Here is a 144179-nt window from a genome sequence, read left to right as displayed (position 1 = left end):
CCATCGCCAATCTTCCTCTTTTTCTTCTCCTTGAGGAAGATTGTCCCTGAGCAACAGTCTGTGTCAATCTTCCTCTATTTTGTATGTGGGACACTGCCACAGCATGGCTTGATGAGCAGTGTGTAGGTCCATGCCCAGGATCAGAACTGGTGAACCCCTGGCCACTGAAGCAGAGTGCACGAACTTAGCCACTATACCGCTGGGCTGGCCCCTGAACTAATTTTTTTGTTAGTAGAATTGAGCTCCCTGCAGTGGTAGGACTGAAGTCCCCATTTCCTCACTGGCTACTGGCTAGAGGCCATTCTCATGTGCTTTCCATGTAGCCACGTAAGCAGCTCACATCATGTTTGCTTTCTTCTGAGCCAGCCAGTGAGCACCTCTAGGACTCTCTCTTTTACTATGGGCCAGAGAAAACTCCTTGCTTTTAAAGAATTCCTGTGATTTGGTTAGGCCTGCCCAGATAATCTCATTGTCTTAACATCAATTTATTGGTAACCTTAATTACATCTCCAAATTCCCTTTGCCACATAAGATAACATAGTCACAGAAATAAAACCAGGAGGTAGACATCATGGGGCCATCTTAGAATTCTGCCTGCTGCACATGCTATTATATTTTATTATTTGTATTATTGTTTATAACTATCATAGCTACTCTAAATTCTTCATAAATTCTAAACAATTGGTCTCTTTAGTTACTCTCCAAAGATACTAAGCTCATCTCTTTTCTTTTACTTGACTTTTAAAAATTGTCTTCCTTTTGGCTGAACCATTCTGTTATGCTCTTTTATTGTTTCTTTTTCTCTTTATTTCTCTTTCCTTATTCATTTTTTTCTGTCCACTTCCACTCTCCTTTTTGTCTGTCTCCAGGAGAGGATATCATCATTTTGAGTGCATTTTACAAACAGATGCTCTGTAATTATTTATAATGCTATGTTACACTTCTATGGTGTCTCTCATCAAAAACTCAAAGCTTACAAGCCTTAATTATGCTTCACAATGTGTTTGTGAGGATGAGGAGAGTGATTATGCCATTTTACAGATGGGAAAACTAAGACTCAAAGGGGTCAAGAATCTTCCCTAAATCATCCAGTTCACAGAGAAAAGAGAGGGCTTACAGCCTGGTGGCGTGTCTTCCGCTTCCTCTGATAATTCTTAGGGAATTTTGTAAAGTTCCTCCCAAGGATTCTCGCTTCAGAACATATCTCTCTTTATTGATGGTGTCTCTGCTGCTTACCAGAATCCATGCTCAGGAATGATATGCTCAGGAAGGAGCCACTGGTGACTCAAGGCCTGACAGAGTGTGCAAAGGGAAATCATTTAGATGAAAGAGAACCTGAGCCAAACCCTAGCAGTGGCCAGAATTAATTGAGGAATGGAGGGGGTCAGACATAGAGTCACCAAACCCCTGAACTAAAAGAGATCTTTGGAAACCATCTAGTTCTCACTTGACAAGTGACAAAAATGAGGTTCAGAGAAGTGAGTGGTTTAAACTTTATTCCAGAATGAGCTCAGAGCTGAGCTGGTATCAGAGTCCTGCTGTTGGAAGGTTGGGAGTAATGGCCTTTGCACTGTGTCTTCCTGCCTGTATTGCTCCTCTCTACTCTCCACTACCCCCTAGTGGTGGGGGGAGGAAGTGGAAATTTGGGGCCAGGGCGCTGGCACAGGCTGGAAGTCTGGCTTGGAGTTTGGGATGAGAAAGGAAGGAACGGCCTTGAAATGCGTTTCAGGTTTATACACACCTCATACATTTCCTAGTGATATATGAGGAAATTCTATCCCCTGGTTATCAATGTTCTTCATTGTGGCTTAATTCTGGTCCCTACTTCTAAGAGGGAGCAGTTATCCATCTATTTCCATCTCCTGTTTATCTTAAAATCTTTCTAATTTGCAAACTCTCTCTGCTCCCAACCCCCAAGTCCTTGCCCCAAACCAAACGTCTGGGGGTGAGAGCACATGACCACATTTAAAGAGAGCACAGTTAGAATTATTCTAAACTTTGTGAATTCCCCAATCTCTTTAGTCTGCTATTCTATAAAAAGAAATGAGCATTGACTGTAGGAAGACGTTATAATTGTCAAGTTGTCATTCTTAAATAAAGAAGTATTTCTTGAGGTACTTTTGAAAATCATTTCTCACAGAAAAAAAAAAATCTCCTGAGGAGAGGTGGCGGTTGAATAAACATTTCATGCGCACAGGTGAATGCAAAAACGTTATTTTGCCAGAAATCCACAGGCACCCAATATTCAAACCAGGAAATTACAAAGCAGCATGAAAATGGCAGAATTTGCAGTTTATTGCGCCGAAAACTTAAAGTTAACCTGCCTGTGATCTTTTTAGATTATAGTCTTATTAACCTTCTTTTCTACCCATAGAGCTGAAACATGAAGTCTAAAAATCTGGAAAATTCTTGGATCTGTCTGCTTTAAACTTTTTCAAAAATAAAGTTGTTTTTCAGAACATTTATCATTTTGACCACAAAATATCTTGTTTTAAAAAAATCTTCTGTCTGCTAGATCTAGACTGATTTGGCTACCAAGCCTTCCTGAAATATTTTTTTCATTGAATTTGAAAAGTTAGTGTAGACAAATGATCTTTATAGATGAATTTTTTCACTGCATGGAATTGTCAAAATTTGACTTTTCAGGTCAAAGCCTTAAAGAGGCCCAACTTTTACTCTTCCTCTAAATACAGCTTTTATACTAGTTTATAGGCCTAAAATGTATAAAATTCTTAATATTGAGTTTCTGTTTTTTATAATAATAATTATGGCCCCATTATTTGTATTTTTTTAATATGACAAAGGCAAGATTTTGAGGTATATTTAGTAAAGTGCTCTAAATTATACTATAAGTCACTAACATACTTTTTAATAAAGAAAAAGTTGTTTAAAATTATCAAATACAGGAGATACGTACTCTAGCTTTTGTTTCATGCTTTGCATAATTAAGTGTTAAAAATCATGCTTTTGCAGACTATTAAAAGACATGAGGGGAACTAATGACAGAACGTTCAATGAAAAAATCAGGACAGCTTCTCAGTGTTTCTGGTTCTTGACAAGCTTCTTTCTACTGCCCTCCACCATTCATCCTCAACAAAGTTGTAAGGGGTAGGGTCAGGATGCTCAACAAACTTGATACATTTCAACACCACATACTGTTTTGTGGGTTTTTTTGATGTTCCAAAAATAGAAATAGAAGAGAACTTGCTTAACTTGGTAAACATCACATAGAGCAAATATCCTACATAATGGGGAAACTTTAGATGCTTAAGATTGTGTTCATCCTCTATAAGTAAAGATAAGGAGATAAGAGATGCAAATACTGGAAAGGAAGAGATGTCACTGTGATTATTTTCAGATGATATAATTATGAATATAGAAAACTTGCAGAGTAAAGCATTCAAACTAATGAGAGTTTAGGAGAAATGATTTGAAATTTCTAAAGTTAGACAGTAGTTAATATCTAAAATATGTCAGGAAGTCTTACAAATCAACAAAAACAACAACAACAACAAAAGACAGGAACCCACAAAAAAAAACAGTCAAAAGAAAATTCACAGTAGAGATAACTCAAAAGACAATCATGTGAAGAAATGATCAGAATGTAATAAAAAATTACAGAAATTCAAATAAAATTAAAAATGAGGTATTACTTTATACTGATCACATTGGCAAAAATCACAAAGCAGAATAATACCTGGTAATGTTGGAGACATGGGGAGATAGGAACATTGTGTGCTGCCGGCGGAAGGGTAAAACAGTGTACAATAAAAATATCTACTGAGGTAAATTTAATGTACACATCCCTACAACCCAGTGATCTCATTCTTGGGTACGAGTCTTCCAGAGAAATTTTTACCCATAACCTTAAGTGAAATAATATAATAATATTTACTTCAATATTATTTGTGATGCTAGAGAGTTGGAGACAATCTAGGTGTGTCCATCTCTGAGGGAGTGAACAAGCAAAATGTGGAAGACACACATTATAAAATATGATGTGGAGGTTAAAAATGAAAGGATTAGAACACAGAGCAACATGGATGAGTTTTAAAAATATAATGTTGAGGGAAAAAAGCATAAATGACAGAATAATTTCTACACAATCAATACCATTAATGTAAATTTAAAATATACACACTTATAGTATATCCATACAACGGAACGTTACTGAGTAATAAAATGAAATGAACTACTGATTCATGCAACAACTTGGATGTATCTCAAGGGAATTAGGCTAAGTGAAAAAAGGCAATCTGAAAAGTTATGTACTATATGTATCTATTTATGTAGTATCTTCCAAAATTGTAGAGATGGAGAAGAGTTAGTGATTATCAGGGCTTGGGGATTGGTAGGGCAGGGTGTGGAGTGGCTATAAAGGAGTAGCAAGAGGGAGCCCTATGGTGATGGTGATGAAACACTTCTGTTTCTGGAATGTAGAAGTGGTTACACAAAGCTACACAGCTGATAAAACATATAGAGCTATAAACAGACACACACACATATATGCAAACATGTGCTTGTAAAACTCGTGAACTCTGAATAAACTCTACAGATTGTACCAATGACATTTTCCTTCTTTAGATAGTGTACTATGGGTATGGTGTACTATGGCATTGTAGGAGGTTGGGTGAAAGGTTCATAGGATCTCCTTGCACAATTTTTCACAGCTTACTGTCAATCTGTAATTATTTCAGAATAAAAGTTAAATGCACACACACACAAAATGCACATTTTTCAAAGAACGCATACAAAGAAAATAATATATGTCAAATGTATTAGAGTGGTTATCTGTGCTAGGAGGAGAATAGGAGGGAATGAGGGAGAAGATGATAGATTACGTGGATAGATAGATAGATAGATAAAAACATAAAGGAGACTTGCACAGGTCAATGTTCATAGTAGGCCATATACTGAGACATAAAACGATTCACCTCTGCACTTCTGGTCAAAACAAAAGTCAGGACACAAGAGTTTTGGAGCACAAGGATCTTAACTTTGAAATAAAAATCTATTTGCTTAGCAAAGGGATGAGAAAGAAATATGTTAAGAATAGCGCTGTCTGAATGGCAGGACTATAGGTTATTTTTATTTGCTTTTTATATCTTCCAATATTTTACAAGAAGTTTATGTGCTATTATCATCAGAAACAACAAATACTATTTAAAGATATTTGCAATTATAAAGATTATTGCAGATTATCAGTACATATAAGCAAGTTCTATTTAAAGTAACAAGTAAATATGCACCTTCCAAACTTTTCTCTTTTATATTCTTCCTCTGATAAGCTCAAACATCCCTGTAATGTTAAAGGCCTCCAAATGCAAAAATAGCATCCTCAAACTCAGCATCTTACCTACGCTCCCTCTTCCCTACTTCCTGCTGCACATCTCTGCCTAGACGCCCTTCCAGAATCTTAAACCCAGCACAAGTGAAATGGAAGCAGATCTTCCTGACTTCCGCATTTTTGTAAATGTTCCAGTCCATGTTCTGGTCCATATTCCAGTCCACGTAAGCTGCCAGAATGTAATAATAAAACCACTTTCATTGGCCAATGTATAAAATGCACAGAGAAGAAATGTTGGCGTTCTCAGGTGTGTCTGGGAATACTTCAGAGATCTGAATTAAGACTGTCATGTGAAGAGGCATAGGTCAGGTGTGGCAAGGTAGAGGTGCATGGTGTATTCGGGGAACTTCAAATCTCTGGTTTGAGTAGAAAATCTATTGCATGTAGGGATGAATGATGAGTACAAAACACAGTCTGGAGCAAAGATCTTAGCTGTCTTATAAGTCATTTAAGAAGTATGAATTTCACTTTTTAATGATAAAGAGCTACTGAAGAGACTTAAGCAGAGAAATGGGATAATTTGATTTGTATTTCAGAAAGACAAGCCCAGTAGGCAGTGTTGAGAATGGTTTGAAAGGAAAAGAGGTGCAGAGAGGACCAGTGAGGATGCTATTGCAGTAGTCCTGGCCAAAGACAATGAGGGGGAGGGGAGAGTGAAGGGATTCAAGAGCTCTCCAGCATGCAAAATTGGCAGGATAGGACAACTGATTGGATGAAACAGGTGAGAGAAACGAAAGTATCAAGGACAACTCCACGTTCGAGCCTGTGGAAATGGTATGAATAATCAAATAGTTTTCCTTGTTCCTTTGAAATATATCCATACGCACTCCTTCTATTTCTCCTGCAATCAACCTAGTTCAGGGCTTTGTTGAACTCCCCTGACTACTTTAAGAGCTTCTAACTGGTATCCAAGAATAGAGTTTCCTCTTCAGTCTTTCAATCTATTGTATATATCACTATCAGTACAATCTTTAAAATCTTCAAAAGCTTGCTATTTTTTTACAACAATATCATGTTAACTCCTCATCATGGTGTTCTAGAGCCTCATCAAAGAAATCACAAACTCTAAGATTTTTCATGCATTATCATCATAAAGGAAAATATTGCTACATCGGACCTCACTAAAATTAAGAACCCTTCTTCATCAAAAGACACCCTTAAGAGATTGAAAAGATAACCCACATCATGGGAGAAGCTTACCAACAGCTCATATCTTGAATATATAGAGAACTCCAAATCAATTTGAAAGAGATAGATAATTCAACAGAAAAATTAGAAATAACTTTGAGCAGTAAATCTATACAAAAATATTCAAATGGCCAGTAAGCATGGAAAGGTACTCAACCTCATCAGTCTTTAGGAGCAAATTAAAACCTCATAACAAAATGAAAAAGTTGATAAGGATGAGGAACAACTGAAACTCTTGTACTCTGAGTGTATAAATCGGTATAATCACTGTGGAAATCTATTTAGTAATATTCACTAAAGTTGAACAAACCCGTACCCTATAACCCCGGAGTTAATAGAAGTGTTTATATATGGGTGCAAAAAGACATGTACTAGAATAATCATAGCAGCATGATTTAGAATAGCTAAAATTGGAAGGAATCTAAATGTCCACAACAGTAGAATCAATAAATATATTACAGTGGTAAGTTCATGTATTGGAATGCTATATAACAATGGAAATGAGCAAACCGCTACTATAAGAAATAGCCGGGATGAAGCTGACAAACATAATCCTGAGCAAAAGGCCTAACACCAAAAAACAAAATTATTACCTAAAACCTTTTACAGAAGATTCAAAAACAAATAAAATCAATTTATGATAGAAATCAGGATGGTATTAACTTTCGGAAGTTAGAGGACTAATTATTGGGAGATGGCACAAGAAGAATTTCTGGAATGCTGATATTTTATTTCTTTTTTTTTTTTTAAAGATTTTATTTTTTCCTTTTTCTCCCCAAAGCCCCCCAGTACATAGTTGTATATTCTTCGTTGTGGGTCCTTCTAGTTGTAGCATGTGGGACGCTGCCTCAGCGTGGTTTGATGAGCAGTGCCATGTCCGCGCCCAGGATTCGAACCAACGAAACACTGGGCTGCCTGCAGCGGAGCGCACAGACTTAACCACTCGGCCGTGGGGCCAGCCTCTGATATTTTATTTCTTGATCAGACTAGTAACCACACAGACGTGGTCACTTTGTGAGATTCATTAGGCTGTACCCTTGAGATTTCTACATGCGTGTTATACTTCAATAAAAAGTTCATCTAAATATATACCATTACTTAGCAACCTTTAATGAAAAGAGATTTAAACTATTTTCTTATGGCAATATGAATATGATGTATAAAGGAAATGATGCGTGTGCTTCCAACAACATGACACAAAAAACAAAGTTTTCTCTTTTAAGCCAGGTACTTCACGTTACATCAAAAACAAGCTGTTGAGTGGCCAGCCCGGTAGCACAGAGGTTAAGTTCACACGTTCCGTTTCAGTGGCCCTGGGTTCACCAGTTCAGATCCTGGACGCAGACCTACACACTGCTTATCAAGCCATGCTGTGGCAGGCGTCCCACGTATAAAACAGAGGAAGATGGGCACAGAAGTCAGCTCAGGGCTAATCTTCCTCAAAAAAAAAAAAAAATTTGCTCATGGTGCAATTTCTCTTGAACAGAGGTAGGAGAAAAATGCAGAGTTCCTCAATCTAGAAAAAGATGATAGCTGGTCTAGGTTTAGTAAATTCAAGTTACTATTCAAGGAATCATAATGCACAGGAGTTTTGCAAAAAAAAAATAATTATAAATTCTGAACATTAAGATTAATGAGACAGCTTATAGAGGTTAAGAATGATGAAATAAAGTCAAATACTTGCCCCTCAGAATAATTCCTGAAAAAATATAAGCCCAGATTCCTTGCCAAAAATTCTAATGACGTGGTAGCGGCTAGCTAAGTCCTGATGACCGTCATCCCATCATTTGGACTGACGTTCCTGTAACCCTTATGAGACACTATTATTTTTAGGATGAGCTGTCATATGCTATGTTGTTTCACAAAGTGGTTCTGGAAAATTCATGGCATGGCATGCCATCCAGCAGGGCTTTTGATGACATCAAGACACCACTATGCTGCATGTACACTCCCAGATCCCACCCTGCTCTGGACAAATTCAAAAAATACACATTATCCCACCCATACGCACATAGTGAGGCAGACAGGCCCCAGCAATTGCCATTTTCCTTCTGGTGCTGTAGGATCCTCCATGTGAAATATGAAAGTCACTAGGGAGAGAATCTGAAATTTGTGCAGTTGATTTGCCTATGAAATAGGAAGGATTTGAAACCAAAATACTTAAGAGGAGAAATTTTTATGGAATATCTCTTACTAGTGTGCTATTGCCAGAATAAACATGGTTTATTTCATGGCTAGCTTCATGTCCTGTTTAATGAACATTGTCCCTGTTATAATTAAAAATCAGCAAAATTTTGGGTAGTAGTTTCCCAAAGTCCTAAGTTTAACTTATTACTTTTAAGATTCATTTTAAAATATGTGTAATGTAGATGACCAAGTAATTTTAAAATATCATAAAGATGCAGAGCATAGTAATCACACTTGCTGAGCTAATGAATAAATATCTTATATTGTGCATACATCAAAAAGTCTAGAGAAGAAATATTATCTCTAATAAATTATAGCATAACCTCTGAGCATATACATCCTCCAGATATCTGGCAAAGAAAAACACTTGAAACTCACTTAGCTGAATAATTAAATGGAACCTGCAGATGTCTGGCTGTATCAAAAAACTTTCTAGGAAATAAGTACATAATTTATTCAAAAAGGTAAGTTTAAATAAGCACCTATAGTTCTTTTTCTCATGCCGTCAATGAGCTCTCTTAACTGAAAATGAAGTAAATAACTCTTTCAAAATGAGTTCAAATACTAAGAGTAGAAATATTTAAAACATTTAATGTATGCAAAAGATCTTATTCTAATGTCAACAGAGTTTTTTGGTTTGGTTTTTTTTTTAAGAAAATCTTCACCAGTGTTTTTATGTAAGTGAGGAGTCATTTAATAGAAAAAAATTTTTTAATTAAGCTACCTTGGATCTTATTCAGAGATTGCATGTAGGACAAATAGATTGCAATATATATAATAATATGGCATTTTAGAGTAAAAAACTTGGAGGGAATTTGTTGAAAAACAGAAGTAAAAGTAAATTAAGACATTAAAAAGTTGAACTGAAGGAACTCACTTATCTACACCAGCGAGCAGAAATGAACATATTCATAACATAAGTGATGACAAAAATGATGAAGGAAATAAGTCAAAATCATAAGGACAGAAATAACCTCAAAAATTTCTCTCAACTCCTCTCCCACAATTAAACAGAGCTAAAACACTCCAGGAAAAAAAGTCATCAACTTGTTTCTGAAAAGATTTCAAGAAAGTTTAACAGCAACCTTGGCAATGCTAATGATTCACTGTAAGAAATTCCTTAACTTAATCTAATTTTTTCAGACTGCAATTAAATTCCATTTTCTATCTTTAGTAGACAGAGAACACCTGGTCACCTACTTCTGTAATAAGAACTCTGACTAGCTTCCTCATTTTTTCTTTTCTACAGGTTAAACAGTTCCCGTTTATTTTAATTTTCCTCGTCTTATTTGTCAAATTATATATATATATTTGTTGAATTATGTTTTTCAAAACATTTGTGTAAGATTTGACAAATAAGAATATATTTAATATTGGATAGACAAATGAGGCTGTATTATTATCCTCAGTTGACAAATGAGAAAAAGCCCAAATAATAATAATAATACCTAACACATATAGGGCACTCAATATGAGTAAGCACTGTTCTAAATGCTTGACACACATTAACTCCCAGCAACAATACACAGTAGGTACTATTTTATATTCATTTTACAGTTGAGAAAACTGAGGCATAGAGAATTTAAGTAACTTATTCTAATTAGAAGTTAAGTGACTTTCCCAAGACTGAGTGATACCCAAGGCAGAGTTGGAGTTCATCCTAGATCTTCTGACTCTAGGACTAGGCTCATCCACTAAATCACACTGAAGTTAGATTTTCCCCGTGAGACCGATTACGCCAAACTTATATACAACAGATTCCCCCCTTGCCTCTCCTAGAACCCCGCAGAGAGACCCTCCCAGTAAGTGTGATTGGGAAATATTAATTAATTAATTAATTAATGCTCAATATTTCTATACACTGGCCCTTCCTCCATTCAAGTAAAGTGGTTTTGAATATATTACCTAAAGGAAGGAATGAGACATCATAAAGAGAGAAGAATAGAGCTACTCTCAGTTTTTGAATTCCAAAGCCTAGAGAACAGGAAAGATTCTAATGGAATGAGCTGCATTATTGACCCCAATTATTCACCTCTCTCTGCATCCTTACATTTGTCATGACTTTGAAGTACCTCCACAAAGACACAGTCTATTTCCAGATCACTTGACTTTGCACTCAAACATGTCACTTTCTTTAACCAACAGAATGAGGCAGAAGTACTAGTATGTTACCTACAAGTCTCAGTCTTAAGAGGCCTCGTGCATTTTTGTTTGACTTCTTGTGTTTCTGCCATCATCATAAGAAGAACACATCTGGATATCCCACAGGTGCAAAGAAGAAGATTCGAGAAATGCTGAGCAATCCAGCAAAGCCCAGCCTATATTAGCCAATCCTCAGACATAAGAGTGACAAGAAATGGTTATCTTTAAGCTATTCAGTTCTGGGGTGGTATTCAACATAGCAAAAGTTAGTTGTTAGTGAAAGAGATTTAGGAGAACTTGTGATAAAGTAGAGCAAACCTTCCCACTCCCCAAATCTAGAAACTCTTTCCTAGACTGGAGGAAAAAACAGAATTGAAAGTATTTCATTGCATTGTACTCTATTTTCCATCCTAAATTAATTTTTGGACAAGAGTGTGGAGTGGGAAGAAGAGGAAATGCAGAGCCCCAAGTTGGTTTGGAGGAATCGATAAAAAAGAGAAGGTCTGTGCCTCGCCCCAGAATTGAGGTAATTAAGTGATTAGGTAGAAGGAACTAAGAGAGCCTCACAGAGTTCTGATCCTGTATACCTGAGAGAAGCACATAAGTGACATAGAGAGTCGGCATAGCTTAATGAAACACTAGAGTAGCACGATATTTTCTTTTCACTCAAGAAGGACACTGATGCATCAGAGTGAGCTGCTAGCAGTTCTGTGGATGGAAGTGACACAACAGCTAGTATGGACAGATGATCAACTGAAATTGCCACCATAAACTGGACATACTCACTGCTTTGACACCTTGACAACTCTAAATTGACTAAGAATATGTTCAATACTACAGAATGGGTGTCCAAAATAAACATTAAGTTGTGAAAAATAAAGTTTACATTTTTGCATACATTTGTTTATATAAAAAATTTTACGTACCTAACATACATTTGTTAGGTTTGTAGGCTTTGTCTCACATACAAAGCATGTTGACTATATTATTGGAAACATCATTATAAAAGAAAAGCCTCAAAGATGAATAGAATTTATTTAAGCTTACTTTTTTTATTTTGGTGAGGAAAATTTGCCCTGAGCTAACATCCGTTGCCAATCTTCCTCTCTTTTTTTTCTTGAGGAAGATTAGCCCTGAGCTAACATTTGTGCACTCTTCCTCTACTTTTCATGTGGGATACCTCCACAGCATGACTGATGAGTGGGGTAGGTCCACTCCTGGGATTCAAAACCACAGACTTGGGCCACCGAAGCAGAACATGTGGAACTTTAACCACTCAGCTTACGTTTTTAAGACTTCTAAAACTACAGAGTTAGTTCTTCAGAATGATAATAACAAAACTGACAGTGAAAAACAAGAGTAGAGGAAGTAAACCTGCAAAAAAAGCAAAATAGGTATGAAGCAAAAAAAGTTACTTTTATCTTTGATGTAGACACAAAATTTGAGACTGCTGATGTTTTTCTAAGGTTTTTCCATAGAAAAATATCTTATAATCATTGTCTAAGGAAACTTGACAACATTTATAATGCCATTTCTTATCATTTCAAATTAAAATTACTTTGTATGTCTATATACATAAATTTATTTATAATTAATCTATAAGTTCATATTCATAAATTCATAAATGTAAAATTTATAATAATTTCAATTAGATGTGAAGCTTTCTCCAAAATTTATTGTAGGATATAAGTTTAAAATATACAATAAAATTCAGATTTTTAACCACTTGTTCTTGTGATTTCTTACATTTGAAATATGTTGCTTATTTAATTATGGATGCAGAATAGAATGCAAATGTTCCAAAGAGCTAAGGATCAATCTTAGAAAATACTTAACAACACTTTTATGATTACAGAACCTTGAAAGGAAAGTTTCTAATAAAAAATAATAACTTGTGGATACCTGTCCTTTTGTTTATTTGTATTTTTAAGATCTCATTTGAAGACCCCAATATATAAAAATTAGCAGCAATATAGTTAGATTTCTAAATCATGTTTACTTCTTTAAAATATTACTCTCCTAGAAGACTCAGCTTCCAGCCATGAGATTTATAACAAGGCAAACTTATTCATCCACCATAAACAACCAGAAAATTGAACAATGCATATGAAACAATTTTCAGATATTGGAATACAGGCAACATAAGACTCTGATCACTAAGGGAAGAGAAAAAAGTGAAGTGACCCCTATGATTAGGCCAGCTTTCCAACTGTAGACAATTTCTGGACCATGGCACAAGGAAGGTAATCAAAAACAAGAAAAACTGCCAGTACTGCTGAGTTGAGATGGCAAAGATAAGACTTCAGAAGAGCAGAGTCAGGTAAAATTGGAAGGACAGAGTACCAAGCAGGAGAGACGCTGTAGAGAAAGAGCTCCACAAATCTGTATGGGGAATGCCTTGAGTCTTGGTTTAATATGCATCATGTGGAGGGTGAAACTCCACGAAGCCAGGCAAAAACAAGTACTTGATAAAGAACAAATTACTGGAGAATTCTAAGTCAAACAATTCCCAGAGTTCACACACAGCTTGGAATTGTTCGACTTTTCTCCAGTCAGAACAGAAAAACCTCACTGAATACAGTGTACGGAAGGATCACAACTCAGTAGTGGAACTAAATTTTTCCTAGAGTAAAGGCTACTCTGAATTTGTGTTTTAAAAGACTTTAAAAAAAGTCTCAAAGGACTCAGTCTAATCTGGAAGTAACTTTACTACCACACATAACAAAACCCAAGAGGCTTTAAAGGAAGATAAAACCCAGCACCCAATAAACTAAAGATCACAATTATTAGACAGATGAAGATGCAAGAAAATGTGACCCATAATAAGAAGAAAAATATCACACAATAGAAATAGACCCACAAATAACAGAGGTGATGGAATTAGCAGGCAAGGATTTTAAAACAGTTTTAGTAAATATGTTGAATTTGACCAACAATTTAAACAAAAATATGGACATAATGATAAGCAATATGAAAGACATAAAATAGAACCAAATGGAAATTTTAAAGATGTAAAATATATATCTTGGGGCTGGCCCCAAGGCCTAGTGGTTAAGTTCAGTGTGGTCTGCTTTGGTGGCCCAGATTCAGTTCCCAGACGTGGACCTAAACCACTCATTGGTGGCCATGCTGTGGCGGCAACCCACATACAAAGTAGAGGAAGATTGGCACAGATGTTAGCTCAGGGAGAATCTTTCTCAGCAAAAAAAAAAAAAAAAAAAAAATATATATATATATATATATATATATGTGGAAAAATATTTTTCCAGACTTGAATAGCAGATTAGATGCTATAGAAGAAAACATCAGTGAGCTGGAAGACTTAGCAGTAGAAACTGTCCTAATAAATCACAAAAAGAAAAAAAGACCAAAAAAAAATGAACAAAACATCAGAGACTTGTGGATAATATCAAGCAATTCAATATATACGTAATTGAAATATTTAAAGAAATAATGGCCAAATTTTTCAAATTTTAATGGTAACTATAAGCCCAAAGATCCAAGAAACTCGACAAAACTTAAGCAGATTCAACACAAATTAAAAGCATACCATGAAATATCATAATAAAATTTCTGAAACCCAGTGACAATTCAAAAATTTTTAAAGCAACCAGAGAAAAGGTAAGTCACATACAAAGGATCAAAGATAAAGATAACACAGACTTCTTATCTGAAACTATGCTAGACAGAAAATGATAAAATAATATTTTTAAAGTGTGGAAGGAAAATAGTATCAATCTAACTATTATATCTACCAAAATATCCTTCAAAACTAAAGCTGAAATAAACTTTCTCAGATAACCAAAAGCTGAGGGAATTTAACATCAGCAAAACTACACTGTAAGAAATGTTAAAAAAAGTTCTTCAGGCAGAAAAATAAAAAAGATACCTGATGGAAACCTGGGTCTACTCAGAGGAATGAAGAACACTAAAAATAGTGAAAATTTAGGGAAATACAAAACTGTTTTTCCTCATTTTTAAATTTCTTTAAAAGAAAATTGACTATTTAAAACAAAAAAAATAAAAATGCATCCTGCAGTTTAAGTAAAATATTAAAAAGGTTTTATATTATACATGTAGTAGTATAATATCATTTGAATGTAGACTGTGATGAGACAAAGATCCACATGTAAACCCTACCAATACTAATAAGTTAAAAGGTAGTGATAATAAATTATTATAAATATTAAATAGTGTATTTAAAAATACTCAATCCAAAATATTTCAGGAAATAAGAGAAAAAAAAAGAGAAAGATTGGAGGAAGCAAGTCATAGGATGGTAGATTTAAATTCAACCACACCGATCATTACATTAAATATAAATAGTCCTAAAACTCCAATTAAAATGCAGTGTAGAAATTGTCAGATTAGATAAAAAACAAGACTCAACTATAAGCCATTTACAAAAAATGGCCTTTAAATATAATGATATAGATGGTTAAAAGTAAAAGAATGGAAAACTATAACATCCAAAACTATATAAGAAAGCTTTAATGGGCCAGGAACACTCCCACCTTAGGAGCTTTGCACTGTGTCCCCCTCCTCCTGGAGCACTCTTCTCACAGATATACACAAGACTGACTCTCTCACCTTCTTCTCATTGTTGCTAAAATGTCATCTTCTCAGTAAAGCCTACCCAGAACCCCTATTTCAGATTGCCACCCAAACCACCACTGCCAGCACTCTCAATCACCCTTTACCATCCTCTATTTTTTCTGCTTTCCCAGGGCTCTACTACCTTCTACGTATATAATATATCATGCTTCTTGTTTATTGTTTGTTTCTCTCCCACTAGAATGTAAGCTCGTTAAGAGATGGGATCTTTGTTCATTACTGTATCCCAAGAGTTTAGAATAGTACCTGGCACCTAGTCAACGTTCAGTACCTACTGGTTGAATTATCTTAGGTCACTTAATAAGATTGTGGCAGAGCTCCCTGATTTCAGATGTCTTGATTCAATTTTTTGTGCTTTTTTTCAAGTTCACTTTGGATGTTTTTTTGTAATACAATGAGCAAGAAGTAGTCTAGTGGTTAAGATTCAGCACTCTCACTGTCAGTGCCCAGGCTCATTTCCCCATCAGGGAACCACATCACCCATCTATCAGTTGTCATACTGTGGTGGCTATGTGTTGCTATGATGCTGAAAGCTATGCCACCAGTATTTCACATACCAGTAGGGTCACCCACAGTGGACAGGTTGCGTCACCCACAGTGGACAGGTTGCAGTGGAGCTTCAAGACTAAGACAGACTGGGAAGAAGGACCTAGCCATCCACTTCTGAAAAAACTGGCCAAGAAAACCCTATGAATAGCAGCGGAGATTGTCTGATATAGCACCGGAAGGTGAGAGAATAGCATGAAAAGACCACTGTGCTGTGCACAGGTCACTGAGTCAAATTCAACTAAACAGCACTAAGAACAAAATGATCAGGAGGAAAGGCCATTAGGTGATTTCACCATTTCAAGAACATCATAGAGTGTACTTACACAAACTTAGATGATATAGCTTCCTACACACCTAGGCTATACGGTACCAATCTTATTAGACCACCATCGTATATGTGGTCCATCATTGACCAAAATGTCATTGTGCAGTGTGTGATTGTATTTGTATCATGTGTGTGCATAGGTGTGTATGTGTGTACATCTTGGATAATCTTAAACTTCATTAGTCTGCGGGTACCAATAAGTTCACATTAACATTAATACTGTCCAGTCTCCATTCTGGTTTATGATTTAGTTGGATCTAAAATTTTTCCACCTGGAAATACATAATTATATATTTCTGCCATAAGGAGAGGCATAGGCATACACTCAGCTTTTACAAAAATGTGTTACTTTCTCTCTAACGTAGACATTTCAACATCACCATTCCTAAGATCTCTACACGAGCACAATATCTGGATTTTATATTCCCTCACTACCATGGAAATGAGCCCAGATTCTTTTGAAAGTAGGTGGGTTCATCCATTGTCTTATTTGACACACAAACGTTACAAATCTCCTCTGTACATAAAAGCTACCAAGACGTAATCAGGAATCTCCTCACCCATTAAGCTTCAGAAGATTAGCTCAAATCTCCATTCCAAGCCATATGGAAGTTTGGTGTGCTCCTAAGATTTGTGTGAATTTTCTTGAATTGGTTCAGTTGTTGGCTCATATAGCAGATCTGTATATGTCCTAGTTCCACACTGCATCAAGCCAGACACGGAACCTGGTCAATTCCTATATAAAACAAAAAAAAGTTTCTACAAGGCATGTGTGTGTATGATTGACTCTACTGAAGACTTCAGAGAAATAGTGGGTGAGTTACATTGAGAAAATGCAGACAACTTCAAACTCACAATCAGGCATTCTGTTCTTCAAGGTCCTCCAGCCTCCCAATCACCACCACGCCCCCCTACACACCAGCTTCTTACCTTCCCTCTCATCTCTGTTCTTCAGCCTTTCCTTCCCCCAGTGCCCCACTGACTTTCAACTATTTTCACTGTATTAGGTGGAGAAACTCAATCTCCTCCCCTCCTCCAACACTCTTCCTTTCAAACTCAGGCCCAGCCTCCTTTGCTTATCTAACCCTTCTCTGTGCTTAGGGAAAAGAAGCTGGGGGCGGGGGGGCTGGGGAGGCATTTGATTTTACAGGATCCACCTACCTTAAAAAAAGCAGTAGTGGATATGAACCAAAATATTATTTTTCTTTTGTTACCAATGAGAGAAACTAAAACAAAAGTATTTAACCTGTTTTGTTACTATACTTATGTAAAATCCCATAAATAATAAAATTTGAATTAACCAAAATTCAACAAACTGAGATCACAATTAATGTATATACATTTCTATATTCTGATATCAGAAGATTAAAAATAAATCAAAATAAAACAAACTCTGTAACTATTATTTGGGGAAGAGGGGCACTCCCAGTGTATGCTTTAAAAGACTATACACAGCTAATCCAATTAAACTGAAATGGAGACAATAACAGATGATTTACCAGGTGTAAAGAGAGCATTGAGAGTCCAAATGCTGGGTAGGTAATTTCTATGGGCTCAAACTGGGGCTAAATCAATTAAGATAAAAATTGCCTGCAGTACTTTTTAAGTTATACTGTAAAGTTCAAAACTCAAACCTCATAAGTTTACAGTTAGTGGAAATGTAACTAAAAGCACATGTAGAAAATATTTAGCAATTTTTATTGACTTTTATAATGGCTAGCATTGATTGAATGACTACTATGTGAAACATGCTACTTTAAATATTTTATAGGTATTTGTTTATGTAATCCTCCTATCAAACTTCTTAGGTAGATACTATTGTTATCACAATTTAACAAAAGGGAGAGATGACAGATAAGAAGATGAATGACTTGCCCAAGTTCACACACACGGTAAGTGACCAAATCGATCTGAACTCAGGCAATCTGGCTCCAAAGTCCACAAAACTCACCATTATTTTATAGCTACCTTGTTTTAAGTTGATGGCATGATGGAGCATTCCAAGCAAAGCTCATTGAAACTAGGTCTTCACTAACTGAAGTATGATGTATTGAACAGGTGAAGTTATCATTCTACTATATTCTGCGACTGTGGATCGAATTTAGATTGGCTAAAGATACTCTCAAAGGACTAGACTAGGGAATATAGCTGAAGTTAAAGTGAATCAAATTATGGCTCCATAGAAAACAAAACTATCTAGTAATGGCAGTTGTTCAAAGATGAGGTGGATGGCTGTAAAACAAATTTGATTCCCATTCACTTAAGTTGTTCAAGTAAAGGGTAGGAAGCCATTTGGTAAAGAATCCAAATGTCAAATGTGTAACGTGACCAGAGCATCTTCCTGGGAAATCTATTTACTGGTCAGTCCCGCATGATCTTGGCTTTTCCAACAATATTTTGCTCCCAGTTTTGTATAAGTTATTAAAGAATTCATGAGAATGAGTTTAGACCTTTCAAGTTGTGCTAACCAGAGTGAAATGAAGTGGAATTTTGGTTAGTATCCTTTTTCTGACCCATCACCACTACCCTTCTACCCTCCTCCCTTCCCCAGCCTACAAGATGCCACCCTTACCACTGTCATAAATTGCTGTATTAATGAACGGTGATTTTCTCCTCAAATTACAAGTTGATTTCCTAATATGATTGAATTTATTGGACATTTATTCAATTCAATTCACTTTGCTTGGGTAACCTTAATGAAGAGGAATTATTCCCAGTGGTGTGCTAAAATATGTTGAACAACTAACCCTGAAAAGAATAAATCCCTGTTGTGTAACATTTGCCAATTTGAGTGATGTACATACTCCCACTATGGCTGATTTCAAGATATCAGCATGATGTCACTGAATGTAGAGTTGGAAGATGCATTAGTTTTCTTTTGCAGCCATTAAAAAATTAGCACAAACTTAGTGGCTAAAACGCCACAAGTTTATTTTCTTACAGTTCTGTAGGTTGGAAGTCTGACCAAGGTCTCACCAGGATTCAAAGCATCATCAGGGCTGCATTCTTTTCTGGAATCTCCAGGGGAGAATCTGTTCCCTTGCCCTTTCCAGCTTCTAGAGGCCACCCACATTCCTTGGCTCATGGCCACCTTTCTTCATCTTCCAAGCCAGCAATGGAGGGTCAAGCCTTTTTCGTATCGCATCTCTCTGACCTTTCTTTCATCATCACATCCTTCTCTGACACTCAACCAGAAAATGTTCTGCACTTTCAAAGATTCATGCAATTAGATTGGACCCACTTGGATAATCCAGGAAAATCTCCTCGTCCCAAGGTCTTTTACCTTAACAGCATCTGCAAAGTCCCTTTTCCCATGTAAGGTAACATATTCATAGGTTCCAGGGATTAGGATGTCCATTATTCTTCCTATCACAGGAGGGGATGGTAATGGTCGGTTCTTATGAGTCAGTACGTGCTGGCTCCAGCTCACCACGGAATTCCCCTTTGTGTTCCCAAATTTTGAAGATACATCACAAGGTAACTTGACCAGTTTCCTCGTTGTTTCTCAACCATGAAGTAAGCAGTCATTGAGATTTAAATATTTGCACAAAACCAGATGGCAAAAAAAAGCCAAGTCAAATGCACAGCTGAAAATTAAAAGCATGCTGTCGCAATCTGAATTGTCTTATGTGTCAATTCTCACACTGATATTAAAAGTCACATGGGAAGATTAATTTACAGCACTTCACCCACCACTAGCATATATTAATGCAAATGTATCACAGGATGATAATGACAAAAATTCTATAAATATAGGCACAAGATTCCAGAGCTCATCTGTCATCACTTTCATACAGTTACATGGATTTTCTAGCCATCTATCTTGCATGGAAAATGATATATGAAATACATGGATTGTTGTTTTTATTGTGTTCACCATATACTACTACTATGAATGATAGTAATAATAATAATAATTTACTATCCCAGGAAAGAAAAGGTAGTGTGTGCTCTTCTGAGACTCTGTTCTTAAGCTTCAGCACTCTAAAGCCAAAGCCATTTGGCCTAAATGAACAAGTACAGAATCAGAAACCAGGACTTATGGATACTCATGCCCTGTTTTTCTCTGACTTGCTATGTGGTCTTTTTACAGGTTAGTAAATTCTTTATAATTCAGATAATTTATCCTAAAAATAAAATAGACAGCAATATTCGTCTGCTTCCCTTAAGAAGCTGTTAAATAACTAGACACTACACTTAGAAAGCTAAAATAAAAAATGTTGCATAGTAAATTACTATATTAATGCAATGTCTGACATCTCTGTGCCCTGCAGTCCTTTATCTTTCTCAAGTGGCTTGCAATTGGTAGTATCTAGGGCTGTTAGGCTCTACATGGACATTTCCAGGCAATGCTCAGTAGTCTCTAACTCATAAGGAGTAAACCCACTCTTGCGGTGGTCATTAGTTGTTTTGTCTGCTTGGCATCTCTTCCTTCAGTGAACCACAGCTCCAGCATGTATTTCTAATACCCTGCCCTGGCTGCAGGAATGTACATTACAACATGTCCAGAAAGCAATAAGAGCAAACAAATTCTCTTTTTTCTCAGGTTGCTAAACTAAGGCTGCCATTGAAAATGTTTCTCCTGCCACGGAAAGGAGGAGAGCATTGCACCAACACAGAAAGAGAACCAGAGTCAAGCAGAGGAGAGACACAAGATTCTGGCATGCAAAGCCTTTAATTCTAGTCCTTCAACCTCTGGTTCCTATAGAAGTTATCCCACTATCCTTCCTAGACATATCCTTCCTAGATATGTGAATAAATAGATTTTTATTTGATTAGGTTAGTTTCTGCCATTTGCAACCAAAAGTTGCAATTAACGCATCAGGTATGAGGAAGTACTTGGTCTAAAAAAGAAACTACTTACCCTCATAAGACATTTTGACCTTCTTTTAAAAATACAATAAACAATGCACATGTATGACTCTCCTGAAATGAAGTAAAGTTCATGTTGTTGTAATTTTCATGAAAAATTAATGTCGAGCAGTGTGAGGCTATGAGATTTTTACCCTACCTGCAAGCTAACCAGTTATCCTGCCATGGTTGCTGGCAGAGACATGCTACTCCTGGATCAGAAACAAAAGACAGTTTGTTACTCACATCAATAGCAGTAACTGAAATGTCAGCATTTTTTTTTTTCAGATTTTCCAAGCTCCAGTTCCCACAGAGTAAATTGACACTGACAAATACAATGGGTGTATTACGGGAAGGAAGGGAACCCAAATCTTTTATAACGGTCAATAAGCCTACCTGACCTTTGCCCCAGAAGGAGACATTTTTATTTTGTGAGATAGTAAACAAAACAGCCCTTTGCTCCGGAAGGACATACTATATCTTCCAAGGTTGTTTGCTACAAACATCCTAACAAGATACTCTAAAATAAAGGTACTCAGCGCCTCTGCTCCCAATACCTGCAGAGACTCATGGAGAATTGCAGCTCAGTAACAGGTACAGAAAGAAGTACTCACGTATTTATTGAGTGGCTACCTTTTGTCTACTATGAAGAATCCTATAATGCCCTTATAAACTTATTATAGCCTCAATATTTAAAGCTATTATAAAACAGAGGATTGTTGATATAACATTTTTAAGATTGATTATTTAGGAATAGAGTTCACATGATTGTGAGCAATTTTATTTCCAGAAAACAAATAGAATATTGTCCTTCAGGGACATATCACTCTTAGAACAGATTCATTGGTAATGAAGAATGGGATTTAAAAATAAATTTTTAAAATGGGATTTAAAACTAGATTTAAAAAATAAAGAGTATATCTCAACTAGATATTGAAAAGAGACCAATCTCATTATGTAAGTGAAGTGATTCACAAAAAGACATCAAAATGGATCATGTCAAGGCACTGTTTGCAAATCAAGGTAATTTATAAACCCAAATAAACTTCTAATTGTTGCAGCTGTGGGGGAAAAATGTTTCTACGTAGAGGCAAAGGGACAGGTGAAGATGGGACAGAGGAATTCCATTGCTCTGTGTCACAATCTTTCTTTTAACCAGCTGTTCTCTGTCTATTTGCATCACCAGAATATTAGGAAAAAATGGCTGAAGCAGAAAAGCGTAGTGGTCAGGCTTTGTTGTGACCTCTCCACACTAAAAGTACAACCAAAGGACCTTCCCATGGCTTCAGGGAGCTCCTCCACCTGTGCCTACTCAGCCCCTAGCTCTCTGACTTCATTCTAGCCCAGCCCCACCAACATCTTTGCTTTTCCTTGAACACACTAGGCACATTCTTGCTTTAGAGCCTTGGCGCTGTTTTTACTTATGCCTCAATTGCTGTTCCCCGAGACATCTACATTGACAACCCCACTTATTTAAATCTTTGAGCAAATGCTACTTTCTTGGGACCTAATCTGACCACCAATTTAAGAATCACAACTCCCGTGCCCACTGCTCCCACACTCTTGTTCCTCTTGACCTACGTTTTTTCTTTTTCCACAGCACTTATCACCTCCCAATGTGCCATATAATTTATTATTTTAATGTATCCATTGTTTGTTTTCCATCCCCTCTCATTAAAATATAAGCTAATAAGGACAGGGATCTTTTTGTTTTGTTTTGTTTATTCATGTACTTCAAGTATCTAAATTACGTCTACTACACAGTGGGCACTCAAATTTACTGACTGATGAATAGACGAATGTAGTTTCATTCACTTAGCTTTAACTTTCCATGTCACCCAACACATACAGGCTGTGGGAACTCACACAAGTTAATTAACCTCTCTGAATAAAATGGGGATAATTGCACCTGATTCACTGGATAGTGTCATGAATTAAATGGGATTATGTATTGAAGGCATTTAGCACACTGCCTGGCATGGAATAAGAATGCACTATGAGCTACCAACATAAAAAACGTAAGCAAATGTGAACCTCATTTCAGGAGAGTGCCAAATTCTATTCAAGATAAAACATTTCTGGATCTCTCTCCTGAGTTGTAACTGAGAGCTCAGACCCTCATAATTGCGAAAGATACTTTTTCCCAAATACATTACCGTGCTATAACTTATAAACCTGAAGTTTACAATGTTCCAACTTGCCACTTCTTGTCTCAAAGAATTTTGTGTCATCTGCAGACTTGGAGATCTCATCCTTCATTTATTTTTCTTCCAGAATATTAAAAGAAAAAAATCTTAAATAATCCATTCCAACACTAATTCCTAGGATCTGATTATTGGTTCTTATCCTTACAGACAAGTAATCATTTATTACTTCCTCTTGTTCAAGTCACAGACAGACAGACTTGGGATTCACTCCCACCAAGGACTATCCCCAACTTCTGGCCTTTCTGGGGAAAGGGACAGATTTGGAGGAAGATTCCAAACTCACCCCTGTTTCACCATTCTCATAAGCCTGAGCTTCTTACAGATAACAGGAGACCGCAGAGTAACAACAGTGGGTTTCATCCCCCTGGGGCAGTTATGCACACTAACAACTTGAATTGTGTACTAGACACAATACCAATGAAGATAGAAGATACCAACGCAATAGAGCATGGTTTGAAAACAGTTATAGAAACAATCAATGCAAAAACAGCCTGCTATGAATTGACTATGTGAATGCTCAGGAATGCAGAATAAAGGACCAAAAGAAAACAAGAACTATAAGGATGAATTAGGCTCCAGTCTTTTAGTTCTGCAGAAGTAGTTGCAGGGACCTTGAATGTTCCCCCTTCTCTTAGTTAGGACACCAACTTAAGATAGCTTAATCCAAAAGAGACAATTATTGAAATGAGAGAGACATATCTTAAGGAACCCTTGGGTAGTGGGGCCTCTTAAAGGGCTGAAACCTGTAAGTGGAAAGCTTTCAGAAGCCAAGGAAGTGTTTGTTCTCTTAGTCTCTCATCTCTCTCCTCTCTTCACAAAGTTATTATTTTTTTTCCCATGCCTACCTATTGTCTCTACTTCTCAACATGCTGAAAACGGCTGCCCCCGAGGTCCCTAGTTTATATCATCTCACTTCCAGTCACTGCAGAAACTAACACCACTGCCTCCGAATCCAAATGTCAAACTCCTGTGATAGAGAATTGAATTGCTCCAGCTTGGGTTAGATACATTCCTCTTTCTTCCCTTCCCCTCACCTGCCTCTTCCAATCAATAGTGGCCCAATCAAACATGGCTGACTTGAGGAGGACAGTAGTGCACTTCCAAGGGTGTATGACAGTGTTGACTTCTGAGGGATTAGGGTTGCTGTAAGCTATACGATTATCCAAAAATTTTCTACTCCACTGTCCTCACCCCAATTCTCAGAACTCTGTGGTCCCTTGAACTCTTTCTTCATGAGCTCTCTGAGTGCCTCATCGTGGAGTGGAAGAATGACAGTTTTCAGGTCCTGAGTTAAAATTTCCACAGCTCCTTCTTCCAAATTCTTGGCTGTAGTCCATCCATATTATAGCAGGATCTTAATCATACCCTGAACCTCCTGCCTGAAGTTCAGGCATTGAAGGAGGCTGGCAATATTTCCTTTCCCTTACCTTGTAAAGGAAGTTTCAGGTAAAAAGTGACAGGAACTACACCAGCCACTGAGTATATAGAAAGCAGATACAGTCATTCCCCTTCACTAGTAGAAGGGAAGACAAAAAGATCAAAACATTGCAAAACAATGTAAGAAGCACAATCGTGGTAAGAGAAGTGACAGCACAAAGAAAAGAATCACCAAATCAGGCTAATATTTTTATTTTAAAAAAGCCGTTATCCTTAGAAAGCAGCAAAGGGAAAGCAGCAGTGGCTGGCATTTTGTGGGTAAAAAGTATACAAAAGTTCAACCAAGCAAAATTAAATGTAATTAAATAAAATGGTTTGTCTACAACGTGACTTGTGATTGCATGACTGAATTCTCTCTTTGCATATTAAAGAACTCTGTGGAAAAGAAAACAGTTAAGACTTAGCCTTGGTAAAGGACATGAGCCTTAGTATTCCCTCCAAGTTTAAATTGATAGACAATTTTTGGTTCATTTAATAAAGAAGTTTAACAATACATCTTTTGAATGAGTTAAGTATAAGTTAACCAGAAATACTCATGCTTGGCAATAATTTCGTTCATAAAGTAATTTAGTTTTGTCAAGGGTGTTGCTAATTTAAACAAGATGACCTACCCTGCACATGACATTCTTGCATGACTTGGAGATTCTTGGCTAATAGCATCATAATTTCTAAAGAATATTCCAGAAGAAACACACATAGTAGTGACACTATCATAACAGGCTCCACAGCCATCACTCACCAAAGCTATCCTGGCACCTCCACCCTTTCATTCAGAAAACAGCCTCTGGAAGGAAAAAAAAAAGGAGTGACGGGGCTGAGGGAGTAGGCAGAACAAATAGTGAAAAACTGAATATCTGTGTTTCTCAGAATCACCACTTATCCTTTGTCGTTGTAGCAAAAGTCTTAATTTATTATATTATCTTTTCTTTTATGTTGTCTTGGGTGAGACTCATTTCCATCTTTCCCTTTGAGTCATGTGGAATGGCTACTAATGGGAATGATGACAACACAGTATTGAGTCATATAGTCAAGAGGGAAAGAAAAGCTCCTGCAGCCATTATTATTTCTCCAGATGCCACAGCAGAGTTAAAGTAGCAATGGTTATAGATTATAACTGCAGGTCCTTTCCTGACAGCAATGGCAAAGTTAAACAGAGAAAATCAACAGACAACTATGTACCAAGTGTTTCTTCTGTGAGATACACAGATACACAGTAGGGAGTTATTATCTTCCTGTCTTCAAGAAATTGACAAGCCAGTTCCACATTCAAGTCAAAAACGTATGAAAATTTACAATACAAAACCTTGGTTAGGTTCACCAATGGCAGTAAGGAAAGAATTTATTGAAGGGGCAATAGAGATTTAAATTAGTAGGATACATCAGAGTATACAAAATTTTCAACAGCATAGTCTAATATCCTGACAATCAATCTGAGAAACTGGTGCTGTTATCTCTCTTTTATAGATGAGGGGTCAATGGCTCAGCAAGTTCAAATGTCACTTTCTCACAGTCACAGTAACGAGGCAGCCTCCCTGATATTTTCATTCGTATGTGGTCATTGGGTTACTGTGCTATCTTTAGACAGAACTAAGATTCTGAAGATCAGAAGAGGGGGTGGGTTGGAGTGATCTCCCTTGATGTGTACAGGCGTTGCCAGAATCAAGCAAGTAGAAAAGAAGCAAGACACCAGACACGAACCTAGAACTCTGGCTTTTGGTCCGTAGAAGCAGAAACTTTTATACCTTTGGGTCTCGTTGTCTTGATCCTATTCTTCAAGGAGGATGCAGACTCCTGATAAGTGGTGTAGAATACACCTACTGCAAAGTGGTGGCCAGGAGCTCAGATGGGACACTGCCAACCAGCCTCAGAGGGCAAACATTTTGTAAGCCTTACAATCTTGATTCATGGTATTCTCTGGGTCTGTTTGTTTGCTTTCCCTTTTGTGCCCTCTCCCAAACCCAACCTTCAACATCTCATCGAAACATGCTGTTCCTCTCTCAGTGGAGTTACAGAGAACAAAGAGGAGTCATCTGTCCACCTCTGTATCGCTGAGACATTCATGCTGGTAAAGGTGGTGGTATCTTAGGTGAAGGTGAGTCTTAGCTAGGTCTACCTACTATTCTCAAAGTGAAAATCTCTCTCTATAAATAACGGGAATGGTTGAGATAATTTTACTATTAGTGAAGGCAGTAGTTTCCTGACTGTCAGATAGGTTAGCAAGTAACAAAGTGGTGTCTCAATCTTCAGTCTTCTGTCCTTTAACATCACTATTCTTTCTATTGCCATACCCACCTGAACACAGAAGAGGAACAACACGTAACAGTGCTCTTCATGAGGTGGGGACATGACTGATTAGTTAACAATCCTCAGAAAAATCAGTAGGGAATTCTTGATCCATGAAATAAAATCTATCTGGATATAATCAGAGAAGTAAGAATGCGATTAGAATGTCATGACCCCACAAGAAGGTGAGTTTCAAGATGGCAGCAGCCAGAAATATCGAATGCTGAATTTACTCATGGCTTCTTTTTTCAAAGTGCTCATAAGTCTCTTTTGTGTCTCTCAATTCTATCTCTTCCATTAGAAGACATTGGAGTTTAAAACTCCTGCCACCCAACCACCACATCTGTTACTCACTTGGTGTGATTACAAAGACAAACATTCTACAATTCACCCACACACATCAAGTCTTTCTACTTGACAGCCACAGTTATATGCCATTTGTGGTTGTTAACTAAGACATGCTAGTGCAGTCCCCTGGGTCCTCAGTCTTTTCAAGGAGTCTTGCAACTTCTATGCAACTAACCACTAAAGGAGTTTGGGTTTGCCTCCATCGGTACATCACCAAAAATTAAACTTTAAATTTGTCAGTGTTGTAACTGTTGACCCGCTCTTTAGCAAACGTGACAGGAACAGATATATTGCACAGTTTGAAACCAATGACTAATATGAAATTTTGGAGTATTTATGCAAGCCGTCACTTCACATTAGTGGAAACATTTGAGTTTGAACCTACCTTGTATACACTTATAAAAACCATAAGAATAACCTCAAAGATATTTGTTTCCCACAATGATCTACAAGTAACTCTGCTTTGATAAAGATGACCTGAAAAATTTAAAAAATTTAAAATTTAAGAAAAAGAACTGTTTTTAAAGAAGCATTTAGGTTATAAAATTACAAGATGGTTTTTGAGAATCAACTGGTTCTGAGGGCAATTCTAAGAGAATGACTTTAAATTCTGTGAGCAAAGGAAGCATCAGTAGAGTAAGTGTCTAGTTTTCCAAGGTGACTATTTTCAGGGGTACAATCCCAGCTTGTCTTTATAGGTTTTGACGTGCTGCCATTTAAAAGTTACACATACCTATTATTCAAATAAAATACACTCAAATATTTCAGCAATAAAAGGTGCCAACTTTATTGCCTTCAAAGCAATACAATTTTTTAAAATATACCGAGATGTTATCAGTTTTTATCTTGGGGTGGAGGATAGAGTGGGGTTATTGTGATTTTTGTTTCCTTTGTGGTTTTCTGTATTTTCTACATTTTCCACATTGAGAATGTGTTTCTTTTATAATTAGGAAAAAAGTAACAACTATCTGTAAAGTAAGCTTATTCACATTGTACTCTGGGGGTGTTAAGCACTACCATTTCTCTTTCTGAGAAAAACCAAAATTTCCTTTCAGAAGGAAAAAATAAGGTTTATGTAAGGATTATATAACCAGACTCTGGTTGGCACCCTATTGAAAGAATTTTCTTTGAGTGACTTTTATGATCCAAAATATTAATTCCACATATTTTAATTTTCTCTGCTCTGGGTGGCACATTAATTTTCCTCTCATTGACTTCCAAAGCGTTCTGTGCATGGACAAGCTATCCAGGGAATGAAACTGAAACCTGGCCCAGCAGGCATTCAGCATCTTCTGTCACGGTTCTCTTCATTGTTTGCATAGCACAGAATTCCTTTTGGCCAGGAAAGCACTTGTTTATTAAATTTTTCTTAAAATGCCCGTAGGTTTAAATTAAGGAGGACTTCCTTTAGAGAAAAAGCATGCAGGGGATTTTCATAACACAAAGCGTTTGAGAAAAATAGTCAGAGAGTTTTTACCCATCCACTTGTTTCACTCATTCGGAATAATGTTACTTGTTCAATTTGGGACATCGGCAAGCCTTTTCTTTGTCTTTTTTAAGGTTCTTTTTAAATGGATATCTGTTGAAAATTATTCTACATGTTTGTGATGTGATTAAAAACCCAACTTTTTCACTGCCTTAAGGACTTTCCTCTTTATTCCTATTGACATTGGCTCTGCTGGTTCAGATAACAATATAAAACCTGATTTAACTGTCGTATATTGATAAGTGAGAGTTAAAAGTTAGATTCGTCTGGTTTCATAGTTTTTCTCCAGCTCCATAAGGAACTATTATTAGGGAATCAATGAGCACTATTTCCCTAGATGTATGATTCAATATTTTTCCCTCTAACGTACATTGTATTACCAGCATGACACCAGCTAGACATGAAAATGTGATTTTGCCAGTGGATATTAATTCAGTAGTAAAGCAAAAGTAAATAAAACATTTTCCCATGTCAGGGCCAGCCCCATGGCTGAATGGTTAGTTCCATGCGTTCTACTTAGACAGCCCAGGCTCACAGGTTTGGGTCTAGGTACAGACCTACTCCACTCATCAGCCATGCTGTGGCAGCATCCCACAAACAAAGTAGAGCAAGATTGACACAGATGTTAGTTAGGGGATAATCTTCCTCAAGCAAAACAAAGGGGAGGATTGGCAACAGGTGTTAGCTAAGGGCAAAACTTCCTCACACACACACACAAAAATTTCCCATGTGGTTCTTGATTAGACAATAGCTGCTGAGCTTTAGTTGACTATGTTTTAAGAGCAATTCACCTCAACTATATTTTCTTTAAGTACATGGACATCAACCTGCATCTAAACAGCAAGTATGAAATGTATCAGTTAAGAAAGTATTAGTAGCCTGAGTGCCTGCTTGATTATGTGAAAATTGCAACTTCACCTCACTTTACTAGATTTCTACTCATAGATATTATCTAGATGTAAATATCCATATGCAAAAAATGAAGAAAATATAAGAGATATACCCACTGTGGTATCATTTCCTTATGACAGAGTTTTTAAAAGTTAAGACAGAATTCTTCCAAATCATTTCTCTGGCTTAGTTGGTGTGCTCAAGGTTCTGAAGTGGGTTTTTGTTTTTCTTTTGTTTTGTTTTTTAATTTGTGGCATCACAGATTTTAGAAACAATTTCCAAGTCACTAAGAGAAAAGGGCCAAACAACTTACTTGAGGCAGCTGCTAGGAGCCTTGTGCTTCTCTGGGTGAGCTACACACACATTGACAACAGAACTGCCTTGTGGTAAGAGTCTAGGAGAAGGGTCTTATCTTATCCTTCGGGCCAACAACATGGAAAATGCCTCACTTGGCCCTCTAGAGGCTGTCCAGTTACTCATAAATCCAGACCAATTTGTTTATGAAGGGATTACCAGAAAGCATGTTAACATTCTACGGGTTTATAACCTACCTCCCATGCCCCCAATTTACCTCTCTGCTTTATGAGACATCCTGTCCTTGGAGTTATAGGGGACTTCCACCAGGCAGATGATATTATACATAAGTACACTGGAGCTCACTGAACAGCATGGTACCAGGGAATAAGAAACTGCTACAGTTTCACAACATGTATTAAAAACAGTACTTTTAGGTTCCCTTTTCTCTGTATCTTTATCAAGAGATCCAAAATATTGCTTTCTTTTGGTTGAGATATTTTAAAAATATTTTATCATTATTATGTTACCACTTTGTAAGTGTAACGAAAAAGGAAGAATTGTATGTGGATTCATAGGCATCTTGGTTCCTTAAATAACAATACGTTAAAAAGAAAAAAAACAGAAAGAAAACTTCCAAAAGCATTTTAAAGTATTGAAGAAACTTACAGTTGAATGAGTGGTACGGCGATTACTTTATTGAGAATGTCTACAATGTTAAGAATTTGCTTTTAATTTCCGTGGATAAGAAGACCCATTATGTTATGAAATTACTTCCAAAAGATGTAGGAATTGGATTTGTACAGATTTACTCTGGAGTTTAAAGGTTATCTCTACTTATTCTTATGAAAATTATTTGATAATGTTTTTGTTTTGTTTTGTACGCTAAACATGCCAACAAAACCACTCTCTTCTGTCCCACCAAGTCACATCTCCAAGAATTGCTTCTAATCACAGCTGATTAGGGTGGTGTACCAATTTTTTGCAACAGCTTACTTGCTATTAGCCAAATCTGGATTTTGGTTCACATTTTAATGTTATTTTCAGTTCATTTAAATTTCAGAAAATTAATATGGACAATAAAACTATAAAAGCAACGAGCTTTCTTTTCTCCTGGACCCATTTGTCATTGGTTTGACCTCGATCACAACTATTCTACAACAAATATGCATCAGTTGCCTACAATGTGCCAAGCATTATGCTAGACATTGAGGAAATGATATGACCAAGAAGAATATTATCTCTAGTCTACCTACAATCTAACAAGACTAACTGCTATTCAAACAACAATAAACAAAATTAATGGATTCTATGAAGAAATGAATAATACTATGGTATCCTATAAGGGAGAATTAATATTAATGGGGTTTTAGGAAAGGTTCTCTGGAGGAAATTATAGTTAACCTAAGATCTAATAGCAGTTGTCTTCCAATATTTGTTTTCCCTTATTCCATGGTAATAGAACTTTGCCTGGACAGATCGGGATTCAGAATAAAGACTCTTTGCTTTCTTTGCAGCTAAATGAAGTCAAATGACTAATTTCTGGAAAATGAAATATCGATAGAACAATGTATGGAACTTTGGGGTTGTACCCTTAGAAGGAAAGTACATGACTCACTTTTCTTCACTTTCTGCTGTCTGGAATTTGGTCATGGCAATAGGACATCCTGGAGAATGCGAGTAAAGGAACTCTATGGGGATAGGAAAGTAACAAGAAAAGAAATGGGTCTCTGATGATATTCAGAGCATAGCAGCCATACCAACTTAGAGAGAAAATTCAATCTTGTTTAAATCACTCTTATTTTTGTTCTCTGTTACACACAGCTGGACATATATCTTAATACTTTCTTGAAAAAGAGGCTAAGTAAACCAGAAGAAGAGAACAAGGACAGCATTCCAGACAAACGGATAATTGTGCACAACCCATTCAAGGAATTAAAATTGTCCATATGACTGGTATAGAAACAGAAAGCAGTAGATTTGTCAAGATGAAGCTGCAGAGGTGCTACAGTAAGTTGTTGTAGTAATATCCTCCAATTTGTTCATGCCTCTGGGTACTCACTCCAAGCCTGACCGTGTGATTTGCTTTGGCCAGTTGGACAATATCAAACACAATATTAGCAAAGCCTTGAAAAGTGCTTATGCATTGGGGTTTGCTCTCTCATGTCTCTCTTTTGAAACCTGAGACCACTACCTGTAAACAAGCCTGGGCAAGCCTGTTGGAAGATGAGAAACCATGTGGAACAGAAATGTACTGTCCGAGCTGGGTCCCCTTAGACCAAGCAGCCTGCAATGGCCAGACACACGGGTGAGGCTGTCCTGGACTATCTAGCCTTCACAAAGCTGCCAGGTGACCTCAGAGATCTGCCAAAACAGCCCAGGTCAGAAATGTGTAGCTGACCTAGAATTATGAGCAAATAAATTATTGTTTTAAGCTGCTACGTTTTGGGATGCTTTGTTACACAGCCAAAGGAAACTGATAAAAGTAGAATATATGGGATGTTATAGTTATTATTCATTCATCCAGTATGTATTAAGCATTAACTCTGTACAGGCAGTATGCTGGAGTAGGCACTGCCCCGTGTTCCAAGTGGGCAGTGGAGATGCAGCAGTGTACAAGACACAGGGTCTCTGCTGTCACAGATCTTACCTGCTTATTGGCTATACTAAAAATGTGTCATAAAGATAAGTAGAAAACTATTAAAAGTCTTTAAAGCTAGGGATCAATTGATTTGATCTGCATTTTTAAAAGATTTTTCCAATTACAATGTGGAGGATGGATTGGAAGTTGTAAGTGTGTATACTGAAAGACCAGTTAGGAGGCTGATGCAATAGTCAGTGAGGGATAATTGTAACTTAGACTAAGGTGATATCAGTGGACACAGAAGAGAGATTAGCTAGTTAAGATGCAGAAAGAATAGGATTTGGTAACTGATTAAAACTATGGAGTGAGGAAAAAGGATGATCAGGAAAACTAACAGGTTTCTAGCTTGAGCAAGTCATCAATAAATAATAGTGCTATTTACTGAGGTACAAAACATGAAAAGTAGAGAAAGTCTATGTAATAAAGATTGTGAATTTAGATTTGAAGATTTGAATTTGAAATGCTCATGAAATATTAAAGTAGAATCGAAAAGGCCAACATGTGGGATCTCCCAGTAGCATAGTGATTAAGTTCACATGTTCCACTTTAGTAACCCGGGGTTTACCAGTTTGAATCCTGGCCACAGACCTACACAGTGCTCATCAAGCCATGATGTGGCAGCATCCCATGTACAAAATAGAGGAAGATTAGCACAGATGTTAGCTCAGTGACAATCTTCCTCAAGCAAAAAGAAGAAGATTGGCAACAGGTGTTAGCTCAGGGCCAATCTTTCTCATCAAAAAAGGGGCAGAAATGTGATTCTGGATCTCCATGAGACACCTAGTCTACATATATGAATTTGGAAATACTTGGCATAGTGATGGAAATTAAAGCCACATAGGAGATTGCCTAGGGAGGGGACAGTGTAAATGAGGTGAAAGGAGGACCTTGGACAGAACTCAGAGGAATGACAACACTTAATGGTTTATTAGAGAAGGAAAATCTAGCTAAAAAGATTGAGAAGAAATAGCCAGAAAAATGGCAACCTGGAATGTGTCTTCACATGGAAAAAGAGGGAAAAGAGTATTTTAAGAAAAGAATGATCAACTCTGTTGAATGTTGCTGAGTGGCTAAGTTAGCTGAGGATGGAAAAGGATCTTTTGGATAGAGTAACTGGAGACCATCGGTGAGATTAGTTGGAACTGCTTCAGAGGAGCACTGGAGTCGGAAGCCTGAATGGAGTGTGTTGAGAAGCCAGTAGAAAGTAAGGTAAGAGTGACAGTGTACACAATTCTGTGAAGAAGCCAGGCCGTAAAGAGGAGGAGAAAGAATGTAGCTACACAGGGGAACATGGGGCCAAGGAATGGCTTAAATATTGACATACTTAAATGTTGATGAGAAGGAGCCAGTAAAGACAAAGAGGTTGAAACTATCGATTAAAGTAGGGATGAGATTCAGGCATGTTTCATAGGAATCAGAACACTTTGTTTGGTAACAGCGGAGAAAAAGGAGAGGATGGAAGCAGATGCAGAAAGATTTGCAAATTTGGTGGAAGTTGAGAGAAATCTTATATGATGGTTTCTCTTTTTATGTGTCTAATACAGGAGGTAAGTTCACGTGCTAATAACAAAGAAGTGGAGGAGCAGGGGCTGGAGGATTTAAGGAGAGGAAAGAAAGTTTGGAATAGTCGTTGTGGAAAGTGGGAGAGCAAACCGAGTTGGAAGACCTGATAAGAGTGCCGAGCCCTGTTGAGAGCCAAGTTGACTTTGTGAGCATGGATTTACATTAGCACCTTGTGAGCTGACTCACCTGAGGAGGATCATGGGGTTTATCTTGAGTTGGAGGCTTTCCAGGTGAATGCAGCCCACAGGCAAAGGATCAAGGGAGTCAGAATATCAGAAAGACCATAATTGAAATATAAGGGAAAGGAATCTAATCTAAGCAGGACAGTGATAGACGTGAAAGCAGGAGGAGACTGATATATCCGGAGAAAGAAGAGAGATCAATGGGCTAGGGAGCCGAATGAGATAGAAACGTCATGGCGGACAGCGAAGCAGAAAGCCTTGAAGTGTAGGAGGAGGTAGCAGATAGACATTAGGGTGGCCCCCAAGATGCCCAACTCCTGGTGTTCACGCCTTTGTGTGATCCTCTTCCCTTGAGTGTGGGCAGGACCTTGTCTTGCTCCTAACCGACAGAGTACAGCAAAGGTGATGGGATATACGTGATTACATGTACATGATTACATTACACAAGAGTGGAATGGCCATGTTGAGAGACATTCTCTCTCCCTTGTTGGCTTTGAAGAAGCAGCTGACATGTTGTGAGCTGACCTGTGTTGAAGGCCATGTGACAAGCAACTGAAAAGGGTCTCTGGCCAGCAGTCAACAAGAAACCGAGGCTTGCGGTCCAACAGCCTGTAAGAAACTGAAGGTTGCCAACAACCAAATGAGCTTGAAAGTGGATCGTTCCCTACTCTTGCCTTAGTTGAGACTGGAGCCCCAGCCAACACCTTTACAGCAGCGCTGAGATACCCAGAAGCCAAGCCTGTACTCTTAACTCATAGAAACTACGAGATAATAAATGTGTTTTGTGTTAAGCTGCTAGGTAAGTTTGTGATGACATTGTTACAAAGCAGATATAACGAATAGAAAGGATTAGTCAGAGAGAGGCATATCAAACCAGAGGTGACGACAAAGCATAGGGAGTTATCTCAAAAGGAGGCGGAGTAGGTGGAGTAAAGGAAGGGGTCAGTGGAAATGGGGAGAACAATTTAGAGAAACAGGTTGTGTTGTCTGCTCCACTATCACCGAGAAGTTATATATGCAATAAATTTCAGACCTTAAAGACACATGATAACAGCAGGTACTGAGAACGCTTAGCAGTGCATATACAGAAAGATGTAGTCTCAGACGGGTAATGAGGACATGAACACAATAGTGGGACATTTGTGGTTAGGAAAAAACAATAATCACAGCCTGGCTCTTTTGGAAGCACCATAGTGAACTGATGGAGCATGATCTTTGGACATGTCTGTGTTTGCACCATAGCTCTGTGATTTACTAGCTATGTGGCCATGAGCAGTTTTCCTCAGCTCACTGAGTTTTAGTTTCTTATATGTAAAATAGGTTTATTTCATTGTAGAGTTGCTAAAATGATTAAATGAGATACAGATGCAAAACACATCTCTGCACTTGGCATAAAATAAGGGCTCAAATATAGCTCTTTCTACTGGCTTTTCACACACGAAACTTCCCTTTCACAAAAATAATTGATCAAATGAATTCAAAGACTCAAGGGACATGTCATACAGGTGATCAAAGAGAGAAAACTCTTAGAAGAACCTATACCAAAAAAGTAGCAACTCATCTATATAAATAGAATAGAACAAAAAGAATTGAGAAATTCATGACATCACAGGAGAGATGAAAAAAGAGGAAAGTCCTAGTTTTAAAAGAAATGAGATAAGGCTGGATTACAAACTTAGACTGCAACACTGGATTTCAGAAATATGACCTTATTTTTCTCCTGAGGAGATACTAAATCAATATCCACACCTCACAGGATCAACACATTTTTCAAAATTTCTTTTCCTCAGAGTGGAGGACGATCTCCACGTGCGGCGCTGGCCTTCGGGTCGGCCTCACCCGCAGATCCTCTCAGGCTTGCAGGATGAAAAGAAAACTATTCTTCCTCAGCTTCATATTAATCACGTTAAGCTATTCTTTAAGAGCAATAAACAATGCACATATGGTGATCAGGATAGAATTATTTCTCACAGGAAAATAAAGTCTGGCTCAATATGTTTTGGATTCATGCTCCCAAGAAGAAACCCACAATTCTCCATTCGTTTTCCAGAAAGGGAAAAAAAAAATCATCTGTTTCAAAGGATATGGAATCCTGACATTTGGGTTAATTTACGATTATAACTATCCAAATATATTTCAAGAACTAGTTGATATTTGAGAATGCATTTTTCAGATATTTTAAATAGAAAAATCACATTTTATGTAAGATAAACAAACCGAAACTCCAAAAGGTTGAATCTTGTGGAACCTATGGTCTTATTAAATACAAATAGATTTTAAAGTTAGAAAGCTTTCTCTTATACCCAACATTTATTCTAAATTTGTGTATATAAAAATATCTGTAATGTCTACAAAATGCCCAGGTGTTTACAACTATTAATAAATGAAAATGTTTGCAGAATGTCGTGCCCTTGGGCAGGACATAAAATTTAGACATATTTCCAACAAAGAACCGAAGAATTTCTTTATAAGTAAACCACTCATATTGAAAATAAAATGATCCGTGCAATTCACAAATTTTAGAATAAGGCAGAATTTGTGGTCTCAAACCATGCTACACAAATAATTTTTTAGCTATATCACATTCTATCAAATTAGATATATTGTTGCCTTAGATGTATTCATTTCTTTGGTCCAAAAATTTAAATGCTAACTTTTTGTTTTAGTCTCAGAACATTCTTTCACAAATGTTTCTGTCCCCTTCCAGACCAAATAACCACAAGATTACTGCAAATCCACATTTTAAACTGTACGATAAAGGGTTTTATAACATAACGTTTTCTGCAGGACAATTATTTCTAGGATAAATAATGTTTTAAATGTTTATTTGAAAATATTTAAATGACTATGTATTTAGGTCTGATCTAACTAGAGTCGTATTGTACTATCTTTCATGTTTTCAAAGAAATGATTGGCCAGATTGTCAAACTGCCAAAATTGTACACAATTTAGAATCTTTGAGGATGAGTTCTATACCTTGATTAAGGTAGCCTATTTTGAATAAATGTCTTAGTATTTTTACACTATTCTTGAATTAAACACATCTAGAAATAGAGCATGTTTTCATTCAATCATTAGTAAATGTTCATTTGCATATTTTTGGGTGGCTTATTTGACAAACATTTAGCTAAATGATAAATAGACAATCATTGAGGAATTAAACTCTCCTACAGGGTGGTCTTGATATGAGTCAAAGCCAGAAAATTAGTGCTTAGTTTCCAAAACACCTAATGCACACAAAAGTAATTAATCCTATAGCTGTGTGGGCTTTCCATTCTGTGAATTTATAATGTCTTCCATATTTTATTAATTGTTTACATATTTAAGGTATTCTACTCTCACATCATTTATGTAGGGTTGAGATACAAATGAGTTAATTTACTTGATGTAATCATTAATTACTGAATCATCTCAGTTGTGATCGTTCTGTTTATGAGGTAATTTCATGATGTAGACTGTTTTCCATTATTTTACAATTAAGTCCTATTTCTGCACACCCTCTGGTCCCATTAGCTCACCCTTCCAATTGCATTGAAGGAAAACGCATTAGCAAATTACACCACTGCAGCTGATTCAGGTATTATAAGAAATTGACATTTATTAAAGAAAAACTCTAGCATGTACTGTAAAAATAAGAGTTTAAGTCATTACCATTAAAAAATGGCTTATATAATTAAGTCACTACCTATTTCTTTTAAATAAGGTTGAATTGACAAGAGTCAATTTCAAGAGACACAACTTCTAGCCATCATGAGAAATCTACAAGAGAGACTCTTATTACAGGCACCCAGAGATCCAATTCAGTCTCTCTCACTGACACTAACTCCAGTCAATGTGCAGAGAGCAAATTATTGAGTCACAGATATTAAATGGTGCATCAACAGAGTCTTGGAGACTCAAAAATACATATGAGATGCAGGGTCGGTCACACAAAAGAGGCTATGGTGATGGTGGCAGGTGACAGCCCCTGCAACTGTGACCAGGTGCAGTGAATGCTGCAGACAGAATCCATCTGATTCAGACATGATTCCATCATTCCATCATGATTCAGACATGATTAAGGACCAATTGTAGATATTTAAGAAAGGCCAACTATCTGTAAGGAAATTCACGTAAATGCCATCTGCTAATTGGTGCTGCTGCTTTTAGGAAATTTATATCTACCAATAAAATTTTATTCCATTAAATTAAATAAGTAAATGTAATGTGTAAAGTATAAGGAATAAGGCAAAATTAATATGTAGTCTTTAAAAGTTGTTTTATGATGAATTAGTTACATAGCGAAGTAATTCTTTTTTTAATTATTTATTTATATATTTTTTGGATTGCAGTAACATTGGGTTATAACATTATATAGCTTTTGGATGAACATCATAATATATTTCGAATTCTGTGTAGATTACATCATGTTCCCCACCCAAAAACTAAGTATAGTCCAATATAGTGAAGTAATTCTAATGACATGAATAAATTAAATATAAATAGAATAGAATTAAAATAAATTAATTATGCAATTATGATTCTGTTTTTATGAGTTAATGAATTAAATCATAATTATTTACATCTACATGCTATCTTTAAGAGAAAGTATCTTCTACAATGACAAACACATAGCATTGGAGATTGGATTGGTGGTTCCCATAGGGGAAGGGGGGAGGGGGGAGGGCAAAAGGGGTGATTAACCTCACATGTGAGGGGATGGACTATAATTAATTTTCTGGTGGTGAACAGGATGTAATCTACACAGAATGAGAAATATATTATGATGTACATCCGAAAATAAATAAAATTTAAAAAATTAAGAAAAATAAAAAAACAAAAGAGAAAGTATCACAGGAAAGAAGCTTGCAAAGGCAGCACAACCTAAGTAAACAATACTCCTTTTCAGCAAATTTATAATCAATACATTTTAAAATATAATTTTGATCACCACACCAAAAAAAAAAAGGTAACTATGTGAGGTGATGGATTTGTTAATTAACTTGATTGTGGTAATCATTTCACAATGCATACGTATATCAAACCATCACGTTGTACACCTTAATAGATATACAATTTTTGTCAATTATACTTCAATAAAGGTGGAAAAAAATGAAACAAAACTTGTTTTCTTCTAAAAGTCATTGGCCCTTTGGCCTATATTCGTTCTCTGGGTTTCTTTCCCTGGATTCAACACTCTCAAGCATGGCCTTGAACATGCCTCATTGCCATTGTTGGTGTGGGAAAAGAACTCTCAAGATGCTCTGATTCTTAAGCGCTTAGATGTCATCACTACAAAAATTATTCTGCCATCTGCCTATATATCAGCATTGCATCAACTCTTCCCTCATTTCCCATATATGCCAAACCAACTTTTTGTAACTTCTCTACCTCAAGAAGAAATCTATTTTAGAAAATTTCAATCATTTATACGTATAAAGAAAATAATAGACAGGTAAGCAGGGACCAGATGGTAAAGGTCTTGTATATCTTTGCTATAGAATTTGGATTTTATTCTGAATTCACTAAGACCTCATTTAAGAATTTCATGCAGGGAAATCATATGAAATGATTTGTGATATACAAAAATCTGTTTAGTGGCAGTGGGCATAAAGGAGTTGTGTCAGGGAAAAGAAATTATAGCTGTGGAAACCTAAAGAAATTGTTGCAGTAAAGCTGGTAAGAAATGATAGTCCCCTAATAAATAATGGGCCTAGCAATGATCATCAATATCTGTTAAAATAACTAGATGAAAGGTAATAGGGATTTTTTTTTAATGCATGGATTAGTATAAGGACACACTAAGCCACTGAAAAATCTGATCACTACAAAAAAACAAACAACCACAGACTATATGCCCCCTGATATGATGAAATAGGAACCATCTATGGATCATTCCTACAAAAATTCTAATTGAGCTTCTAGATCTAAATATGAGTTTACAGAAAATAGAGAGAGAGAAAAACATCTTTGATGACACCATGAAGATGCAGTCAGAAAAATCCATGATGTGGGAGATTCCACAGGACAAATGACCTGATTTATTCAGCAAATAAATGGAGAGGAAAAACAAAAAGGAAAGAGGCATCTCTAAATGGAAGGAGACTCAGTAAAGTCATATCAACTCAAGACAGTATGTGGTTCTTGCTTAGTTCCAGATTTGAACCAGTCTACTGTAAAAACAAAAAATTATGAGACAACCAAGGAGACATAAATACCTACTGGATATATAAACATATTATTAAGGAATTTTTATTATTTTTATGATAAAGATCTTGTGCCTATGTTTTTAAGTATCTTTTCCATTTAGAAAGTCATATTGAAATTTTTACTGATTAAATGATATGACATCTGGAATTTGTTTTAAAATAATCCAGAGCCAGCCCTAATGGCCTAGTGGTTAAAGTTCAGCACATTTTGCTTCAGCAGCCCGGGTTCGCTTCCCAGACACAGAACCACACGATTCATCTGTCAGTAGCCATGCTGTGGTGATGGCTCATGTAGAAGAATTAGAAGGACTTACAACTAGAATATATGACTACGTACTGGGCCTTTGGGGAGAAAAAAAGAGAGAGAGAGGAAGATTGGAAACAGACGTTAGCTCAGTGCACGTCTTTCCTAGAAAAAAAAAAGGAAAGTTTTCTTTAAAAAATTCCAGTGGAGGGGTAAAATAAGAGGGGAGTACAGATGAAACAAGATTAGGCAAATGTTGGTAATTGCTGCAGATGAGTGACAGGTACATTTTACTATGTTTAAATTTTTCTACGATAAAAAATTTAAAATGATAGAGAGAAATAAAAGAAGCAGTAGCGGAGAGGATGGAAAGAAGTGAATAAGTTTGAGCAATATTTGGGAGATATTACGGGCAGGACCTGATGGCCAATTATATCTGAAATATGGCTTATAAATTTCTGGCTGGGTAATTAGAAGTATGGACTTGCTGTTCATCAAGACAGGAGGTACTGGTGGGTGGGGGAGCAGATTTAGGACTGAAGATGGCAAGTTCGGTATGACGTGTGCTGAGTTTAAAATATGAGGTGGCTATTGAAGTGCAAATCAAGAGGTATACTAAGTAGAGAAGATGGTTAAGGGTATACATCTGGGATATAAAAACATGTAAAGGGACATAGAGGGGAAGGGAAGACTGAGGAGTAGTATCCAGATAAATAAGAGGAGAACCAGTTGAGACTGGAGTTACTGAAACAAGGAAAGACAGTTTCAGGGAAAGGATTTGGTCAATCATGTGAATTAAAGAGTTAAATGCAAGTTACAGGAAAAAATAATCCTGAGCTTCAGTAACTAAATAGCAATTGGTGCCAGTTCAAGATTACAAACTGAGCATATGAATTTATCTGCTCTTATTCCTCAGATTCTATTAAAATAAGAATGTACCAGTTTTAAAGGGAAGCTATAAACCTGGAGCGGTGAAAAGAAGAGGAGGGAGTTTATCAATGGATGAACTATTTCAACACAGTTCTAGAAGGTGGAAAGTGAGTGGAGGAGTGGAACTCAGTGAAGCAGGGTATGAAAAAGACACAGCCCAAAATAAACATGGAGAGGCTGCAGCCAAGGAGAGAGCCATTCTGCCTTTCAGAAGTTGGGAGGCGTTGTAGACTCAGGATGCCAGGTGTGATAGCAGAGTACAACATAGGGTTGAAACAGAAGCATTTATTGAAAGTCTGCTGCTGATTTCCCCATCCTTATACTCAGAATACACAGCAGCCAGGTGTTACCCTCTAGGCAAAAAAAAAAAAAAAAAAAAAGTAGAAGAAGGGTTTTTTGTGTGTTTTCTAAATAAATTTAACACACTGTCTAGCATAAACAAAAGAAGTAACTGTTGCTGTTGGAACAGGAGGAAAAAAACATTCTGAGAGTCAGGGTTTCCCAGGGTAATGGCAGAGCAGGGAAGAAGGCCTGGGCATGGCTCTGGAAACAAAAGGTGGTGGACAGAACCAAAAGGGCTCGATGTAAGATGGGGAAACATAGTTAGACTCCCTACTCACAATGAAGGGCAAAAATGGAGAAAGCCTGAAAGAATCTCCTGCCAACTACTTTATGAGAATATAGATTATATGAAGCCATAAGTCTAAGGGGGCAGAAAGACATGAATACAGGCTGACAGTGAAAGACTGAAATGAATCCCCCACTGACTAGGTGACTGGGCCTGTTATAAAATCTTTAAAAAAAGAAAAAAGAAATTGAATTAGCTATCAAAAATCTTACCAAAAAAAGAAAGATACTGTAAAACTTCTACTTCTAGCCAAGATGGAGTAAGAGGAACCAGATTTACCACCCCTCTTGAAACAACTAAATAGTTAATATTATAATATTACATGTTATATAACAATATAATAACAACAAAATTGAAAGTGGACAAGGATTTCAGGCATTGCACATCAACTAAGTAAGCAGAGGACATTGATCCATGAGAAAGGGAAAACAAACAAGGTGAGCCCTATGACTGTCCCAGCTTACTGCCCAGACAGATTTTCCAGCCTGCAGTGCAGGGAGGGGGAATCCAAACAGAACCAGGGAGTAACCTTGAGTTGAGAAGAAACACATGGAGTCTAGAAAAGACGAGAGCTGGCGTTCAAAAAGCAGAGTGCTAGAGAGGAGACAGCTGCACAGAGAACGAGCTATGGAGATGCACAGGAGATACCCCCTTAAGTTTTCATATTTAGCAGCATATGCCTATGGAGAAATTACCTGAGGAAAGGGAAAGAATCACTTGAAAGGAGCAGATACTCACAGCTCAAACAGGTCTGAGAATAGTTCATGCTCCAAACAACCAGAAGAAAAATCTCATAATTCAAGGAAAATCAGGTAGAGTATCTACCACAGTATCAACTGAGTAGTGGAAGAAATCAGCCTTAGATTACAGGTGGTTCTGGTTTCACCTAACAAGGTTTAACAGCAGGCTTTAAAAGATCAAACTGTTACCAAGTCATTTAACCGCACTTCAGAGCAAAGCTCAAGAATATTTATAAGCATATAATATTAAGCATCTAACAAGGTAAAAATCACAATGTTGAAATTTAATAAAAAATCATCAGGTTTACAAAAAACTAGGCTAATATAAACCATAATGAGGAGAAAAACCAATGAATAAATACAGTCCCAGAACTGGCATAGGTGATAGAATTGTCAGACAAGGACATTAAAACAGCTATTGTAATTATATTCCATATGTTCAAGAATGTAGAGGAAAGATTGAGCGGGTAAAGTACAGACTTGAAAGATTTAAAAAAGACCCAGATCAAACTTTTTGAGATGTAAAATGCAACACTTCAGATAAAAAATACCTGAGGGGCCAGCCTGGTGTAGCAGTTAAGCTCACACATTCTGCTTTGGTGGCCTGGGATTTGCCAGTTCGGATCCCGGCTGTGGACCTACACACCACTCAGCAAGCCATGCTGTGATAGGCGTCCCGCATATAAAGTAGAGGAAGATGGGCACGGATGTTAGCTCAGGGCCAGTCTTTCTTACAAAAAAGTGGAGGATTGGTGACAGATGTTAGCTCAGGGCTAATCTTCCTCAAAAAATAAAAAATTAAAATAAAAAAAATACCTGAGAGGGAATAAACAGCAGATTAGACGTTTCAGAATTAAAGATTAATGAATTTAAAAATATAGAAACTAAAATGAAATAGAGAGGGAATAAAGACCAAAAAAAAAAAAAGAAGAAGAAGAAGAAGAGAGCTTCACTGAGCTGTGGGACACTTTCAAGTGGCCTAATATACACAAAATTAGAGTCCCCAAAGGAAGGAGGAGAATACTGATGACACATTAGCCAAAAATTTTTCAAATTTGATGCAATCTATAAACCCACAAATCCAAGAAGTTCAACAAACCCCAGGCACAAGAAACAAAACTATACCAAGGCATATTAGAACTAAAGGGCTTAATACCACTGATAAAAGGAAATTGTGACAAGCAACCAGAGAAAAAAGGCACGTTATATACAAAGGAACAAAATATATACATTATATACAAGGGTGAAAAAACTCTGTCAATCTAAAATTCTATACCCAGCAAAAATATCTCTCAAAAACAAAGGTAAAGAACTACTAAAGATGAAAATAAAATCATCAGGGGCTCCTGGTGATGCAGTGGTTAAGTTTGCATGTTCTACTTTGGCAGCCTGGAGTTTGCCAGTTCGGATCCTGGGTGCGGACATGGCACCATTTGGCAAGCCATGCTGTGGCAGGCGTCCCACATATAAAAAAAAGTAGAGGAAGATGGGCACAGATGTTAGCTAAGGGTCAGTGTTCCTCAGCAAAAAAAGAAAAAAAAAAAAAAGAGGAGGATTGGCAGCAGATGTTAGCTCACGGCTAATCTTCCTAAAAAAAACTGAAAAGAAATAAAATCATCCCCATCAGACCCCTACTACAAGAACTGTCAACACACGTTCTTCAGGCAGAAGGAAAATTACACCAGATAGAAATCTGGATCTACACTAAGGAATGAAGAGTACCAGAAATAATAAGTATGTGGGCAAATATAAAGACTTTTATTTTTAATTTTAAGTCTCTCAAAAAGATAAATACCTGCCTAAAGAAAAAAATAATAACTGAGATTTATATCATATGTGGGGCATATGCACAAAGACTGTTACAGGGAAATGAAAGTATACTATTTAAGGTCTTTGTATTATACATGAAGTGGTATAATATTAACTGAAGATATACCATGATAGTTAAAGATACTCTAAATTCTAAAGGAAACACTAAAAAAGAGAAAAATTATACCTGATAACAAAGAAAAAACAGAACAAGTAAAAATAATCAAAAAGAAGAGAAAAAGAATAAAAAGAGAACAAAGAACAGATGGAACAAATAAAAAACATATAGTAAGGTGATGGATTTCAAACCCAACTGGATTGATAATCACAGCAAACGTAAAGCGTCTAAACACCTCAATTAAAAGTCATAGGTTGTTATATTGGCAAAAATAAGCAAGACCCAACTATATGCTGCCTACAGTAAATGCGCTTTAAATAAAAAGACAGAAAAAAATTAAAAGTAAAGGACAGAAAAAATTTGTTAGCAGTAATCAAAAGAGTGGTTATATTAATAACAAAGTAGATTTTAGAGCAAAGCTTATTACCAAGGATAAAGAAGGACATTTCATAATGACAAAAGTGGCAATTCCTTAGGAAAACCTAACAATCCTAAATTCTTATGCACCCAATTAACAGAGCTTGAAAATATATGAAACAAAGACTGATAAAACTGCAAGAAAAACAGAAACACTCATAGTATGGTCAGAGATGTCAATGTTCCTCTCTCAATAATTGATTGAACAAGTAGACGGAAAATCAGTAAGGAGGCAGAAGACCGAACAACACTATCTACCAAATCAATCTAATTGACATTTACAGAACCCTCCACCCAACAACAGAAAAATATACCTTCTTTTCAATTGTACGCAGAATGTTTACCATGATAGACCATTTTCCTGCCCATAAAAAAGACTCAAAGAGCCTAAAAAGAATCAATTCATATACATTATATTCTCTGACTGTAATAGAATTAAATTAGAATCAACAACAGAAAGGCCTCCCAAAAAACCCCCAAGTATTTGGAAAAAACTAAATAACACACTTTAAAAAATCTATGAGTCAAAGAACTTCATGGGAAACTGTGAACCAAATGAAACTGAAAACAACATTTTGAAATTTGTTGGATGTGGCTAAAGCAGTACTAAGGGGAAAATGTACACTGCTGAATGTCTACATTAGAAAAAGAGCAAGGTCCCAAGTCAATGACCTCAGGTTCCATCTTAAGAAAGTAGCAAAGTCAGAGCAAATGAAACTCAAAGCAAGCAAAAGAGAGTAAACAATAAAGATCATAGGGGAAGCCAATTAAACAAAAAGAAAAACAATAGAGAAAATCAATGAAACCAAGAGCTGGTTCTTTGAAAAAAACCAATAATATTGATAAACCTCCAGCCACATTGATCAGGAATTAAGAAAGAAGACAAATTACCAATATCAGGAATGAGAAAGGTGATACTACTACAGATTCTATAGACTAGTAAAAGGATAAGAATTAATATTATAAAGAACTTTATGTCAACAGATGAAATGGACAAATTCCTTGAAAAATATAGGTTACCAAAGTTTACTAGGCTGCTGAGGGTTCACAGCTGCCCCTTCTCCAGAGCATTGTTCTTGGCAGAATGGGACCTGTCTAACCAGGGGTTTATGTCCCCTTATGGGGCAACCTGCAAATAATAACCAACTAATACATGGGTTAAAAAAATCAGTCCATCCCACCCAACTCTTGCCTCAAGTCGGAACCAGTTCTGCAGCACAGCTCACACTCTAGAGCTCCCTATGGGATCAGGCTGAAGCTGGTCTCCAGCTTACATCCTTAGCCTCACCCATGCTTGGCTTTCTTCCCCTGCCCTATCCTGCTTCCTCACTATCCTTTTCCTGAGAATATTCCTTCAATAAATCACTTGCCTGAGGATCCCTGTCTTGGGCTCTGCTGAGCAGCTGACAGGTTATAAGAGGGAGGCTGGAAGGGAAAAGGATGAGAGAAGGGGCTTCCTCCTTCCTCCTTCCTTGTTGTTCCTGTCTGCATCATCCCAGCAATGACCCCTTATCTTGTGCTACGGATTAAATTGTGTCCCCCCAAAAGATGTTAAAGTCCTAGCCCCCAGTACCTGTGAATGTAAACTTGTTTGAAAATAAGGTCTTTGCAGATGATCAAATTAAGATGAGGTGGACCTTAATCCAACATGACTGATGTCCTTAGAAAGAGGGGAAAGATGGACAGAGACAGACACACACACAGGGAATAGGATGAGAAGACACAGGGAAAAGGTCATCTAGAAACCAAAGAAAGAAACCGGAGGCTACCAGAACTAGGAGAGAGGCCCACAATAGAGTCTGCCTCATAGCTCTCAGAAGGAACTATCCCGATGACACTGATTTCAGACTTTCAGCCTCCAGAATGAGAGAATACCTAGTTTGTTGTACTTCGTTACGGTAGCCTTAAGAAACAAATACACCCTGTCAGTGGCAGGTGGCTCCAGTCTCCGGTTTTCGCCCAGCACTCCCGTATCAACTGCATTTCTCTATCTTGGGGGCATCCACACCAGCTGGGCAGCAACCTGGTGTCCACCTTCCACCAGGCTCTCAATCAGCTTCTAGGTTCTGTTAACCCCAACTCTGCCCTCGTTCCCCAGTCCCCCAAGACGGGAGCTCCTCCCTGCAGTTAGTTTTACTCCAGTGTTCCTTTTTTGTTTTTTCAGTTTCCTGACACCTGTTTACCCAATTCCTTCTATTTAATCCACTCTGTGGAAAAAGGAAATAGCCAGCACAATTTCTTTATTTCTGAGAAGACCCCTGAGTGATAACCATTTCATTCTGAGTAAAATCTCCTGGCTCCTTCTCTGCCCAAATTTCTTGTCATTTCCCCTCTCACCCACTCTGCTCCAGCCACACAGGTCTCTTTGTTAATCCTTAAACATACCAAGCACAAGCTTCACAGCGTTTGACACGCTCTTCCCTAGGCTTATAGACATCTGGACGGGCGTGGCTCACTGCTTCAGGTCTCTACCCCTACTTCAGGGGACACCTTTCCTGACAATGTATAAAAAATTATTATTTCCCTCAACCCCTGCACTCTCTTTCCCCAAGACCCCTTTTCTCTACAGCACTCATCGTCTTCTGGCACACTCTTTACCCATTTCTCTGTCTGCCCCAGGGGAATGCAAGCTCCATGAGAGAAGTTTTGCTCACTGCAGTGTCCCCACAGCCCAGAAAAGGGTCTGGCACTCAGCCGGCACCAACTTTTCAAAGAGTGAGTAACTGTAGAAAAAGCCCTACTAGCAGCCCTACCATTGCATCGGTATGCTTGAACTACAACCAATCTTTCATTTTGTGTGTGTGTGTGTGTGTGAGGAATATTGGCCTTGAGCTAACATCTGTTGCCAATTTTCCTCTTTTTGTTTGAGGAAGATAGTCACTGAGTTAACATCTCTGCCAATATTCCTCTATTTTTTATGTGGGATGCTGCCACAGTATGGCTTGAAGAGCGGTGCTAGGTCTGCACCTGGGATCTGAATCTGCAAACCCCAGGCTGCCAAAGTGGAGTGCACGAACTTAACCACTACGCCACTGGGCCATCCGCTAATCTTTAATTTTTTTTTAAGATGTGTATTTATTCTTTGGTTTTGTTGGCTGCCTTTCCTCTGTGGAACCACTTTATAACAATGTCTTCCTGAAATTCCTTAATGATGCTGCATTTTAGGTTGTGTGTTCTCTTCCATTTAACAATCTAAAATTTTTATAATGGAAATATTTCCTCCATTTTATACCTTTAAAAAGTATTAAGTCAAACAAGACTGGCCAATCAGCAGCATTTATTTAGAGGTTGGTCACTGCACCATGAGACTGAACTAGACTCTTTGCTGAAAGAAGGAAATGTAACTCCTGCCCTCAGGGAGCTTACAATCTCATGGCTATCCAACTCCCAAGTATGAAAAAAATCTGACAGTTATCAACAATGTGCAAAAGAAAATGTATACATAAGTGCCGATTAGATGAGACGCAATGGCTGAAAAGTTGTTTGAACTAAAATAATTCCTAGAAGTTGAGTGAAAAGCCAGGATTTAAAGAAAGACAAATTTTAATGGATACTCGCAAAAGGAAATGACAATACATGAGCATAACTTCAATAGTGACCTGGAGTCTACAAATGACACTATGAATTTGGCCTGTAGTCTCTCCTTTCTCAGTTATCTACTTTCTTCTGTGCTTTCCCTTAAATGTATCATACTCTATTTTGAATTCAGATGCTTCTATATATTAAACGACAGGGTCCAGCTACTTCATAAACTCCTTCTAACTCATCCTCAGGTCTCAACTGAAATACCATTTTCACAGGGAGGTTTTTTTCTAGTCACTTAATCTGAAATCTATGTACCTTGTCATTCTCCATCTTGGCATTTCTTTCATAGCCCTTACCACAATTTATAACCATAAGTTTATTTGTGACCTTATCATTTGTCTTCCTTACTAGATTATACTACCTAGAGGCAAGGTGTTTGCATTATTTTTCATTACTGTATACATATTGCTTAGCACAGTGCCTAACACTTTATATATATTTGTTGAAATGGAATTAAATAGTACATATTTCTGTGAAGGCCAGAAATCCATATATAAAACTGATTCCAATGCCCAAAATGGTTTTATTTTAAATATTTACCAAATTGAAGTTGTGCTAACTTCAGATACATAGAAATGTGTATCCACACAACTATATACACATACATATATAAAGATATACACACATAATTCATATCCATGGTAATATTTGGAGCTTTACCTATGAAATTAATTTCAATTTGGATCAAATACTTCAATAATATATTCAACAATATTTCAATAGGTTTTACAATAAACCTAATTTGTTCGTGAGAATCTTTAATCCATCCAAGGTAAGGAATATAATCCTGGATAGGAACGGGGGATGTGAAAGCAGGACGGTCAGAGCTGCTTCCAGTCCATACAAGGTGCCTTGGCGCAAATTAGAAAAAGGAGCCACATCGTCTGGGTAGACATGGCCATGCAGCAATAAACTCTGCTTGGTTAGTGGAGCCTGGGTAGGATTTCAGCTCCCATTAGCTGCCTCAGCCAGGTCTCCTGAATAGGGCATGGCAGTGGGTGCCACGAGGGTGTCAGTCCCAGAGGTGGCTGCTCCATGGTGGTGAGAGCAGAAGATGGCAACCTGGCCACCTTGATACGGCTCCATTCCTTACTGAAAAAGACCAATTTCATTTGTCTGGATGAGTTTGATCGGGTAGGGGTCCCGTCTTCTGACCATTTCTGATGATTTAGCTGAAGAAGGAGTTCTCCCTGATGGAAGAAGACCATTTTTCATGTTCAAGGGTGCAGATGGCTGTGCAGCCTGCAAGTGGGCTTTCAAGGTTCAGTCTTAGGAAATAATCCAGCGTTGATTCTTGAGTCCTATAAAATTATGCTGCCAAGCTGGCTGCAGGTGGGCTTTGCAATTTCCCTCTGCAAAAAATGAGTAAGAAGTCAGTTCACTTGTGTAACACTGCTCAGTGACTACAGGGAAATTCTACTAGTGGCACTGAGAATAAGCTCGGCTATTTCATCAGTGACCGGATTTATTGACTGTCATGACTAACAACAGATGGGATCAATTCTAGCTCCTGTGTATCAAGAAAGACCAAGTTTGTCTCATTTCAATAATCCCTTAGAAACTCTCTATCTCGAAACTTAGGGTCATAGGTTATAACCGCTGCATAATTTTTTAAAACCCAAACTAAGTTACCTTTAAGTTACCTTAAGTTACTCAAGATGAAGTTCTTAATCTTGAAGTACAAACCATAAGGAAGGTCTGTTCCAAAACTACCAAGATGAGTTCATCACTTGGAATGGGAGTTCAAACCACTGAAATATAATTTTAAAAGGATTTTTATTTTGGAAAAAGAACATAAAACTGGTACTTGGGAATAAAGCCTTGCACAGCGGAAAGCAACTTAGACTGGGTTCCTGGGTCCTGGTTTTTAAACTATCTCACTAGATGAGATTGGGCTACTAATTTAATCTTGATGGGATTCATCTCGAGATCTGTTTACTAAATGAGAGTTTAAAGTCTTAAAGTCCTTATGGCTCTTTGATTTATTTTATATTAAAAGTCCTCAAAGCAGGAAGAATGTCAGATAAAGCAGTCTGTGGGATCAGAAGTAGCACTTGCAATCACGTGTATAAAAAGTCCTGTCTACACGACAGCCTCGGGGTGAAACATTACGTATCACTGGGGTCCTACACTGAGCTCAGGACTGGACGAGACATCCCAGCAGATTCTTCTCAGCTCTTCTAATCGGTCACTTGTTTTGGGAAAAACCTCATCCCACTAGGATATCCAGGCCCAGGACGTGAAAGGGGCAGAAGCCTTATCTGGCCAGTGCGAGCATTTTAACAGTAATCAGTTTAACCAGCTCTCTACCTCACCATCACCAACTTTCACATTAGCTTGGTGAAACCTATGTGGCAGAAACGAAGCAAATCCAAATATGGCGAACATTCCTCCATTGCCAAAATGGGTAAACTGCCTTATCTCCTCTTCAAAACCCATCTACCAGAAAATCAGCTCCCCTGTTAAATACTCAAGCGGGCAGAAAGCACATTTTGCGCGCAAAACGATAGAGGTTTGTCCTGATGCCAGCTTGCTGGGATCCCGTAAACGTCAAGTGATCCCTCTTGATAACTTACAGATCTTTTTACAAACACTTTCCTTACGCAGACTTTGTCTAGCTGACGGAAAGGTCAATTTATTTAGGTAAGCGGGATACGTAGGGCATCCCGCTTCTGGACGACCACAAACCTGCTACTAATCCTTCCTCCAAAACTAACGCCTCTTATTTACACCCCTGGGGAAACGTCCGCGGGAATTTTTTTCTCTTTCCATTTAAAATGAACGCTGATTCCGCAGCCAGCTTCTTCTCCTGGCCTCCACCTGGGGCCGGGGAATCTGCCTTCCTGCGTTCCGGGGGTGGAAGGGGGGCACGCCAAAGGAGCCCGGCTGAGCTCCCGGGCACAGGTGGGGTCCCCAAGAGGGGCGCCCCAGCCCAGCCGCCCAGGCGGGGGCAAACTCTCCGGGAGGCATCCTCAGCCCCGACGCCCCACCCCATCCCACGCACACGCGCTCGTGCCGCTTCAGTAAGTAGCGTGCAGGACCTTAGGCAAGGATGCTACCTCTTCTCGAAACAGTCTTCCAGCCATCTCCACCTACTCAGCGGCTCGCAGCATCTGGGTTGTCCCCCCTCCTCTAAATGAGACCCCAAGGACGATCTTTACCGACTCGAACTTCACACTGAAAATCACCAGGGAACAGGGGGAGTCCGTGCGGACCAGGAGAGGGAAAGGGGCCGAAAAGCTCCTCCCGCCAACTCCAGCCCTCCCGATTCTTCCACCCCGAGGGCGAGGGGCGGGCCGGGGCCGGGGTAGGGGAGGCCCTGGAAGGGGCCCCTCCCTTCTCACCTCCCGCAGCCCACTCTTACTCACTTGCTCTCGGAGCCTCAGCTCGGCGCCCTGAGGCCGGAGTGTTGCGGAGGGGCTGCGGGCTGAAGAGCCGAGCCGGCGGGAAGCTCCTGGCCGCGCCCTCGCCCCCAGCGGGCCTGCGGGAGGACCGGGGCCGTGCGCGCCCCCCGCCGGGTCCCGCGCCCTCGAGGCTGGCTCCGTAGGGCTCGGCCGGCCCGCCCCTCCGTCCGGCGCCGCGGGCCGCGGCCCCTCCCCGCCGCATCCCGGAGGCCGGCGGCCTGGGGGACGCGCTCGCGCCGCGGCCGCCCCCTCCCCTCCCCCCAGCCCGGGCGGGGGCGCGCGAGAAGCGGTGACGTCAAGGGGCGCGCGGTGGCAGCACCTCCCCGCGCGCTAGTTAAAAAGAAGAAGAAAAGAGGGAACGAAACATGAGAGGCTGTGTGAGAAGCTGCAGCCGCCGGCAGAGAAGACCTCAGCATCATCTAGAGCCCAGCGCTGGCCCTGCCTCCGCCTGCCCCGCCGCCGCCGCCGTCGTCGTTTCTGTTCCTGCTACTGTCTCACCTAAACAACTCCCGTTACATGGACAAGTGAACCTCTGTGGCCGTCTTCTCCTCCTCTTCTTCCTCCTCCTCTTCCAACTCCTTCTCCTCCTCCCACTTGCCAGCCGCAGCAGAAAGCCCCTAACCCAATTGACACTGGCACAACTGCAAGCGGTGTCATCCGCACAACTTTATCTCGCTCCTTGGGCTCCCCTAAGGCATTGGACCCATCGCCTCGTCTTTTATTTTTCGCAAAGTTGCATCGCTCTACATATTTTCGCCCCCGCCACCTCCCTCTGCCTCTCGAGCGTCCTGCCGCCCCGCAGCCTGCTCCTGGAGCTGCGCCCTAGTGCCCCTGCTGGGCAGTGGCGTTCCCCCCCATCCTCCCGCGCCCAGCCCCTGCCGCTCGGGGCAGATGATGCTGAAGATGCTCTCCTTTAAGCTGCTGCTGCTGGCCGTGGCTCTGGGCTTCTTTGAAGGAGATGCTAAGTTTGGGGAAAGAAGCGAAGGGAGCGGAGCGAGGAGAAGAAGGTGCCTGAATGGGAACCCCCCGAAGCGCCTGAAAAGGAGAGATAGGCGGATGATGTCCCAGCTGGAGCTGCTGAGTGGGGGAGAGATGCTGTGCGGTGCCTTCTACCCTCGGCTGTCCTGCTGCCTGCGGAGTGACAGCCCGGGGCTAGGGCGGCTGGATAACAAGGTAGGCACGCACCCGCCTCGCAGATGCGAGATTGGCAGGCTGGGTGGGTTCCCTGTGGCTCCGGCAATGCTGGTGGCCGTAAGAAGGGCAAAACTTGTTTGGGGAGTTCTTTTTGATAACTTTTGTAAAGCGCCAGCGTGATTCCGTTGTGTGTTCCTCTGGGGTGCGCAGATACCTCTCCCGCCCCCAAGAGTCCGCGGTCGGGATGCTGTGCAAAACTGCCTGTCTCAGAAAAGAGAGGCTTCTGCGGTACCCGCATTCTGGGCTGGGTAAATATTTTAAAAGAATCACGTTTAACAGTGTGTTTGGGATCTAATCGGGCATTGGCTGTGGTAAAACTGTAAATTAAGGTTGACTGTGGCTTCCGGTTTATTTTTCTAGGGCAAAAAGATTTGTGCAGTTTTCTCCACGTGCTCGGTTAGGGAGCGGATTGAATCGTAAAGGATGTTGAAGCATGGTTGGTTTATGATCCCCAGCCCCGTCGGAGGGGGTTGTCTTGCATTGCAATAGTTAAAGAGCGAAAAGGAACTCCTGGTACTCCCGTTAAAACCCCGAAAAACTAGCGGAAGATTTTACTGGGGCGTATTTATCACGTAAAACTGAGACGATTCTCCGTCTCAGTGTGTAATGCTTTGTAACATTATATATTCAAGCTTCCAATGATAGTTGTCTAGGAAGAGCTCTAGAAACTTGTTTCAGGAGTAATGGCATTTATATTTTCCTTATGTTAATCAGTTTAAACAAATATGAAAATAATGTTGGTTGAGTGAAAAGACAGGCTTATTTTTGAATTTGCAACATCTTTCTTGCCTTGGGGCGCAGTAATGTGTGCTATCTACTGTACTCAAGGAAAGACTGAGGGATCACGTCATTAACAATCACTGCACGTGAAATAAACAATCAGGTGTCTTTGCTCCCCCACCCCTTCCTCATTTTAGGTTTAATTAAGAATTCCTCTGTTACAACACTGCAGTTGTCAAGGTCTGAGAGACTTGGAAAACTTGTGCTTCAGTCTTGCTGGCCCAGGCATAATAAAAAAAAAAAATACCCAGGCTGAATCTAATTTTTATGCTCAGTTCACGGTAGATTTCACTCTATTCTCATGTAAACAGCTCCTACGAATCAACATATGTGTCTGGGTGGTATCTCTCACTTTGTTTTGTAACAAAAAGCCATATTGCATCATTTAATTTGCTCAAGTCATGCAAATAGGAAAAAATCAATAGGACAAAAAGGGGTCGACTTATCCTCCTCCCCACTAAACTGCTGCCCACACACAGAGTCCTGTTGCTTATGGCAAAAGAATAACAACAACACCATTGTGTTTGTTAGTTGGTTCACTAATGGGTGAAACTAGAGAACATCATTCTCTTTCAGTCCCCAGCTCTGTCCAAATGTTCATGCCTTTTGAGGGAGCATTTGTCCAACTCGCTCTATTCCCAGATGAGTGAGAACTGTCTTGCTGCAGGTTTTCAGCTGCAACTCTCTCTTTATTCTTACCATATGCAGCAGTAGTCTGAGATTCAGAGAACAGATATTCCAGCGTTTTATTCCAAACAATGTCCTTAAGCTCCTGTGTTGTAATTGAATTAAATCTCAAAATAGCTACATTCTCATCATTTGCAGGGTTTTACCAGGAGCCCCAAAGAACCAGGAAATTCAGAGGAAGGTTTAGAAATATTTGCCATTAAGTTTCCCTGTGTGCAATGTATACCATGAGTATACCAATGATCTGCAGACCCCTGAACTTACAAGAACAGGAGGAATGAAAATTTTGTTCTTATCTAGATAGAGTGGGGAGCTAGGGGCGGGCGGTACTGAGGGGAGTTATAACCCTTAAGAGATGTTATATAAAAATTTTTTTAAAGAAATCATTCTTTAGGAAGCAATCTGCCACGTTAGCTATCCACATTCCTTTCCGTTTTACGTGCTTCCAATCTCCAACAAACCCCTACTCATTTGGAAAATGTGTCTGAATTAAATTTGGTACACTAGACTTTGCTGGTTCCATTACAAGTGGTTTATAAACCAACAATACTCAAATTGTTCAAAACAGAGATTTGATATAGCTCTGCATATGCATTTTTGACCTATATTAGTTCTCAGGTTTTAATAGTTTTTAAAACATGTTATTTTATAATAAACTTCAGTGTTTCCCTTTTTTCCCCTAAGCCTTCCTGGCTTATAATATATGTTAGGGTCTTATTTCATAATGTGTGTACAGGAGAGATGATGGCTATTTGAAAGGGCCCTTTTTTGTTTATGAAAAAAAATTTTTCCCCAGAAAGCTGTCTGCAACTTTTCAGGAAACTATAGGAGTAGCTTTTTCCTGCGAGAAGAAACTTCAAAACAAATAGATAGTAGCAAACTAGGTAGGAATATTGAGCATGCTCAGCAGTGCAATTAAATGCAATTTCTGGACCAACACATTTTCTTTAATGTAATGAACTAGCATTGAGTTCAATTCTGTAGCCATGGTATTATGCTTTTATATTTTAATTTTTTGTATATTTTAAAAATTTTGTGTATTGTAACAAGATGGTTAACTACTGTTATACATGAGTACTGCCACAATTTAGAAAGTTGTATTGTCTCAGCAATATTTTTTGCAGCTCCTAAATACAACATGCTAAAAGAATCTAATTCCCATTAGCCAAATTGAATCCACAATCAACTGAAACACCCCCATTTCTAAAACTTAACTTGTAGCCACAGAGGCATAGAAGCTCTCTCTACCTTGGGTGGTTTCACAGCCGAAGCTGTCAAGGAATGGGTGAAAAGTAATTGTTTTCAAGTGTGCCCTTTTACAATCATTTGTTTGCTCTGGCTCTTTCAGGGACAAAGGCTATTGTCGAACACATCCAACTAAACAAATAACTCATCCTGGGGTCCCTTTAACAGCTGCCTTAGGACAATGATCTATTTACATATTAGCCTAAAATTGAAACTGAACTCTTTAATGACATAATCCAGCACCATAGTCCAGAGACGCATGTGTTCTACCCAACAGCTGAAGAACCTTGTAGGCATATGATTTTTAGAAATAACTTTTTGTGTACCAAGTGATCTTAAGGCGACATCTTAATATACTGTCATGTATTTTCTCCTTTTGTCCTCTCATCAGACCCATGTGGGTGCCTTTTTATCCTCTTTGTTTAGTTACTTGATAAATAAAGAGAAATACAGAAGGTCTCTGTCACCCATTTTACTGTTTGTTGATAAGCTATAGTTGTAGGGCACGCTTCCCCGTGTCTTCCAGGATTTATCTTACCTTTCTTCTATGGATTTTACTTTCATGTGGCGAAAGATTAAAGGATGACCTGCCAGATGTTATAAATTAGTCAGCAACAGCCACAATCATTACTAGGCATGCTGTAATAATGTTTCGAAGTTTTACATGATGTCCAAAGTATATTTAGTTTAAACCACTGTAATTTGATGGTTTCGTGTATGGCTTTTAAAAATCGAAACAGGAAATTAGCTTAAATTTCTTCTTAAGATTGATGACATTGTCAGACATAAAGTTAAGGACCTCTGTAGACACAGACACATAGGCAAAATAGAAGAAAAAATATCCTCCCCACACCAGGACTCATCTGTCTAAAACAGTGTTGCAGCTTGGACTGAGTCAGCTTAATTGACTTCAGTAAGACTATTGGTTCATTGAAACCAAAGCCAGAATGATGGCTCTATCTATCTTCAAATAGGTATTTACACTGCAGACCTCACACAGAGCAAAATGTTACCATCCTGCTGGGCCGGAACAGCATGAAACTTTACAAAGAATAATATTATACTTGATTTCAGATAATTTATTGAATCCTATTTCTAAAACTTTTGATGAGAGATCTTGTGGCCAGGACACATTCCAAAAATTGTAAAAGACAAAATTCTTTAGGCACTAAAATCAGGCTCTTCCTGGATAGCAGCTGGGAGAGTATACGGGGATCATTTTGTTTCAGCTATAAAAAGTGGGAGCGTGCATATTCTCCATAAAACCAAAGGTAATTACATTCCGGTTTTTCAGCCAGCAAAAGAGGTGGCTTCAGCATCCTGTAGCTGTTTTGTTCTTAGTGGACTGCTGTATGATAAACAAACCGAACAAAGTTAGACAGTATTAATATTGAATAGATCTGGTGAGGTCTGCCAGAGTATGGACAATAAAAGACATTTAAAACATTCTTGGAATGCAAATTCTAAGTGTCTGGTGTATGTTTCCTTTTAGAAAACCTTAACCATTTAAGCAATTGTTATTTAAGTAAATTGATAAAAATTAAAATGTAAATATAATTGTGATTAATAAAAACTTTTCTGAATATCATGAATAGTTACAACACATTATGTGTGCATATATATATTTTTCCGAAATAGGGTAACTTTTGTTGGACTTTAAAGTACTACAATGGTGAAATTTTAGCATGCTTGTGTTCAGTGATTTTTTTTAGTTGCCTTGCTCTTTCAGATCCAAATTTTGTGATCATCTAGATTACCTTTATCCTAAAAAAATAGAAGTCATACAATTTAGACAAATTAGAACCTCAACTTGTGAATGAAATGTTTGCTTTAAACAATGATCTAGAGTTTAAAATGTTAACTTCAGTTCATAGTTCTAAAGAAATAATTAAGTATAAATATAGTTATATAAACTGAGAAAAGGTATAAAATTCAACCCCATTATAGTGTTTTTTAATATGAAAAATCAATGCTTGATTTAGATAGCACTACATTTCGTGTCTCAAATATTGTGCTGATTATTATCTTATATATTTATTAGAGGAGTTCCTGAAGTCAGTTTTTTAAAGTTAATACTAGACCTGGAGACCTATTTTATCTACCAGTTACTAATCTCAGTGAATCAGTAACTCCCAAATTGGTCTTGCTGAAGTAAAAGACGTGATGCTGTATAAATAGGGATAAAACATGCAGTTTTTCATTAGAACTCACTAAATAGTAGACAAAAGCACTTTTATTAAACTCTCGTGTTTATTCATGCATATAACATACCTGAGGAACTAGTTAGAAGGTTTTTCCTGGCTCTAATGAAATTAATAATAATAATTGGTCTTAAACCTGTTTTATTCGGCTTCAGATATTTTTATAGAACATGAAAGAGAGAGATTTCTCCTTTAGAAAACTCTCCCTGTGCAATACATAGATTGAAAATTAATTGAAATTAGGAAAATATAACTTAAGTAACATTTTTGAGAACATAATATTAGGAATTTCAAGAGTGAAATAGATTTTCACCTAAAGCACAAATACGCTATGTCTTAAAAACTTCTCCTTTGCATACAGTTAGATAAAGGTGTTTTGGAGTTTCAAAGTTAAATATCAGTCAGGATACAACTTGAGGCTGAGTAAAGTGATAAAAGAGTTAAAGGATCTAAATATAATTGAGTTTAATTTTTCACACCTGAAAGACAGGTGCACGGATTTGATTTGCAAGAGTAAGAAGCGTTTTCATGCATCTCTCCCTCTGCTTTTCCATCCCAACGCAAGAGACTGGACTGTATCCTCATAAAGGCGTTCTGTATTCTGATAGGAGAATTCTTTTCAGACAACTGAATTGGCTAAATTATACTTTTCTACTTATGTGATTACAAGAAAATATAGCTAAACCTAACTTCACACCACTAAAGAAGTGTGTTTCTGATTTGTGGCTTTCAGATATTTTCTGTCACCAACAACACAGAGTGCGGGAAGTTACTGGAAGAAATCAAGTGTGCACTGTGCTCTCCACACTCCCAGAGCCTGTTCCACTCGCCTGAGAGAGAAGCCTTGGAAAGAGACCTAGAACTTCCCCTGCTCTGCAAAGACTATTGCAAAGAATTCTTTTATACTTGCCGGGGCCACATTCCAGGTAAAAAAATGGATGAAGGAAATAAACTACTGCAGAAAATCCTTACAAGAGACCTGTTCTTCAATGCTTGCTTACAAGGGTGTAAAATTTATCTCGCCTTTCAAAATACCTGTTTTTACTTGATAATTAACCTTTCTAAATTTGTGACCTTTTATTGCTGCTGAAAGGATTACTGTCATTTCAGTCTACAAACGGTATGTTGTTTTGATGAAATGTTTTGCATCTCTTGTTAAACGGATCATACAGTTGGTAGTCTTTACACACACTGGATTATCAGTACAAATTTCTTGTTGCTGTCTTCTTTACCCATTTGCATCAATGTTGAGACAGCCTCATCTTCTACACAGCGGATATATAAATGCAGACTGTCCACTAACTTTTAAGGTATTTCCTTAAGTAAAGTATGATTAGAAATCCAAAAACTAACACCTGACAAAGCACTTTCACGTATAATGACTGATTTGCTCCTCAAAAACCCTGTGAAGTAGGTAGGAAATATGGGGTCGTCTCCGTTTGACAGTTGAGGAAACGGAGCACAAGGAGAAGTGAAATGTTGTAACCAAAGTTGTGCAACGAGAAGGTGACAGGATCTACATAGAAGTTCTTATGCTACAGTGTCCCAGATATACCTGGTCACTATCATATTTTGGACCCTAATAAACATATAGATTCCTGGGCATTGATTAATTTTACTATCAAAAGTTTGTAAACTCTGGTTATTATTGCTTTGGTTGGAAGAATCAACGTAGACGTAGAAAAGAATTTAATGAGATAGATTCTGTTTAGTTAGGCAAATCACACAGAAAGAAATCCACAGAAGCTAATAGTTTATAAAACTAAATAGTATTGAAGGAAAAGACAAGCTCTTTAAGAACTGTAGGACGCGCTTGGAGAATTTTTTGTCATTGCTATACCATTTTACTTTTCTCTCTGACCCAGAAAAGCGTAGAATTTTTTTGTATTTTTTTATAGAGCTCTCTTAATAACCTAAGAAAACATTTTGACTAGGGTTGCTTGCTTCCTTTGGTGTACCATAGCACATATCTAAACCCATTCAATGTGAAAATATTATTATTGTCTTTATAAACTACAGCCATGTTTCTAAGTCTTTCTTAAACCAGCTGTTTCTTCCTCTTTATCACATTCCCCAAAGTAAAGTAGAATAGGTCACAGTTGCCTAGATGGCCTGCCGAGAAGTGATAACAGATTAGGTCCCATAAAGGTTTGCTGCAGATTTCAGGTCTTGAAGGGTTGCCTTTACTGCTGTAAGTTGAAAGTGATACCAACATAGTATTTTTGTCTACCTTGATCTACTTGAGATAAATACAACTATGCTGGATTGAGGGACCTGTCTATGGGGGTCTTCATGTATCTGAAGTTATTTTAGCTTCCAAAACAACCAACAAAAAGCGATATCCATTGAAAGAGAGAGCGCAGCAAACAGCTCAGGAGCCAGAACTGCAAGCACCTCGCTCCCCAGAACAACATATGTGGTGACGAATGACAAATTTATTTTTCTACAAAGTTTGTATATATGTAAAACTGCTGAAGTGCATCAAGATGTCAAGTGCTTTTGGTGGCCACCCAGGCTGCCTTGAAAGATAACCAGATGAAAGCCCCACTCCAGTGGTGGATGGAGCAGCGAGGGGGCTTTCTAGGGACAGGCTAGCAGGCTTTAGCAACAAGCAAAGGGGGCTTCTCTGCATCCGTCAAATGCTAATAATCACTCTAAATGCTTGTCCCCAAAGTGAGCTGTAATAACACACTCTTTGTATTACTTCTGTTGATCAATTTGTTAGCCAGACTGATCCTTGGCATGTAGGTTCCCATTCCCTAAAGTATGATGAATACGACGGTAATCCTCCCCTCAGCCCTTGCCCCCAACACAGAAGCCTCTTTAAAGTTCTAGAACACTCATTTTGCAAATACTCATTTTTCAAAAGTTGCTCAAAAAGCAAATTTATAATGTTTTTACCTTCTTAAGTCTACTTAATGGCATGGTTTACTTTCCTCTGAAGTTCAAAATTGTGAAAAACAGCTACTTTGTAGTTCTTTTTTATAAGAAACTAGTCAACATATCTTAACTAGTCTCATCCTTCTGCAAATCAAAAACTTGAAGAGGACGTTACCCTAAGGGATGTATTTTGCTGAGAGAAGGCTAATGCTGAAAGGAGTTGGGAGACAGAAAATAATTCCAGAGACATCTTCATGTTTTCCCCCATGCCCGCTACATAAAGAAATAAACGTATAAATGACTATCCCTTTGCTGTCCCGTCAAAGCTTTAAGAAAGCGCCAGTGGCTTTAGAATAAGTATCCTTGAAAGATAACTACTTTCTAGAAACTTTAATTCAGAAATATTTATGGTCTATTTACGCAAAAATGAGAAAAGTTAAAAATCAGTGTAGTGAGGTTACACCAGTGTTTTAGTAATCAAAATATTCTCCCGTTGTGAATTTACTTAGGGAAATAAATTCTTAAAACTTCTAAAAATACCAATGTTTCATTAAAAAGACACAGGAGCTCCTTGCTCAACACCACAGGTCTTTTCTTCTGCCTGAATTCTGATGGGCAGAACAGATGCTTTGCTTTCTCTAAGTGGTAGCATAATACACTCTGTGGAAGGCATTTCAAGGGACATCTCTTGGCCTTGCTTCTTCCTTTACACTCATTATCATAATGATTTTTATCACTCAGACCGTCATCTCCTCAGCTGTAGGTTATTGTAGTGTGAAATGTCTGCATACAATTAGTTCAATTGGTTTAATCCTGTTGCTAATGAGGCCAAGGTCAAGGGTTTGATTCCACTGAGTTTCTCTAGTCCATAGCCACTCCTGACCCCAGTCAGATATCTTACATATGTGTCGTCTTAGTCCCCCGGAGAGCAGACCAGAAGGAAGGGACGGACACATCCAAATTCAGTACCTCTGCTAGAAAATGTTCTCGAGTGTAGGCCTTACTGACAGTGGGTATTTTCAGTTTTTCCTTATCATGATGAACATCATATATAATGAGGAAAAATAACTTTTCTCCTCTATCATACATGCTGAGAGAAAAGCTAGAGCTTAGAGTACTCCACAGAGGATATTTATTTCCATGTCAGTATTTTATAGGGTGCTTTGTGGTATAGTAGGACCGGGTTCATAATCCAGGAGAATAGTTACGGGTCCAAGACATTCGATAAATTATCAGGAGTAAAACAAACAAACAAAACAAAACAAAACAAAAACCAAACAGCTGCTGGAATAATCAGCATACCGCCATCGTTAGTAGACTTGATCATATTATGATGATCCAGGGTGAGCTAGGCACCCACCTTCAGTAAAATGCTCTTCAATCTATTCTTCCAAGCAGAAGGGTGCCATTTAGTAAATTACATCTTCCCTGGCAATAAATGTTAGCCCAGTGTCCTGAAACCAGATCCCTTTTAGGTCTTCACAGCAAAATATGTCTTATTCATCACTGTCCCCCAAATTGAATTATTTAAGATAAAGTATTAATAAAAGTATTAGATATTCCCATTCAAGTATCATAATCATAAGAAAAATGCCCATGTTTTTGTGTAAAGGTCCTCTGAGTTGGCTCTCTCCTTCACACTTATTCATTTAGTCTAGATTCTGTGAAAAGCTAGGGGTAATTCATTGTTAACATTCTGGGTTTTTGTTTTGTTTTGTTTTTTCATTTGCTAAGAGAGCATAGTACCTCTGGAGCCACAGAGTTTATGAATCCACCCTCATTAATCTTCAGATGTTCCACTTGAAAATGATTTCTCATTTCCTCATGTTCGTCCCCAGCTAATAATTCGTTGTAAAATGGAATCAGCCACCAGCATTGTTCATTAATTTCCCCTTCACATGGTATTGGTTTGCAGACTGTAATGCTAGAATACAGATCTTTTTTTGAAAACGCAGACTCGAAATTTCTTCGGAATTGCACTTTGAAATTTTCCTGTGACCCTGCAGGCAAACATTACATTAAAACAAAATTTCTCATTTGCACGTTCAGTTATAAATATATCCAGAGTATGACAGTATTCCTGCATGCATAATATTGGCATGGAGATCTTGCCGCCTGATGGTAAATATATATATATCTCTCCAAAAAAAGATCTAGCCCCAAACTGCGAAAAGTTTGATTTAACAACTCAGTTTTCCTTCTCTTCTTTTTACCTCAAGCAGACTTGTTTAACACGCCTAGGCGATTTTCATCCATATGCTTAGACATTAAAGAATGAGGAATAAACTTATCTTTTGCCAACAGTGAATTGCTGAAGATGAGTAAATGCTGCTGCAGCCTTCATTCTGCTCCCCAATTTCTAATCCCTGAATTTTTTCAAAGAAAGATAACCTCCTTCCAGCTGCCTTGCCCCTCCCATGGAGCACCCTTCCCAGCTGCCAGGCCTCTTTTTTCTGTCCCCGCCCCCAACCCCCCCCCCCCCCCCACACACACACACACTCCCATGGACATCTGCTCTTACTTGCCTGGTTCCCGAAGAGAAGATGTTTCCCAATAGCCTGGTTAGATATTGGCCTTGAAGAGTCTGTCTCAGAAATTTAGGGGTGATGCATTTCATCCAAAAGTTAAGTCAAGATTCTAAGACTGGTTTTAGGTATGAGGGGACCTACGTCAAGCTCACAGAAAATAAACTTTTGATCTTTTATGTTTGCTAGATAAGCTTCATTTGGTTGTCCCCAAATTCTTGTTCTTAGAAATCCTTGCAAACCTGCACCCGTTATACAATTTCTAAACTTCCACTCAGTTACTAGATGCCTTTATCACAAAATTGATGGTACCATAATCTGATTTGTTAGGTAAAAATCAAAACATTAAACATAATTAAAGGATGAGGTGTAGGAAAAATTCACCTACATATTTGAAAATGGAGGCTGTATTATTAGCATCAATTCAGTGCTGGATCATTGCATAGTGAGTCAGTCATTTATTATAGCATATAATGACCTTGCAATATTCAATAGATTGATTATTCAATCATATGTGAGTGACAATATGGTAAGAATTGTAAAACGACCAAAACTGGCACCTGATTGTCTATCTCTTTCTTGATTCTAAGTTGTCCTTCTTAGGAAGTTATTGGTACTGTAGGAAAAAAATGCTGCATGGTGATCAGATAAGTTTACAAGTGCAACATATGGTAATGGGGAAGCTTGAAAATAGAGTCAATGCAGTAATAAGATTAATGCTGAGTTTGTATCATGTGTATTTCAAATGAGCCTTTTAAAATATCCAATACAATATGATCTCACTTTTACTGCAATTCTTAAATTTTGGTTAAAAATGGAAATCCCAAGCCAAAAAACTGTTTTTCTTTCCTTTTATTTTATTTAGTTTAAGATTATATCTTTTGTCAGCACCCTGCATAGTGGGGATGGCTCGCACCGTCTCTTCATTCTGGTCTATATATTTATAGTTGTCTATATATTTCCCTAGCATATTCGTATAGTTTCTAAAAATTCTTTTCCTATATTTAATCTTTGAAATAGGGTTTTCTACTATGACACCAAGTATTTCTAATGAGTCTTTTTATGTTTTTTTAAAGGTTTCCTTCAAACTACTGCTGATGAGTTTTGCTTTTACTATGCAAGGAAAGATGGCGGGTTGTGCTTTCCAGATTTCCCAAGAAAACAGATCAGAGGACCAGCATCTAACTACTTGGATCAGATGGAAGAATATGACAAAGTGGAAGAGATGAGCAGGTTCATAAAGATAAATACTCGTTAATCTTAAAAAAAAAGCCCAAACTGACAAATCTTGTGGTTTTGACAGTCAATCAACTGTCTGTGCTTATGTCCAGCAGCTGTGTCCTCCAGATTTTTTTTTTTTCCTGGTAGTTTGCTTCTCTAAAATCATATTAGTTTAAATGCTTTTAATGTTTAGGCTACTAATCTTCTGTTATGAGCTTGGCTTCTCTATGATTCATGTGAATTTTGTGAATATAGTTTTAAACTTGAATTTTATGATTGTTATTAACTTAGGGTGCTGTGGAAATATTCAGCACAATTATTATTAGCAAATCAGGGTTTTATAAGTAGATCTTAGATCTTTCTCTCTGAGTGTCTTTCTGTAAGGTTTAATTATTGTGAGTAAAGCTAATTTAATTATTGTCACTGGAAGATGAGATATTGAGCTTAGAAAATTTTAAAATACATACATGTTTTGATTCTCTCTTTTACTTTCTTAGAAGGCTCTTTTGTTTTTTTCCGTTGAAAAGAATGTAAAAGAATCATATTGTGACCTTGGGTTAGCAGCCCTTAATGAATATCAAAAACATTGATGCCTAGAGGAAATATATTTTGAAAAGGATGCTAAATGCATCCCTTACTTCCTTCATCTCAAGAAAAGCTTACTGGTTTTCTTTAATTTGTTTAGAAAGCACAAACACAACTGCTTCTGTATTCAGGAGGTTGTGAGTGGGCTGCGCCAGCCTGTCAGCGCCCTGCATAGTGGGGATGGCTCGCACCGTCTCTTCATTCTGGAAAAAGAAGGTTACGTGAAGATACTTACCCCTGAAGGAGAAATTTTCAAGGAGCCTTATTTGGACATTCACAAACTTGTTCAAAGTGGAATAAAGGTTGGCTTTTTAAATTTTATTTATCTTTGCTCTGGCTATGTTGATTTTGTTTTAGTGTTATCCTCACTGGAGGTATTTCTTTGTAATAAAAGAAGGAATATTTAAGGAGAAAATAAGGAGACAACATAAGGGAACAATAATTATGGCAACTGAATCGGGACAATGACATTAAATTTTTAATGTTATTTGGTGACTATTAACCAGTACAATCAGATTGATATTTTGACATGCTTTCCCCATGTAATTTGCACATTTAAAATAATTCTTGGTTTTATAAAGTATTTGTTTAAATATTGTTTAACAGGCATAATACTTAGAATTGTATATCAGCATTTGCTACTAGAAACAAAGAGGTCTTTTGGTTATTTTGGCACTTGCAAATCATTCTTTTACTGCATCTGTTTTTGAGTCTGTGTCATAAAAAATGCTCCTTTTACTGTGACTTCCTTGTACAATGTTTTTACAGGTAAGTCAAATATTTTTATCTATAATTGGCCATCTTTATAATATATAAGCACATCTATTGCCTTCTTTTTCAATTCTCCCATTGGAGTTCTCATATTAAATAATCTAGTAGGTATACAAATAAAATTATTTTGAAGTTTCTTTCACAAGAGGGTAACACAGTACAATATTAGCTGTACTAAGCCGTCAAGCAAATTGTCGCATTCTAAAATTCAGACACATTTAACAGCTCATGACTATTTTAGAATGAAACAAAATATCTGCATAATTTGGGAAGAACTGGTTATCTTTTTCATTTCTTGACTAGAAAAAAAAATCAAAGGAGGATTTCTACCCTTCTGCTTATATAGAAATAAACTCCTTCTTGCTTTGTTGAGTTCTACTCAAAGGTAAGAACGTCAAAACCAGAAGAAACAAGTCAGAAAACATATAAATATATTCCTGATATGTATCTATTCAGTACCTACCATGTAAAATAATTAGAATACAAGGAGTGCCTCATTGTTGGGACCACCCAACCTCAGGCTCATGTTTTGGCAGCATCACCAAGACATGCTGCCTAAGAGAAGTACCTTATGGTATTAATGGTCCTTTAAGGAAAAGGACTTTGGCATCAAGACACAGATCGTTTGGAAAATCTGTTTAACTCAGTATTTTCAACTTTCTCCCAATGAAAGTTTTCATTAGAATTCACGGCAAATAATCCAAAGTCTCTTAAAATGAAGCATTAGTGTTTTGCATATCAGAATTCAAGAAATACGTTCTGAACTGCGTTCTGCTAACTCACTGCCAGTGGTACCCAATGAGCAAAGAATAAAGATGCAGCAACAAGTGCATTACTCACCAGCAGTGTGTTTTTCTTAATTATGAAAGTGCAACATGCTCTCTATAAAAGAAAAGAAATTGGGGAAAGTATTTAAAAATTCATCACCTATAATCCCGTCAATGAAAGAATATCACTATTAACATTTTGATACACTTTCTTCCAGTTTTTATATTAAAATTAAATCAAGTTTTCCTGACTATAAAGGTAATACAGGTCTCTATTAATATGTGGAAACACACCAGAAGAACATGTTTTCTTGTAGCTTTTTTCCTAAGAAACTTTAAAATAAAATTGAAATCAAGTCATATATATATCTTTTTAGCCTTCTTTTTTCACCTAACAATATGTTATAACTACGTTACCAGATTTGGAAACTTTTCTCAAAAACTTAGTTTTTCTCTCTTTTGAGTGTTCCATTTCCCTATTATGAGACATTTAGGATAACTGCAGTGTTTTTATCATTGTAAATTGTGTTATTTCTCATTCTTGTCTATATTCTTTAATCTGATCATAGATGACTTCCTTAAAATTCATTCATAGAAAGACCATCACTGAGTTGAAGGAAGTACACCATGATATACATTGCTAATTTGCTCTAAAATATAATATATTTTCAAGTATTTGAAATAATAATATATGATTTTCAAATATTATTTTAGTAAAAATGTTGGTATTAAAAAGATATAAATGTAGGTGAAAGAAATGGGCTTAGAATACTTGAAAATTTTGTTGTGAGAAACTGGTGTTCTTATTTCTACTTCAATTTAACTGCCAAAAGAATGTCTCCTTTTCAATTAGAGTGACTTCAGAATCCCTCTCTTTTAATTTATGCCCATTCATCGGGGTATGGAATGAAAGTTTATCTTCTCCGGCATTGAGACGTTTCATCATGCAATAAAGTTGTACAGACCAAGTTATGACAATGCCATGTTCTGCAGGCCTCTAGAAATTCTGCAGAACCCCTTTGACCCTGCTTTCCCAGGAGAGCTCCAGGGCTGCTGGGGCTTGAAATAAACTCCAAAATCCATTGTTCTACAGATGTGGAATACATGATTCTACAGATGTAGAGTTACAGAATATGACATGTTTTGAAGTGCAGTATTTTGAATTGCCTTAGTATTTGGCACTAGGGATCAATAAGGTAGGAATCCATCACATGGATATTTGAGCGTATACCGTGTAGTGAATAACAAGACCACATCCTTATCCCCCAAGTAGGTTCTACTATAACTGGCCTTTATCTCAGTCTCCATGGAACTTCTGTCACAAGTCATGGATTGAAAGTGTTAGAAGAGGCTACTGTTGGTGTGGTGGGGCAGATGCCAACACATTCGTGAGTTGACCGTTCCATTAATTTTTGGGGTGTGCCCCTTAGAGACTCCTGAAGTCAAAATACTTTCACAACAATTTCACAGTAATTTTTTCAGCCTTCTTGATATATGAATAGACAGTGTGTTCATGGCAACATTCTATGTTTGTTAATCATTTTGCATAAATAATGCAAATAGGAGTTTTCATAAATTATCATGTATATTACTTATTCTCTATTCTTTGTTTGAAAATCCTAAGAGAAGGAAAAAAGCTATTTTAACAGACCAAAGTATTGATTGCAATACTGAGATAATAGAATTAATAATGTATACTAAACCTAACCTTCATATCTTTGAAATGAAAACAAGACAAACCACAGTGACAGTCCCCCACAATATTAATTAATGACCAGTATGAGTATATTACATCAGACATAAAGATGAATTCCTGATTATTAGAGTTTCTAAAGACTAGTGCTGGCTATAAGGGAATCTGGATTTCCTTTTCTGCTAATTGTCAATTAAGAATTGACGGTGATTTCTGTCACATGGTAAAGGACTGACCTTTTTGTGGCAGGGAGCTGGATTTCGTTGAGCTCCTTAAACCTCAACCAGCTCTGCTTCTTATAGCGACCATCAAAGAGCCAGTCATTCAGGGAACTTGGACAACTCCTCCCTAAATGGGTCCTGACTGAAACTAAAAATATAACGTCTTGTTTTTAAACACCCAGATTGTGCTACTTATATTGTAGGAGATTTCAGTATCCTGTGAGCATAACTGTCTACGTTTACTAAGCAAAACTTATATGCAAAAATGCAAAGCACAAAAAGTAAGGAATTGACTTGTTTTTGCTATAAGAAATAAATCGTGGAGTTGGATTAATGGAATAAATTCTGTGCCATATGAATTAAAGCTGTCATTCCATTAAGGAAGAGATGATGCCATTCACAACAGCTCAAATCCTAGAAGACTGAGCTTTGTGAAGTTGCCAAGTAAAGAATGAGTCAGAAATATGTTTTAAAAATATGTAGTGATTTGAGAGATGTCTGGCAATAGTGCATTGTACAAGCTAACCACTAATACCGACACTGTAAAGAATGGCTCAGGTGTCCAACTGGTGAGCAGACTCTCAATTAATCTTCATTTTGTGTGTATGTATGGGGCGGAGGTTGCATGTACATTGTTTGTTGCTGCTGTTGTTTTATCCCAAAGAGAGAAATTCCAAGATACTGGTGATTTGAAATCTTTCAGTTGAGCTTATATCTGAATTTTGAATCAGAACTTCTGGCAAGTGCTATAACCAGCTTCATCTATTTCATCTATCTGAAGTCCTTGGGAATGATAGCCCAGAGGTTCTCAAGAATGGCTGCACAGTATAATTGCCTGGAAACTTCAAAAAGTTCCATGGCCCAAATGAAACCAGAATATCTGGGGTTGGGATCCAGGCATTGGTATGTTTTTATAGCTTCTCCAGGTGTGATTTCAATGTGTAGCCAATTTGAAAACCACTGGTCTAAACTAAGCCAGCCCCTGGGTCAGTTAGAAGTTGAATGAGACATGTTTGTCTCTACCCACTCTGTGCCCAAGTCCTGTTACTGAATGACCACTGAGAGCAAATGATTGGACACCAGTTGTCATTTGTCGTGTACCTTTTCTTATTTACTTGGCCCACGCATATTACTTGCGTACTTGGAGAGAGGAGAGAGTTAACTCTCGCAACATGTAAGATTCTTGATATAAAGTTTTGAAAAATGATATTTAAAAATCTTAACAAGTAATTCTAACTGGACAATTGCTTTACCCATTAAATTTTTGTTGGCTTGGGGTTGTTGTTTTTTGGGTTTTTTTTGAATCTAGTATTCAGCTAGTTGGCAAAACTTACCATTTTGTTCCAAAAATATGTAGTTTGCTATTAGATCTGAAAACTCTTGTAAAAAATGGCAAGGACACCAGAAGTTACTCTAGTGTAATTTTACTAACTTCCCCTGACTTCCAAAGATCTGAAAGTCAGTCTTGGCTTTGCATATGTGCAGCAGTAGAGACAAGCCTGCACCTGTCACCTACAGGGTGGCCTGTCAAGGAAACCAACAAGCACCGTTCTCTGCCACTCAGTTATCATGACCAATGAGAGGACGGAGGGCTCACAGCCGCAGCAGCCCTTTCGGCTTGCAGTGTGCAGGAGACAAAGCTGAAAGACTTGTCTATCATTGGAACAAGTGTGACTGGACTCCTGTCCCTCTCTATCTAGTTGGATCCTCATTTCAAAAGATGCTTTTCGAAGCAGTCCTTTTACTGGAGGAGGAGAGGACGTAAGGCTGAAAGCTGCCGATTGTCCGGGTGACTGAGCCCATTGAGGTGGGGCTCTTGAGAGACAGCGACCCGGGCGCCCGGGAGCCACAAGAGCATGTGGAGAAGGACGCAGGGTGCGCCGGGGCAAGCCCTCACAGGGCAGCCTCTGATTTCACATGCTTGTAAATCACACGCATAATTATGAGCATCGAAAGTTTAGTGAAATCCAAGTGCTCGTCAACCCGTTGGAGCTGATGTCCTACTTTTCTGAAGTTTGTCACAGACCTAACTTTTCACATTTTCCTCTCTTTAATCTGTGATCTTATAGCAGCCCATGAAATGTTAGTGTATTTTTTGTTCGAGTGAAATGAGTGAGAGCAGATGAGAGAAGCAATTTACTTTTCAAAAGTAGTATTGGAAACATAGCGTGCACACATATACATATGGTGATGATTCGGCCGTGTATCAAATCCCTCCTGAGGAAAACTGTTAGAACTCTGCTTTTAAGCATGCTTTAGTTTGGAAGAAAGCATGTGTTCAGCTGAAAGAAAGCAGCAAAATGTATTTAGTAAATATTACAATAGAAGATTCACTATTTGGAATATTTTTGTATACTTGACATTGTAAAGATTTTTGACCTATCAGATTACTGCATTAGACATTAGTAAACCTCAACTAAGAGAGAATTTCTATAGTGGTGGAAATAACCATTAGATAAATTCATTCTAAAAGTGGTAGAGAACTAATTGAATAGTCTTCTCCAACACAAAAACTTTAAAATGCCTTTCTTTTTTGGTAGTTTAAAATTCTGGATCCAAACTGTTGTTAGAATGTTAACAAAACGTCAATCTGAAAGTAAAATTTTTGACTACAGTTATTTTTTCTATCAAGGTAGGAATGATATAGTATTGAACCCAACTCTCTTTGTTTTATTGAGTGTTGCTGACACTTTACGTCAAAATGCCCTGTATGCTCTAAAAATTTTGTTTTTCATTTTTAAAGAAATTTAATCTCGTTGTAAACCTACTGTAGATGTCCACAGAGAATTTATTTTTTGTAAAGCAAAAAGTCCCTTGGTCATGTGAAATAATCTCAGTGTAATTTTCTGTTTGGTTAGATCAGTTTTCATTTCCGGTGTTCTTATTTCTTTATTTTGGCATTTGCCATTCTCTTGATAAAACATTTTAGTAAATATAAATGTGCATAGATATAGTAGCTGCCAGTATAAGCCCATTTAATCTATAACTTATTTTTCCTCACACTGCATGTTTTTACTGGAGTGGTGTATGCGATGTCCCTCCAGTTGAGTAGAGAAAGGCCTGCCTTCTCCTATATTTGAGGCCCCATAAGTCACAGCTGAGGTGAGGAAAGTTTTCACATTAATGTCTTTATATTTATCTAAGATTTGAAGGGTGGAGGAAATAGAGCCTATAAATCTCAGAAGTCCAATGGTAATCATTTAAAACAAGATAAAAACTAAGAAGTCCAGACTCTAGAGAAGGGCTCTGCCCCCTTTCAAAAGCATCCATCTGAATGTGGCCCCCACCACCTCACTGTATCTGCCTAGAAAGAAGAAAGAGAAGAGCTATTGGGGATATCAGTTGGTATTGCTTTCCAGTGGCTGTATTATCTGCTAGCAAGGAAATAGTGGGCATCACAAAACTATCTCTAAGTGGTAGAAGGTAGTACAGCACTCTCTTTTAGAGACATTCAATAGCTCTTCTTTCCCAATACTGTGGTCTTCAAGCAAGCCATGTTGTTAGCAAGAATACTCTGGTCTTCTTTCTTGCTAATCATAGCCACCATTTTTTTAAGCACTTACTTGGCTGAGCCATTACATAGATTACCTCTGTCATCCTTACAGTAACAATATGTGGCAGGTATTAATATCCCATTTCACGGATGAAGAGCCTGAGGCCTGGAAGTTAAGTAAACTGCCCAAGATAACACAGCTAGCAAGTCTCAGAGCTGGATTTCCAAGGCAGTTGTCTGTTGCCATGCTCTCAACCACAGTGCTCTGCTGCTGTATGCTTCTGATCAGCGGCACCGCCTAGGAGGAAAAACCGGGGACCTGTTCAAGAAAAAGAGATTGGTGACGGTGGGTGTTATCGCCCTCCGTGCAGCTCATCCTTGCTGGCAGGACAGTGAAGCTGAGGGCCTAGGCCTAGCGACAAGCTTACAGACTTGGGTTCCAGTTACTGCACCCACACCGTTTGCTGGTTGTTTGGCTCTGGGCAAGATATTTAACCTCTCTAGGCCTGGTTTCTTCATCTGCAGAGATAATAAGGTTGCACCTAACACTTTGCATGCACGATGTCACCGGAATCTGAAGTCCTTTGTAAGCATTAGCTGTTATCATCATCCATCATACTAACATGAAAAGGGGGAGAAGCCCCCAGAATGACTCACAAGCTGCAGGGGCTAGTGGTGACTCTACTCTCTGGTATTTAACAGCCCCCTTAGTATGGGATTGGATGATAATTTATGAAAATTCTCTGGTAGTGTTAGCATTATTCCCACCAAAACTGTATGGCAGTCCCATGGAAACAAAGGTATAATGATGTATGTGTGTGGGTTTTCTTTAATTCAAAAAGGTAAACCTAGAATATATTTTAATTTAAATGTATAACTAGAGAAAGACAGCACCTTCGTTTATACAGCATCACCTTTTGACATTGGGTGTATGGCATTGCTACCTACCTCATTATGCAGAAGCCCCCAGTTCTGGAGTTTCTCAGAGCATATGCCTCACGATGATGAAACACAGAGCAGCTGACCCATGAGTAGGCAGCAGCTTTTCATCAGAACTTTCTTGCTTTCATAGTAGTTTTTCTCAACCTGGATATTAGAGTAATGTAGGTCTTTTTGTGTGTTTATTTTGGAACATGGTTTGTGTCAATCTGCCATAGAGTTAATAAATTGTAGGATTTGCAAAGGAAATATACTGGGACTGAAAACTAAGAAGGCACATATTTTTGCCCACTAGTAACTATTGCTCAAAGCACAGATCTAGAATCTCAGGATTTGGGAGGGGAGCAATTGGGCAAAGTTGCTATAAAATTAACATGTAATGTCATGATACAGACAGTGTATTACTCAACAAAGTTTTTTTTTTAAAAAAAAGAACAGATCAGTAAATTGTACCATGAAGTCAAGGAAGAGAGGACTTTAGAAGAAAGTTTCAAAGTTTCGGCAACCACTATCAGTCTATCAGTGAAATGTGCTGAGATCAGGTGCAAGAATATATAAATGGAATGATCTCGGCTACCTCCCTCTCAGACCCCAGGCTTCAAGAGACACTTTTCCTGTCATGTTAACTCAATATTTTACAGAAAGTTTCCTAAATCTCTGAGCATGACTGCCCTTTGGTTTGTGTCTAACTTCCTAAGACCAATTTGAGGAGTTTGTTATCTATACGTTTCTTTCGTTTATATATTTATATAATCAATATATAGAGATAATTATTTATACATATATAATATTTATATATAATAAATATGTTATCAATTACTACAATACATCTTAATGCATTTGTTGGTAATACTCATCAGTTGACATTTAGTTATTTTAAACTCTGTGATTATATTGAACTATTACAACATCAAGGTGGCCAGAACTGGGGACATTTCTAAAGTGTTTTTAAAAACTAGATCACTGCCTAGAAATTAAAATCATCTTTGGACTTTCCAATCAAAATATGCTTTGAAAAATAAGGTGCTATTTATCAAGACTATTCTGTAATGTGTTGTAATGAGAAAAGCTTGAAAAAAATCTTCTTTCTAAATCGTGTAATTTTCTATCCCAGCTTGACTTTGTGATACCAGGTGACAGTGCATATGGTCACAGTGGCTCTCAGGAATTACCATCAAAAGGGAGGTAAAATTTGAATCCTTTTTCTAGTGAACTTCTTTTTACTCTATCAGGGCATGCCATATACAATTTAATTTTAAATTCATCCATCCATTCATTTTAAAATGTTGTACAAGTCCATAGGCCTAAACTTCAAATCACAGAAAATCTATAAAAAATAATTATTTGCTTAAGATAAAATATATGCTAGTTACTCTATCACACATATATATAGTAGAACAAGAACAGAGAGAACATCAATGAATTTGATCTAAACTAATTCCATCATTGCTTGTAGTCAAAATTATTTAATCTGATTGTAGAACTAAATAACTAAATAAACTAAAGCTAATAAAAAAATAAATCATTATGACAAAGGATCTTAAAGGTTTATATATTGCCACAAAATTCTTGACAAAAGAACATTTCTTTCAAATATTCAAGTATTGAATATTCTGGCTTTCTCTTTACGAGTAACTTAATTCTTTACCTTTTTAAAAAAATATTCTAATAAGCTGTTTCTAAACCAGCCTCTTATCCTAAAGCACCTTTGATCCAAATGGATCATGAACTTAAATAGAATGACATCTGTCCTCCGGCTATTTCTAGATAGGGAAAACACATCTGTTCTAAGAACCCGCAGCCAACAGTGTGAAACTGTTCAGAAGAGATGCTTATAAAAGGAAAAGACTGTGTATCCAGGGTGAATGGAAAATGCTTGGAGTTGGAAAAAAATTAGGAAAGCACTGCTCTTAAGAGGATAAAAAGATAACCGAATTTAATTCCCTTTAAATTCTTAGCCTTTCTCTGAAAGATTTGGTGCTGAGTCTCCCACAGTGCAAACAGCTTTGTGGAGGGATGTGAACACACCTGTTCAGGAAAAGTGAAACAAAACTTGAACTGACTTCCCTCCACACACAGGTCACCAAACATCTGTCATAAGTTATCAATTACCAGCTTAGACTGGACTCCAGCCTGTGACCTGAGGTTGAGAAAGCCACGTAGCTCATTCTCTCTTACCCAGTCTGTGGTTTTTTTCCCTGTACCACCATTAAAGCTTCTGTTTAAATCTCCAGGGGTTTGGAAGATCAGATTGACCTCATGACATTAATAATGGATTTACGCCCAGGGTTTCTATGCACATCACCCTGCGGCTGATCTTAGGATATTGTGACTTGCAGTAACGGAGCCAGCTCAAGAAAGATTTACCCAATAGTTGGCATAGTTCCTTAATTGCACAAGTTTCTTAATTGCAACTTAAAGACAGTGTCTCCTTGTCTAAGGAAGGTTGTGTGTGTGTGTGTGTGTGTGTGTCTATTTTAAGATTCTGGCTTTGGTAAAATGTCAATACATATAAAACTTCTGCACAAAAACAAGGAAGAAGTCTTATGGGTGTGGCTGCCAAGGTGAGCTTCTTCCCTTGTAAATAGTTAATTATTAGAGGTACTACTAAGTAAAACTTTGGGTGACAGCATCAGTTGTCAACATCTTTGATCCCTAATGTGTCAAGGTCCTATACTATCCCACCTCAGTTGGGTGTGTGTGAGAAATGATCGCTGCATGGCTGTAGCTCTCACCCACTGCCAAGACAACGACACCAGTTTGCCAGTGATGTGTGACTTGGAGCGATCTGCTTTACCTTCTGGGATCTCTGCGTCCTGATCTTTGAAATCAGAAGACGAGGCTAAATGATACCTTAGGTCCTTTCTAACTCTAGAATTCTGTGAAATAGAAAGGAGTGCAAGTCTCCAACTGTTTCCAGGAGAATCATGGTAAAGAAAGGGGTCAGTGTGACTCAGGCACTGGAAACGCCGTGAGTGCCCAGGCTCAGAGTGGGGCGCTTACTTTGCTTTATTCTGATTTTTTTTTCCTTAGTACTGATACAGAAACCCAGTCAGTGTCCCCCTGCGCACCCTGCCACATTACAAATAGGTGCACTCACCTTTCTATATGGTCACCATTGCTCCAGTTAAACTTTTAAAAGCTGAGTAACTCAGCATGAAGTGAGACTTCAGGTTTCAGTGAACAGCAGGATCATGTCTTTAACATGTGGGGATCACAGGGTGATAAGTTTTCAAACCTGGGTTTGAAGGTGAAGATACACCATGACCTTGAAGTGGGCAGGCGTGGTGTGTTAGCGGGGAGACCAGTATAAAGCTGAGTGAAGGAAGAGGAGAATAATTTTAGGAAATAAAGTATTGGAATTGAGCATCTCCAAATGGGTGGGGTGTGCATCGCCCCAGTGTGCATCAGATAATGTAGTAGCACCTTACATGTTCTACTAAGGTCTTTGGCTTTTACTCTGAGTTTAATAGGAATCATTGGAGGATTTTGAACAGAAGAGTGACGTGATCTGACTTCAGCTTTTTAACTAAGATCAATAGCAGCCATGTAGAGGGTAGATTAGTTGAGGCAAGAGTGGAAGCAGGGATATAGGGAAGAGTTCTGACTTCTAGTCCAGCTCTGCTATGAATGTGCTTTGTGCCTGGGGTCCAGTCATTGACCAGTTGAGCTCAACTTTTGAGGATAAAGTGAGAGGATCAATAATAGCTGAGGTTCCTTTCAGGTCCAACTTTCAGTGGGTTAATATTTGTGGTAGAAGTTTACCTTATTAAACGTAAGCATTTGTACACATGGTGTTTACTGAATTTGTACCTTCTTTCCCATAAAGTGCAAATTTTGAAACTCAGTACCTTAGCCACACAGGACATTTAATGGGTTCTGGTGAAAGGGTGTAAATTACAGGAAAATATCAATTGTGGTAGTACAAAGAAGAGGGCTCATTCTGTACCAATTGTAAACAATAATTCATGAAAATGGTAACCACAACTAAAGACTACTTGTGTATACACACACCCCCCCCCCCAAACGTTCCTCCTTGGGAAATGCACATTTAAATAGAGAAAGAGGATCAGGTAATTATTTTTTAAAAGGATAATTACACTTGGATTTAGATAAGAGGCCAAAATCAACGTATCCTAAAGTCAGAGAGGATTAAAATGATGTCAGAATACAAAACTATGGACCTCTAATAAGGTAGATATGCATATGTTGTTGTAGGGAATTTCTAACTATTTAAATCATAAAATAATAATCTTACTTATAAAATACCAACAATTCATTCAAAAATAGAATATTCCCAGATATCCTCAGTGCGTTTCTTCTTTGTTGTGGGCAATGGAACCTCATTTACTAATCAGTCTTTCAGGCTATAAATTAAGCTGGCAAAAAACCATCTCCTTTTCTACCTGCATGTGAGTCCACAAAAGTTAATTTGGTTGTGGAGAGAGTAAACTAGATGTGAAAAATTGAAAAAGGAAAGAGGTTAATGCTTGATCATTTTACTTGCACATGTAAGGATTTCCGTGCTCTGTGTTTCCTTGAGAGAAATCCCATGGTGCCAATTAACCTAACTTATTCCAAAACAATTCTCTGTTTGGAAAGAATAATTTTCATTGTGGGTGTTCCTTGAAATTGTATGCCTCATCCCCTGTTATTACCAAGAAGTACCAGCTTCGTTTCCATGCGCTGTACAGATTAGAGCCGTCTCCCACACACAGTGTCAGATAATCTGTTTTAATTTTATCCAATGCACACATATTTTAACCTTTAGTAATTTTTTTCAATGTGGAAAAGTCATCTCTACCTAATGTGAAACCAAATATTTCATGTCAAAATTATCAAAAACACTAAAAGCAGGAGATTTGTTTTAATCAGGAAATAGCTTTTCTTGCAACAATTTTAAAATAAGTCCAGTTTCTTGGCTTGGTTTAAATAGTATCTTCATTTTTCTTTGAAATAATGTGAATGCCTTTTTCCTCCAGTGTGAGACAAAACTGGACTAGAAAAGACTGAAAAGGATTTAACTAACATGGGAAATGCATTCCCCGTTTTATTAGGCTGTGCTGTCTATTCGGATTTCTGGAGTATTTTTTTAAAACCTAATAAATCAATTAACCAATATTCATTCTAAGATTTAATTTGGTGAATAGAATATATGTGCTTTTCATCAGGGCACACATCTTTTTTAAGTCTGAAACCACCACACACAAAGAATTTAATTCTGACAGACATTTGTTCTCAGCATAAATACTTTAGGGCCAATAGTTGTCCCCACTTAATCATGCTGCTTAAAAGTGAATTCCAGAAGACTTGAGGCCCCAAATGACCCTGGTAAGGTGAGTTGTCAGTAAATTACTTTTATGATGTGCCCTAGGGAAGCAGGTCTGCTAGAAACTTGGTAGGGAGCTGGCCCCCTCTTGCCTGTAGGGGGATGACCTTTAACTTTATCTAACCTCTGCATTTCTAATTCTAAATTTCTGGGAGGCATTTAGTCACATTGTTGGATAGTCGGATATCATATTAAAAGAGAGACCTCTCCTGTGCCCGTAAGATAGTTTTAGCCACACGTTTGTCATTAAACTTCAAGATGAAGCATGCCAGTAAGCTTTTTATTTCTATAATTTAATTTCTAATACCAAACATTTCATGAGTTGAAATATAAATGAGTTCAAAACAGATTCATAGTTAAATTATAACTGCCTTGGGTGACATTTGGAAAACACAGTAGAAAATGTAATCCCTGTAATTTTGCTAATTTGAATTTATTGTGGCACTTGAAAATTGGTGAGAGCCATTAAAGATGAATGAAGATATTGCATCAGAATGCATTTATTTTTTTCACAAAATATTAAGTTATTGAAAACAAATCTTGTCAATTTTTTTGTTGTCTCCATACGAGAAAGCTTTTATTGTGCTTTTTGAGGATTATAATGTACATTGAAATTATCAAACATACAAATTTAAATTTGGTTTTGGATGACAACAATATACCCTTTTTTGGCTATATTATACTGAAAACATTGGGAACTAATACTTTTTTACAACATATGAAATGCAAAGAGATCATTAATTTCCCATTAATGATCAGGGCATAACTTAGGTAGACCCAGATGTTTATGTTTTAGTTCCATGAATGTCTAATTTTCTTCTTTTCCCGTTAGTTTTGGATGACATTGAATGGGCCATATTTTTAATCCTTTCCTAAAGTATCTCATTGCTCAGTTTTATTGTCTATAAGTACATTATATGATTTAAAAATATGTGTATATGTACATATTTACATACATATACTAGAGGACTGTGTGGCTTTACACATTGCCAAAGATAAGCTTTTCAAAACAATTACACACCTGATTTTTAATCAGACAATGTTTAGGTATATAAATGCGTAGACTAAATGTAGAATATTTCTATAATCTCTTTGATTTATATTTCAGATTGTAGCATAAGCAAAGCCAAACAGTTTAAGCTTTGCATATGATATCAACTCTTTGAGGAGATCAACAATATGCAGTTGTAGAAGCAATTAGTGTAACTTCAGTAATTTTTTAGTGGGGAAGGGAAGAGATCAGCAAATTCTTTCCTATAAACCAAAGGTTCTGGCTCAAGAGTGTATATAAACAAGATGTAAGTTTTAAATATAGCTTAAATGCCACCCAGGAGAGAAACTCAATGGTAAAAGAGTTGTCAGCAGACATGGAGCAATCTTTAAATGAGGGAGAAAATATTAAATTGGTGACACTAATGCTCGGAGTACCCAGGCATGTGCTTCCAAAAACTTCAGCACAAAAGATCCTCTTACCCCCAACCCCCCTCAGTTGTTTATCTTTGGATCTGGGAGATATAATAACAGTAAAGCAGAATGTAGATGTAATTCCTTGATGACCCTAAGAAGATTTTACTTGAGAAAATGACAATCAAACTCACAATTTTGAAACGAATTTAGAAACAATAGTTAAGAGTAAAATAAATGACACATCAGGACACTAATATTCTAAGGATCTTTGGCTGTTTCCTAATTGTAATCCTACCAAAAGCATTTGTGTGTCCTCATGCACACTCCTGGTGAGATATTACTAGGTGGTTTTTGTTTGTGTGTTTGTTTTTGTTTTGTTTTGTCAAAAATTCCACGTGAAAGTGTCTTGATGGTTTTAACCATTATAGCCGGTTCTACATTATCATTGTCTGGAAACTTGCTGTTCAATTACCAGTAGAAGTAAACATGGATCAGAAGATACATTCGTAATATGTGTTAGATGCTGAACAGGGCCCATCTCTGGAGCCATCTCTGGAACCCAACCCAAAACACAGGACCTCGAGTGTGGAAGGTAGTTCGCCAAGGGATAATCAGTGCTCTGCCCATAGGGCTGGATGGTGAGCAGGAAAAGCAACAGGGATATGAGAAACTCAGATCTGGTGAGGGAGAGGAAACAGAATAAATGACCTGGTACATGCTATAATCAAAGTACAGCAAAAGTCTGGGAAATTTCAGAGGAAAAAACAGGTAACTTCATCCATCTGAGGATGGTGGCGCTTCACATAGAGAATGACTCTTATAGGGCATGGACAGAAAAGAGGGGAGAGTCTTTCATGCAGGAAACATCATGAAGGGATTGAGATCAGGCTAGACATGTAAACTGAGGCAAAAGACAGTAGCCGTAAAGAGTCTTAGATACTCAGCTAGGGAGTCTGAGTTTCTTTCTCTGATAGAGAGCAAGGACGGTGATGGCCAGCCCCCAGTGATGTCAGGCTCCTGTCTAACTAGTTGGCTTCTTCAGGCTGCTGTGACTGCCCTACTTCCCCTTGTGGGGGATTTGGGAGCTTCTCCTTGTCTGGAAGGCAAGGCAGCTTAAGAAATGAGTCTAGAAAGAAGTGAAAAAAGAATGCAAAGGGAGAGGATCCTAGGAAAAACAGAAACTCAATTCAAATGGGCTTAATCATAAAACAAAACAAAACAACTCCCAGCTTTGCTTCCCCCTGTGTTGGCTGCACTTTCCTCTGTGGTAGCTTTGTTCTTGGGCAGGCTCTGTAGCACAGATCATAGCAGCTCCAGGCTTACATCCTACCAGCTTAGCAAATCCAGGGGAACAGAAGCTGCTTTTCCATAAGAGTTCCAACGGAAGTCTTAGAACTGATCTCCCTGGTTTGGGCCCCACAACCACCGTGGGGCCGGTCATGGGTCCCAGAACATATTGCTATGCTGATTGGCCCAGCCTGGATTATGTGCCCTTTTCTGGAGTCAGGGGCAGAGATCACCATAGTCCAAAGCACTGAACCCCAATGTGGAAGGGGTTATGCCCCAAAGGAAAATCAGAGTGTTGTTACTAGAGGAAAGGAGAGTGGATATTGGGCGATCTAAACAACAGACATTCACTACTCATCGGACACATAAGACTACTTTGAATCAGAGTCCAAGCTCTTAATAGTCAATCCTGCCTTCCTTCCCTCTGCCTGCTTCCTATAACTGGGCTTCCCTCCGTGTCTTATTTTAGGGACATTTAAGTGTTACGAAACAAACCAATTAAAGCTTTCTGTTGGTACAGTATACCTAATTAGGTGGTGTTGTCTTAATGTTCACATGATATTAGTTTGTTGCTTATGTCTACTTTCATTTTTAAGACATGTAGACCAAGATGCCTAGATTCGATGTACCAATAAAATATGCATCAGGAAGCATTGCTGAATCACCAGAAGCAATGGGGTCAAAAAGACTAACTTAATAGCTTTTAAATTGCAGAAAATAACTCATCTCCAAAAAAGGGTAGTTGAGGCTTGTAAGATACACATCTACAAAACCCACAGTCCTCTCCTTATTTTGAAAGGCTTTTATAAAATTCCTATTTCTACTCCAACTATTAATCGTATTTATTAGTGAGTCACTGTAGAGTTTGGATCCACACGTGCAAGAATACCAGAAGTATGTAGGGAATTGCCTTTCGAAAGGTTTAAATAGAGAACATGAAAAATTTAATGAGAAGGTTTGGTATTTTTGTAACATATAATTTTGAAATATTTTGTACCCATGGCTCTACAGTTTACATTTTCTTTCCAATTATGTTAAGCTCCATTATGTTCAATTTAATTAACTTTGGTAAACAAGTATGACATGTTTTAATTCGTCTTTAGTCGTAGTAGTGTTATTAATGTGCTGTAGACTACTTGAAGAGTAATGTTGTCATTATTTTCTTATACTTGAATATTCGCAGAAGGCTGTTAGTATGCCTTTGTAGGTATTTAATATGCATATTAAAATCTGTTCTTGTTTATTCACTTAAATGAAAACAAGAGAAAGTTTAAAAGGCACAAATCCTGACTCTACAAAGAATGTGTGTACTTTTATTTCTAACAGAAAAATCTTTAAATTAGTCATTTGTTTTCTCATTGAAAGCCTTTGTCACATTTAGACATGTTCATCTTCAAATGCAATGAGAATTCAAAAATAAAAAGTTAATTTCTTTTTAATGAAAAAAAAAACTAGTTTATGTCTTACATGTTTCAGTTTTAAATAGGAATAGTATTACATAAGTGTATGACAGACTTTCCCTTTAGTTCTCTGGGCCTAAAAACATGCCTCACTCTCCCTGACTAAAAAAATTTCCCTTTTTTTCCTTAACACATATTATATCACTGTCTGTCCTCTCCATTCCTTTTGAAAGCAGTGTTTAGTTGGTTTATGTGAAAGTTGAAATGACTTAACTCTTCTGTTTTATTTCACCACTCTGACCCCTTAAAACTGTTCATTCTGCCCTTGATTATGTCAAATAATGGGAGAGTATTTTTCTTTGAAACTGGCTTTTCACCCATAGGAAGTTCAGGTGGGATCCAGCCAGAGGATTGTTAACCAGAAGATGGTAATGTACTTTCTGTTTGATCAAAAAGCTGATAGAGCTGTGGAATTCAGCTCAGAGGAATGATCTGTTTTCTGAAGGTCTCTGTGAAGGAGCTTATTGAATGTCTTCCCTGTGCTTTGTAGATTTGCAAAAATAATATGGGTCAGCTCCATATGGGGGACGTGGCTATAGATGTGTCATTCATTCATTGATGGATTCCTTCATTGAGCTAATGTTTATTGGACTTCCAGTTGAGCCAGAGGAACTGGGAAAAGTCCAAAAATTCTGTTTTTGTATGTTGATGGATTACAATGAATTAATTGTAAACATTCAGATAGAGATCGATAGTATTAGAAAGAGAGAAAGATGAAGGAAATGAGGGCTTTTGGATTTGGGTCCCAGGGTTACTTTCTAAGCAGGTTCAAATATCTCCCCATTGACTTGTTCACTTATTTGTTATGAGGCTGTCTCCTTGTTCGCAATATTGACCTGAAAAATACTAAAATACATACAATTTCCATTTGTCCATAACAGGGAATGAGGACGCTTTATTAACTGAATATTTTGATTAACTAATAATTTAAAAGATACATGGTTAAAATTACCAGTTTTAAAAGAACGTACATGAAGTTGTCATGAAAAACATGTAAACACCACCAAGCACCATTTATTCTTAGATGCAAAATTTGAAATACTGTAGTATTCAGGTCATCATTAGAACTATATCAGGTTCACCATCCCTTATCATCCTTTACATAAAACCCTTGAGACTAGATACGTTTCAGAATTCAGGGATTTTTCAGATTTATACTTGGTCAATATGATTCACATATTATGTATTACCTGACAACCCTGGTGGGGTCTAGGATAGCACCTTGTAATAAATATATTAGTATGTCTGCGAAAAACTTCTGAATATTCTGAGTGGAACAAGTAAAGAGTATAAATTGGTTCACGATAGTTCAGGTCTAGTTTTGCTGGCAAATAAATTTGCACTCAATTTATTAAAAAGAGCTTTTGTTTTGCAAAGCTTTTTGGATTTCAGAATTGCCTAGAAGAGATCGTGGACCTCTTAGATCACAGCGCTGTGCTTTACCATTGCATTGATCTGGTGGTCAGTTCCACATCAACTTTTAGGGACAGAGTTGGGAAGGCAAAAATGCTTCTGAGCTTCAAAGAAAAGAGCTATCACTAAGCACCATGTGCTTTTGTCATAAAAATCATAAAACTTTTAGAAGTCGAAGGGACCTTTGAAATCATTTTCATTCTACAGTTGAGGAAACTAGAGCCTCGCAAAATAAAATAATTTGAGGTTGGTTAGCCGCAGAGAGTCATACTGACATTGAATTATATGTAAAATTAATCTTCATTATTTAACAAGTCTGATGTTTTGCTGTTAGTTTTCCTGGAATATTCATGTTTCTGAGTGACAGTGAACAGTGGCTTAGAAACATGAAGGACAGAGGGGGCATCCTAGAGGCTGATTTACTGAGAAGTGGAAGCTGATGGCAGGGTAGGGAGCAGCAGATTTGTGGAGCAGAGAAAACTTCATACCATAGCTACCCTGAAGACAGACCGCACGACTCTCGGATTGACGTCAGGATGACAAGACCTGTCAGTTGTTCAGGTGCTCTTAATCAAAGGCAATGCAGGGGTTTTCCGTGAACACGAAGGGAAGTTCTACCAACACTACTTGTTGTTCACCTATTCACCCTGCGTTAGATTTATTTCTTTCAAGACATCCCCATGTCAAAGCAAAAAAAGAGAATTGCATTCACTTCTCAATGATATTTCAATTAAATGGAATTTCTTAAGAGAAGAGTGACATGAAACGGCAGCTCTAGTGCTATTGATAATTTAGTTATTTTCAAGAAAAAAATCTCCATGTGTGAAACAAAATACAGATGAGATCATTTTTTAAAAGGAGGACACTAAGACAGTAAGAAAAAGTTAAAATTGTATTTACGAAAGCAAGGATGTTTGAAATATACTTTTTAAAGATCATCAGTCAAATGTTTACTAGTTTGACTTCTGTTAAAATTCAAATGTCCCTGAGAAAGCTGAGTCTTACCTTGACCAGTCTTTTTAGTTTAGTAAGACCAAATTTTAGCTCTTTTCTCAAATGTAGATTTGAATGATGGGAAAGCTTAAGAATCTTTGGCTTCAGAGAGGAAGAAATAGCTTTAAGCAGAGAAAGAAAAGCAGAACCTGAGAGAGTTTGAACACTGAAATCAAATCTCTGGTTTTATAATCGGGCCCACATTAAAGTAGCAACTTCCAGAATCAAGCTCCATTTTCAGATCATAGGATTTTATGTTCTTATTCAAGAATTTTGAAACTTTATTAATTTGCTTAGACTATTGATAGGCAATCCAATGTTTCTCGTTTTCTTTTTAAAATAAAGAACCTTGGATCAGACTGAAAAGAGATAAAATATTTTCTCAATTTTAATCCTCACTTAAGATAAATATCCAGAGCAAATGCTATTTACTTTATTCTTTATTTTTATAGAAGAAATAAAGAATAAGTATGATATATTTATGAGGAGTTTCTGAATGTAAAAGTTGACCTATCGTTAAAAAAAAAAAGAGGTAATTACATCATTTCTTTTTGTTATAGTAATGTTAAAGAATTAACAAAAGATTAGTGTGGTTACAATGGTTGGTCTTTGGAAATTAAATTTAAGATTATAGTTAAATAATGGAATTTAAAGCATGTAATAAATTATACCACCTACTTCCACATATGTGGGTATTATCTAGTTTGTGGACCAGAGTAAAGTACACTTATGACGTACTATGTGGTAATGACTTAGATTAGGAGTTGACAAACAACAGACCTAATCTGGCCCACTGCTTGTTTTTATAAATAAAGTTTTATTGGAACACAGCCATGTCATTTGTTTACATATTATCTGTGGCTACTTTTATGCTACAGCAGTGGAGTTGAGTAGTTGCCATAGAGAGACTGTATGGCCCACAAAGCCTTAAATATTTACTATCTGGCCCATTAAAAAAAAAGTTGACCCCAAATTTAGACGGTCAGTTAGTTATTCTCAATACATTCCCCTCTGAAAAGTTATGTTACTTTAAATCTTTGAAGACACTGGACTGTCACTTACACAATGATATTTTAACAAAATTAGGAATATCTTGAAAAAAGCATGCTTCTCTATTTGCACATTTTAGTCCTGTCTAAAAGAATCCTAATGTTTTTTATGGCTTATATTTCCTAGGACTTTGAATTTTTTAAGACACTGTTACAAAGAACAATTTTTGAGAGTTCCTTACATGAGCCTAGTGAAAAGAAAGTGGTATAGGTGCTTTTGATTGCATTCTACAACTTTCTACTCTAAATGACTTAGGTAGGATTTCCATTAGTCACTGGCACACCTGGATTTTATACATATCTCAAATCCCCATTGTCTTGACACCTTGGATAGACTGCTGCTGTCTACCACCCACAGTGCAACATTGTCTGTATGTAACCACCGCCTTCTGCACTATACAAAATAGCCCAAGAACACTCCTTATGGAGTACATCCTTTGCTATATCACTAACCACCTTACACTGCCATCGTCTCTCCATGTGGGCCATAAGGTCCTGTCCTGGAGGACAAGGACCAAACTGTCATCATCTCCCTACAATCCAGCCTTTGGCACCATTTGCTATACAAAACTGATATTTTCACCATTTACTATACAAAACTGATATTTTCACCTAAAAGTGTACTTATAGAATTTTCCTCCTCTGCCCATGTTCAGCAGTTGAAATAGGTATTAAAGGTGACCATGTAATTTATCATCCAAACTGAGATATTTTTGAGAGGGAAAGAAGAGTCTATAAATAGTTTTACTAGAACATAGACCAGACCTGTGTCCAGACAAACTAGGACACATGGTCACCCTAAGTTTTATAAATTTTGAAGTTACAAGATGTTCTTGACCATATACCATGTCTGATCATTAACCAACTCTTTATCATAAAATAGACATAAAAATAACCTTGATGATGACAACAAGATGACTAAAAACAAAAATGTTTTAAAAATTGAGGGAGTGTCAGTTAACTTAAGCTGCGTGTTTTGTGCGTGATCCAAGCAGCATGATGACCAAGCCTCCTCCTTTTGCTCTCCTACTTCCATAGCACCTTCTCCTCCTTTCAGTCGTCGAGAAAAGCAGGTGGCTGTGACTAGATACAATTGCCAATAGAAGAAGGAAAAAAAAAACAAGAGTAAGAAGGGTGCTGATCTATGGTTGTATCAGGATTAGGAAGTAAGAGCTTGCATGAGCCATCTTGTTTCAGTTTTCTTCCTTTTTAATCAGTATTTTCTAAAGAAAAAGCATAATCAAGCCTGCATCGATCTTGCAATAAGCTTCACTTATACAGTAAAACTTGAGCACATGTTAAATTATGCAGTTCACTATATTATGCCAGGACTTTCCAGTCCACCCAGAGTTTCCAGTAAAGTTCTGTTTGACCTTTGTATAAAAGACCACCTTTACTAGGTGACTTATTTTTGCTGCCCTCTTGGGTGGTCGAATGAGGCCGATTTCCCTGCTGAACAACATACAACCTTCTTTTTGCCAACTGAACATTACACTGGGATGTGGCTTGGAGGAACAGTTTCTCAATACTATAAACAACGGCTTTCTTGGAACAGCTTGTTGCTGAAGCATAAAGAGAGGTTACTCGGTTTCGCCTTGAGTAGCATATGAATTGGTTAAGGAAGTAAGTGTGGCTGACCCACCAAATTACAGAGGCCATAATATAATTAAGTTCGGTATCCTCCCTGGAGGCTCTAAGAAGTATTATTATGACACCAAACTTAAAGAAAAGGAATTTTTTAAGAGCCAGGAAATTAGTGAGAAGCAGTCTTTGGGGAAATGTTACACAGTTAAAAAAAATCAGTAGAAACAGCATAAAAGTTGTTCAAGGAAAAAGCTGGTTATAATATGATATTTTGTTATCTGTGATCCTGAGTATATTAAGTCATTATCTTTCAAAAGAGTCTGGTGTCTTGGGATTAAAGATGCTTTTGGAGTTAGGATGGGGAAGAAATGGAAGATCAGAGATGTATCTGAAATACTCAAAACATAAGGAAAAATAAGAAATGTTCCTAAAAGAAATTATTGGGAAGACATTTGCTCTCTGCTTACCCAAGTTAAATTGTACTTAAAAATAAAACTTCTAATAACAACTTAATAAGTTACAGACTTAGTATAGACTATTAAAAGGCTATTAAAGACATAAATGAATGAGTGGAAAGAAGGGGACGAGGGAATGAGAATGTATAGCTATTTACTGGCTCTCCATAGGCCATAGCATTCTCAGCAAAGCAGCTTGTGTTGTTGTCAGAGCTTCCTAATAAGACTTTAGACTGGCCTCAACAGTCACAGGGACAAAACATTTCTCCAAATATGTATGAAAGCATAAACACTGAAAAGAAATATGATGAGTCTGGATTTCTTTCCAAATTATTGCAGTTCACGGCATTGCTCTTTATCTCTTATGCTCCATGACAGATTGGCTTAAAATAAATGATCAAGTCTTCAGGGCAAGGATGATTTCTTCTTTGATAATGTCGTACAGCTTTGTCACTCTATGGAATTGTTATATTCAAGCAGTCCTCATAGTATTCATTGGTTACAACTGAATAATGTAGCAGGTAATCCTACTTATGTCTGTCTGTCTATCCATGCAATAACTCCTCCAATATCCTAATAATGTTCTCTTCATGCGTCCTGCCCAGGCTACATTGCAATAAACAATGCTTTCATGTAAGTAGAGTGCTTTAGGGTCGAGGAGAAGGACTTCCACTCCATGTCAAATATGACCCCACAGATGATGCCCGTCAAACAAATCAAGGGGCTGAATGTAGGATCTGGCAAATCCATCTCTTATACAGCCCATCTTCTACATACCTTTGGTATATAATAGACCTTAATGCATTAACTGTAAACTAGTATAAAACTTAATGCTGCGTTCCTGCTTAATTTCTACCTGCTTTGCAGAGTATATTTCAGTCTCCTACAAGTAGGAACCAAGAAAGTTTATTAGATATGCTCAAGGTTCAGTGAGCCTTCCATGAAGAAGGGGAAGCAGGACCTTTCAATCCTTTGGTTCTATGTGGATTGCCCTAAATCGAGCAGTTGCTTTGGTGTCTCCCTTTCTCACACAATCAATGGTGTCATCCCCCCACCACAAAGCCATGAAAATGATTGGTCTAGTGACTGCTCTAGATGTTCCAGATGCCTAGTAACTTTTTGGAATCTTTTTGCTACTGGCCTATAGGCCATTTCAGTGTTACCAAAGCTAAATTTGATACCTTACAATCTATTTGCATCCATCTCTTAATTTAATAGAGAAGGGGATACATCTTTTTGAAATTGCACTCTGTTTCAGAAACTTTATAAAATACACCCCAACTTAATCCTTACAATAGTCCTATGATTTGAATAGTATTGTTCCTTTTTGTAGATGAGAAAACTCACGTTCGGAAAAGTTAAGTAATCTTCCCAATGATCTATATCTAGTAACTGGCGGACCTAGGATTCAAATTTCTGTCTATCTGACTCTAGTAATCATGCAGATCAGCCAGTAACCATCCAAAATCCAACCTGTGAATATTTGAATAAATTTTGCTCAAGAATCAGCACTGATTTCCAACTCTGTTGTCTTCCCTGAGCATAACATAAGAAACTAACGCAAAGTTAGACTCATCATGTTCCTGCTCCAGTCAGCCTCTGTTCTCAAGTATGGGTCAACCTTGGAACAGCTTGTTGAAGCAGAATAAGAAGTTATGCTAGATTTGGCCTTGAGCAGTATGAATTGTAAAGGAAGTTAAATATGGCTTGCCAGAAGAGCCCCAGTTTGATACTGGTACTGGTTGACAGAGTGTCCTTCTGTAGAATTAATTGGAGATTCTTTTTGTGAAGTCCCAGGCATTCAACAGGCGAAAATGCATTATTCAGGCAAGTCTTGGGGAAGAGGCTCACCAGTGGTGAGATAAGCCTTTCCCTATCCTGGATGAGTGGGAAGTTTGATTTTTCTGCCAAAATAAGTTGGGAGTCTAAATATTAGAACTTACGGAGAAGGGTTATGCCCTTCTAAGGTATCTGAAGACCGCTAAGTCCCTTTTGTTCTTTAGTTTTCCCAAAAAGACACACTTTATACTCCAAAAGACACATGTCACAGGGAGCATGTTAAATGTCAAAGAAACTATATAAAATGGTAGACATTAATTAACTCTGCCAGATGAAACAGTTGCAAAATGGGATAAATGAGGAGATGCATCTAAGAAGTTATGTATAAGAATGGAAGGGTTGAGAACTCATTCTCATACACATGAAACTTCTCAAATTCTCCTGTGTCTCCTATTCTGCGTAAGTTGTAATTACTTGTAAATTGGATGTGGATAAAGTTCATACTCGTTTTATGGGTTTAAAGTGGGAGGACCAAAAACTGTAACTATAAATGTCACTGGAGCATTCATTTCTCCAGCAAGTTTGGTGTGTTATAAATGTCATCTAGGGCTTGTGCCATACCAGTAGACAGCTATCATTTGGGAGCTGGTTTTAGATACTTAACGCATTTTATTGGCAGATAAATACCTTCCAAAGAGTTTGGGTTGCAAAAATGGAAAAAATCTCATAAATTGGTGGATTAGGTCATACAATTGTCCCAGTCCGTAGTGTTTAAGCTACACCTGCACACGCACAACTTACAAAGATAGTTTGACTTCAGAGAGCTTTTATTAATGTATTTTATTTCTCCCAGAAGGTGTTCTTTATAACAAACAGGAAACCTCACTAAATATAACCCAAAGTTTAAGCAATGGAAAGGCACATAGATGATGTCGTACATTATAAATATTTTTTGTACTTGCTAGTTCATTTCTAAGGAAATTATGAGAATGACATCATAATGATGACTGACTTTTATTAGTGTTTTTGCTCTGAAGCTCTAGACAAGTAGTTAGGAAGAAAAACAAATTGTCCAGTGTTATCCCTTAATATTTTACCTGATGTTTTCTAGTGACATTAATCCTAGGAAGTAATTCTAGGACTACTATATTATCATTAGTTCTCTACTACACATTTATCATGAAAAACAAGATGATAGTAAAGCAGAAAATTTCTCAGAACTCATAATGGGAAATAATTACCTTTTATTTTTGTCTGAATTATTGTTCAATTAGTCTACAACTCAAACAACAATTTTAGACTAATATTTTATGGATTATTCTTTGCTATCAGAGATAGGCTTTTCGTAACTCTTTATTGTATATTTTAGCAACATGCTCCTTTTTTTACTAATACCAAGTGGAAGTCATTAACATTCTATTTGTACTGAAGCTTTACTCTAGTACTTTTTCTAGATAAATCCTTTTAAATGACTTTTTGATAAAATTGAGCCTTAGAAGAACATAGAGTAAAGATATACATAACACATGAGATGGAGCTATAGGTCTTATAGTCTTTTGTTCATACTCCTAAGTATTTGAGTGCCTATTAAGTGTCAGCCATTGGGCTGAGTGCTGATACAGTCGAAGAATAATAAGACTTGATTTCCATTCAAGATTTCTTCTTTATGGGGTAGGGAGGCTGGTAGGTACAAACAACACAAAATGATGTGGTAGTGGTATAGTGTCCTAGCAATGTATAGAAAGTGCTAGGAAGAAAAGAGAGGCAGGCTAAACTCTAGAGTCAGAGAAGACTTGGCAGAAGAGCTGGAGCTGGGTCTTAAAAGATCAGTAAGTTCTTCCAGAGCAACTGGTTGGGGATGGCCTTCCAAGCAGAAGGAATAACCAAGTACAAAGGCATCAGGATGTGAAAGCCCAGGGAACATCGAAGTTGACTGGCTGAAATGACAAGAACCTGAGATAGAATGGCAGAAGTTGAGGCTGGAGAAAAGGGTTAGGGCTGTCTTGTGAAAGGTCTTGTGTTCCCTGTTAAAACATTTGGACTTATTTTTTAGGTGATGAAAGTCGGTTTTGTTTTGTTATTGTTTTAAGGAGGTAAAGTAAAATGATCCAATTTGTTTTTTATAAACCTGTGTGAAGGAAGTGGGGTCAGGCTCTTATCATGAGACACAGTCAATAGAAACAAAAAAACTCTCATAGCCAAAGAAGAAAAATGAGCTGTGCTTTATCCTCTCCATGGTTTTCTTACCTCAATTTAGATTTATATCAGGAAATTACTTGATTCAAAGAAAGCTTAGCTTTATCTGTGTTTTAACCAGCTCAACAGCAATGGATGGATGCCAAAGTCACTCCAGCATTAATAAGGGCAGCTCTGTCTCAGGCCATTTTCTGCTTCTAGACTGTCCTAGAATGACATGTGGTATTATACAAAATAATATTCATTGTATATTTGAGAGTTCTACACAGAATTGCACATGTATCTGTGATAGTCCTCTCTTTATCATATAATGGAAAAACTGCCAATTTTCAGTAAAAGAAATAACTTCCTTTATCATTTTTACAGTGATAAAAATGTGGGTTTCCAGATACCTGGATTTCTAATATTCACACCAACATAACCTTACATTTTTGTCATGGTGTAAGGAAAAAATCCTTAAAAAACTTTATAGCATGCCTATTAATTTTGATAGGTAAAACTCACATTTCCTGAGTCCCTGATTCCCACTATCCAGGCTTATAGGTGTAACATTTTATAGGCAATATATTTTGCATGTGGAAATATTTAAGAAAGACAGAACAAGGCAGTCTGTTGAGATTGCTGACATTTGTGTCCATAATTTGGCTGACGAACTGCTATTTCTGGAATTTGGGGATTCTTCCTCCCCAAAGCCCCAGGACATATATAGTTGTATGTTCTAGTTGTAAGTCCTTCTAGTTCTTCTATGTGAGCCGCTGCCACAGCATGGCTGCTGACAGATGAGTGGTGTGATTCTGTGCCCAGGAACCAAACCTAGGCTGCCAAAGTGGACAGCACCAAAGTTTAACCACTAGGCCATCAGGGCTGGCTCTGGAATTTTGCTTTTTTAACCATATGAGGATTCTTGAAATATCTAGTAGTTTTTGCTAATGTGTTTTTCTATTTTCTTTTTTAAATATTCACACATCATGTATAAATATAAACATAAGCATCTTTATTTATATAATTAAATGTCTTTGTAAATTTAGATTTCATATATAAGAAGCCCTTTGTAAATTGGTTCCTTTGTTTGATTTCAAATAATTACAAATATACAGTAAAACAAGCAGCTTTCCTGCAAATGTCCCACATGAGAAAACCAAGTGCCATCAGCAATGCCCCTTCCAAGGCCCCACCCATAAGTTACTTTGTCACACATGCCATCAAATGAGAGAAAAATCAAACATTTTCTCCAATTATAGTTTTCCACTTGAAACCATCAAAATGGAAAAAAAAGTTTTCCCTTTCAAAATGAAAAAATTATAAGTGCTTAGGAGGAATAATTGAATTATCATTTCTTTTAGAGCTGACGTTATGCATTTCAAGAGTGACATCTTGGTTTGGGGTTACAGCTCTGATAGAATAATCAATGAATGAATAAATGGTTATTCGTTTCTGGATATAATCTAAACTCTGGATCCTTCCTTATATGTAAGGACAGCACCCATGTTGCCTACTATCATCTACATGAACTAGAAGGCCATCCCTCCACCTCCCGCCATGAAGAAGAAAAGAGCAGCAAATATGGGCCAGCTGAGTACTAGTGACTTTAAATTTTTATTTTCTGTATTTTTCATTAGAAAAGAAGCCTTATGAAGTAGAAGTTATAATTCATTTCCAAAAAAAAAAAAAAACTGAAGCTCAAGGGTGCTAAATTACTTCCCCAAAGTCAAACAGCATGTAAGTCACACAGCAAGGATTCAAACCCAGTTCTTATATTAAAGAACCCACATTTGGTTCCACTCTATGAACGTGCGCCCTCAGATACCTAAAACTCTCCACCATCAGAGAGCAGGAATGGGAGAGCGTACGTACTTTTTTACTCTTCCCTTACGTTTCTCTTTTCCCAAAGAATCATACTCAATATTAAGAAAGTGTCTCTCTGGGAGATGCCAGTCTTTCTTTCCTTGGCATTTTCTTCCTTCTCACTCTCTGGTCCCGTGAAGTCTCAGCTTGAAGGTACATCATCAGAGAGGCCTTCCCTGACCCCCTGGTCCAAATGAGACTCCCTCTGACATGCTTTCCCGTAGCACTTGATTTTTTTCTCTTATAGTTGTCTCCAGAATTTAATCACATATTTATTTGGAGCCTTATTTGTGTAAAGTCTCTTTCCCCAACTAGAACATAATAGTCCTGTCCATGGCATATAGTCCTAATGGCTAACTTTTATTGAGCACCAACCGTGTGTTGGGGCCTGTTCTACGCTCTGTCCATTAACTATCTCACAACAACCTATGAGATAAGAAATGTCCTTGTTTTGGAGGTGACAAAATTGAAACACAAGAGAGGCTAAGTAACTTTCCCACGACAAAAACCTAACAAGTCTAGGAGCCAAGTTGCAAACCTAGGCATTCTAAACCCCTGAGCCCATACTCTTGAACACGACTGAATAGGAGTTCGATGTACGATGACGCAAAAGCAACTGGCTTACCATACTCACCCCCTGATGACTGAGTGGAGTGCTAGAATCTGAGATGGAGAGCTGTGCAGTGAGCGAGGACAAATGGTAATGACATTATAGATGATGAAGAGAGTGGGTGCTGGCAGTCAGGAAGTGGAACCTTTATAAACACTTCATTTGCCCTTTGGTGTAGAACCAGGAACTTGTCTTTGCAGGGTGCTTCTGTGGAATTAAAATGAGAAGCATTAATTTGACTTGAGTTTTGTCCAAATTGCTACATATGTTGAATTATGAACATATTAGAAAACTCTGGTCTGTCTTTCACTGTTCGGCTCTTCCCTCAGTTAACTAAATCCAGAATCTCATGTAATGTCAATATCAAAAGTTCCTCCAAATTCTGTCTTTTGGTCCAAACTCTCTAGATATTTAAAGTAAATTTTGCATTATGTTAAACATTATAGGGAATAGAGCTTCCTTGGCATTGAAAACCCTCCTGTTGGTGAAACTTCCATGGAAAAGGTGAACAGCCAGATATTGGCCCTCTTAAAATAAATCTTCATGTATTTAAAGCAAGTTACTTGTACTAAGATTTTTTTCTTTTTCAAATGTAAGAAATCCATACCCTCCCTTTGGTCTTTCTTTATAAATCCTATTCTGATTTTATAATTACTTTCCTATTTTTCATCTGGACTTCAGATTTTTCAGATATCTATAATATATAGTTCCCACACTTACTTCATCTGAATGGAGTAGTACCATATTGTCCTGATTATAGAAAACATGAAACTGAAAAAATTTATATTTTATACTCTTACATAATTTAATCTTTAAGATTCACTTTTTCAGAAATATATATTAATTGCTTTTATTCAGAATTAGTATAAATATATAGCATATCTAATATTGAAAAAGAGTTGCTTAAGTTATCTGAGGCATAGAAATTTTTGTTTTCTAAATGTTGATTTGTAACCACTATTTTAGAATAAGAATGATTTTTTTACTGTAAATATGAGTGCTTAGATTGGCCATTTCTTAGTCTTTTAGTATTGCTGTGTTGCTAGAATTCTGCATTTGATCATTTTGTAAAATAGTGATTAATGAAAATATTAAAGATTCAAAGAATTTGATTTTGCTATTTTGGTAAATTGCAAGTTTAATTGACATATAAATCATGTAAATACAAACTCTAGTCAGAAGATAATTTTAAAAGTACCATAATTTTTATATGACCTTGAAGTTCCAGCAGTCTATTGCATAACTTTTCAAGAGAAGTCACATAGAGGAAACCTCATATTTTCTTAAATTTATTAGTGCTTCTTGGTGGTCTAAACTGTTGGGGTTTTTTTTCAAGGTTTCTTTTCAAAGCAGTAATCTTACTTAATTGTTTAATGTTTGTTCTCATGTAAGTCAATTTGAGTTCTTTTTCAGAGTAACAATAGGAAATACATAATGACAAAGAGCAATGAAACCTAACTAGGAAACTCAAGTATACTAGTGTTATATTTCTATATAATGATGTGGAGATAATGCTTTTAGCTGCATGACCACCATATTAGCCACACATCATAAAAAACAAACTTTATAAAAGCAAGAGGTCAAATTCATTACAAACAATTTTGTACCCTTTGCTATAGCTAAGCATTTATCTTTAATATTGTGATTTTCCTTTCATTGAAAGGACCCTGAATCTCCCATTTTCTGACAGGAGAAAGAAGATTTTTCAAACTCCAAAGGTATAAATCAAATGAGACCATCAAGGAAATATGCTTTATATTCCTGGGTTTAATGTTTAAAACAAAATGGTTAGTCTTTTTGCTTCAGAGATTTTAGCTTCAAAGATGGTAAACAAAATCATATGAGTCCATTTTCTCTCGTTAGTTTTCAATATAAAAATTTAATATTACTAATAATTTCATTAAAAGTTTTACTTTTATTATAAAAATTAATAGTCCTTATGCTTGTAAGATCTTTTTAAAAAAACTGTGAAAAAATTATTTTTCTTTATTACAGACCAAGTTATTCTAAGAAAGATATTTCCAAGTTGTAAGATAATAGAAGGACATCTTCTTACTCATTAAGTAAAATAAATTTGGGATTTGAAGAAGTTAACGTGTCTTCTAAATTGTCTTCCTTGTTCTAAAGGAATTATTTTCTTTTCTAACAAGGTTTGCCCAATATTTATCAATTTAATTATTTTTTTTTAAATATTTATACTTTAAGGGGCTGGCCCCGTGGCCGAGTGGTTAAGTTCGCGCGCTCCGCTGCTGGCGGCCCAGTGTTTCGTTAGTTCGAATCCTGGGCGCGGACATGGCACTGCTCATCAGACCACGCTGAGGCAGCGTCCCACATGCCACAACTAGAAGAACCCACAACGAAGAATACACAACTATGTACCGGGGGGCGTTGGGGAGAAAAAGGAAAAAATAAAATCTTTAAAAAATAAAAATAAAAATAAAAATAAAAATTATACTTTAAGAATGGTCCTAAGAAGGAAGTCCTTGAGGGAGTAAGAGGAAGAAAAATTGAAACTTTCAAAACATAAACAAATCTTTCCTTTATTCTTTAGCATCATCAAATCTTTGGGGGTATGTATATTTTTAATGGATGTGCATATTCTTACGTACTCCTTGAATAATCTTATATTCTTCCTTAGTTTATAATTGGAGATCCAAATTTGAATCTAAATTCAGTATCTTTTTTATTTATGTATATGTGTTATATTAGTCAATATTGCTCTGAAGTAATTTTCACAGCTGTTTGACAATATCAAGAATGCACATTTTTCTATCATAGATCTTAAAGTGAATTTTTTTTTTTGAGCAAGATTAGTCCTGAACTAACATCCACTGCCAATCCTCCTCTTTTTGCTGAGGAAAATTGGCCCTGAGCTAACATCCGTGCCCATCTTCCTCTGCTTTATATGTGGTACACCTGCCACAGCATTGCCTGATAAACAGAGCATAGGTCCGCGCCGGGATCTGAAGCAGTGAACTCTGGGCCGCTGAAGCGGAATGCACGAGCTTAACTGCTATGCCACCAGGCTGGCCCCTTGGAAATGCATTTTTATATGCAGTTTGGTTTTGGTGGGGAGGAAATATCATTGTGATTTGCCATCAGTATTATCAGAGAACACACAAATGTTGGGGTCAATTTGTTTCTCCTGCCCCTTTGTTTACTAAAGAAATTACTTTATGGTTAACTTTAGAGTATACGAACACTATGTATATTTTTTAACTGAAAAAAACAAACAAGTAATATTCCTGGGGTGGCCAAGTATGCAGTTTCAACTCTAGAATAAAGATTCAGATTACCTCCAGTCTTGCAAATCATTCATGAATAAGGCACTAGTAACACCACGAATCTGAATCTCCTGAAGAGATATAGACAGAGCTTTATCAAAACTATGTGCTGAGCCTAGTGCTAAATATAAGTATAAATGTGCCTTTCTCATGCCTGCAATTTTCTGAAGTCCAAAAGTTCTTTGGATGGTAGGCAGCAAGCTAATACTTCCTCTGCATAATTTAAATGCATTCCTCATCTGATGAAAATGTAGGGCTACACATTCTCTACTTCAAAATCACATTCCCTTCCAAAATCTTACTATTTTATGGGTCAATTGAATTTGAGGATGGCTCTACCTCTCTATCCAGTGTAATAGCCATATCTTCACTTCAAATATCACGCTGGAATTTATAGTGGTTCTGCAGTCATTGCCTTCTTTGATTATCTGAGCAAGCATACCAGGGGAAGAAAGATACTTACCAAGGAGTTTTCATTTGCCCCTTTCCCCCCATTTAATAACCCAGTAAACTCCTTGAAAGGATTGTTGAGTGTTCTGGTCCATCTTTTGATGGTGTGCTAATTTTTGTGTATTATGATTCATCTAAGAATCCAGTAAGAAATACCTCTTTCCTCCTGTTAAATTATTTTTTTTCATTATTTTAAACCCCTGCTTAATTTGCAAACAGATTTGGGTGCTTCGCATTGAAAGGAATAGGTATGATAAAATTTTAAAGCAGAGAAAAAAGGAAAGAGCACAATAATAATGGAGGGAGGGAATAAAAGAAGTGTGAAAGAGAATAGCAACATCCTGCGGTGGTGGTCTTGGGCTCGTGAGAGCTAATTCTGCTGGTCTCTTCACCCGTCACAATCAATGGCATCAAGTTGCCGGTCTGACATCGGCCATGGTGAGAGTATTTACACCACAGAAATGTACACAAACCAGGACTTTTTTTTCCAGATATGTAGTTGGCTTATCAGCACATTGCCCTAAAACTTAAATTAACCTTTGTATTAAATTACTGAGATATAAGCTTCGTTTTATTCCCTGTAGAGGTTTGGAAACCTAAGTCAGACGGTTTCAACCCTGCCTCAGTCCATGAGCGATGGGTGCTGACGAAGGAAGACAGTCTATTCTGCTGGTTCATTTCTTCATTAGGAGATACTTGGTGAGGCAGTGAAATAGAATAGATTACATTATTTGTCCACCAGTCACAGACACTCTACTTTGCCACTTCTGGTTGTTCATTTTGGGCAAGTTACTCAAATCCCCTATGCCTCTATGTCCTTATCTAGAAAATAAGGATAATAATAAAATAATATTAAACTCTAGAGTTGCTACAAAGTTTAAACAAGATAATGCTTGCAAATTACTTCACATAGTCTATGGCACGTGGTAGGAGCTCAATACGTGTTCTCTTTTATGACAAGGCTGCCCCCATAGATGAGACTCTTTATAAGACACCAGAAGTACCAATATGAGATCCCTGCCTTCAAGAGGCTTACAGTCTCGTGGAGAATTGGTAGTTCCTAATTTACATCTCTGACATTCTGCTGCATCTCACAACATAGCTGCCCTACATTTTACCCTTCTGCATTTTACAGTTCAGTCTAGAAATGTGTACTTTTAGAAATCTAAGGTCCAACAAGTATTAAACCTGGAGATTGTAGTAAAACAGCCTAATGAAGTTACAAAGCTTTTTTAATTGTCATTTTTATTCATTTTTAATTTCCATGAATATTCTCATAGTTTTCATCAAACCTTTCTTTTCACGTAGCCTAAACACGTAGCAAAATTTGCTTTCTCTAAGTGTTGTCAACATTTCTGTAGATTTTCTTGCTTCAAAAAAGTGTTTAGTACTAGGATTTTGTTTTTGAGGAGAGTTTATACTTTTTGTAGTCTTATTATTTTGTTACTTTATTATTTCAACTAGATGTTTCACACAGTTTAATTTTATAGAGTTTTGTCTTCTAGAGAAGATGTTTTGGAGAAGTGGACTTTAGAACATCACACATATTATTACCATTTGACACGTATTGAGCCAAACAGTCCCTAGTGTTCAAGCCGTTCCCTGATACCACATTGGATTCCATGGGCAGCTATATGTATTAAAGACTCTATAGCAGCTAACTGCTACCTGGACAAGGCAAAAGGTATAAATCAACCCACTATCTATTATGCCGTTCTGTATCCAATATCACACTTTAAACAGGTAAAAAGCCTAGGGAAAAATAGAAATATGAAATTTAATTCCATATGACAAATATAAATTTTATATAAAATAAATCATATACATACATACATAAAATATTGTGACCAAAATAATTTTTAAGTATCTAATTGAGTATTTATCTACATTTTTCCCCATAGGTGTGAGATGTCAAAAGAACATTAATTATATGTGGAATAAGAAGCAGCTGGGAAGCTGGGAATTCTAGAAAATAATCACTTCTAGTATCTTCCCTCTGTGTAGATCATAACTTAAACCCAGTGTGACTGATTTGTTTATGTTTGAAGAGAGTGGGGAAAAGAATTGTTGAAGAAAGCTAGCATGACTTTCAGGTAGCTGGTCTCCACCCAGAATAGCTTTCATTGTCCCACTTGTACTTTTCTAGTCTGTCTTTGCATTTGCTACTTTCTGAAGATAAAGTGTACCATGCTAAACATAGATTTGACATAAACCAATTGCTATGTACCAGAAATTCTATACCTCATGAGACACTTCCTGAACATTCTGAATTGCTGGGTATCTTCTAGCAGCTCTCCAGCTTCCTTCGTAGCAGGACAGATTTCTCTATCAGAGGAGTGTGGTGGAGGTGAGCTTGGGTCCTGCTAGCATTTGAAAATTGCGTGTAATTTCTTAGAGAAGTGGAACAGCAGGTAAATACAATTAAGCCGAAATCAGGCCTGGAAGAGAGTTGCTGAGCCTCAGCATTCTGTTGTCAGAAGTCAGAGAATAATTGGATTAAGTTAAAGACTTATCTAAAAGAAAAGCCAAATCTGGAAAAATCAAGAAAATTTTAAAGAAAACGGGAGAATTAGTTCTATAAGTGATAACTCCTCAGTATATTATGACTGGTTTCATTCTCAGAGAGCAGTTAAGGTAAGAAAAGCCAAGAGAGAATAATAAAATGACACAAGATATTTTATAAAAATGTTAAATTCCAAAGTAAGATTTGTGTGAAAGACTACCAAATTATTCCAAGTGTTTTTTAACTTCAACTTCTTTGGTAGAGTTGATCATGATCTCCTTCAACCTAGAAAAGAGGATGAGCTGAGGAACTTCTCGGGTTTTTTTATGGAGTGTTTTCTGACATGCAATAAGAGGATTTATTTCTCCTGCCACCCAGTTCTCCAGTACCAGCTAAGTGTCCAACAATTCAATTCAATTCTGACACTAACTATCCAGAGTTAGCCCAGACCCCGCAGATTAAGGACTCAGCCCCACAAAACTGCCTTCACTTCACACTTCACCTACAAATGGGGTGCCCTGGCTACCTGCATTTCTGCCCAGCTGAGTACAAATTCAAAGGTTCCCGCAAGCCCCCCTCAGGCTCAGTAGTTCGCTAGAATGACTTGCAGAACTCAGGAAAGTACCTTACTTAATATTTCTGGTTTATTATAAAGGCTACAACTCAGGAACAGCCAAATGGAAACATGGTATAGGGCAAGGTGTTGGGGGCGGAGGTGCTGGGGAGGGTGTGAGCTTCCATGTCCTCTCTGGGTGTGCCACCCTCCCAACACCTCCATGTGTTGACCAACCCAGAAGCTCTCTGGACCCCAGTTTTTAGGATTTTTATGGAGGCTCCATTATATAGGCATGATTGACTAAATTCTTAGCCATTGGTGATTGAACTCAACCTCCAGTCCCTCTCCCCTCCCAGCAGGTTGGGGAGAGGGAGCTGAAAGTTCTAATTACATTTTTTGGTCCCTCTGGCTACCAGTCCCCATCCTGAAGCTATCTAGGGGCCCACCAAGAGTCACCTCATTAGCATAAACTCCAGTAAGGTTGACAGGGGTCATTATGAATAACAAGAGACATGCTCATCATTCAGGAAATCCCAAAGGTTTTAAGAGTCCTGTGCCAGGAACTGGAACAAAGACCGCATATATTTTTCATTATATCACAGAACCAAATTATGCAACGCCTCGCATAAGCTTCCTCAGTATCCTCGGGGGATTGACTCCTCTTCTGAGACCAAATTAGATTTTTGGAACTAGCGAAAAACAATGCTTCTCAACTTTTCCAGAAGTTATGAAGAAATTAATACTCTACAGTGTGTTTCAAAACTTATGACCAAAGCAAAGTAATACAGTTTTAGCGAGCTTAAAATCCTCCAGTTAGTAGAACTAACATTTAGCTAACATTTAACTTGACTTCTTTGCATACTGTGATTTACACAGGAGCTTCGTTCTTGATTGAGTTTATATATGAAGGTGTCACATGCCTACGTGTTATCAGATGGTTTCCTCCTCCTTGATTCTGAAAGATGCTTTCACTTCCTTCTGTTGAGTGTGTTCTGTTGAGAGTGTTGGTTATTCTTTCAGTACTGACAGCTCATAGAGAATGCTTACTGTGGCAGAGCTTTCCTTAGGTAGCTCCTTGTAAACCTATAGATGAACTACACTAGTCTCTTTTTTCAGTGTGCTCACTATAGGTCATGGCCAAGATGGCTCAAGTCATAAATGCTTTGGATCCTTTTTGAAAAACACATGAAAATATCCATGTGGTAGGCAGAATAATGCCCCTCCCCAAAAGTTGTCCTCATCCTAATCTCCAGAATCTGTGAATATGTTGTATTACCTTACATAGCAAAGGGAAATAAAGTTGCAATGGGATTAAGGTTGCTAAACAGCACACAGGGAGATTATCCTGAATGACCTGGATGGGCTCAATGTCATCACAAATTCTTAAAAGTGAGAGAGGGAGCAGAGGAGGCGAGAGATATGAGATGTGCTGTATGGTAAGGAATGACCCCACTGTTGCTAGCTTTGAAGATGGAGGAAGGAGAACACAAACCAAGGCATGCAGGGGGCTTCTAGAAGCTGGAAAAGCAAAGGAACTGGATTATCCCCTAGAGCCTTCAGAAATAGACACAGCCCTGCCAACACACTTATTTTAGCCCAATGAGACCCATGTTGGACTCTAGCCTACAGATTTTAAGATAACAGATTTGTATTGTTTCAAGCCACTGAGTTCGTGGTGATTTTTTACAGCATCAATAGAAAACTAATACAATCTGGGATTGTGTTTGCAGTAACCATTCTAAAACAAACCTACGTCTCATTTCTGAACAGCGAAGCGAAAGGTTCCACTCTAAGAGAAGCAAAGGTTTGCACAAGGAGGGGCCCTCATTGGTCTCCAGGTCCCCTTGTTCCTTTCCTGATGTGTGCCAGCAAAACGTAGACATGTGAATGACAATTAATAAAGGAAATGTGATGGCCTGCCTCATAAAAAAAGTATCTATTTGTTAGAGAATTAAAGATACCACCACTCTGTTCTTATGTTAATTCTTAGAAGCTCTTTCGTTATTATGAGAACAACAATTCTACTAGAAGTCTTCATTCATACCTGTGTGCTTGTGTCACGTACATAAAATAAATTAGAAGATGGTCTTACTGTTTCCAGAAACTCTGCCTAATTCTTCATGTAATTTAGTTTTCATATAACCAAGCTTTTTTTTTTCCTTACCAAGTTTGAGAGTGGAGAAACTTCAGGTGCTGATATACTAATTAGTCTTTGTGTCAGTTACACAGAACACATATTTGTTCTCTTTAATATGTGTTCTTTGAGCCATGGATGTCTCTAATAGTGTAGCATGGTTTAACCTCTCCAAAAATCAGCATCAAAAAGAATTACAGTGACTTAGAACAGTGCATTCACACACACAAAAAAAGAAATGGTGAGAATGAAACAACTGAAAATTGTACTTTGTTATCTGCTTCCATATATAAGCTCCTTGAGGGCAGAGATCGGTTCTCATTGATTATCTTATCCCTAGCGCCATAATAAATCCTTGACAAATGAATGTTAAATGCAAACTTTTTTCACAAGGCACTAACAAGGAATATCTTGAACTTAGCACTGCCTTGTTTAATTTATATTCATTGCCTTCTCAATGCCATAGGACTATTTTATAGACTACCAAACTTGAAGCCAGTCACTTGCCAAAAGGCCACTGAGAGAAACTGGAAAAATGAGAAACAGTGCTTCCAGTTCAGAGCTCCCCAGTCCTGTTTCCTGAACTATACAATTCAGCATGCCCTGAAAGAGATTCGGGCAAATTTTAAAGAGGTCAGAAATCAGGAAAAATTAACTTTAACCACGTTGAAAATATAGAAGAAGTGTTTTCTTTAAAGTAATATCACAATGAAAGACTATGCCCCACAATTTCTCTTAAAAAAGAAAAAATACTTTCTGTTATAATCATTTTGGGATTCGCTCTCTGTTTCAAACAGATACTTCATTCTCTTCAAAGATGAGGAATAGTCTTAGTCAATTGGCTAGACCTTTGATCTGTTCACTAGGGAAGACGTTATCCCAAAACTACAAGACTAGATCTGATCTTGTACTTACGTCAAAGTCATCAATACTCTGGGGGTTTGTCTCTTTTCTGTTGACCCTGTGAGATTGCTCCTGAGAGCTGAATGATAGTTGAATGGCAGTTAACTACTTATTAAACATCCCTAAGAGGGTTTTGTGATTTACTCCGAAACTTGGGTCAATCTCAAGGTTCCAAAGTGTATAGGGACATTATTTTCAAATCATTCCACTCCTTGAGTTTGAGAAGTCATTTGTGCTTGGCGTGAGGCTGTCCGGAAGTTGATGTAGTACTGGGAGGGTGGAGCAAAGGGGAAGGGAGGGTCTCATGGTAGACTACGATGCTATGCTGGGGTGAGGCTTCAGTCAGTGAGCTTCACACAAGAATCGTAACCCAAATAGAGGAAACCCTAACGTATTCTTTGTAAATTATTTGTTGCCGGGTTGGTTCTAGCAGTGATGTCCGTTCCCAGAAGTGCAACATGCACACAAAGCATTTAGTATTAATAATGAAGTACAAAGTATAATGTGAATATCTGGACAAATCACTGCTTTTCACATGGGCAAGGATAAACATTCTGGACATTGCTTAACAGTTTTCAAAAGTCTAATATTAGAAATCAGTGTCTTTTTGAAAGGTGTGGCTCCCTGCCGCACCAGTCTTCCATATGCCATCCTATTCATTTGGTTTTCTCCCTTTTTAGCCAGCTTGGCTGAACTAATCACTAGAGGTTCCTTCTCCCCAGATGCTCACTAGAAACAGTTCGATAGTTTGACATTTCTGGAAGGAATGCATGATTTTAATGCCATCAAACTACACATAATGAGGAAAAAGGAGAAGAAGGAGGAAGAAGAAGAGAGTCAGTAACATTGGCACAAGGGCTTTCTGCTGAGTCTGGGAAAGCTGGTCTGCTGGCCGGTCCTGCGTCCAGGCACCAGCCCTCAGGCTCTCAGGCTGAGGCAGTGTCCTGTGAAGACTATAATTGAAGCGACCATTGAGATCCTGGAGTCCTCAAATGTCTGATGGTGTTTCTGGTGCTGTAGCCTCTGACCCTGGTCCAAAGTTAAACCATCAATGCCCAATCAACATACTTTTCCATATAGATCTTGAAAAATGACCCAGATCTCTAAGATAGAGTTGCATTTGAGAAGTAAATCATGATTTGTCAGTAGCATACTTTAAATAGACAGCATAACTCTGAAGGCTAATCCAGGCAAAATGTGAGCCTAGCAGTACCTGAATCTCCTGACAGCATCAGCACATCCCTCCTTCGCAATCTCTGAACATTTAGGAGTCGTGTTCTACTATGTAATTTAAAAAACTACTTTCAAGACACTCCAGGATATTTATGTCACACGTTAAATTTTTTCATTAATATAGTTATGAAAGTGAGTATTTCTCTGAAAAGACTTTAGCGTGATTAGTCATGTTTCTAAACCAACCAGAACACTTCTTTGCACCCGGAAGTTGACTTAAAAAATATGAAATCATATGTAATCATTAAACAAATGTGAATCCTATAACCTGAAAAATTCAGAATTACTGACATTTTTTAAATTGCTTTTTTGATTTTTTTTTTGCCATTCAGATGTCTCATTCTGGTTCCAGATTTGGCCATTTGATAAATGTCAGTGATGCCCCCGAATTCATTCATGCGCTAGGGGAATGTCTAAAGTCAGCAACTGCCTTCTGTCCCTTGTGGATTTGTTGAAATCTCTTTTCCTATCTGTCTTTCCACAGTGAATGAATTCTACATTAAAACTTACTGGTTTCAATAAGTTTTAAACCATGTTGCTATCCAATTCATATTGTGTTTCAGACGATTTGATTAAAAACTATAAAAGAACTACTTGCAACAAAAGCTTCTCAGAGCGGAACACAAACACTCGTGAAGTGGGCATGTAGGACTTACCCCACGCTCACAGCTTTGGAGGGAAATATATGCAGAAGAGGAATAAATCACAAACTGAGTCCCACCCCTAGGCCTCCTTACACGTGAGTCAAGGAGGTTTAAATGTGCAGTGGCCAGTCTTTCTACAGGCCAATCTTAGTTACGCATCCCAGCTTTCAGTGTCTCACAGGAAAGGGAGGAGGTCTTTGCTTAACGAAGATATAGAAAGAAAACCAGCAACATCGTCAGTATTAAAGTCAGCATAATAACATTGTCCAAAAAACAGACTCATTCATAAATCATAGTCATTGGAGCCTTGCCGTTCAGTGAGATCTCTCTTTTGATTAAAATTAAAATTAAGCATATTATATGCAAATGAGGAGGTTGACTTTTTTGATATTTGAATAATAATTTGGTAGTTCTGGGATATTTACATGCACTTTATTATTAATACACTCTTAAAGTTTGGATGTTTCCAATTTGGATGGCATATATTTGAAAGCAGTTTTTCTCTAAGCCAGGAAACAAATTAAACAGTGCTTATTAAAAGTGAGCTTTTATGCCTAAAACTTTAAATTTGCAAATCCACGTAGAATACAAACTGTAAACAGTCCCATGCTTTGCTGGTAACACAGGCTATCCTGGGGCACAGAAGCATGAGAGTGCTTCCATTATTGAGCATAACCTTGTGAAGAAGTTGCAGCATTAGAGATATTTTCCCTTCTCTAACACTTCTAAGGAGTAATTTAGAGCTTTTTGCCATCGGAGATGATACAATGTTTAATGAAATAGCCTGTATAAGGTGTTGGACTAGAAGAAACTGCAACATTCAGTTTCTATATAACGTTTTTCACCACTGTGGATAACTCGTCAGATTACAGAGGGGGTGATCACTGGTTTACTAGATTATGAACTTTGTCTCTGATCTAGATAATTTGGGGTACTTTGATTTCATTATAGAAGTTCCTAGACTACTTGTGGGATAAAACAAATGCTGCGACCGTATTGAGTTTCATCAAGCTGAATTAGCAGAAAATAAAGATAAAATGCCTTTCTATTTAAGAACATGATGATGTTTTAATTGTTACAGCATTTGGCATGCCTAGTGTATACAATCCTTGACATTCGCATAATCACAAAAGAAAGTTGTTTGGGATTTTTCTTTTATTTCCTAGTTTCCCCTTTCCTCTCTAGAATTTCTCCCACCCCCATCCCAGCCCTGGCTTTTAGCTCTCCTCGCATTTCTCCATCCTTTTACAAAGAAAAACTCTATGCAGGGAAGGGATACATGTAAAAATACCTCATTTCTAAGTAGATGGGCCAAAGCTGCTTATTACCTCGCTGTGATGAGCAGACCACCACCGTTGTGACAACTGATGTAGATGCCTCCAGGGTAAAACAAAGGTTTACATATTACACAAGCAATTTAACTGTTTTCTAAACATATTGCCAAGACAGTGGGAGTTGGCAGCCCACACTGTGTTTTAGGTTTTAGAGGCTTGGATTAGAAGTGACTGCTGATTATGAACCTTTTTTTTTGTCTTCTATGAACTACAAGCAACCTAGTAACCCAGCAAAGAATTCTTCACAGCCCTTAAACTTGTCTTCCTAGCTTCCCAAGATTACATACACAAATCACTTGACAAAAGTGGTGCAAGGGTCTTGTGCATAGATAACCACGCAAGACAATTGTCTTGTTCTAACCCTTAAAGAGTTCCGCAAAGTGAAATGTTTTATAATCCTTTTTTGTGCAGTGGGCAAGGAAGAAAAGAAAAGAGTTTGGGCAAAGATTATCCAGAAGAAAGAAAGAGACTCTTTTGGGGTTCCAGTTGAAACACAATAAAGAACATAATTAACTTCACAATTCTTTGTGTTTTTCATTTGACTGCAGGGAGGAGATGAAAGAGGACTGCTAAGCCTTGCATTCCATCCCAATTACAAGAAAAATGGAAAGCTGTATGTGTCTTATACCACCAACCAAGAGCGGTGGGCTATCGGGCCTCATGACCACATTCTTAGAGTTGTGGAATACACAGTATCCAGGTATCACTAAAACGCATCGAGGCAGAAATATTTCTTAATCTTATTTTCTCATTATCTCTTCATAATTTTTTGTTTAGAAGTTACGAACAAATAGCCATAAGGTAGCAATAATTAAATCATAATCTCCCTCTTGCTTAAAATCCAGTACGTTGTCTTTAAGGAAAATTGAGAAAAATGATAGTTTGGACACTTTTCCTTAATTGTCTTTCAACTCAAGTACTACTTCTGAAACTTAGAAAATAATGCAACTCTTAGGTCATTTTTATTTGCTCCATTTCAAGTGTATGTTTCTTTATTTACATGCCAGGTATACACTTCCCTGTTTGTGTACTATTTACTTTCTAATGGATAGACCTTACATCTTTAACAATCACAGTATTGTTTCCTCCCCCCATGTAGAAAAAATCCCCATCAAGTGGATCTGAGAACTGCCAGAGTCTTTCTTGAAGTGGCAGAACTCCACAGAAAGCATCTGGGGGGACAGCTGCTTTTTGGCCCTGATGGGTTTTTGTACATCATTCTCGGTGATGGGATGATCACACTGGATGATATGGAAGAAATGGATGGATTAAGGTAAAAGAAAAAAAATACCTTCCTCTTGATGTTAAAATGTTTTAAGTGCCAGGAAAAGGGTCAAAGTCAGTGAGTTTAAGAAGTCTTTGAATTATATCACCTTGGTTAAGTATTTAACTTTTGTTATCAGTGTCTGCATTTATAAAATGCAGAGGAATTCAATAATATGCTGATATCATAGTTTTCAAAGTCATTATACCCAGATGTCCTAAAACGAGTTACTGCTGTGTGGTTTGCGCTCTGCACACAGCTATATGCACAGCCCTGAGAACAAGCAGCACCTCGTGCTCCAGGCAGCCGCTGCTGTTCAGCTGCCCTGTGCATCCAGGTGGCCTTCAACACTCTGCATAATGGACTAACATGGTCCAGTGGAGCTTCTTGGGAGACATAAAACATATGGATTGGCAAAAAGTAAACAGGACAGATGCAAAAAGTAGCGCACCACTGATGCTGCAATCCTTGACCACCACCGAGCTGTGTCTTGGTGCTGTCACTTGTCTTAAGCCAAATGGCCCCGGTTCCATTTCCCACAATATGGAATTTGGAATTTGAATAACTTTGTCTTAAATGGGGGATGAGTCTTTTATCTATCGAGCAATCTCTTGTATTTAGTTTAGGTGAAATACATAACAAAAACAGAAAACACTTACATCGTCCTCCAATTTCTTAGTGATTTCACAGGTTCGGTGCTCCGGCTGGATGTGGACACAGACATGTGCAGTGTACCGTATTCCATACCGAGAAGCAACCCGCACTTCAACAGCACCAGCCAGCCCCCGGAAGTGTTTGCCCACGGCCTCCACGATCCAGGCAGGTGAGAACACAAGCCTGTCGTCTTGCCTGCTATAAAGCCAGACTGGGATTCCGGAACTGGGAAAAGAAGGAGAGCACCAGGCACAGAGCAGCTAAGAGTGGTGTCCAAGATTGTGCCTCTAAAATCACACCAGCTCATCATCCGAGCACTCTTTCTCCTGTTATTAGTGTGTGAAGCATTTTGCGAAGGCAGATTAGACACAGAAAAGGACAAATTCCTGGAGAAAAATTGCCTTAAAGTTTTGGAAGGTTATTATTGGTTAAATGCTGTTGGACTAGTGTAATGATTAAGACCTTAATTTTTCAAATTCAGAGAGATAATAAACCTTTTAATTTGTCTCCTTAAACCCCTCTAAATGATCATTTCCTTATATGTTAAGTGGAGGTGATTATAGCTACCTTGCAAGGATGCTGTAAGAATTAAATACAAATCTGTAAGTAAAGCAAAAAATAGAGTGTCTGACACACCTGGGAGGTTTTAAATAAATTATAATTCTTATCGCAGCTTCATTTAACATATGATGATACACTATCAATCTGTAAGGAGTTGAGCTAAATGTTTTTTCTCTTGGAAAAAATTACAAATACTAAAGGAATTCATCTTGACAGTTTACTATAATGAACCACAAAGAAAGGAACATTAAGAAGTATGTAGAGCAAGAAATTCTGGGTACACTTAAGAAATGCTATGGCGTGCATAGCAATTCTGTGATGAAAGTTTCATCCAATCTGTGGTCTGTTATTCATACGAAGGGCTATCTGGCCACATTCATTCATTTACTAGCTTAGTTATTATTGCTATTTAATGTTTATTGAGTGTTCACTATGTGCAAGGTGGGTATTTCTCGAACTTTTATTTTTATAATCCCTCATGCCCTTCATCTCCCCTCCATCAAAGTCCAACTCTACAGTTCATTTCCTTTTTGGCATCTCAGCAGATCTTAAAATCTGTGCGACAGGGAATACTTAAGGTGGGTTCAGGATGTGGAGGAAACTGTCACATTCCATTCCTATAGCTCAGAGCTCGAAGATACCAACACAAAGCAGCACTTTGAAGTTGAGCAGCCTGAGTCACCACAATCCCACTGGAGTTTTCGTGCAGCCTTCCCGGAGCTCCTGAACCCTCAATGCAAAAATACAGGGTGAAGTGCTTTACAGACCTATCACATGGCAGGATGCCTGTGCTGTGAAGTCTTTACCTCCTCCAGCCACAGAGGGCTGAAGGAAAAGTCCACCTCCCTCCAAGACTATTTCAAGCAGAGGAAGATTTAATAAAGCAAAAAGGAACTAAAATAATTATTGGCTAAAACTAAAGCTGACTTTTATTAATCACCTTGGTGCAGAGTACTGAACTAAGTATCTTGTGCGCATTATCTCATTTCTGCCTCTCAGCAGTAACTGGCATCAAGCACCTCCCTTTTTTTTTAAGACTTCAATTTTAGAGCCATTTGAAGTTCATAGCAAAATTGAGCAGAAGGTGTGGAGATTCCCACATACCACCTGCCCCCACACGTGCAGGACCTCCCCCATTATCAACATCCCCCACCAGAGTGGTCCATTTGTTACAACTGGTGAACCTGACACATCACAGTGGCCCAAAGATCATAGTTTAGGGTTTACTCGGTGTTGTACGTTCTATGGACTTGGCCGATTGTGTAATGACATGTATCCACCGTTACAGTATCAAACAGAGAAGTTTCACTGTCACTCCTCTTTTCTTACATAAGAAACTAAAGCTCAGAAGAATCAAGTGGTTCTCAGTGGACCTAGTATTCAGCTCTAGAGCTAGACCTTATGGCCCCCAGCATCTCCACCTTTGGGAGACCTGGCCTCTTCTTCCAGATTTGCTCTTTCTTGTTAGAAACAAGTCAAACTTGTTTTTTTGTCATAGTTTCTCCATCTTCAAAAGAAAGGCAATACAGGAAAATTTTCTCCCCCGAATGGATTTGGTTCCACCTTAAGACACAGCGCGCTCTGTCCTGATCCCTGCCAGGCATTGTATTCTGTGAATCATTGAATTAAAGAGGACAATAAAGGGACTGTTGCCACAGAACAACTAACCCATCTTTGGCAGGTCAGGCTTACAGTTTCCCCATTATAAATGGGATCATTCAGAGCCAACAGTTTTTGTTTTGTTGTTTAAATAATTTCTGCATTTGACTCATGTCTCTTAAGCCCTAGAACCTACTCTCAGATTTTTTTATTTTTTAATAATTTTATAGCCCCAATGGTTTTTTGTTGTTGCTGGGGTTTTTTGGGTTTTGGTTTTTTTTAAGTCATTAATGTATTTTCTTGGTCTAAAACAGTGATTCTCAATGGGATGGTTTTACCCCCAGAGGACATTTGGCAATGCCCAGAAACATTTTTGGTTTTCACAACTTGGGAGGAGAGGATCATTACACTGACATCTAGTGGTTGGAGGCCGGAGATGCTGCTAAACATCCTACAATGCTCAGTACAGCACCTCCCTCACTCCCACCCAGAGAACTACCTGGCCCAAAAGTCAATAAGGACAAGGTTGAGAAACCTGAAAAAAAAAATGCAACACTGTTTTCCATATTCGTGAGAACGTCAAAAATTATATTGTTCAACTTCTTTCTTCCTCCAACCCAAACTCCACATGCCCAGTCCTTCACTGACTAAAACATACAACTAATATTGAGCCCCTTTGTTTTCCCAGGTTTGAACTAGGTAACAGAAATACACTGATAACGAAGTTGGAAGTAGTCCCTGTCCTCAAGGAGTTTACAGTCAGTGGCTTAAGTCACAGAAATATTCTGGCCCCAGATTAGGGGTGACATGAAGACACAGTCAACTTAAAAGCCCATAATGGTTGTTAGGGATGGCTTTATTTTTATCCCCTAAATCGGAGTGCACACTTTCCTTTGTTAGAGCAGCCTGAGCTTTAGAATATAGCAATCCATATAAGAAACATAAACTCACAAAATTAATGCTATAACTAATTCTATATTGTGAGTTCCAGGTGTGAGTTGATGCTGCTGATGATTCTTATACTTTACCAGTGTATCATATATGTGATATTCCTTAAGAGCAGGCTAACAAATGTTTTAAGTCAGTGTACACATTCATAATGGAGGGAGATACCAAGAGAAATTAAGAAATATTCTCCAGAGACCATTCAGCTTCAGCAGAGTAAACAAACACATCAGGATGTTTCCTTCAGTGGTTTCTAGAGGATCCAAACTAAATAGCCCATAGGATCCTTGCCAGCCCACAAAGGGTTCCTATGTCAGGAATCTTCAATCTGAGTTTGGAAGATATTCCTGGTAGGAATTCATGGGTGTCCCTCCCTTTTGTTATTCAGATGTGCTGTCGATCGACATCCCACTGATATAAACATCAATTTAACAATACTTTGTTCAGACTCCAATGGAAAGAACAGATCATCAGCCAGAATCCTACAGATAATAAAGGGGAAAGATTATGGTAAGTAGAGCATAATTTGTTGATTTGGCTTTAGTTTGGGCTTTGTTTTATTTTAGTCTATTAATTGAAGAGAAAAGGATTTCTGCAAAATGAACATTGGGAAAGCATAAAAACACTGGCCTAACAGTGGTGAGGGAGTAAATTGCTCACATTTTAAAGGTCCAATGGCTCTTACGAGCCCTAGGTGTTCCATTTGGGTAATTACCTTTCCCATGAATTGAATGGTGCTCTGTAGGTCCAACAAATTTAATGGACCTTTAAAAGTTAGCAGTTTAGATTTTGCTCATCTGAGAATCAAGATGAATACCTTCTATTTATTTAACGTATAAGAGAGGACTTGTCTTAACATTTTATACACAGAGGAAAAAACAAATGTTACAGGTAAGAAATTTCTCAATACCCAACATACTTGTCTCAGCAATTAGGAAAATTATAAGTGTTTCAAATAAGAATGTAATTTTTTAAAGGTGTTTATTTTACGGAAAACAAAGTAATAGACTTGTAAAAACATGTTATTTACCCAAATCATGGAAATGAGACATTTGGACATTATTTTTAATAACATGATTACTAGAATATTTAGAGTACACATACAAAAAATAAAGTTGGATAATCATGAAGTCCAAAAAACTGAATATTTTTCAATGTTTTAGTATTTACTCTTTTTGGAGGAAGCAATATATCAAATATTATTATGATTCAGGGAACACAGTAGATTAAGATTATTAAATTGATTGCTTCTTCTATTTACTCATTCAATACAGATATTTATTTAGCACCAGGAATGAAGCAGCTGTGTCAGTTCATGTGGTGTTCAGTTATTTTACTTTATTTTTTTTTCAGGTATTCATGTATGTGTCTGTGTGCATCTTATAAAAGCCAAACCAAAGAATAATGTGGTTTGAAAAAAAAAATGTAATGAGTCACTAGCTTGATGGAATTTCGGCTATATTTGTAGATTAAACTAAATTCTACAATCACATTAATTGGAGTTCAGCTGAAATTGGCTGCAATATTGGCAGTCCTACATTTATGTATTAAAAACATATTCACAGAATCCTCTCACAATGTATACATATATAAAACCACCCCGATGTACACTTTAAATGTCTTACAGTTTCATTTGTTGATTATACCTCAATAAAGCTGAAAACAAAACAAAACCCCAAAATAACCACATTCACAGTGCTTACTACATACCAGCCACTGTAGTAAGCATTTCATAAACTTTACTCATTTTATTCACAGAACAACCCTATGTGATAAGCGCTATCATTAGCCACGTTGTACCAAACTGAGACACAGAAAAGTTAATTATCACACAACATAAAGTGGCAGCGCCTAGATTTGAACTCAGGCAGCCTGACTCCAGAGTTCATGACCTTACTCATTCAGTTATGCTGCCTCTCAGTGAGCCGATGATTTAAAACTTATCTTTTCTACTTTTTATAATATCATACTCACCATAGTCACACGAGGAGGGGAGAGAACTTTAAAATTATTGTCTTTCCACAAAAGCTTTTGCCTAAAATACTACCTATTGATAGTGTCTTATTTGACATTAGGCATGTAATAAGTAATTTTCAGATTAATTTGCAACTGCCTTTAGATCTTTTCCATTGCAATTAGCATACGTGTATTCAAGCATAGAATGACATGCTTGGAAAGATTGAGATACATGACTATACACATGTAATTCAAAAGGAATGACGGCAGTAGACTGTTAACCACCCAACTCTATAAACAAAACTATTAAAATATTTTAAATGAAGATATTACTTGACTAAGTGACAGTGGTTTTAAATATACGGCAAATGTGGTTTTAAAGACCATTTATGTACTATACTTTTATTTCCATTAGAGTGTACACTGTTAAACATTTTATATAACTTGACAGAGGTCTGGCTCAATTTATTAAATAATGCAGAGGCATTTCTACAAAAGATTCAGTATTTAAAAAATTAAGTATTGTTTTCTTAAAGTATTTTGGTTCTAAAGTAAATAAACGTGATTTCCAAAATAACTTAATTCTAATTTCATTGAAAATGTGGTGTGTCCTGGCAATTATAATAACAGCGAGCACGTATAGAGCATTTCCATTTCGTTAGGCTGGAAGCCCTTTAAATTTTATACTATTTAAGCCAAGGGAGTAATTATTTTCACTAAATATCTATAGCAAGGATTCATCTTATGCATCATGGAACACATTTCAGAGTTAAAGTGAATTATTGTAATAATTGTTGCTTGGCCTCTATTACTTTTACTTTATGAAAATATTTTTCATTTGATCTAATGCTATCTTTATTTCCTCCCAGAAAGTGAGCCATCACTTTTAGAATTCAAGCCATTCAGTAATGGTCCTTTGGTTGGTGGGTTCGTTTACCGAGGCTGCCAGTCTGAAAGACTGTATGGAAGCTACGTGTTTGGAGACCGTAATGGGTAGGTTTCCTGATACCACAATTTGATATATCAAATGGCATATCCTTTGATTAGTGTACAAACGACCATAAAATATTCAAACGATTATCTCCCCTTGGAGGTCAGGTCTGGGACACACATAAATATTATTATTTACTTTTAGTTCCACTATATATGGTGGTTTAATTAAAGAACTTCCTAAGAGATGCTTTTTAAACAGACTTGATCAAGTTCATAAAATAATTTTTTAAGAGCAGAGAAATCCTCAGATGGACTTTTCATATTATGTAGGCTCTTCCCTTCATCCTTAACATAAATTTACAGTGATAATGTTTAATTTGAACACTGTTGTTTTACATGAGTTGTATAAATATTTTAAAAAATCATCTTGGAACGCTAACGATTTTTGTTTTTGCCAGACTGTCAAGACTTTTGGCAAAAGAACTTAATTTGTCTCTATTGATAGGAATACTATAAAATTAAATTTTAGAAGTCACATTATGGATAGTTGTAAGAAACTCTGTGATGAAACCCAAATTAAGAATCTTGTTTCCCAAGTCACTGGCATTCAGGCATATGGCAGAGCTGATACGCTTGGTCGCTAAAAGGAACTAGAAAAGTGTACTGACCCCACAATCTTCCCCCTGTCCCTCTCTCTGATTAATAGCACAGCATGGAGTCTAGTCCTGGAGAGGAAGTATCATTCTCTGGATGAAGGGGAGGGCTTTTCTCATACTCAGGTACTTTTAGTGCCCCCTCCAAACAAAATATCTTTCAGTACTTTCTCCCCACATAAGAATTTCACAATATTCACACACATTATGGGCTGTATTATTTTTTCCCTGTAGAAGCCAGGTCTATGGCACAACAATTATTTATTGTGTTTTATTTTAAACATTTTTATTGTGTTTTTTAAGCAAAAGCATGTTTTCATTGTAGGTTTATGGTATGTTTTTGTTGTAGGAATTTCTTAACTCTCCAGCAAAGTCCTGTGAGCAAACAATGGCAAGAAAAACCGCTCTGTCTTGGCAACAGTGGTTCCTGTAGAGGTTACTTTTCAGGTCACATATTGGGATTTGGAGAAGACGAATTAGGTACTGTACAGACTATTTCTGTTAAATTCTGTTCCCACTCCCTTGCCCAAGAGCCTTTGTTCTTCTCTGAAGAATAAGTATAGCAATCTTCTCCATTTGTCGGAAATGTAACCCCCAGCAAAGATGCCCTACTGTAGAGATTAGAGATAGTCCAGTTACGTATTCTTTTCCAATAACCTTTCTCTGGCGGTCTTTAAATCATATTTCCATTTAAAAAATATAAAGGTAACAAAGCAGGAAAATGGGAGGCAGGAACAAAAGAAAATTGTTGAGTCCTGAAGAGAGAGAAACCTTTAAATGTCTACTGATATTTGTGGTGCATCGGAGTCATTTGTTTATATTCTCTATCGGAAAACCTGTCCACTTATCTATGTCTCTTGGAATAAATAAAAAACTTGTTGCAATCTGAATCTCACCTTATCCTGTAGATTTCCTAATTTTTTATTTTTTTGCCAACTGGGGCATGAAATTTGTACAAGGTAATCAGAGTTTGTAGATCTGCTTTCCAACAGAATAGAAATTTGGGATACCATACAATATATTTATTGGTTGTTAACAAAATGTATAAGGCTCAATAAGCAAAAAGAAGTTGAAATTGGAATGTAATCAATCAAAGAGTGAAAATGCTACTAGTTTTAAATTACAGAGATAAAGGCAGGTTTTATAATGATGCTCTTTAAAGAACAATATCCAAACAAACCATGGTTACTATGCTCCTTTAGCCTCAAAGATGAATTTCCAGGGGTCAGCCCTGTGGCCGAGTGGTGAAGTTCGCACGCTTTGCTTCGGCGGCCCAGGGTTTCACCGGTTCTGATCCTGGGCACGGACGTGGCACCACTCATCAGGTCATGCTGAGGCGGCATCCCGCATGCCACAAGTAGAAGGACCCACAACTAAAAATATACAACTGTGTACTGGGGGGCTTTGGGGAGAAAAAGGAAAAATAAAATCTTTAAAAAAAAAGACGAATTTCTAGGTATTAAGAAAGAAGAGTTATGTTTCTCATCTAAATTAGAATGTTTTCTCTAAAAGTCTAGATTCGGTTTACCTGTATCAAATGGAGATTCATCAGAATTTGTTCTATGTCATTCACTTAGGTTAACAAAGGACTTAGACAAGATTACTGAAACACATAATACATATTCCAGACCCACAGGAATTTAATGATTCAAAGAAGAGAAGTCCAATCTGTTCTGTTCTTGTTCCAGCATTGAAAGCACTGTATAATTAATTTTCCCTTGATATTCTCCTACCCTACTCAAAGGAACCAGAAAGATACTCTTTCTTACTTAAATCCTCTGTAATGTAATTTAAATTTCATTGGCTAACTCCATTTTTAAAATATAAATTAGGATTAAATTGCAGCAGAGTTAGAAATGAATTTTTAGATGTTGTGACTGAATCATTTTCAGTTCCCCAGACCTTACTACAAATGGCTCACCATCAGTCATCCTATTAGCATCACCACCATTGGTTAAAATATCCAAACATCTATCTACACTTAATACTAGATTGGGAGCAGAACCAACAAATGAAGCATTCACAATCCTTACTGTCCAAAAGCTGCAATATCATGTATACTTTATAATTAAAAATACACTTTCACTGAATTACACTTTAATGTGAAACTCTTTGGCTTTAATTAAGAGCCATATAAGAAAATGAGGAGGTTTTTACATTTTTTGAAACAAAAAAGTGTTGAGCGTCTGTTTTCTCTCTGTGTTTATTCTTTAACTATAAAACCAGGAGGGTTTGTCCTAAGGGTTAAATGAGGTAAGCTATATAAAGTACTTGACAAAATAAATATTTTTTTGTTTGCATTCCTTTGCTTTTTAGGGTAAACCCCATAGCATCCCTTTCAGAAGTAAGAAAGTAGTAAGTGTGCTTCATATATAATAATAGAGTGGAACTGAGAAATATAGGATAAATCAAGGAATATTTCATGAGAACCAAATATATATTTTAAAGCCTTATAAACATATAATCATAAATACAACTTATAAGTCCATATTCACGTGAACCATTCTATACATTGAATTATATGGAAGTAGTGGTGATAAATAAGAGTGGTTCCCGGGCCAGCCCTGTGTCTGAGTGGTTAAGTTCACACGCTCCACTTCGGTGGCCTGGGGTTTCGGCAGTTCAGATCCTGGGCACCGACCTAGCTCTGCTCTTCAGGCCATGCTGGGGCAGCGTCCCACGTAGAGGAACTAGAAGAACCCGCAGCTAGGATATACAACTAAGTACTGGGGGGCTTTTGGGAGATAAAAAAAAAAAAAAAAAAGAGGAAGATTGGCAATAGATGTTAGCTTAGGGCCAATCTTCAAAAAAAAAAATTTCAAAAATCAAGAGTGGTTCTCTCCTAAAAGGATTTCATCATCATGAACCAGCCTAGCATCAAGAATTAGGGAGGTAGACTTGAGGGTGAGCATCAGGGTTTCTCTCTTCCCAAATATTTATTTTAATATATTTTGTTTTTAAATACTAAAAGTTAAAAAGGAGTATCCCAATTCTATCTGGCCTCAAATTGTCAATTAACAATAACAACTCAGTAACCAAACCTTTCAATCTTGGGCAGAATAAATCAAGATAAAACTTGCCCTTCAGCACTCATTCTGCAAATATTTATTGAGCACCTATTCTGTGCAAAGCTCTGTCCTGGGTTCTGGGGACACAGCAGCAGAGAGAGAGACATGAAATTTATATTCTAAAGGAGAGGACAATAAAAATAAATATTGCTTTGGTTGATTTTTGTTTTGAATATACTGTATGTCAATTGGTAATAAGTGTTTTCTAGAAAAATCTAGTTGTGAAGAGGGACAGAGATTTCTAGGGTTGGGAAAAGTGCAATTTTCAGTAGTACAGTCAGGAAATTTGCAGGAGAGGAAAAAGTCAACCCAGTGGAAATCTACTGAAAGGCAGGAGCCTGAGACAGAACCTGGGACCGATGCTGAGACAGGAAGAGCCTGGGACAGAAGCTGAGATAGGAAGCAAGTCAAGAGCCTAGGACAGGAAGAGCCTGACACAGGAGCCTGGGACAGGAGCCTTTCTCATGTGTTCAAAGCCAAGAGGCTAGTGAGGCTAGAGAGGAATGAACAAGAGGGCAGAACGTTGCAGATGACGTCAGAGCAATAAGGGGGTCATCAGAGGCCACTGTCATGACTTACGTTTGCCCGGAGAGAGATTAGAAGCCATTGGAGTGTACTGAGTGTGATCCAACTTATATGACCTAACTTGCTTTAAAAGAATCTCTGTGGCTGGTATGTAAACACAGAGGAACAAAGGTAGAAGAAGGAGATCAGTGAGGAGGCTGTTGCCATAATCCAGGTGAGAGATGAATGTCTGCTTGCGCTGGAGTAGTAGTGGATGTGGAGGGACGGCTTCAGAATCTGGATGCCCTGTGAAGGCAGGCTTGTGCAACTCTTTCATAATCTTTAGGCAAGTGATCTTCCTGAGGATATATGGAAAAAAAATATGTATACACACATGCATATATATATACACATACAAATACATTTATATACGTATATACACATATACATAAATATCTGCTAGGCAATAGGAAGTAAGCCCTTGTAATACTGTGAATTAACATATTATATTTCTCTCTTCATAGGTGAAGTTTACATTCTATCAAGTAGCAAAAGTATGACCCAGACTCACAATGGAAAACTCTACAAAATCGTAGATCCCAAAAGGTGAGGTTTTTTGATATTCCTTTAAGTCAAGTAATATTCTCCTCCAAGTTATTCCGGTGCATTCAAATTGGTGAGAGACGAATTACAGTTAGCAGTCAACAAAGATGAAGACTTCTGCCCTGTCCGTATGCTAAGTGCTGTCCTGAGAGGCCCTCCAGCGCCAGTCTCTGGGGCCTAGACGTGACCACGCTGAACTTCAACAGCCTTATTGCGATCACACATTCTTGTCACCCTTGTCATCAGAGAGCAGCATTATATTTGTAAAATCAGAGTCGTCCGCTAAACGCCAGAGGACCCCGATGTGTGAGGCGGTGGCTTCAGCACTCCTGTTGGAAGCAATAAACCCTCCTTTCTTTCGAGAAAACTGGAAACATACCAGCATAGATTACAGCTGCTGGGTATGATTTTTGTTAGGGAATCAGGATAAGTTATTCTGGCAGTTCAACATCTGAGCCTCATTTCAAAACTGTCTGGAAGCTCCCAGCTCTCATGCAGGCTTCCGTGACTAAACAAATGAAAACTGAAGGTTTTCTTATTTACCTCAGCAAAAGGAGGATTTGAATGTTTTAATCCTTTAAAGAATATATTTATCCCACCCCGCTCCTTCTCACTCACCCCATCACAACTTCAACACACACACAACTTTCACCTTACCTTGAATTATAATTAGTCAGTTGTTAATTTCATGGATAAAATCGGAACTATCAAAGCTGCTAAATTTATGTACTGTCACATAGATATTAGTCATAAATTTAGAAACAACTATTGCAGGACTGAAGTACCCTCACAGGTAGGACTATTGTTGAACACCAGTAGTTGTCAGGCTGTAGCTCCACCACGCTGTGAGTTTCACATTCTTTCTATACTAACTTATCTTCATGAGCCATTTGCAAATTTAAATTCCCAAATTTCAAGTCTCTTTTAGAAGAATAAATTCTAATAATCTGAAAAGTTTGCTAAAAGCATTAATTTCATTCCATTTTAAAAACATCACTTGTAACTTGTAAATTGTGTATGTTTTTCTGAAAAAGCCACTGACTAACAAAATGGAGATTCTTGTCCTTTTTCCATATCACAAAACACTATCTTTCCTGAGAAAAATATAGGCTGTCATTGGTCCTGCAGACCAAAAAGAGGAATAATCAATTGTGGATGGTCTCTCCGCGGTGTCACAGATACTCATCCATCACACAATGAGAGCTTTCCTTCTCTATGTAACAGTACACATTTTCTTTCACAATTAGAGAAGTACCCATATATATCCTGTAGGAGTTCGTTACCTCCTTGATTATGAAACCAATGTCCTCTTTGTGAAAAGCAAAGTAATGAATGAAAATAATAGACATTTCGGCAAATATCGAAGTTGGCAATATTAAGGACAAATATCAAACTAATGTTAATTCATAAACTAGCAGCATTCTAATGATTCATAATGAGGTCTTAGGGATTTCACTCAGCTCTAATGCCATTCATTTCAAAGTAATCGTTGTTATTCCATTATATTCATCAAAGTTGATATGCTTTTGCCAGCTTCCTGGTAGTGTTATAATTCTCCCTCCTCCTCACAAAAGTCTTTTCCTCTTCATCTGGCTTGTTTAGTCTGTTGGTGGTGAGTTGAGGTGAATTTTACACCTTCAATCCATTATTAGTGTCTAATTACCAGGGTGGCCATAAGGGACCTTGGCTTTGTGATCTTAGGGCCTCCTCTCGTAGGGTGGTCTCAGAGTGACATACCTGAAAGGCCTGACTTCTCATTATGGTGCCTGTTTCTGGTGAGTTGTGTCATGTGTGGGGCCAGGGTTAAGATTTGTGTTTGGTTTTCAGAAGGTGGGGGGCGTAACAGAGTCCCAAAGTCACCGTCCTTGTACACAGGCGTAGGCATAAATTTCAAAATTAAACTGACTATAAGAAAACAAATGTTTTCATAAACATTTGTTGGGGGCCTCATGCTGTTTCGATTTGGATGCCAACGTTCATTCTTACAGCATTTCTCCCTAGATGATCTGAAGTTCTGAATAAGCAGACGCGTTAGTGTACGTGGACAGGATTATTTTGGAAACACAAGCTAATTACTAGCCTGGCAGCATTCAGGGTGTCTGCTTCAGAGCAAAATTGTTTTTCTAAAACTTCTGAGGGAGAATTTGAAGAGCCTCATCTTCTGAAAAAATAATATATAGACATTTCTTGTTATATCAAAAATCTAATTCAAATTAAAATCTTAGGTTATTGTATTCTTGGGGAGGAGCCCTAGACTTGTTAGAATAATGTTTTCAGAATGACTTTCAAACATCAATTGACGTATGGCCCTAGAAGAGAATAATAACAAATTATAAAATTTTTATATTCTATATTACGTGTCATAGAAGTTACATTCTTACTCACCATACGATTTATGTTTTTCCTGCTTTTCCCTAAACACATGCACACTCACATACAAGAAAGATAAGGGAGTTTAGAAACCATATGCAATATTCTTAAGTCATTTTTGGCAAGAGCAAATGAGGTTCCAACATTGTCACCTCAGTCTGTAAGGACAGTTTGCTCTAAGGCTATATGTTACATAATCATTTATGTAAGTTTAAAATCATTTGCAGTGTGCACCCTTGTCAGAAAAGAATGGCAAGATAACTTATTATAAAAATCAAATGCCATTATTTATAAGGAAAAAAATGAAAATTTATTAAGAATATAATCAACTTTCTCTAAAGCTTAACTAGAACTCAGGAGTTATTTAAGGAAAAAAGCAGAAAAGAAATGAATTTTGCCTCCATGTTAGAACGTTGAACACACTTCAGGAATACCTTCAGAGGCGGAGCAGTTGCATCTCATGGCAGAGTGGAGTGAAGATCAAGTCAATACCAATTCCCCAACTTGCTGGGCCAACTTATTGGGTCCCAAGAAATCTGTGTTACTGGGTTCTGCATGCCCTGGTGTGGGGAGCTCCTTCAACCAGCAGTTCCAGAAAACAGATTTCAATACATTGAGCCCAAGAGCTGGGCAATAATTTTAGTTTCACTTAGTTGTGCCATCTGAGACTAGTCAAGACGAGGAGCGAGTCTGTCCGGGTAGGACAAGGAGTCAATTGGTCTTGTCTCTGAATGCTTCTTAATGTGGGACCCTGCACCTCATTTCACCGTACTGTGCCCCATTGCCCATCGATAAAGTGTGGACTTATTTCTGCGGAGCTCTGTGAAGATAATTAAGGAATATATTTAAAACGTATTAAACTCTTTAGTATTGTTGCTGTTCATTCCATGCATTCGAGAATTATTTTCAGGTGATCTCTCAACTTTTAAGGTTGTCTTAGTTCCAAACTTGGGATAAAGGTGTGCATGGAGCTTTAAAGAGCTCTTAATACCTAGTGTTCAAATGTCCAAGTCATGCATTGGATGCTTGCTGTTTATTCAGTCTTTTCAGAATCAAACAAATGCTCCTGAAGGTGGAAATTAAAGAATTCTAACAGAGTTATGAACTCTCCAAGCTTCACTTTTTTTTTAAAGATTTTACTTTTTTTCTTTTTTCTCCCCAAAGCCCCCCAGTACATAGTTGTATATTCTTCTCTGTGGGTCCTTCCAGCTGTGGCATGCGGGATGCCACCCCAGCATGGCTCGATGAGCAGTGCCAGGTCCGTGCCCAGGATTCGAACCAATGAAACACTGGGCTGCCTGCAGCAGAGCGCGCGAACCCAACCACTCGGCCACGGGGCCAGCCCCTCCAAGCTTCATTTTTATAGAACACAATTTTTTTATGCTATTGACAGAGATTCAGTTGAACTTAAACCACGTGATCTTTTTGTGATTCTGAAACATTTCCAGGGTTATTTCTCCGGGAATTTGTAAAATAAAATTATTCTTAATCATGTTCATTTAATTACTATGTCCCAGTCTTGCTATATTTTAACATATTGCCTATCTGCTACCCAAGCAAGTCACACAGACCCTTCCCTTAGGAGGTCTATAAATTAAAAATGCAAATTCCAGGCTCGAGAGGTCATCTTACAGAAATGTTGTATCCCTGAACTCCTGTGTGACCAATATCAAAAACTGCTCCTCGTGCCTCCACCCTCCTTCTCCCTTCAGTGGCCCCACTTGCTGCTCTTTGTTTATTTATTTATTTTTAATATCTTCATCCTGCTCTTTATTATACTGGATGCTGAAGAGTGCTTTTTTTCCAAAAAAATCACTTCATAAGAGGAAATCAGCTCTGTTTAACCTTCACATATGTCTCAGGGAGCCGCAGGCAGCTCTGCCATCCCAAAGAAAGTCATGCATAATAGAGAGGCTTTAGCCCAATAAGCCAGTCTAGTCCCAATTCATCAGTCAAAGTTTTATGCAAGTGGCCCCCCTAGGTTGATAAATCCCCACAGTGCCTGTTGACCCAGCTGCCAAGTCCTCTTGCTGCAGGCGCTGTTTTCACGGCCACCCTGACAGTAATACAAACTGTTTAGCAGCTCCATTGACCTTTCAGCTATTAACAGGGACACAGGCTCCACTAGGGACCCGTTTTCAAACATGACAGAATTTCTTAACACTGGAGGTCATGAACAAGTATATGCCCTATAAAAATCCATTCAGCATGGTGGATTTGAAGTCTAAAGGACAAGGAAGCATGTTCCACATTTTTGCTATTATTATCTTTCTACATACCCAATATCTAAAAATGGATATATACTTATCAGCCAGCTTATATTTTATTCTTAATGTCCTATATTTTATGTTGTGGTGCACAGCACCTTTTTAACTAACAAATCCTTTCTAAGCTACCATATAGCATCTGAAAGGTTAAAGATATGTTACAAAGTCAAAACTTCTAATGAATGGATGAGCGTGCATATATAATATAGAGCAATGGCCTAAATATAACTGGAATTTTATTCATACCTTACCAAGATTTGTGATGCACGTATATATACACACACGCACTTAAACATACTCAGGTATTCCATACAGTGCAATGTAGAGGCATCACCTATTTCAAAACAAATAGAAAATATTATGTAATAATTTATTTTAAAAGTTTTATCTAAATGACTATGTTGTTTAAAATGCTTATATAAGGCTTCTTATGTGTATATCCTATTTCCTGGAGATGAGACATATGACCACAGCATTCAAAGGAATTTTCTGCTTTATGTTATAGTCTCTCTTAAACTATCAATTTTGAATGTTGGAATATCAGTTCCTGGAGTAATTATACAGATTGCTATGAAAACTTGATTGAATTTCCACTTATAAATGGCATTTGTTAAAACATAAAATAGAGAATATGAATAATTAAGAATATATTCTTCAAAATGAGAATCATTTGTTAAGACTCAAAAACTCTTAAAAGCTTTTCTTTTTAATTCTTATGTTTCTCCCCCTCCTGGGACAATGGTGGAAGTCTGATATTATTAGGCCTTCTAAATATCTTATACTTTTATTGTAAGGCAATGTATCATCCGATATTGCAGTACTTGAGATAAAGGTAGATTTAGTCTTGCATAAAACAGCCACATGAATGTCTAAAAGATGTTGTCTAGAGGAAAGTGTACTTTTTAAAGAAAACACTGCATCTTAGCATCATGTTTTTTGCTAATTCATTTTAGTCAAGTTAAAAAATCTGTTGCGTACTTGAGTTGTTTTTGTCAGTATTGATAAATGAATCAAAAAATGTAACATTAAAATTTGGGAATTTGTGGGGGCTGGCCCCGTGGCCGAGCGGTTAAGTTCGTGCGCTCCGCTGCAGGCGGGCCAGTGTTTCGTTGGTTCGAATCCTGGGCGCGGACATGACACTGCTCATCAAACCACGCTGAGGCAGCGTCCCACATGCCACAAGTAGATGGACACACAACGAAGAATATACAACTATGTACCGGGGGCTTTGGGGAGAAAAAGGAAAAAATAAAATCTTAAAAAAAAAAAAAAAAAAAAAAAAATTTGGGAATTTGTCACTCTAACAGTCTTCAAAGAGAATTTAAACTGACATTTTTGTGTTCTTTTAAAGGACAGAAACATTTCAAATTTTTACTTCCCATTTAAAGCATTTAGTGATATTTAAAATTTCTGCCTTCATATGATATAAAATTAATACACTGGTAGATTAATATGCAACTTTATAAGTGGGAAAAGGGTGTTTCTTTTTGGATGATTTCTAAAAGAAAAATCCTGTAGGCTTTAAGTCTTTTGAAACATGTTGTAACCAAAGTGTTATTTAAAATACCTATTACAGACGTTTCTTATTTAGTGTCTAACATTTTTGTCAATTATGGTTTATGAATTAAGTTATTAAGATAAAAATTGATTTTGCACATAAAATTCTGAACAGAATAGTTTCCTTCTTTATATTAGGAAGCAATGGCACTGGCTTTTTTATTGTATCTTAATTTTCCAGTTTTTATTTTTTTAATCCTATCAAAGTACAATTACACTCCAAGATTAAATCAGGAGATTTAATCACTCTACAAGTATCTTTTGCACGTCTCCTGTGTTCATGATATTTTATTATGTGCTATGGAGGGAGAATATAAATGGGAACTTAGTCCCATCCTCTAAGGAGCGTATTCTCACTTTAAATCAGGAGATTGCTCACATTATCAAAAATGTAAATAATATTTTCTAAGATAAATAACACTTTGGGACAAAAAACTTAGGCCAGAACATCGTACATTATAAATTGCTGAATTAATGGTCCAGGAGGCTATGGTTACTGAGGTGGGCAAAACTCACCAGGATTTGGCTTCCTGGTCCAGTGTGTTCTGCTGCAGTGTGATTTTCCTTAACACTAATTAGCTCAGGTATAAAAGAGAATGATGACTGCGTAACATGCAAATTATGTAGCTTTTCAAGCAAGAATAGCCAGAATTGTAAGAAAAGCAACAATCCCTCAACCCGGCTGTTGCACATGCAGAAGGAGCCTTTTCAGCTTAGTGTTAAAATGAAACATAAGTGCCTGCACTGGGTTTCCCTCCCCCAAGAGGCATTCCTCCAGCCTAGCCTGGCTCTCTGCAGGTTGCACTTCCTCCTGAGTTCAAAGCTTTCCTTGCATCGCCATTTTGTTTTTGTGTGTTTCTAATCTCCCCTGAGGCCATGTCCAGCTACTGCCAACCTACTCACAGGGTTGCACAAACTCTCTCTAAAGGTACCAAGTCTTGTTTTTGTTAGTGCTTTAGTTACAAAGTTGCACAGATCTTGAGGAGTCTGTCCCAACCCTATTTTCCCCATAAGCCTTTTATTTTTAATATGCGATTTTGTAGAACACGAGAATTTTTAGGAGCATTTTTAGGAGCATGTACATTGAATTAATGCAGAGACACCTATTTTTCTATTTCACCTCTAATAATTAGACCGGTTTCTGAATTTAGGACATTGCAAACAATACAACAAACACCTAAGGCAATTTAATAAAATTGGCTTTATCTTTTTTTTTTCCAAAAGCATATGACAGTATCATCTAGTTGTATTAAGCATTTCTGCTAGGTTTGCTCTTTAAGGAAATACATAACTTTTCATTTCCTAATTTTCCCATGAAAATACATACATTGAATTAAGCTGATAAAGTTGAATAAAGGAGATCCACACACCCTTTGAGATACTTGTGTGTTGTGGTGGTGGTGTCTGGATAGTGAGATTAATAGGACCCGAAATATAGGTGCCTTGCTCCCTTTTTCTGAAAGTAAGAGGAGCAGCTGAGTGGAAAGACAACTATGCTAGGAGAGAGTTTCAGACTACCTGTAATTAGCTGTAGGAAAGCCATTTAAACTCTTCGTTCACGTTATGATCTTTTAAATTTGGAAATAACAGGACCAGCCCTGTCTCCATAAAGAGGAATATGAAATTACTGGAAAATGGCTTCATTATTTGCTTTTATCTTTAACCGTAGAATGAAATTTAGCAGATACCTGTGAAAGTTCTGATAACCTTATTAGCACTAGGCAGCCAGATCCATGGCTCACTTCACCAGATCATCACCTCCTCTGCCCACTTTGAGTTTAGTGCCCATAATGCTGATCGACACTATTTCTGAGTGAGCATGTGCTCAGCATTTAAATCACACACCTCAAAATGAAGACAGCATTGATCACTGAGGAAACAGCCGAGGCCCAGCCCTGTTTTTTCAGCATGTTTCAGACCAGACTAATGCAGTAGTTTGAGAAATGATACATAATGTACATAACGGCAGAGTTATTCTTAAATTTAAGTTTTCTTTCCCTTTATTCCAATATCGGGGTTTATTCCAATATCGGGGTTACTCAGGACATACATAAAAAGACAGTTCTGCAGCCTACATATGATATAATGTCAAGTAAGGCATTCCTTAAGAATAAAATGAAAGCAGTAGGTCTTAAAACATTCAGTTTCTTGGTCTACCTCAAATAGGACTCGAAAATACTGTTCAGAAATGTGTATTGCCATCTGCACTGCCATAAAGCCCGAAATGAGACCAATATTGCATGGTTACCCAGAAATAGATTCCATTTTCTCTGTTCTCCTACCTGGAATATGATTGTGTCATGAATGTATAACATTCCTCACAGCCAAATTGAATTCGTATAATGGATTATCGTTTTACTAGCTGCTACAAAATGGCTATGTGTCGTCACAAAACATGCTGTAAGTCCATCGGAATCCAAAATTCTACTCCTCCTGGGTAAACTGACGCTGAAAAGAGGAATGTCAACATGAGCAAGAAGAATTGAGTGAACATCTAAACTAAGGAGAATTATCCAAACTAAAAGAAAAAAATCAATTTGTGTGTTGACCTGAGAGAAAGGCACTAAAATGAGTATATAAAAGATGGCACAGCACCTGTCCACTCATGCTTATTCCTATACAGATGGGAAACAGTAAAATCTATCCCATCCTGAGAAAGTTTCCACTTTCTTGCCCTTTTTTAGGTAAAAGTCCTGAGTAATGATTTTAGAAACAATGTGTTGTTATGGATTATCACTGTATATTAAAATGCTTACAGAGTGAGGAAATTCCTTAAACCGTAGAATCTGCAGTGGCTTATGAAGACCACCACCTCGTGTAGAGGCGAGACTCCCTCCAATTAGAAGATTTCAGAGCATTCTGTCCTTGGAAGCTCCTGGCCACACTAATTCATGGTCACGTTAAATGCTACTGGCTAGGAACTGGTCCTAATTTAGAGCAGTGCCTCTCAAACTTGAAGATGCGTGTGAATCACCTGACAAACTGGCCGAAGCGCAGACTCTGATTCCACAGGTGTGGGGAGGGGCCTGAAACTCTGCATTTCTAACAAACTCCCCACTGAGGCTGGTGCTGCGGCTCTAGGACCTCACTATGCGTCATGTTTTTCCTACCTCATGATAATGAGGAAAAGCAAGGAAGAAAAATAGTTTTGCAAAGGTTACAGTTGCTAGGGGCTCCTTTCCATGTGTCCCAAAGTGCATATGGATAAAGGAATCAGGCAGTTCTTTTTTGAAGAAGAAGAAGATTAACCCTGAGCTAAGTACTGCCAATCCTCCTCTTTTTGCTGAGGAAGACTGGCCCTGATCTAACATCCATGCCCATATTCCTCTGCTTTCTGTGTGGGACATCTACCACAACATGGCTTGCCAAGCGGTGCCATGTCCGCTCCCAGGATCCAAACTGGCAAAGCCCAGGCCACCAAAGTGGAACTTGTGCACTTAACTGCTGCGCCACCAGGCCAGTCCCCTTTTGGGCAGTTCTTACACTCCCTTCCTCCGTTAAGTGTGTTTGCATGTTAACGGTGTCTCCATGAGGATCAGGACCCTGTTTTGTTCTTATCCCTGCGAAGAGCACCGTACTTGCCCAGGGAAATGACTGGACTTGAAGAGGATTGAATATGTTGCTTTTGCCCTCAGAAAGTTCTCATTTCCTTGGGGAAGGGGAAAGGGAGATAGGATAACCCATTCCTTAAGAGAAGTGAACTCCTGTAAGTGATGGGCTATGTTTTATGTAAATTTTCATGTTAAAGGATCCCCAGTGGAAGAACAGTTTAAAAAAGGAGAGGATTTACTTAACATCCTAAGTGAGACATGTTATTTGTCAACTTCATAAAAGAAAAAAGAGGTTATTTTCCTCAGCATTTAAGTAAAAATTTAAGGAAATCATGTTCATCTATGACGTTGAGACAACCATACAATCTTATATAAGCTAAAGTAAAGAAGCCCAAGTATGAATAATTCCATCCACAGATAGATAAGCATTTACTAAATCTTAGGGAGAGAACAATTTAGAATTCCCTCCATAATCTAAGTTTCCACATTGTTTGAATGTTTGGTGAAAAGCAGTCAAAGCATCTAATTGGAGACACAGCAGGGAAACAAGAATCAGATCCCCCACCCTGAGGAATTGCACTTCAATACCCCAACCTTCTTCCTCATCCCTCATTCCTTTTGCCAGCGCACATGAATCAATGCCCCTACACTTTGCCTCCAATAGGCAACATCTTCTGGTTGTTGTTTAACCGATGTCACCTATCTTCTTGATCTAAATAGTAGCTTCCCTTTAGATGTATCTGCTCAGGCATGAGCCATCTTGTTGAGTAGCATGTGAGCCAAGTCCCTGCATATTTGGCATCACATATAACCTGTGATGTATTTTTGACTCACTCTACTGCTGGGTCTCTTTACTTGAATGAGTCAGAAGGAGAGTGAACAAGTGAGGAACAAATAGAAATTGGAAGAATTTCAGCTGCCTGTAAAATTTGAAGAATACCTGTTTACTGAATTCTACTTGGTAAATAATCATGGCCTGTGACTCAGAAGAGCTTCATGGCTATGGAAAAACAGCTCTTCTACTGGTAAAAAAAAATGCCACTATTGTTTCACAAACGAAATAAGAATTTTATATGCGGGAGAAATAGAGCAGAATTGGTTTGTTCAAAACAACAAGAAGAAGGTGAACTTCATGCCCTCTGTTTCCTTGGCATAACCATTAAACTTTTTCTCCACTTTATCCCACCCTGCCCTTACTTTCAGAAAGACTCCCTTAGGCAACACATGGAAAATACTTGTTACTGTTTTCTGAGTGAAACTATGGAATGCCTTAATGACCTTTCACATAAATTGACCCTTTCTAGATTTTAAATAAGAGGTTGAATAGATTTAAAAGAGTTTTCTCTTAAATTTTCATGTTAGTTGCAAAAAACAGTCCTTTCAACATAGAGTGGGACTTTCGTTGGAAGGAGGAGCTAAAGAAGTCACTGTGTGTTTTTAATATGGTTTTGAGCCAGTGTAGAAATAGCCTGAGGTCAGGCCCCAAATTATTATCACTGTTCATATTGCCATAGGGGCATAACAAGATAACCTATCTCAAGAAAACTGGGTCCACAGGGCCGAATTATTTGCTTCTTTCACAAGGCTATATCATTTACCTCTTGTGGTGCTTTTGACCTGTAATTATCACCTTCTTTGTTATGGTACTTAAGGAGTCCAACTGCTCTGGCCATCCTAATGGTACTGATTTGACTGGTGATGAAGTGTTTGTTGACATTCCTTAACTGAAAAGAGCCTTCTCACACACTGTGGCACAGGTAACAGTGACGGATAGAGGCGTACCAGTGCGCATTTGCTCCCAAAGATTAGGTAATAAGCAGTTGTGACCATGATTCCAGCCTGACCCAGCTTGTCTTATTTCAAAAACAGTCAGAACCATAAAAATCTTCTGGAGGCATCTTGGTCCCTCTGTAAATGATGGCAATTGTAGAGCAGTGAAAACAAAGTCTGACTTTTTACTTGGCAGATGAGATTTTTCTGTTTGCTACTATTTAGCATTCTTTTTCTTTAGAGCAGGACAAAATCAAATCATAAAAAATGTATATATATCTATATATACATATGTATGTATATAAAGTCTCTCCATATGTGGATCATTTTTTTGCATAAAGGGTTTAAAATTTGAGTCAGTATTACACACACACACACGTATATTATAATGCCCTTTCAAGAAAAATCAATCTGAAAAAAGTACCTCAAAAGAAATGTAAAATTAAACCAAAATTGATTCGCAAGCTTTTTTAGGCTAGAAGTGCTCATTTTGATGAATGTCTTCAGCCTGGTGATATTGCCAAGTATGCCAATAACAAGTGAAACCTACCTCAGATATTATTCCTAAAAATTTCTGTAGATCTAAAAAATAAAAAGATTTTAAAATATCTCTATATTTTTTTGTTTTAAAATTGTAATTACTAGAAATTCTTAACTACCAAAAATAGCAGTATAGTATAATTACATTTTGAATCAATGAATTCTGCTCATGATAAAGTTTCTTAAAATGTTTAATATGTTCCCTTTGGCTGAAAACTGGTTAGTTTGTTTCCTCACGAGTGTGTTTTCTGTTCTTAGAAAGTTGTCAACCTTTCTGAGTCACTTAAAAGAAAGGTCTCTTTCGAAAGCAAGAACATGCTTTGTAAGCTACAAAATCACTAGATTTCATTCCAATATTGATTTTCCACCAAAATATCCTTTGAACGGCTGTCTTTTGATGCAGACCTCTAATGCCTGAGGAATGCAGAGCCACGGTACAACCTGCGCAGACACTGACTTCGGAGTGTTCCCGGCTCTGTCGGAACGGCTACTGTACGCCCACGGGAAAATGCTGCTGCAGCCCGGGATGGGAAGGGGACTTCTGCAGAATCGGTGAGGATTTCTGTTCGCCCCGGGAGAGACTAGGCCTGAGACAGCCCTTAGGAACGCAAGAACCTAACATCAGTTATTCCTTCTAGAACTCTCTAGTGTTCAAAATTGTTCAGACGTTTACAATAATATTAATGCTCAGTCTGTTTCTGAACGTGTAAATGAAACCTTTCCCATTTTCCTAATGTAAGTGAACTCATTTATATGAGTTAATCATAAACATAATTGAGTCCTTTCGCAAAGTAAAAAATGAAAACAGCAGAACTAGATCATCTCTACGGGCTCTCAGTCCTGGGTTTGAGATTTCACACCAGCCAATGACTTAGTGTTCGCAAAGCCTCTCTCCAAGTGCCAGCATTTTCCAGACACCCCATAAATGCCCTCCCTAACTTTACTGTTTGCTTTCTTGCTACAGTGCACTAAAAACAGAGTTTTTCAGTGGGTGTTATTAAATAAAAGAGGAAAATGCAATTATCTAAGAGGCATATTATGAGATTTTTTAATTCTTTTCGCCACTCCCCTGTGAGCCATCAATTAGGTGTGCAGCTGCCGCGAGAGAGCAAAGGAGATTTATTCCAGGGTTATTCTATCCGTCAACTTGATATTTCCTCAATTACTTGCAATGATATTTAAATTCTGCTTGGTGTGAAAAAAGAAAATTTAATACATTTAGATACGTAGAGTTTAAGAGGTATATGTTGAAAGTACATTTTCAACAACCATCATTACATATGACAACAAAAGATTTTGACCTCTTCAAAGTTCAAATTTTAAAGCTATTTCAAATATTAAAGTATGTCTTGCCAATGAAAATTAAAGTCCAAAATCAATATTTAATATTATTCTTAATTTGTAAATGCCATTTTTCTTTATTCTAAACATGATTTGCTTCAAAAATTATAACCATGACTTATTTGCTTTATATATTGTCTAACAAAAAGTAGCCAACATTTAAAGTCACATGTACAGTATACATTTTAAGCTCAAATTGCTTCAGCACTAATAACATTATGAGATTGATTAATATTATGCTTACAAATCTAGGGAAAAGCTATCATAAATAAAACTCAACAGAAATTAAGTAATTGTTATTTAAAAGAAATGCTTACATTTTAATTGACCTAGTCTATCTCCCTTTTTGTTAGTGGACAAAAAAAAAAATGAGAATCAGTATTCGAGTACAGTAATATTCTAATTCCTGATAATATATCTTCCTTCTGCTTCCTTTGATGCCTGACAATATCTCTTCTTTCTGCTTTTATATAGTGTCCATTCTGTTTTACTCCTTGCTTTGCATTTTGCCTTACCTCTTAAGTCACCTCAAGTCATCAGATAGCAAATATTTACTGAGTGCCTTCTAGTAACAGTATGTTTAAACTGAGGGTAAACAAATTATTCTGAATATAGGTGCCATTATACATCCCATAATAGAGATTAATAATAATAATGTGATATAAATGAAAATGGACATTCTTTGAGATAACATGAAGTTTTGTTTCAATAACGCACTTTAATCTTTGCACTAAATCAGTTTAAATAGTTTGAATACATAAGCTAAACCAGACTATTTTATAAAAGTAATATATTTGTGGTATTTTTGACCCAAGCAAGAACTTTATTCATATAGTCACACAATTTACTCATCTCCCTCGAATTTAAAGGAGAAAATAGTCTATTTTCTTTCCTTTCTATGTGTCAGCCACAGACCGCTGGATTCTGATTAATGCATATGAAAAGGTTACAATAACCCTGTTCCCTGAAAGTATAAGGACGTGTATTCAAGGAATTTGGTTCTGTCTAAAGTGGCTGCACACTCCAGATTTATTCTATCAGTAAAAGATAATTAACTTATATACCCAATTTGATCTCTCCATCTCGTTTTAGCAGTAAATCTTTACATTCCCTACTATATTGTAGTGGTTAAAAATTCTTTCATGAAGAGATTCTGTGCTGCAGAGTAACCATGAAAAGGATTGCACAGAACTTCTTTCACTGGCCAACTGCACTGATCCCACAGAGGGGCTTCAAAGTGTAATCAGAGATGAGGCATATGCTGCACACCCTCTGGGAGCAAGCAAGAGGAGGAATCCACCAGAGTCCACATGGTGGATACTCCACCTAACCAAAATTGAAAACTAACCATTCCTTGTGTTGCACTGGAGATGCTCCAGCCGCTGGGCCTCCCTCTCCAGCCGCGCCCGTTCCACAGAGAGGTCTTACCCTGGAGAAATGGGAACAGTTTTGGAAGGCCCCCTGTTGGAAATGCCCTAATGGATCAAAGGTTTAAAAGAACTGAAATCCTCATTTTAAATAGAGTCTGTTCCACGAGGGATTGAAATTGTTTCCCATGATCTCTGCTTCTCTGGAAGTGTCTCCCATTGTCTGCTGATTTCGGGCCCCCAAATAACTGTGGGTCTGAAAGCCTTCTTTTCTTCTTGTATTTATTATCTTTCAGATCATTCTGTGACTAGATTCCTCCTTCTTTCCCTCCCTGCCCTTCCTCATCAAATATTTGTTGACCTCATACTCAGTGCTGTTTCTGACCTACAGAATGAGTGTGTGATTTTATTGCTCTTTTTTCTCCCAGCAAAATGTGAGCCAGCATGTCGTCACGGAGGTGTCTGTGTTAGACCAAACAAGTGCCTCTGTAAAAAAGGATACCTTGGTCCTCAGTGTGAACAAGTGGACAGAAACATCCGCAGAGTAACCAGGGCAGGTATTCTTGATCAGATCATTGACATGACATCTTATTTGCTGGATCTAACAAGTTACATTGTATAGTTTCTGGGACTGTTTGAATATTCCTTTCCAATGGGCATTTATTTTTTATCCTGTCATTAAAAAGAAAGACTGTTATCCTGCTACACACTCCTGTGATTTCATTTTCTTTTATTAATTTAAAAATAATTTTCAGAAATGTGCAGATCCTATGTGTGTATGTTGGCACATTGGTTCACATATGCACATACACACACACACTCACAACCCTTATACCCGTGGTTGCATAACAGATGGGTTTTAAAAATATATATTTCCTTGTGTGGAGTAATTTACGCAAAAATTCCTTTGTAAATTGATAGTGGAATTTTTATGTCACCAGAAGAGATTATTTGACTTCCCAAGAATTTTCTGTCTGTAATAACTAAAGTCAACTTTAATGGAGTTTTGAAACATTGCTGTACAATCTGATGGATCTAATAAAAAAAGGCAATATTTTTATATTAAAGGACTATAATATGAGAGAATGTTTCAGAACTCCCTGATGAATTTCTAAATGGGCAACTTGGTATAAAATTGTAATCTTCATTTTTATCAATGTATCCAATTACAGAATGTTACGCACTTACCTTTTTATTGGCAGATAAGTCTTGTTACCCTAGCTTAATCTCAAGATTGTTTTCAAGTGTTTTATAATTAAATCATAACAGCATACGTATTCTAAAACCAATCTTCCTAAAAGGTCTGCTTTTATTGTATATTTTATTTAACAATAGGCACTGGGTTTGTGTTACATATTTATATTTTTTATTTTATTTTTATAATATAGACATCACCTAGATGAAACACCTTTACCCTGTCCTGTAAAATACTAAAGTTACATTTTTCACCAACTTAATTGGAATGAAGGGGAGTGAGAAACAGTCTTTAATGTGCTGTGGATCTAATCTAGCAATGTATCCTTGTGCCAACATGTAATCATTAACGACGGATGAAAAAGCAAGAAAACAGCCAATCCTTATAAAATTCCAGCATTAAACATTTGTAATGTGCTTTTCACCATAGCAAGACTGTCCGAGTATACGTAATTAGAATGTTGCAGATTTCAGATTGAATTGAACCTCACTGAGAAGAGCTCACTCGTTTTGACAAATCTTGGTTATGTAAACTGTCACTTGTACAAATTTTTAATATAATAATTCTTGCCAAATATGACTTTTAATGTATATGTTCTTTCAGAACTCAATGAAAATCCTCTTTGGTTAATGTATGAATAAATTTTCTGTAAATGTTCTGTTCAAGTTTTTAAAGAAATGCCATGTTCTGATTTAAAACTGCAAAAAGTCTGATAGACATTTGTCTTAATGGTTTTCGAGGCCAGCTCTCTACGTTTAGGTTATAAGAAAATTATGCGGCCTCTTTGCACTACTGAAAAAACACCTACTCATGACATGCGCACACCCACTATAGGTTGTCCTTCTGTAAACATCTGTTCTTCCAGAATCTAAATTGGAGAGTAGTATAGATTACACAGCACAGGCTGACTTTCCAAACCTGCTCCTTACCTTTAGGAATATGAGCCTCAATTAAAAAAAATAAAATCTTGTAACTAGTATTTCTCTATTGTTTTAAAGCGAGAGATTTGCAATTAAAGCACAGTGAGCATTTATATAGAAACCACAACGTAGAAAGGTTGGTTAAGTACACTGCTCTTGTCTTCCATATATGATTACTTAAGTTTCAAGTGACCTCATGCCAAATGGAAATGGGTTGAGAAATCTTGGTTCAGTGCTTAGTGAACAATAGCCTGCATTAAAAAGTGCATGCATAATTTTGCACAATTTAGATTCAATTGACAGTCTATTCAAAGAAGTCTCAGGATTAAATGAGCATGGAGACCAAATTGCCCTCTTACCCCAGAAAAGGGGTGGTCCTTTCTAGTCAGACTAGCACTTCATTGGCCCAGCAGTGTGACAAATCTTGCAATGAACCCTGCAGTAGCCTGCATCTGTAGGTTAATAGCAGTCTTTTGTCTCCGTTGCTTTCTCTTCATAGCCTTTTTACTGAATTCCATCACAGAAAGTTTTACAATTAAAAAAAAATGTCCTGACAACCATTTTTGTAAGTGGACCTTACCATCTAATCGTCCCTTATTCAACGTGGGTGACATTAACAAAATGTGAACTTCTCGTGAGGGAGCCAGCTGTCTAAATCTGTCAAATTGTGCAGTTTTATTACACATTCTCCCATTCATAGTTTCACTGAAAACAATAAGGATACTGCTATATATTCAGCAAAATCTGAAAAATCCAGCGTTTCTTCTTACATCCTTAATCTTTCCATTTCTTCCAAAAGAATCTTTCCAAAAGAAAAGGTGTTATATTGCCGTGAGTTCTCCAATTTAAAAATGTCTATATTAAATTGACCAAGCCCAGATTGTTTTATACAGTCCTTTCCCAAGTGAAGAGTTTCAAATGACTTAGAAAAACATATGTACCCCAGGTGTCATTGTTTATTCTATTGTGAGTCATTAGAATAAAAGACCAAAATCTTCTAAAAAGGAGAGAGCAAGATCCATGGATATTAAACCCAAACAAAAAAAGTAAAGTTGTTGGAGTCATTTCTTTATGTTCTTAGGAAAGAAGAAAATAGCAAAGGCTAATTGAGGGCTACATATTTTAAATGCAGTGTCATTTCAAAAGATCCTTTGACCTTTCCTTTGAAGTAGATTTTTAAAATATGTGACTGGAGAATTATCTTAAAAATTCATGGTGAGAGGCAGGTAGGAATTGGTTGAAAAGTATGAGCTAGGGAAAAGTTAATGTTTCAATACACAAATGGCAACATCTCCTTGGTTCATAAGGCACACAATCAAAATAGAAGAAAAATGTCCTTGGTATGAATGCAGATGTATGAGATAAAGATTAAACAAAGAAATAGGAAGATGTATATTATTGATTTGTCCATTCTAGAGGTTAAATTTTGGCTGCCAATTTAATGTGAAATGCTGTTATGGTAGTTATAAAGAGTTGGAGAAAAGCTTTCTACCACTGCTTCTGCCACACTCTTGTCCTGGTTAATAGAACTTTGTTTTCTCGCCAATTATTTAAGGTAATGAGAAGAAAACTGAATTGGCACATGATTACAGTAAAAAGAAGGGAAGAGTTAAGAAACTTGAGTGATGGCAATAAAAAGTGCTTCCATCCATAACTTTTCTTCTTAGAATTTTGTTTCAATGTGGCTCTTGTAAAATGTATCTTTTATTTTATCACAAAGAATACTCAGTTTTCTCAGATTAATGGACTATCTCATAAAGAAAGAGCGAAGAAACTTACACATACAACATATACACACAACCTAAGTAGAAAACCATTCTCCTTTCGTTTACATACTTCAGAGCAGGCACTTCTTCTCTATTTCTTTCTTTGAAAATAATTACATAATAATGTACTAACAATGTTTAATGTATCTCTTTTCGATATTGTTTTTATCTCTGAATCATAAACTATACAACAAGCCTACTAAGTGTAAGACATGAGGTTAGATGCCACATTTAGGGTCTTTCAAAGTACACATTAATTTAAACTTTTATTAGTCTAAATTTCTTAGTTTTGACATATAAAAGAGAAATGAAGTCCAAATTTTTAAGAGGAAAATAAGATATACCATAGGTAGTTGTATTGATTTATCAATAAATTAAAGTTTCTGAGCATCGCCATAGAATAGTACCTATGATAGCTATCTTTCTCTCTCACTCTCTTGTCTCTCTCTCTACCTCTCTTCTCCCCCTCCATATATCCTTCTTCCTTTTAACCTTTCCCTTCTCCTCTATTTCTATTGGTTTTGACTAAACAGACATGTCTTCAGTACACCCATAATGAATATGTCCTGGGGTAGGGTTGCTACTGATTTTGCTGGTTATGATCTTTTCTTTATTTTCCTGAAAAATGCCCTCTCCTGGTGTCACATTTGCTCAGACTCTATATCAAGAAGAACAGTAGACAAATATGAACATATTAGACTGATCTATTATAACCATTTGAAAGAAATAACCAAAAGCATAAATGACTGCCAGCCTGGATGCTCCAGTTCAACTGGTGTTCCATCATAGATACAGGAAAGACACAAGGAATATCCCCAGTCAAGAGCCTGAGCAAACAGTAGTGAAAGTTAGTAGCTAGTTGCTATTCAATTAAAAACCATGACTATGGACTGTCTTTTGAAGAAGATTATTCCAAATCTATGAGGATAAAATAAGAAGTAGTTCCCTCAATGGAGACTTCAGAATCTTCTTTCCCCATCTCTGGGATAAGACTTGAACTTGCAGAGAACTCATACCAAAATTCTATGCCCAGAAAATATACGTATTTCTATATTACCCCCGGGAAGTTAGTGGGCCTATTATTGTGAATGCTGGCGATACCTTCAGAAAGTTCCTCTTTAGAATATCCTAAAGAAATATATGTTTGCTATCTTCCCTTCTTTCTCTTTGCTACATCAACACAACTTAGTCATACCTCCAATAATTAAGATGGTGTCAAAGAAGATGGGAAACTTAAGAATAGAAGCATTTTGATATTAAAAATATTAAAAACATGACCATAGAACCTGCCAAACACTAATCCTAGCCAACTTCAACACTTCTTTCTCTTAAATGTGTCCTCATAAGTTTTGGAAATTGCCTTCAAATGGCTGTTTAGGAGAGTAAGATGATGCCTTCCTGAGTGCGTGAGGGAGTGTTACAGCACCGTTTCTTCTCAATCATATTGGTAGTTTCTGTGCTGCTGTGGAGAGGTTTATTCATTTATCAGATTAGCACTTTTCTTAAATTCTCATTAAATATGAACCCAAGACACACTCATCATTTACCTTGCTTTCCCATAACCATTTGTGTAGGTCATATATAAGTTGGTTGAAAAAACAAAAAATGAGTGATGGATTCCTTGTATCAACATAAAGCCTTGGGCCTAAAACCTGTTATTGCTTTTTTTAGCCAGTTACATAGTGATTTATAAACCAAAAAAGAAGTATCAACTCAACATAGAATTCTAGGTTACATCTCATGTATATCACAAAGTCAGACGTCACGTTTCATTCAGGATTTTTTTTTTGCATATGTGCATTACGTATTAGTTAAAATCAAAGTACAAGTATACATATACAAGCAAATTAACATAAATGTATGGTGAGGTATCACAATTGACTATAATATTTTCAGTTAAAAAGACATTTTAGCACATAGGATAGAAAAAACAACATTCACAGTGATGGGAAATTCATAATGGCTAAATATAAGATCAGTTTTGTCTTCACAGCTAGAAACTAATTCTTGTACATTTCCTTTTGCCCTAAAGAATAACTAGCCAATAGTTTCCATTCACATGAACAGTGTGTGGTCAGGTTTGGCATAGTATGTGCCCAAAATGTATGCTGGATGTTTCTTTACCTCGTATTCTTAAAATCTGAGACATGACTTTCCTAGAATAAATTAAGATTTCATGTATAGTAGAATCTGTTTCATAATACTATTTTGAGAAGTTGAATTGACAACTTAGGAGGTATCAGATATTTCCCTTATGGCGTTACATTCATAGGACATTTTTGGATATGCATTTCACCAAGAACCATGTAGTAAAAAGATCAATGATACTGAAGTACTATGGAATTTTTGAAACCTGATTCCCTAGGACACGCTAAAGAAGACTGTTTATTTAAAAGAAACCCATCTAATTAAAATGAAAAAAATTGTCAAATCATTATAATTAGTAAGCATAAGAGAAACCTGAAAAGAGACTCTGTGTCTTTCTAGGCTTTATCTGTGATTAATTTTGTCCAGTTTTAAAGAATGGTTAACTTTATCATTGTTCTAACATGTTTTGGTTTCCCTAGTTCATTTTCGTTTAGGTTGTGGACAGGGCAATCTGTCCATACCCTTACTCGTGGAAAATACCAGAACGAATCCTTGCTTGAATTTCTGTTAATAAGAGGCAGAAGGCTATAGGAACAAGTAGTAAAAACAGGTACACTTGTAAGGGAGCAGAGTTAATATACACTAGTTGGGATTTCTACAAGTGTTCTTCTAAAAAGTAACACACAGTCATTAGCTCAAATAATCCCTCTAAGTTTGAATTAATCTGACTTATTTAACCAAGTTATTATAATCTGCCGTTCTCTTTGATCGCTCTATTATTCAGCCATCCATCCATTCATTAATTCAATAAATATTTATTGAAGTGCCTAGCATGATCATGTGCTATAGAAAAGGCAAGGACGTTTACAGTGGGGGATTGTGAGCCCAGTGGATATGATGAACATGTTGGAAGCAAAAGACAATAATCACACTCAGTGAGCTCCATTCAGCTCATTAGAATCCAGCAATAATAGTACAGATGGCCTAAAGTACGTTTGTGTGTATCTGTACGTGTGCACACACCCATGTATATATATTTATCTATCTGTACAAACACTACATATGTATACACACTATCTATGTAATATATAATATATGTATAATGCATATAAATTCTAACAAGTGTATTTGTGTTATCTTTAAAATAGAACAATTGTATCTTGAAGTGGTAAATGCAGAGAATTGGTGTTTATTGTTGATCTGTGGATTTAATGATTTTTAGGTGAAAAGGATGTTTAAGTGTATAATTTCTTTTCTTAATTTAATATATTTATGTAAATGCATGCCTGAAATTTGGTTAGATTGGCTGTGTTTTGTGTCCTTTAACATGATCAAATGTATTAAACTTTATCTTATGACCTGATGTACATGTGCTATTTTAAAATTCTTTTTTATTTTAGAATTTAAAATTTTTTCCTGGGGCCAGCCTGGTGGCACAGCAGTTAAGTTTGCATGTTCCACTTCAGCGGCCCGGGGTTCAGATCCCAGGTATGGACCTACATACTGCTTGTCAAGCCATGCTGTGGCAGCCATCCCACATATAAAGTAGAGGAAAATGGGCACAGATGTTAGCTCAGGGCCAGTCTTCTTCAGCAAAAAAGAGGAGGATTGGCAGCAGATGTTAGCTCAGGGCTAATCTTCCTCAAAAAAAAAAATTTCCTAAATATTCATGCTAATTATATAAACACTAATTTTTAACTATTCCACACCCACACTACTTCTTCAAAATATTCTTGCCTTTTGTCATTTTTCACGTTCTAATTTTGAAGTTTTATTCCCCCAAATATATGCCAATGTTAAGGATCAGTTTCACTGTATACATATATTAGGCAGCCATAAGATGTTACATTGATTTAAATTTACCTTAAGCTATAACTTAAATCTGATCCTTTCAAGTAAGCGAGAATTAATAAATGAAGAATATGAAAGAGGAGTTGAGAGTACTGAGTGCCCAAAGTGAAGGGAAGAATCATGTAGAAGGGGAGGGACATGAGGAAAGGTGATTGCCAATGCCCCAAACTTTGCTGACCTTCCCATTTTGCTTCCAGTTAACCGTCAAGAGTTTTTGTATAAGATCAGATCTGCTATTTTGAACATGAATTTTAAGTCTGCCAATATTCTTTAGAAGAGCAAAATGCTTTCATCTAGATCTTCTTTCTGGATAGAGACATCTCTTTGACTCATTGAAAGGAAAAGCTATTTCTGTATGTGATGATTATTTCTAGGAGAATAAAATGTGTTACGAGGTGCTTATTCAAAGACACAGTCCCTGAGCTCAGATTATGGTCTAGTAGTTTTAAGTTAGGCAAAGTGACACCATGAAAAATGTCCTTTAGCCATTCCACAGTGGCCTGGGAAGCCCCAGAGTTCCCCTTCAGGCAGTGCCTTTCCAGTCCTTAGCATCTGTCCCTGTAGTTTAGTCCCTAATCACCCTCTTTCTTTCCTGGGCTGTCTGG

The 144179-nt window shown here is 37.4% G+C and overlaps 1 protein-coding gene across 3 annotated transcripts; it reads left to right on the top strand.

Moving 5' to 3' along the window:
* Positions 1 to 52775: 52775 nt before the first annotated feature.
* HHIP (hedgehog interacting protein) lies at positions 52776 to 143086 on the top strand. 3 transcript variants are annotated; one of them, XM_070608906.1, is made up of 14 exons: positions 52776 to 53774; positions 59442 to 59634; positions 65190 to 65346; positions 66020 to 66221; positions 108800 to 108951; positions 109351 to 109524; positions 110195 to 110338; positions 113663 to 113784; positions 116100 to 116223; positions 117166 to 117296; positions 120913 to 120994; positions 133450 to 133598; positions 136183 to 136307; positions 137143 to 143086. In XM_070608906.1, the coding sequence occupies exons 1-14, from the start codon at positions 53493 to 53495 to the stop codon at positions 137155 to 137157; spliced, it is 2052 nt and encodes a 683-aa protein (XP_070465007.1). In that variant the 5' UTR covers positions 52776 to 53492; the 3' UTR covers positions 137158 to 143086. The 3 variants fall into 3 exon arrangements, with proteins under 3 accessions (XP_070465007.1, XP_008523012.1, XP_008523011.1); XM_008524790.2 differs by having other exon boundaries at positions 136183 to 136311; XM_008524789.2 differs by lacking the exon at positions 137143 to 143086 and having other exon boundaries at positions 136183 to 136502.
* Positions 143087 to 144179: the final 1093 nt, after the last annotated feature.

Source organism: Equus przewalskii, chromosome 2 (assembly GCF_037783145.1).
Source record: "Equus przewalskii isolate Varuska chromosome 2, EquPr2, whole genome shotgun sequence".
Taxonomy (NCBI): domain Eukaryota; kingdom Metazoa; phylum Chordata; class Mammalia; order Perissodactyla; family Equidae; genus Equus; species Equus przewalskii.
Note: the sequence above shows the minus strand (reverse complement) of the source record. Positions and strands in the feature narration are given on the sequence as shown.

What these genes read in the sequence shown, in the direction of transcription:
- HHIP (XM_008524789.2), top strand. Translation starts at nt 53,493, where the DNA reads ATGATGCTGAAGATGCTCTCCTTTAAGCTGCTGCTGCTGGCCGTGGCT. An exon ending in TTGTTCAAAGTGGAATAAAG is followed by an intron (nt 66,222 to 108,799) that starts GTTGGCTTTTTA and finishes ATTTGACTGCAG; the next exon opens with GGAGGAGATGAAAGAGGACT. An exon ending in GTGGAATACACAGTATCCAG is followed by an intron (nt 108,952 to 109,350) that starts GTATCACTAAAA and finishes CCCCCCATGTAG; the next exon opens with AAAAAATCCCCATCAAGTGG.